This window comes from Dermochelys coriacea, chromosome 1 (assembly GCF_009764565.3).
Source record: "Dermochelys coriacea isolate rDerCor1 chromosome 1, rDerCor1.pri.v4, whole genome shotgun sequence".
Lineage (NCBI taxonomy): Eukaryota > Metazoa > Chordata > Testudines > Dermochelyidae > Dermochelys > Dermochelys coriacea.
Genome location: NC_050068.2, coordinates 168727625 through 168849520, shown reverse-complemented (window position 1 = coordinate 168849520; position 121896 = coordinate 168727625). Strand labels below are relative to the sequence as shown.

General features: G+C 42.4%; 1 protein-coding gene across 2 annotated transcripts; it reads right to left on the bottom strand.

The window, feature by feature from the left end:
- Window positions 1-563: 563 nt before the first annotated feature.
- CYYR1 (cysteine and tyrosine rich 1) lies at window positions 564-92829 on the bottom strand. 2 transcript variants are annotated; one of them, XM_038386752.2, is made up of 4 exons: window positions 92554-92829; window positions 87237-87339; window positions 7580-7737; window positions 564-3691 (listed from the first exon to the last, which is right to left on the bottom strand). In XM_038386752.2, exons 1-4 carry the CDS (start codon window positions 92621-92623, stop codon window positions 3558-3560), a joined length of 465 nt encoding a protein of 154 aa, XP_038242680.1. In that variant the 5' UTR covers window positions 92624-92829; the 3' UTR covers window positions 564-3557. The 2 variants fall into 2 exon arrangements, with proteins under 2 accessions (XP_038242680.1, XP_043364971.1); XM_043509036.1 differs by lacking the exons at window positions 564-3691; window positions 7580-7737 and adding an exon at window positions 71421-73534 and having other exon boundaries at window positions 92554-92791.
- Between the last annotated feature and the right edge of the window lie 29067 nt (window positions 92830-121896).

Below are 121896 nucleotides of genomic sequence, written 5' to 3'. Positions count from 1 at the left end.
TTATCCTCACCATAGGACTTTCCTCCTGGTGTCTGATAATGCTTGTACTCCTCAGTCCTCCAACAGTACACATTCTCACTCTCAGCTCCTAGTGCCTCTTGCTCCCAGCTCTTCACATGCACACAACAAACTGAAGTGAACTCCTTTTTAAAACCCAGGCGCTCTGATTAGCCTGCCTTAATTGATTCTAGCAGCTTCTTGATTGGCTGCAGGTGTTCTAATCAGCCTGCCTGTCTTAATTGTTTCCAGAAAGTTCCTGATTGTTCTGGAACCTTCCCTGTTGCCTTACCCAGGGAAAAGGGACCTACTCAAACTGGGATTAATATATCTGCCTTCTATCACTCTCCTGTAGCCATCTGGCCTGACCCTGTCACAATAGCTACATCATCATCTACTTTGATAGGGCTTGATGTATACTCCTTCAGTGACAAAATTCCAGCTGACTTGCAGGAAGGGAGCAGTCTTATGCTCCATTCTGTGATCTGCCAGGGCAAGGGATAATGTAAATCAGTTATGAGACATTGAATCATCCTCTGATATGGCCCAAAAGTTTTTTGAGGAAATTAATGCACAAAGTGTGCACCCCAAGGCTCTCTCTTACTGGGATCCCATCAAACAAAAGGATTTTATTTCTGTGAGATGCTAAAATGAATTTCTAAGACTGTCCTCCTGAATACATGAACTACTTATGTAATCCAAACATCTTATCCACCAGGATCATCTTTACAACATGATACCACCAGTGACGTGCAATCTCAAAGTTGCGACTTAAACTGTGGGTCTCTTGACCAATGATTTCTCACTAATTACCAGAAATGCCTCTTCCCATAAGAGATGTACTTTATTACTTGTTCTGACTAATGTCACTATGAGAGAGATCTTCATGATGAAGTAAGATTTATGATCTATGAGACATTTATATTTCCCCTTTCTGTTCAGGAAACTGTAAGAGGTTAAATGTACAATGTAGCATGAGGTCATCAAATAAAAATGGAACTGCAAAACTGCTCTCTGAGATGTATTTTGGTATGCAGGTACATTGTTATAGAGCAGAAAATCCAGAAATGAGGGAAGGAAAAGTATTCACTTCCTTTGTACCTTCCTCTCCCAAGGGTAATTATTTTGGCATAAAAAGCATCATCACGTGTGATCAGCTGTAAAAAGGCAATGGGTTACTAATGTGGCATTGCTATGGGAGAGGAGGGACTTCATGCAGAGAATATGATGCTTGCTCTGTTATGCAGGTTGACCACTGTCTGAGACTGGTATATTGGCAGACATGACATCATCCTAACAGATGGTCATGAGTAGGGGAAGCCAAAATATTATAATCAGGACTCCTACTGTCAAGTATATTTTAGGCTCTATCTATGAACAACTGCCTGTCCCTTGTGAGCAGCCATATTAATGGCTAATGTGACACACCATTATTACTCCAGCAGAGAGCTGGATTAATTTTAAAAATCGGATAATTTTGGATTAGAGCGCAAAGCACCAAAAGAAATAATAATAAAATCTCCATTCTTTGTTGAAGGCACTATGAAACTCATTATAACCAAGTTCTGTGGGATAGTCCAATTTCCTCTGAATAGATTAAACAGTTTTAGTGCTTTACACAATGCTCGGTTTGGCCAAAGACCACGTAACAGCCCTTTTAAACACATTCTGTTGAGAATAAAGGTTTTTTATGTCTTCAGGTGGACTTTTCAGGAGGGTAAAACTGCCCATACTGGAAGAGACAAATGCTACTCCAAAATACTAGCAAAGATAGTTATTAAGGCCTGGATTCAACAAGGTAATTAAGCTTGCAAATACCTGTAAGCATGTGAGTACTCCCACTGAAGTCTATGAGATCATTCATGTGCTTAACACTACACTACACTAGCGCTAAAAACCTTACTGAATCAGGGCCTAAACACCTCAAGTGTTCCTCATTTGGGACCTAATTCAAAGCCCAATAATGTCAGTGGGAGTCTTTCTAATGACTTCAGTAGGCTTTGGCTCAGGTCCTCAGAGAACCATCTTTCTTTTTAATTTGTAATACACTGAATGCCCATGAAAGTTTCCAGCTGAAGGCTATGTGCTAGTTTTTAAACAAACACATTCTGAGCCTTAAGAATCATGATTAACCTGGAGTTTATATGCATAAAAAAGGCTGTTTCCACAGCTTTGTGAATTCTGGTCACTATAACTTCTTGATGTTACATCATTTTTCCTCTTCTACCTTTTACATAAGTTGTGAAGCATACAAATAAGGAAGGAAGCCATAAAAGCCCACACAACAGTTGTAAATGTTACACAATAGTAAATTAAAATACAAAAATCCATGTTGGTGTTTTTGTTCCAACAACTCTCTAATGAAGGACATTCACCAATGCCTGAAAAATGATTCTGAAAGAGAAGAGAACAGGACAGAATTGCATATACCCCTATTTGTGTGTCCAGTTCTTAAACAGGATGGTAAATCCAACTCTGATCTCCCTTTCAATCTATGGTGCCCAATCACATTTAAATAACCAAGATGACTCATTCCCCTATCTTCCCTGTTGACAGCAATGTTTACAGTCCCTCTGCATGCATCTTCTTTTATGTTGACTATTAGCTTGTCAGAACAAATGTCCAATTAAAATTACTACTGATCTTCATACAGTTTAATCAGAAATCAAACTGCAGGAAAAAAATCTATGAAGCCTTAATATCCTTGGGTTTTTTCCCTCCAAAATGATTTCAGGATTTTGCTGAATCTATATTTACTTTCAAAATTAAAGTATTATCTAGTGACCTAAAAATCTGTATACAGTATTTAAATCCATATAAAAAGATGTGTCTATAATTTATAGTGAAATCTACATACAAAAACATTCTGTATGCTTAGATTACAGGCTATAAACCAGGCTTAATCTCCTTAAAAGTAGGCACTTAAAATAGCCTGCATTTTGGTCAAAAGTAGTTACATCAGTCATATTTTGGCTATTGAATGACTTTAATAAAATTCTTGTTTGCAATATACCTATCAGATCCTAAATACTGCTATGCTGAACACATCATCTGGTATTCCTATTTGGAATGGAAGTCAATAAGTAGCTTCCGTCTTTCTTGTTCTTCCTTATCCACACCACTTCAAGGAAAGATATGATACAGGTTTGTAGACAACAGTTGGAATTTTCCTCCCAGAATAGACCCCAATTGCTGTATCTCATGCTCTGAAGAGGAAACTTATTAACCATTTTTGTCATACGTTCCTTTAAATGGAAAAATAATATTCCAGTTCACTTTAACAAGTTGCTAAAGAAAGTCAGCAAAATTGTGGATGATGCTAACCACTGTTTCTTTTATTGTGCTTCAGTTTATTTGTGAATTACAGTGATCTGGGATGGACTATACTTTTCTTCATTCTTTAGAAGTCATCCTGAGCCATAGCAACTGTGCCTGTTACACTACACCAGGCAGTACATGTGGATGTAGGCCCCATTCTATTTGCTCCTGAGCCAACAATATCTGTCCATAACATGCTGGCTGATTCAACAGGCACTTTATATCTCTTTAAAGCCAGTTAATTATTTCCCTGAATATCCAGGGTAAGGAGGAGGTGGCGGATACTGTATTGAAGTCTGTGGAGTTGGAGTGTAAGGTGGAGGTAGGTCTGCTGAGTATTCCATCTCATATTCATAATTATAAGGTGGAGGAGCCACTGAAAGTGAAAGAGAAGAAGAATTAGTTTGAAAAGTATAATTTAACCAAATCAATATGATTTAGGTGGGGAAGGTTTCCAGTAGCAAATAGCTCTACACATTGTGGGAAAAAGCCTGAGATCTTCTCTTAAGCGTTTCTCAAGACTTTACCTGAATAAGACAGAATGAAAACTGAGTAAGAACTTTAGGCTTTGGTCTTATATGTGATAATGCTATCTAACATGATAAGAGAGATTTGCTGGCTGGAAGTTTTTGAAAATTCTATTAAAATTGTTCACAATTTTGTCCCTTCCAACCAGCTCTATCTGCTGTTAATCCTACAGAACAGGGTCTAACCCAGCAAGCATAAATCTGAAGCTCTTATTATTATTTATATCATGATAGCATCCAAAAATCCCAACTGGTGTCAAGGCCCCGTTGTGCTATGCAAATACACAGAAAGACACAGTCTATGCCCTAGTGCAGTGGTTTTCAAACTGTGGGCCGCAACCCAGTACTGGGTCGCAGAATGTAAGGCGCTGGATTGTGACGGCTCTGGTAAGCACTGCCGACCAGGCCGTTAAAAGTCCTGTAGGTGGTGCTGCCCGGCTAAGGCAGGCTAGTCCCTACCTGTTCTGACACTGTGCTGTGCCCCGGAAGCGGCCAGCAGCAGGTCTGGCTCCTAGGTGGGGGGTCACAGGGCTCCGCACACTGTCCCTGCCCCGAGCACCAGCTCCACACTCCCATTGGCTGGTTCCCAGCCAATGGGAGCTGGGATGGTGGTGCCTGTGGGCAAGAGCCACGTGGAGCCACTTGTGAACCTCCATCTAGGAGCCGGACCTGCTGCTGGCCACTTGCAGGGCGCAGCGCAGTCCACGGTGCCAGGACAGGCAGGAAGCCTGCCTTAGCACCCTCACTGCACCGATGATCAAGAGCCACCCAAGGTAAGCCCGTACCCCAATCCCCTGCCCCAGCCCTGATCCCCTCCCACACCGCAGCACCCTGCCCCAGCCCAGAGCTCCCTACTACACCCTGAACCCCTCATTCCAGCCCCACCCCGCAGCTCTCACCCCCGCACCCTAACCCTTTGCCCCAGTCCTGAGCCTCCACAAGCCCCTTCCTGCAGGGAAAACTCAGATCTTAGTGTAAAGGAGAGATAATGGCACTTAACCTCAGCTCTGAGTAGATTTTGGGGGAGGCAGAAGGAAAAAATTTCCATAGCTTGCCACCTATATCAAAGACAGCTCCTAGCTAGGGTGGGAGAAATAGTTTCTCAGAGCCTGCTCCATCCTCCAAAAACTGCCTCTTCTGAAGTACAGAGCCTCCCCCTGAAAGGATGTTCATACCAGGGATAGGGAAAATGGAGAGCTAAAATGCCTCAAACTGGAGATGAATGGATAACGATGAAACACAGCAAGAAAAGATGTCTAGAGACCTCCATTTTGTTTTTGCATACTGACTTTGCTCTTTAGCAATTCATGATTGAGAATCCTAATGAGTCCTATAGTGCTCTTTATTACTCAACTCTCTATGTCATGCAAAGCAATGTTGCTATAATGAGGATGATTATAGCTAAGTTTCGTGCAGCTGGCAAGTATGGGAGTGAGGGGGGAGATAGATACATTGAGTATAGGAGACTGGAATACGGACACATGCACAAATACTAACTATGTAGAGAAATGGGGAGATTGTCAGGCAAACATAGTATAGTCTGGAGTGGCATTATCTTTGCTGCTGAACCCCAGGATGGTACGGAATCCCATTTTTAAGGCAAGGGGGAATTCCTGTAGTGCAGCATGACTGATTTTACTGTTTGTAAAATATGTAACACAAAACCCTTATCAGGGCAATTTCAATAAAGTTGCCAAAATTAGAGCATAAAATAGGCCACAAGCCCAGGTCATACAATTGATAAAAAATACAACAGATTTTTTTTTAGGCTGTAAGCTCTTTGGTGCAGAGATTGCCTCTTAGCATGTGAATACAAACACTTAATAATATTTTAAAAGCCCTGATTCATTTTCACAGACAGCTCCTAGCATTAAGGACCGAATCCTGCCAAGTGTTAAGAGCCCTCTACTCCCACCCCTGGAATTTGCAGGAGGCACATAAGATGTTCCAGGAATGGGCCCTTCAATGTACTTTATGTGATTCTACTGTTTCCATGGCACAAGATTTTGTTTACAGGACCTGGCCAATCTGCTACTTATACCTCAGGGTGTTTTTTTTTTTTAAAAGACCTGTCCTCAAAAAATTATTCACCAAAGCAATGTCCCTAATTTGATATCTGGAAAACCAGCTGCATGGTACTGTCACATCCTCCTGAGACAATATAACAAGATCTCTCTCTCTCTTTCTTTATGTCATGGCTTCTTGTGCTGTTTTTCAGCCTTATTGTCTCGCAGGTATTCATTTCTGATATTGGAACATACCCATAAATGGGGTTGGTGGTTATCAAATGCCCTGGCTTCACTTTGACATGAAACCAACATGATAGACAACTGATTGCCTTGCATGCCCTGCCACCATGATCATTATTCCTGATGTGGCACAAAACCATTAAGAAAGGGCTGGATGGTGGAAAACCAGAATATATTTAGTTTAGTAGTATTTGTGTTTTCCATAGCAAACCATCACAGTATTTTAGGGATTGACTATGTAGCTTGTAACTTGGAAATGAAGTATATATTTTAATATTAATGTTCATGTGTTTGAAATAAAATTTATTATTCATTACTAAGCATTCAAAAGAGTTCTATGTGCTTTAGAGAAGCAAGAGGAGACACAATTTCTGCTCTAAGGAGCTTACAAGAGAAGGTCTGGGGAATGAACTTTGTGCAGGGTGTGGCTAAGCAAAACCTTCAGAGGGGGATGTGGCTCAGCAAAATCTGCCCTCTGATATGACCTGGGTGGAACTATGCAAGATGATCCACATCGAGATTTCCTCTTCCAAAACCCCTTGCAGTTGGGAATCTGGCCAATCTGCAATATGTTGGGTTTCCAGAAGCTTGAGATACAGATACTATTAAATTATTTAGATAAACACTTCCTTTCCATTGTATAGACCTTCCCCAAGCACTGAAACCACACCCACCCAACTCTTGAACATTTGATGGAATGGCAGGATGCACTTTACACTGCTCTGGAGTAGTTTTTGAAGTATCTTAGGGTACGTCTACACTGCAATTGGACTCCCATGGCTGGCCCATGCTAACTGACTCAAGCTCGTGGGGCTGTTTAATTGTAGTGTAGACATTTGGGCTCAGGCTGGAGCCTGGGCCATGGGATCTTGAGAGGTGGAAGGGTATAACAGCTCGGGCTGCAGGCAATTAAACAGCCCTGCAAGCCCGAGTCCATTGACATGGACTAGTTTTAATTGCAACGTAGACATGCCCTCAGTTATTGGGAACAGCTATCCTTTGTTGACATCTTTATGGCTTTATTTTACTTACTATGAACCAAGAGTGGATGTAACCTCCCCATTCAATGGCTGCACTTAACTAACCTCTTCTTATTGTAGTCAGGAGGAGCACCGACCACCTGCGACCCCGACACCCCTAATTCTGGCCTGGAAAGGAGGCCTGAAGATGGGGAGGGAGGTGTTGGAGAGTGAGCCTGGCCCACACTCAACCTGTAGTGGCAGATCCTGTCCTGGGGGGATGGGCTTGGCTCCCTGTTCTGGGTGTTGCAATGGGGTGGCCAGGGTTGCAGCACCACTCAGGTTTGCGGCATTAGTGGGGCATGGGAGTGTGTATGTCATGATTTCTGTGAGTAAAATTGACTCCATGAACCCCCACTAAAATCGCCACTGCTATGAAATCATAATGATTAAAGAATATAGCTCTATTATGAACATGTCCTATGGAATTCTGTGGCAATCTTATGAAGGAGTAACTTAGCATCCTCACCTGGATAGGTGCTAATGGTGTTGATGTGCATAGTTCTGATGACCCCTACTCGAGTCCCACGGTTGTTCTTCATGCACATACAGATACAGATGGCGACACCGGCAATCACTCCCATTATAAATACGATACCAAATACAATCCCTGCTATTGCTGTGCCTCTGAAATGTAAGAGGAAATATGCAGTGAGTTTCAGCCAAAGGCAGTTTAAAAAAAGAAATCCTTTCCTCTTCAGTGTTCCTCATTTTAAACAAAAATGCGTATTGATTATTGGAAATACCACATAAATCAACCTATCACAGCATCTAAACAGACATGAAGATCCCAGACACACACAAAATGAGACAGTTCATTCAAAGTCACCGAGAACATTGAGCCAGGTCATTCTTTCGATTTACTGTATGTTAAATTGTCTCATTCCAGGGCATACATAAATGACTTTTAAATATTGTGCAGGACAATTTCTCCTCCTCCTCCTTCCCATTATGCAGTTTTCCCCCTAGAAGGTATCACTATTCTTTTCTCTTTAGAAAAAGGTAAAGTTTCCCATAGTACTTCTAAGGGCATCCCAAGGTGCTTGCATGGTATGTTTCCATTTGCATTGTTCTTGACTTTGCTATATTTTGGGTCATGAAGTTTTTTTTAGTATGCAGAATTGTGTACCTATCCAACTCTAGGCCCACAGATTTAGGAGAACCTTCTCTATTGTGAACAATAAGAAGCAAATTCAATTTGGTCATTCTTTCCCACATCTTCTGGTGCATCCAGCATGTATACTTGCACAATGATTAAAACAAAACAACACAACAGTTATAGGGGCTCAATTTACTCCAGTTACCTTTTCCCCAAAGTGATTAATCAGACTGTCGTTGCAAACCATTTGGAAGAAGGAAGCCCTGTTGCACTTACACTTTGGGTCAAAAGTGTATTCTTCTTCTTCTTCTAGGTATACCTGAAGAGCTCCTGATATGGAGGACCAAAATTAGCCCTTATGATACACCCTAGGCTCGGTTAGTCTTGTTATTCTGTTCAGTCGGTGAAGCATGCACAGTGTGTGAGATAGTATTAATAGTCGTGACTTTAAAGAGAAAACACAGTTTACCGAATATTTGTATTCTGTGCATCATTCTATTTTCAAAGCAGGATTCTAGATAGCAACCTTGTAGATACTGTTACGTATATTTTATGCCTTCTAATTTGATACTTTGTTCAATAACAAATAAGTTACAATAGGATATCTTGCAATGCAGAGAATAAAGAAAGCATTGTGAAAACCTGAAAGTTATAAATAAAACAGGGTTTATAACATGTTGGTTTTCATATACATGTGTCAGCCCTGGAATGCATTTTAAAATGCTGAGTACCCAGCTGCTTCGGTTGAAGTCAATGGTAACTGCAAGAGCCTAACACTTCTGAAAATCAGACCATTTATTCAGGTGTCTAAATATGAGTCCAGGGGCCTCTCTAGATCCACAAAAGGGACTTAGGCTCAGTGTTTTGTGCCCAAGAGACTCCTCAGCCATGAGTGAGGCATCCAGGCTCTTTATACAGTGAAGGGGGAGACTCAGGTGCCTAAGAATGGGATTCACAGAGGCCATCACACTGAAGAGCCTAGGCTAGCCAGAAGGAAATGCTTATGCCCTCAAAGGGAGTTAGATGCCTGACTTCCCTCAGGATTAACAGCTGTGAACCCTCTTCTGATGGTAAGCACCTAAGCCAGCCCTTTCTCAGAAAAAGCAGTGGTGGCGGCACCTCCTCGTAGCCCAGCATTTAGAGCCGGGGTGGGCAAACTTTTTGGCCTGAGGGCCACACTGGAGTTGCGAAACTGTATGGAGGGCTGGGGAGGGAGGGCTGTGACTCCACAAACAACCTGGCCCCTGCCCCCATCTGCCCCCTCCCACTTCCCACCCTCTGACTGCCCCCTCAGAACCCCTGACCCATCCAACTCCGCCCCCCCGCTCCTTGTCCCCTGACTGTCCCCTCCCAGGACTCCACCCCCTATCCAACCCCCCCGCTCCCTATCCCCTGACTGCCTGGACCCTGCTCCACACCCCCGCCCCGACAGGTCCCCTGGGACCCAGGGCCAGCTCCAGCTTTTTTGCCGCCCCAAACGGCAAAGAAAAAAAAAAGAAGCAGGACCTGCCGCAGAAGAGGGAGAGAGGGAGTGAAGGACCTGCCGCCGAAGACGCAGACATGCCGCCCCTTTCTATTGGCCACCCTAGGCACCTGCTTCCTTCGCTGGTGCCTGGAGCCGGCCCTGCTGGGACTCCACCCCCTATCCAACCTGCCCTGTTCCCTGTCCCCTGACTGCCGCCCCTGAACCTCAGCCCCATCCAACTGCCCCCTGTTCCCGTCCCCTGACCGCCCCACCCCAGAACCTCTGCCCCATCTAACCGCCCCCTGCTCCCTGTCCCCTACTGCCCCCCTAGACCCCCATCCAACTCCACCCACACACCGTGCAGCTCAGAGCAGCAGGAGCTCGCAGCCCCGCCAGAGCCAGCTGTGCTAGACATGCGGTGGTGTTCCTGCAGGGAAGGGGGAACAGTGGGGGAGGAGGCGGGGGCTAGCTTCCCCAGCCGGGAGCTTAAGGGTCAGGCAGGATGGTCCCGTGGGCCGGATGTGGCCTACGGGCTGTAGTTTGTTCACCTCTGGTTTAGAGTGCTTGCTCAGGATGTGGGAGACCCAGATTCAAGTCCCCACTCTGCCTGCTTGAAAGCAGGCCTCCCACATTGCAGGTGTGCCATAGCTAGCAGACAATGGGCTATTCTGGGGTGGGTCTCTCTCAATCTCTCCTGTTGAAGCTATTCCACTTTTTTATGCAATATTGTATGATTATTAGAGCAGAGACTAGAACCATGGTCTCCCAGGACAGTGCCCTAACCCTTGGGCTACAGAGTCATTCTCACTAGCCCAATGCATATGTGAAGTATTTGATAAAACACTAAAATAAGGGCACTCACCTGGGATGCAGGAGACCCTGGGTTCAATTACCTGTTCTGAGTTACTCAGAACGGGGATTTAAACCTCAGTCTCTCATGCTCTAGCAACTGGACTACTGGGCATAATGGGCACAGAGGCAACTTCTCCTTGTTCTGTAAGGGGCCCAATCCTGTAGACAGCCCCCCAGGAACTTGTGTCAGAGCAGGCTCAGCAGCTGAGATAGGCAGGGAATTGCCTAGTTTGAGAATCCTGCCAAGGCTTAGGTACTAAGCAGCTCAGTGGTGTCAGGAATTAGATGGTTTGGGCATGCCCACCAACAGAAATGTAGAGGTCTTTACTGGTGGAAACAGACTCCTAAGGACTTCATGCACCTACAGGGTTATGCAGCAGCTGTGTGGGGGTTCTGAGGGTTTACATATTTGATTTAGGTGTCTAAAAGTGCTTAAATCCCTTTATTGGTGAATGCTAAGGGTTAGACCAACAGGCTTTAAGTGTTCCACACTTAGAACCAAGCCTAGAAATGTGAGACATGGGAAGCCCCTTATTTGTAACATAACAGAACCTTGCAGCATTAGACTATGTGACTGAGATCTTCCAGTTGTCAAGTTCATCCAGTTCTCTCTGGGACCAAGTTAACCACTTTTGGAACAATGGGCGCATTAAAAAAAAACATTTAGAATTCTGAAAAGACTTCAGTGAGACATTCTTTCATTTCCAAAGCGTCTTCTTATGACACTACCAAAAAATAAGACAAAACAAAAACCAAAGGCATAATGAAAGCTCCATTTATTATAAACAATCTCAGTACTGTGAATGCTTCCATTATATCCATTAAATGGATGAATCATTGTGACCTTTCCCTAGAGTGCAATATCAGAAAATCATACAGAAAGTTGTTGTGCTTAAACTATCTCCTAGGTGGAAGAAACAGAATCTGAAACCAAACATCCCTGGACTGCTAGCTATAATTTTAGTGTTTTATTTTTCCTTTGTATACGTAAAGCAGGTCTCCCACATTAACTGTTCGACAGTAAAGTTCCAAATATGCAAATCTGCTCGGCCACACTCATTCACTCAAGCTCTTGAGATTAAAACAATTTACTATTTTTTCATTATTACAGCCTACAAACTGAGGGGAATCCAAACCACAGTTAAAAGAATAAAGGCTAACCCTACCCTCCAACCCCACTTTCCCTCCCCCTCAAAAAAACCAATCTCAAAACCAAACAGCACCACCCACTTCTCTGGAAATAGTGACTGACCTAAAAATGCAACAATATAAATACAATGGGGCCAGATTCTGCACTCCTTATGCCAAGTTAATACTTTACAACATGAGTAGACTTGAAATCAATGGGACTGTTCATGGAGTAAGGTACTACTCAATGTAAATGAGGCAAAATATGTCTAAATACCTAGATGAGGAGCAAATACTATTAGTGCTCAAATATTACACTGGTATTTGTACACTATTTAGGCCTTGTCTACACTTAAAAGTTTGCCAGTATAGCTATGCCAGGAAAACCCCACTTAATGTAGATACAGTTATACTTGCAAAAAAAAAAAAAAAAAGTGCTTTTGTAAACATAGGTTACACTGCTTCAATGAGAAAGATAAGCTATACCAAAAGTACTTTGCTAGTACTACTAGGACTTTTACCAGCAAGCTATGTCATGAAAAACCTGAAAGAACAACATAGCCCTGCCAGCTAAACTTTTAAGCGTAGACCCAGCCTTAGATACTGAGGGTATGTATACACTACGAAATTAGGTCGAATTTATAGAAGTCGGTTTTGTAGAAAGCGTTTTTATACAGTCGAGTGTGTGTGTCCCCACACAAATACTCTAAGTGCATGTGTCCACAGTACCGAGGCAACAGTCGACTTCCGGAGCTTTGCACTGTGGGTAGCTATCCCACAGTTCCTGCAGTCTCCACCACCCATTTGAATTCTGGGTAGAAATCCCAGTGCCTGATGGGGCTAAAACATTGTCGTGGGTGGTTCTGGGTTCATATCGTCAGGCCCCCCTTCCCTCCCTCCCTCCATAAAAGCAAGGGCAGACAATCGTTTTGCGCCTTTTTTCTTGAGTTACCTGTGCAGACGCCTTACCACGGCAAGCATGGAGCCCGCTCAACTAACCGTAACCATATGTCTCCTGGGTGCTGGCGGACATGGTACTGCATTGCTACACAGCAGCAGTTTATTGCCTTTGAGCAGCGGACAGTGCAGTATGACTGGTAGCTGTCGTCGACGAAGTCCTGGGTGCTCTTTTAACCGGGTGCCTGGGCAAACATGGGAGTGACTCAGCCAGGTCATTTCCCTTGTTTCGTCTCATGGCGATTGAGTCCTACCTGCAGTGCACTGTCTTTTAATCTGCAGCTAGCAGAAGACGATGGCCAGTAGTCATACTGCACCGTCTTCTGCCGAGCACCCAGGAGGTGACGATGGCTAGCGGTCGTACTGCACAGTCTGCTGCCAGCATGATGTATAAAGATAGATGAAGTGGCTCAAAACAAGAAATAGACCAGATTTGTTTTGTATTCATTTTCTCCTCCCTCCCTCCCTCCCTCTGTGAAATCAATGGCCTACTAAACCCAGTTTTGAGTTCTATCCTTGAGGTTTTGAGTTCTATACTTGAGGAGGCCATTCAGTTTCTCACAAAGCCACCCCCTTTGTTGATTTTAATTCCCTATAAGCCAACCCTGTAAGCCATGTCGTCAGTCGCCCCTCCCTCCATCAGGGCAACAGCAGACAATTGTTCCGTGCTTTTTTCTGTGCCGACGCCATACCACGGCAAGCATGGAGCCCGCTTAGATCACTTTGGCAATTAGGAGCACATTAAACACCACACGCATTATCCAGCAGTATATGCAGCACCAGAACCTGGCAAAGCGAAAGTGGGTGAGTAGGCGACGTCAGTGCGGTGACGAGAGTGATGAGGACATGGATACAGACTTCTCTCAAAGCACAGGCCCTGCCAATGTGGGCATCATGGTGCTAATGGGGCAGGTTCATGCGGTGGAACGCTGATTCTGGGCTCGGGAAACACGCACAGACTGGTGGGACCGCATAGTGTTGCGGGTCTGGGACGATTCCCAGTGGCTGCGAAACTTTCGCATGTGTAAGGGCACTTTCATGGAACTTTGTGACTTGCTTTCCCCTGACCTGAGGCATAAGAATACCAAGATGAGAGCAGCCCTCACAGTTGAGAAGCGAGTGGCAATAACTCTGTGGAAGCTTGCAATGCCAGACAGCTACCGGTCAGTCGGGAATCAATTTGGAGTGGGCAAATCTACTGTGGGGGCTGCTGTGATGCAAGTAGCCAACGCAATCAAAGATCATAGAATCATAGAATCATAGAATATCAGGGTTGGAAGGGACCCCAGAAGGTCATCTAGTCCAACCCCCTGCTCAAAGCAGGACCAAGTCCCAGTTAAATCATCCCAGCTAGGGCTTTGTCAAGCCTGACCTTAAAAACCTCTAAGGAAGGAGATTCTACCACCTCCCTAGGTAACGCATTCCAGTGTTTCACCACCCTCTTAGTGAAAAAGTTTTTCCTAATATCCAATCTAAACCTCCCCCATTGCAACTTGAGACCATTACTCCTCGTTCTGTCATCTGCTACCATTGAGAACAGTCTAGAGCCATCCTCTTTGAAACCCCCTTTCAGGTAGTTGAAAGCAGCTATCAAATCCCCCCTCATTCTTCTCTTCTGCAGACTAAACAATCCCAGCTCCCTCAGCCTCTCCTCATAAGTCATGTGCTCTAGACCCCTAATCATTTTCGTTGCCCTTCGTTGTACTCTTTCCAATTTATCCACATCCTTCCTGTAGTGTGGGGCCCAAAACTGGACACAGTACTCCAGATGAGGCCTCACCAGTGTCGAATAGAGGGGAACGATCACGTCCCTCGATCTGCTCGCTATGCCCCTACTTATACAACCCAAAATGCCATTGGCCTTCTTGGCAACAAGGGCACACTGCTGACTCATATCCAGCTTCTCGTCCACTGTCACCCCTAGGTCCTTTTCCGCAGAACTGCTGCCGAGCCATTCGGTCCCTAGTCTGTAGCGGTGCATTGGATTCTTCCATCCTAAGTGCAGGACCCTGCATTTATCCTTATTGAACCTCATTAGATTTCTTTTGGCCCAATCCTCCAATTTGTCTAGGTCCTTCTGTATCCTATCCCTCCCCTCCAGCGTATCTACCACTCCTCCCAGTTTAGTATCATCCGCAAATTTGCTGAGAGTGCAATCCACACCATCCTCCAGATCATTTATGAAGATATTGAACAAAACGGGCCCCAGGACCTACCCCTGGGGCACTCCACTTGACACCGGCTGCCAACTAGACATGGAGCCATTGATCACTACCCGTTGAGCCCGACAATCTAGCCAGCTTTCTACCCACCTTATAGTGCATTCATCCAGCCCATACTTCCTTAACTTGCTGACAAGAATGCTGTGGGAGACCGTGTCAAAAGCTTTGCTAAAGTCAAGAAACAATACATCCACTGCTTTCCCTTCATCCACAGAACCAGTAATCTCATCATAAAAGGCGATTAGATTAGTCAGGCATGACCTTCCCTTGGTGAATCCATGCTGACTGTTCCTGATCACTTTCCTCTCCTCTAAGTGCTTCAGGATTGATTCTTTGAGGACCTGCTCCATGATTTTTCCAGGGACTGAGGTGAGGCTGACCGGCCTGTAGTTCCCAGGATCCTCCTTCTTCCCTTTTTTAAAGATGGGCACTACATTAGCCTTTTTCCAGTCATCCGGGACTTCCCCCGTTCGCCACGAGTTTTCAAAGATAATGGCCAAGGGCTCTGCAATCACAGCCGCCAATTCCCTCAGCACTCTCGGATGCAATTCGTCCGGCCCCATGGACTTGTGCACGTCCAGCTTTTCTAAATAGTCCCTAACCACCTCTATCTCTACAGAGGGCTGGCCATCTCTTCCCATTTTGTGTTGCCCAGCACAGCAGTCTGGGAGCTGACCTTGTTAGTGAAAACAGAGGCAAAAAAAGCATTGAGTACATTAGCTTTTTCCACATCCTCTGTCACTAGCTTGCCTCCCTCATTCAGTAAGGGGCCCACACTTTCCTTGGCTTTCTTCTTGTTGCCAACATACCTGAAGAAACCCTTCTTGTTACTCTTGACATCTCTTGCTAGCTGCAGCTCCAGGTGCGATTTGGCCCTCCTGATATCTTTCCTACATGCCCGAGCAATATTTTTATACTCTTCCCTGGTCATATGTCCAAGCTTCCACTTCTTGTAAGCTTCTTTTTTATGTTTAAGATCCGCTAGGATTTCACCATTAAGCCAAGCTGGTCGCCTGCCATATTTACTATTCTTTCGACTCATCGGGATGGTTTGTCCCTGTAACCTCAACAGGGATTCCTTGAAATACAGCCAGCTCTCCTGGACTCCCTTCCCTTTCATGTTAGTCCCCCAGGGGATCCTGGCCATCTGTTCCCTGAGGGAGTCAAAGTCTGCTTTCCTGAAGTCCAGGGTCCGTATCCTGCTGCTTACCTTTCTTCCCTGCGTCAGGATCCTGAACTCAACCAACTCATGGTCACTGCCTCCCAGATTCCCATCCACTTTTGCTTCCCCCACTAATTCTACCCGGTTTGTGAGCAGCAGGTCAAGAAAAGCGCTCCCCCTAGTTGGCTCCCCTAGCACTTGCACCAGGAAATTGTCCCCTACGCTTTCCAAAAACTTCCTGGATTGTCTATGCACCGCTGTATTGCTCTCCCAGCAGATATCAGGAAAATTAAAGTCACCCATGAGAATCAGGGCATGCGATCTAGTAGCTTCCGTGAGTTGCCGGAAGAAAGCCTCATCCACCTCATCCCCCTGGTCCGGTGGTCTATAGCAGACTCCCACCATGACATCACTCTTGTTGCACACACTTCTAAACTTAATCCAGAGACACTCAGGTTTTTCCACAGTTTCGTACCGGAGCTCTGAGCAGTCATACTGCTCCCTTACATACAGTGCTACTCCCCCACCTTTTCTGCCCTGCCTGTCCTTCCTGAACAGTTTATAACCATCCATGACTGTACTCCAGTCATGTGAGTTATCCCACCAAGTCTCTGTTATTCCAATCACGTCATAATTCCTTGACATCACCAGGACCTCCAGTTCTCCCTGCTTGTTTCCAAGGCTTTGTGCATTTGTATATAAGCACTTGAGATAACCTGTTGATCGCCCCTCATTCCCAGTATGAGGCAGGAGCCCTCCCCTCACAGACCTTCCTGCCTGTGCTTCCTCCCAGTATCCCGCTTTCCCACTTACCTCAGGGCTTTGGTCTCCTTCCCCGGTGAACCTAGTTTAAAGCCCTCCTCACTAGGTTAGCCAGCCTGCTGGCAAAGATGTTCTTCCCTCTCTTCGTAAGATGGAGCCCGTCTCTGCCCAGCACTCCTCCTTCATGGAACACCATCCCATGGTCAAAGAATCCAAAGCCTTCTCTCCGACACCACCTGCGTAGCCATTCGTTGACCTCCACGATTCGACGGTCCCTACCCAGGCCTTTTCCTTCCACGGGGAGGATGGACGAGAACACCACTTGCGCCTCCAACTCCTTTATCCTTCTTCCCAGAGCCACATAGTCCGCAGTGATCCGCTCAAGGTCATTCTTGGCAGTATCATTGGTGCCCACGTGGAGAAGCAGGAAGGGGTAGCGATCCGAGGGCTTGATGAGTCTCGGCAGTCTCTCCGTCACATCACGAATCTTAGCCCCTGGCAAGCAGCAGACTTCTCGGTTTTCCCGGTCAGGGCGGCAGATAGATGACTCAGTCCCCCGGAGGAGAGAGTCCCCGACCACCACCACCCGCCTTCTCCTCTTGGGAGTGGTGGTCGTGGAACCTCCAACCTCAGGACATCGCATCTCATGCCTCCCAACCAGCGGAGTCTCCTTCTGCTTTCTCCCCCCAGACATATCATCTGGTCCACTCTCCGCATTGGTACCTGTGGAGAGAACATGAAGCGGTTAGTTACCTGTGTCTGTGTTACTGGAACCCGGACATTCCGCTTACCTCTTCTGGAGGTCACATGTTGCCAAGCTTCTTCACTGGCCTCTTGGCTCCTCTGTGCAACCTGCTCTACATCTTTAGAGCTTTGTGCCCCTAGAAGGCTATCCTGAGTTTGGTCCAGAAAATCCTCAGTCTCTCGTATACAACGCAGGGTCGTTACCTGTTGCTCCAGACCTTCAATCTTCTCTTCCAATATGGAGACCAGCTTGCACTTTGTACAGACAAAGTCGCTTCTGTCCTGTGGAAGAAAGACAAACATGGCACATCCAGTGCAGGTCACAACAGCTGAATTCCCCCCTTCCATATCACCTACCTACTACGGAGCTTCCTCAGAGACGTTGGCAAGATGTAAGCCTCACTGGGCTCACTCCAGGCGAACTCCCAGGCAAACTCCTGCTGTGAGCTGCTCTGCTGTCCCCGCTGCTCAGCTGGTTCGCGAGGCTCTGGCTATTTTTAAACAGCCAGGCTTCCCTGACGCAAACACACAGACACCCTAATGCCCGCCCCCTGCAGGCTAGCAGCCAATCAGACACTCACTCAGGCTCCCTCCCAGCAAACACACGCTCGGATACTTCCTCAGCAAGCAAACACACACACTCGGATACTTACCAGTCCCAGGCAAACTCCTGCTGTGAGCTGCTCTGCTGTCCCCGCTGCTCCGCTGGTTCGCTGCCGCTCAGCTGGTTCGCGAGGCTCCGGCTATTTTTAAACAGCCAGGCTTCCCTGACGCAAACACACAGACACCCTAATGCCCTAATACCCTAAGATCTGCTGATATCAAGGGTAGTGAGAGTCTGGGAAATGTGCAGGTCATAGTGGATGGCTGTGCTGCAATGGGATTCCCTAACTGTGGTGGGGCCATAGACGGAACCCATATCCCTATCTTGGCACCAGAGCACCAAGCCAGCGAGTACATAAATCACAAAGGGTACTTTTCAATAGTGCTTCAAGCACTGGTGGATCACAAGGGACGTTTCACCAACATCAACGTGGGACGGCCGGGAAAGGTACATGACGCTCACATCTTCAGGAACTCTGGTCTGTTTCAAAAGCTGCAGGAAGGGACTTTCTTCCCAGACCAGAAAATAACCGTTGGGGATGTTGAAATGCCTATAGTTATCCTTGGGGACCCAGCCTACCCCTTAATGCCAGGGCTCATGAAGCCATACATAGGCAGCCTGGAGAGTAGTCAGGAGCTGTTCAACTACAGGCTGAGCAAGTGCAGAATGGTGGTAGAATGTGCATTTGGACATTTAAAAGCGCACTGGCGCAGTTTACTGACTCGGTTAGACCTCAGCGAAACCAATATTCCCACTGTTATTACTGCTTGCACTGCAATCCACAATATCTGTGGGAGTAAGGGGGAGACGTTTATGGTGGGGTGGGAGGTTGAGGCAAATCGCCTGGCTGCTGGTTACACACAGCCAGACACCAGGGCGGTTAGAAGAGCACAGGAGGGTGCGGTGCGCATCGGAGAAGCTTTGAAAACCAGTTTCATGACTGACCAGGCTACGGTGTGAAAGTTTGGTTTGTTTCTCCTTGATGAAACCCCCCACCCCTTAGTTCACTCTACTTCCCTGTAAACTAACCACCCTCCCTACCTCCCTTCGATCACCGCTTGCAGAGGCAATAGAGTCATTGTTGCTTCACATTCATGCATTCTTTATTAATTCATCACACAAATAGGGGGATAATTACCAATTAGCCCAGGAGGGGTGGTGGAGGAGGGAAGGACAAGGCCACACAGCACTTTTAAAGTTTAAAACTTGTTGAATGCCAGCCTTCTGTTACTTGGCCAATCCTCTGGAGTGGAGTGGCTGGGTGGTCAGAGGCCCCTTCACTGCATTCTTGGGCGTCTGGGTGAGGAGACTATGGAACTTGGGGAGGAGGGCGGTTGATTACGCAGGGGCTGTAGTGGCGGTCTGTGCTCCTGCTGCCTTTCCTGCAGCTCAACCATACGCTGGAGCATATTAGTTTGATCCTCCAGCAGCCTCAGCATTGAATCCTGCCTCCTCTCATCATGCTGCCGCCACCTTTCAGCTTCAGCCCTCTCTTCAGCCTGCCACTTACTCTCTTCAGCCTGCCACCTCTCCTCCCAGTCATTTTGTGCTTTCCTGCACTCTGACATTGTCTGTCTCTATGCATTCGTCTGTGCTCTGTCAGTGTGGGAGGACAGCATGAGCTCAGAGAACATTTCATCACGAGTGCGTTTTTTTCCCCTCCTAATCTTTGCTAGCCTCTGGGAAGGAAAAGATCCTGTGATCCTTGAAACAAATGCAGCTGGTGGAAAAAAAAAAAGGGACAGTGGTATTTGAAAAGACATTTTATAGAACAATGGGTACGCTCTTTCACAGTAAACCTTGCTGTTAACATTACATACATAGCACATGTGCTTTCGTTACAAGGTTGCATTTTGCCTCCCCCCAGCGCGTGACTAACAGCGGGGAACATTTCTGTTCAGCCACAGGCAAACAGCCCAGCAGAAATGGGCACCTCTGAATGTCCCCTTAAGAAAAGCACCCTATTTCAACCAGGTGACCATGAATGATATCACTCTCCTGAGGATAATACAGAGAGATAAAGAACAGATGTTGTTTGAATGCCAGCAAACATACACTGCAATGCTTTGTTCTACAATGATTCCCGAATATGTGCTACTGGCCTGGAGTGATAAAGTGGATGGAATAAGGCTGCCCTCCCCAGAAACCTTTTGCAAAGGCTTTGGGAGTATATCCAGGAGAGTCACGAATGCCAGGGCAAATTAATCATTAAACATGCTAGCTTTTAAACCTTGTATCGTATTTTAAAAGGTACACTCACCGGAGATCCCTTCTCCGCCTGGTGGATCCGGGAGGCAGCCTTAGGTGGGTTCGGGGGGTACTGGCTCCAGGTCCAGGGTAAAAAACAGTTCCTGGCTGTCGGGAAAACCGGTTTCTCCGCTTGTTTGCTGTGCGCTATCTACAACCTCCTCATCAGCGTCTTCCTCATCCCCAAAACCTGCTTCCATGTTGCCTCCATCTCCACTGAAGGAGTCAAACAACTCGGCTGGGGTAGTGGTGGCTGAACCCCCTAAAATGCACGCAGTTCATCATAGAAGCGGCATGTTTGGGGCTCTGACCCGGAGCGGCCATTCGCCTCTCTGGTTTTCTGGTAGGTTTGCCTCAGCTCCTTAAGTTTCACGTGGCACTGCTTCGGGTCCCTGTTATGGCCTCTGTCCTTCATGCCCTGGGAGATTTTCACAAATGTTTTGGCATTTCAAAAACTGGAACGTAGTTCTGATAGCACGGATTCCTCTCCCCATACAGCGATCAGATCCCGTACCTCCCATTCGGTCCATGCTGGAGCTCTTTTGCGATTCTGGGACTCTATCATGGTCACCTCTGCTGATGAGCTCTGCATGGTCAGAGGTGCAGCATGCCACACTGGCCAAACGGGAAATTGAAATTCAAAAGTTTACGGGCCTTTTCCTGTCTACCTGGTCAGTGCATCTGAGTTGAGAGTGCTGTCCAGAGTGGTCACAATGGAGCACTCTGGGGTAGCTCCCGGAAGCCAATACCATCTAATTGCATCCACAGTACCCCAAATTCGACCTAGCAAAACTGATTTCAGCGCTAATCCCCTTGTTGGGGGTGGAGTAAGGAAATCGATTTTAAGAGCCCTTAAGTTGAAAAAAAGGGCTTCGTCATGTGGATGGCTACAGGGTTACATCGATTTAATGCTGCTAAATTCGACCTCAATGCCTAGTGTAGACCAGGGCTAAGGTAATGAGTCACAAAAAATTGCCTAGATAGCTAAACATTTTTGTTTCTATTTATGAAGTCAGATTTTGCATTAAAGTGGTGTTAGAGACTAGTTTTTAGACAGTTTGTTAGTGACAGCATGAGACATGGAGAAAAAGCTACCTACCCTCAAATGGCTTCTCGGTTCAAGTAGGAGCTGATCCAAAGCCCGCTGGATCAGACCCAAGAGTCATGCATTTTACATTGTTATGTGAGCCAAGTACTTCACTTGTAAAAAAAGAAGATTAAGAGGATTTTGAAGAGAGTGTTACAGCATTAAAGTGCTATCTGCTAATCAGCTGAACAGTAAGAACATTCTATTAAGAGGTGCTGGGCACCCACAGCTCCCACTGACTTCAGCTGGAGCTCTGAGTGCTCTACACTTCTGAAAGTCAAGCTCCAAAAGGCTAAAACTCTCAGAATCAAGTCCTGACATGACTAGAGTGTTGGAATGACTGTTCTGTGGATATGATGTGAAAATAAATACTTGTTCACTTTGTGGATAACCTTTGGTATGGCTAGAATGTATGAAGCGAAATCATAAATATACTTTTTACCCTTCTGACATGGCCAAATCTTTTTCAATGCTATTTTCATGTTCCTGTTCAATTAAATACCCTATAAAGAAATTTATCTCCTTTTATATTATAAAATGCATGCTCTTTCTCTCTCTTTCACTCAGTACCTAAAAGGATAGAGATAATATTTTTCATGCAAGCACCACTGCAAGTTTCTTCAAGGGGCGAGCGTTTTTAGAGAAAAAGGACAGTAAAGGAAAGGAAGACCTAGAAACTGCACAGCAGAATCACATAGCAACTAGGAAGGTTTGAAGGAAAGAGAAAACTTTGAAGTACAACAGTTTAAAGGAAAGCTTATGCAAGGTCCTTCATAGAAAAGATATGCCTGGAGGGAAAAAAAATATAGCCATAGAAATAGCGACAGAAAAAGGGTATACAGAAATATAAAGGGGGAAAGAAAAGATTTTTTTTGTAAAAAAAAATGAAATGCCAAGGGACATCCTCGGGATAACAATAAAATATTCAAAAGACAAGTTTCCTTCCCCTATCACTAACACCACATTTCTATTTTACCAGTCAACATTTCTGCTGGTGCCAGACCCACAGAATCTCTTCAGATCTTCTGCTAGGCTGCACAGGGAGGCTGCCAGTAAATGATGATCCAAGAAGCCTCTGAGTCTCACATTCACCACATAGGAGGTCTCTCTAACCACCCGACATAGGCTGTCACAGAGGGTGGTGATGGGTGGATGAGAGGGAGAATGGCCACAGAGCTGGCTACTATGTGAATGCAATGGCCTTAATGCCCTGCACAAATGGCAGAAGGGCAGCAGCTACTACTCTAACTCACTGGTGTGCAAACAGGGGGAAGGGCACAAGAGGTTCTCAGGAGAGGGGCATGAAGAAACTGGGACCCGCTGGCAAAATAACAGGAGTGGGATTAAAAAAAAAGAGTGGGTATTGTGGGATGGGAGTGGGATTAAAAAAAATAGTCCTCCCACATTGCAAACAACATGAATGTTCCAGCCAGCAGCTACCACTCTCTGGCCGCCCAATGCTGAAGGCAGCGCCACCACCACCAACAGCATTGTCCCCCATTATTACCGTGCTGTTACTGGCAGTGGCGCTGCCTTCATTGCTGGGCAGCTGGAGAGCAGCAGCTGCTGACCAAGGTATTGCCACCCTCATGTCTGCACTGGTGCTGGCCTTCAGAACCGGGTGGCTTGACTGAGGGTGCACCAAATTCTCAGAATGGTAAGGGGAACATGACTGGAAAAGTTTGGGCACCACTGCTCTAACTCATAGGCTAGAGTAGTGACTACTGAGGACAGGACAGTGACTGTACTACAGATCCACACCCTAATCCTATATCGATGGGGGCAGATTTCACCTACTTGTCTTCTTTCCCCTGCAAAAACTTGAAAACTTGGGATTTATGCAAATGAAGTTAATTTCAACCTTGATTAATGAAACAAACAGTATAGTTCCAGTGACATCTACTTTGCACTGTGGCTTGTGTACCTCTGAAGCATAAAATGCACACGATCCATAGCTTAGATTGGCTTCAGAGTAATTGTGCCTATTGAACACCCCTCCCTACTTTAACATACGAAACAATGTAGAGGTTTTCCTTAAATTTAAAGAGCTTATCTACACAGAGCTTTTCTACCTCTGTGTAGCAGGGACTTAGCCAGGCTGGCTTCAGACCTATCTGCTGCCTCACTTTTTGCCTCTTGGACTCCCCAATGACTCAATATAGGATTTCATGCATCAAACACCCCACCCCCCAATGGGGGGGGGAAGGCAGGTGGAGTGGTGGGTCTGGTTTATTGATGCAAAGTTCAAAAGAAAATACAAGGAATTCCACCCAGTCTTCCCAGCTGTCCCACAACCCTTAGTGCACAATTCTTAGTCCTGTCCCAGCTGAGACTTTGCTCCAGAAAGCTTGCTCCTGGCACTCTAACCTTCCTAGCCAGCTGCTGCTCTCTGCGGAATTGCACTTACCAGTCTCTCTACCTGAGAGCTAAGAAAGGGCATTCTACGTTGAGCAGTTCATGCAGCCATCTTGGAGCCTTTAAATTTTTCCCTGACCTCTGGCTGCCCTTATATTTCCCAGCAGGCCTGCTTCTGAGTCACATGCTCCCATCCCTTGCCACCTGGACATATTTCCTTCATCTGTGGAGGTGGGCTGAACCCAACACTCTTAAAGGGTCAGCTCACTATGTGACACACATGGTTATATCAGTTTAGAACACAATATATAGTTAAAGTAGTACAAGCCTCTAGTATGGACAAAGTTATACCAGCATAAAACTCCTTACATTGGGGTAGTTTACTCTGGAAAATTTACAGAAATCCAGCCTAACAGGGTGCAAGAAATATTGTTCTTAAAAGACATAAGACACCATATCCTCATTGTATTTTACTATGTTTCAGTAGGGGGTTTCAATAAGGGGGTACTCTTTTCATAATCCTCACTTTATGCATCTGATCTATGAAATCTCAATTTTCTGTACTTTTTTAGTTCTCCAGTGAATTTGTTGCCAGTTATTGGCACCAGTGGTTTCCTGGCTTTGAATTTTTGTAAATACTGTACATCAATAATGGTACATGTAACACAAATTTTGTAATAGTACTAATATATCTTTTAAAGGATTCTCCCTAGTGTGTTCAAAATGAAGCTACGGATTAAGAAAAGTCATTCTCTGAGATACTATTATAAAAATAATATTCTATGCTCTTTGAGCCTCTGTTCCAGCATATGGTATGTTTGAAAAATGAACTCTTTGGACCTTTAATTAGGTCTGATTTTGCTGTGTTTATATTGGCAGAACTTCCACTGAATGTACTGGGACTAACATGCATGTAAGGTCTGCAGGCTCATGTACACTTTTTTCTCTCACACACAGAGGGCAGATTCATGTCTTCTGGACTGTGGGTGTTGAAAGTGCACCCCCACCCTCCATCCTAGCAGGGGAAGCTGTACCTGAAAGGGATTTACCTCCCCATGGAAGGCAGACTACTCTACTATTACTCTCCTGCAGGGATTTTGCCAGGGAGGGAAGATTTAATTTATGGCTGGGACGCTATAGGAGTTCCACTGGCAAAGCTTACATTAGACTGATTGATTCAGTACATCCTCTGGCTTCCCAGGGCTTGTTGCTTTTGGGCAGACTTTCCACCACAACGTGACCATAACCTTGGAACACCTTAATAGAAGCCTGTGTTACCTGGGCTGCATATAGTCAGAAAACTGCCAAACCTAGTACTCAGTGAAATTCTTTGGCTAGCTAGTACCCAGTGTTTAATGAAATAAGTGGCATAGAGAATAGTAACTGAAGTAGGACTGGTTTTGCCTTTAAGACCTTATTCTGCAGTCTTTACTTAGGCAAAATCCTACTCACTTCCTTATTTTTATATTTTAAAACATAATTTGTATATATAGGATTCTATTTTCCCACCTAGAACTGGGGTAAAACAGTACACAGGATATATCCCCTGAATAAGAGGGTTCCCCATCAGCACAGAACTGGTAGAATGGTACTATGTCCACCCAACCCCAGGTGGGCATTGAACAGCACTTCTGGCTATTCTTCTTGGCTGTCCATGGCTACCAAGGGGCTATAGAGTGTATAGGGATAAATGAGAGTACCCCTGAGGCCGCTCTAATTTACTCCAAGTGTCTGGCAGTCCCCTTGTGGCTCTGAGATAGAGGGAATGCAAAAAATGGCTTAAAGTCACTTTTGCCCCTTCTTCATTTCTATGCCCAGTACAGAATCAGAGCAACTCAGAATCAGGGCCAGCTGGTACTCTGTACATAGAATTCCTTTTTTAAACTAAAATTCCCAAAGCAAGCACCTGAAGGTAATATTTTTCAACAAGCAATTAATAATTTAAATATCTGCACACTAATCAACCTTTCAAAAGTACACCAACAGCTACTTTAGAATTTCAACTGTTACTTCATTAATTCTGTTTTACTGAGATCAGTTCATGTATCTAAATATGTGATGTTTGATTCCATCAAAAATTGATTTTTTCCCTCTTTGATACTGACAAGGAGAGTTATTTTTTTAAACAGTTCAGACCACAAGTGCCTTGAGAAGTATAAGCGCTGTGAAAAAGCAAAAGTACGGCCCTTTGGGCATACACTGCAAACCCTAACATTCATTCCCCCTTCTCTGCTGGCAGCTCAAGACACACATAACACTACATGGGATTAAGAAGAATATCTTTTGTCTTTTAATGTTTTCGATGCATGAACAGTAAATTACAGTCTACAAATTTGTTACAAAGTTGCACGTTCAGTGAAGTGTAGCCAGGGCATATTTAAAGGACCCGAGAGGAAATCATATACACTGCAAAAGGATACACAATTACAGTTTGTTCTGGTTTCAGTGTAATCCTTGGATGGACTTTTCAAACAAGTTATCTTTCCAGAAACATGTGAACACAGTGTGCTTACTTCCTTTATGCACATCCGCACACTCCTCTCCCTGGCGCCTAGCCTGAGTAGTTTGTCTGGGCAGCGGAGAACTCCGCCAGAGGTTATAAGAATGGAATGCTACAGAGTGGCAACAGAGTGCTCCAAATAAGCTACACTGGAGAAGTCTGTAAGATCCAGATGCCCACCCCCACAGGGAGAAAAGGCCAAATGATTTGTATAGTTGTGGATCCTCTAGCCTGTTCCAAATTCCTCTCACCTGAGAACAGCGAGCCCCCAGGATGCTTGAAACACACCATGAAGGGGATGTGTGCTCCCTCCCTTCCCCATCCACTGAACAACAGAGAAGCATCTCAGTTCCTCTACAACTCTGACCTCTGCCCCCACAGAGGATGATGCAGGATGTCCCATTCAGTGCATTCAGGACACACACGAAAAGGTCTTTATGTCGATTTTATTTCTTGTAACAAAACAGGAAATGAATTTAGTGCTTGTGGAAACTGCTGAAGTGACCTTGGAACAGAAGTTATCTGTCAGTAGAACAAGAGAGTGTCAGCAGCGCATGCATGCCTCCAGCTTCCCAACATCATGCCTCAGCTACAGGATCACTTCCAGGGTACAAAGGTCATTGTTGTATGAAAACCACATCCATCCAGTCTTGGACTTTCTGTCCTGACTGCCCACCAGGGACAACTTTGGTGCAGAAATGCACCTGACATCCCTAAATCATTTCATATAGGATAACATTATTATCAGTTTGTATTACAGTAGTGCTTAGGTGTTCCAGTCAAGGATGAGGGAGTCAGTGAGCAAGTCCCAAGAAGAAGATCCTTGTCCTGAAGAGCTCATCAGTGGGTTTATGATACCACATGAAAGTCAGATAAAGCAGATAAGGAGGAGGAAAGAAATCGGGTGTGTGGGGGGGGACACACACAATAACAGAACAGTAAAATTAGCATGTTTTTCATCATAGGAAATGATTTCAGGCTATAACTTGATAATGGATAAGCAACTACATTTTGATCAGTCTTGAATTTTAAAAGTGAACAGATTCAAATCATGGCATTGAAACCCTGAGACAATCAGTCTAATAGTAGAGAAAATAAATGCTTTTATTGCCATTTGAAAAACTGTCAATACATTTAACTTAAAACAAAAGTGACACAGAAAAATGCTATTAACACTGCAATATCAGAAATGATAGCATTTCTACTTTTTATCTTAAAGTATTTTGATCAGGACAGTGCCACAAGCTTCCAGTTACTGACTTTGCGCTCCTACCTGTTTGAGCTAGGTGCTACAAAGGTATTTGAATCCCAGCCTCTCACTTTAGTTTGATGTGCCTTTTCTCTCTATTTTCTAATCAGTTGCTTTACTCCCCTCCCCCTAGTCCTCTTGTTGCAATCTCATGAAATTACAGTTTTTCAGGGGCTGCCTGGAAAGGAAATAGAATCTTTAATGGAATTTCCACTTTTTGAAATGTTCCACATTGCTGTGCTTGCTCAGAGGCCTGACTCAGACACTGTATCTATAGCCAGCAGGGTGACAGTGTCACATTTAGTGTTGCACATTTAAATGATGTTCTTTTTCTTGCTTTTGGTCCCGGGTATTCCTGGTCCCACACTACTGTTAAAAAGCACCTTCTGAGTCAGAAGCCAAGAAAGGAGATGGGAGCACAACAAAAAAGGAGCAACATCTCTAACAGCCAAGGAAGAGAGTTGAGCTCCTTCCAAACCCCCAGCCATAGAAAAGTGGGGAGGACAGATTGCTACCACTCTACAGAACTCTAGTAATAACCCACTTTTGACATCAGCTTGGTTAGGTAGGTTTAAGGGCCTCCCAGAATGCTCTGACTAGTGTTTGTTTGGTAAATGTTTGAAGTCCTGTTTCTGGCACCAATTTTATTTACATTAGCTTCTGAAAACATTTAGCTTCACATATTTCCACCAGCTCATTTCTAGAGCTATGTCAGATTCTGTGTTTTTGATTCACAGGGTTTGTTTGAACATTTTATTTGCTTTCAATTTGCAACCTTCATTTACACTTTTGAACTTGGTACTTGGAAGAATCCAAAACCTCAGATCAAAACCCACCAAATTTCACTTAAGTCTGCATCCACAGTGGACGTGCCATAGCTTCAATGCCAAATCAAATCAAATCAGGTCAGGTCAGGTGCATGTGAGAGCTTCATGGGTCTCCTGAGGCTTTCAATGAACCTGTTCCATGTTTCAAGTTTATAACAAACCCCTAAATCAGGGAAGTTTTATATGATTTTAGATTTCACTGAGAACATCACACATAGCTCTGATCATTATCTGCAATGTTACCCACATGAGTAAGCACTAATTAAAGGGGTGGCAAGACTAGGCTCTTAATTACAGCCCTGTGAGGCAGAGGAGCATGAGCTTGTGGGGAGAATATTAAGTGGATGAGTGACTTGGAAGGTAGCACTTTATCAGTGTGATTGATAAAACTTCCATAATGCTGAGGTCAGAGACCTGGCAGTTGCTAATGCATACTGAGAACTGGGTCCCCATATTCTTTGTCTGTAGTAGTATATGCCTGAGACTGCACAGACAAGTATGCCTCACTCAGCCCTGGAACACAAACACCCAGTTTATGGCCGTCTCCTGCACTAGTGTGCTGAGGCAGACAGGAAAGTTACAAATCTCTGTGTTGCAGAGAACTGTTGCAAGTACTAGATAAATCACACGCATCAACTCACACACACAGAGAAAGACTACCTGCTCCCTCTCCCTATGCATTAGAGATTGAACAGCTATTGTTTAGTCTTAAACGTCAAAACATATGGTCGCTTTTCTTTGAGAAGTGTAGTGGTTGAAAGAATTATTAAAACTAAAAACTGAAAACTAAAGGACAAAATAAATGAACAAAACTCAAAATCAATGTGTGTTTGTGATTATTATAATGAAAAGGAATAGATTCCCAACAATTCAAAGCTACCTGGCTGAGTTGGAAAAGTTAAGTACCTAGAAAAGCAGAAGTTAGACCTGGAAATTAAACTTCTTCAAAACGGTAAGACACAACTCCAGTTGAGTGGTGCTGTATGTGCATATGTATGCAATCTCTAATACACCAAAGGAGTCATAAGCCAAAATGTGGCATACTTCATGTGAGACTATGTGCTATTGATTCAAACTGCTACTGACTCAAACAATCTCCCACAGCTCTGGAAAGGCTAAGGCCACAGAATAACATTCTTTCCTTCATGGTGGTCATGTCTGGAAACACAAATACTCTAGAAAAACAGATCCAACAGCTTATATAAAATTGCTAAGGCTTGTTCTCAAATACAAGAATTTTTCTACTGAATATTATACATTCTCTAAGTGAGAATTATACACTCTCTAAGCTCCATTAGTGAATCACTAGAAAGAACTATATTGCCATCTACTAATGGCAGTCAAAAGAAAATATTAGCCAACAAATGCAAAAATTCAGATAAACCCTCTGAGGAAAGAAACCCAATTTACATAGAGGTGCCTTATAAGGAACAAGTTACTCAAACAAATGCCCAAGGAACAAGCATTATATAGACAAAGAGCTCTCCTCTTTTGATAGAGAGCCAAAGATACATTGCATTGGAAGAGCCCCAATAACTTTTAATTCTGTTCATATCAATGGACCACAATGACAAGTGGCCACCTAAAGCACAGCAATGACATAATAAGAGCAAAATAAGTTCGACTGATGACATCAATTCTAGTTCTCTGTACATTTCTTGCTGAGAGTGCTTTTATGTTAGCATCACTGACCAGAATTTGATAGAGATTCCTAGAAAACCATAGTATAAACAGATGGGCACTTTAGTCCTGAACCTGCACCCACTGGAGTTAATGGTAAGCAGGATCTGGCTCTGTGGATGAAATCTCCCCCAACACTGAGTACTTATGCAAGGCCCACTGCACCACTTCAATCGCATGGTAGCTCTGCAGGAGGAGACGATCTTGGAACAGGTAGAGGCACATCCATTGTGTACTGCTGAAGGATAGTCTGTGGCCATGTCTGCACTTACCAGGGATCGATGCTGCTGCAATCGATGCAGTGGGGGCTGACTTAGCGGGTCTAGTGAGGACCTGCTATATTGACTGCAGAGCGCTCTCCAGTGGACTCCGTTACTCCACCAGAATGAGAGAGTAAGGTAAGTTAACGTGAGAGTGTCTCCCGTCAACCCAGCACGGTATAGACACCGCAGTAAGTTGACCTAAACTATGTTGACTACAGCTACATTATTCACCCAGCTGGAGTAGCGTAATTTAGGTTGACTTAGCCCCATAGTGTAGACAAGGCCCGTATCGACTCTGACTGAACCCATTTGCATGAAAGCTGTGGTCACTACTCCAGCTTATAGTTCCCACAGCCGGCCAACTGAGCTGATGGAGTACACTCCATTTCCTCCAATCCCTGCAAAGTTCACCACACATACAATTTAACCCAAAGACCACTAAAGTCAATGGAACTCTTTCAACTGACTTTAGTGGGCTTGGACCAGGCCTATGGATGATTAACCCTTGCTTTATTCAGGGAAGGGTGAATTTCACCCCTTAACAAAGTCTCTCCTTTATCCTTTTTTTATGTGAGGCAAAAAAGCACACAGAACGGCAAAATAAAAGAATATGTGCTACCCAAACAGAAATCTCTCAAATTAAAACACAGATGCAATGCTATTTTTACAGAATAGAAAAAAAAGCTTTAGACTTTATTTTTGTAACATTTCTTTCTCAGAACTTAAGTCATGCCCAAGAAATACAGTTAAGGTTTATTAAATTCGAATTCAAAGAGGAAGTTTTTATTGTCTTTAGGAAAAGAAAGTAAAAATGAAACAGATGTATTTTTAGAAACTAAATTATCAGAATTATCTCCTGGAACCCATAGTGGAAAATTAAAGCCCCAACTTCATTAATCATTTACACCCTAATTTTTTAAAAAGAAAATTATATCTTTATGAACATTGTCAGAGGAATAAAACAACAGTGAAATATCTTTTAAAAAGGCAACACTATCTGGTATTGTATTTTGTAAGTCTGAATAATTCTATCTGGACTTTGAATGATCTGGCCTAGACTTTTTTCCAAATCTTCCAATAAAAATAAGACACTGAAAATTCAATTCTGTAGCAGAATAGGGGAAAAAAACACAAAATAAAAAGGTTTTCTTCTCTTCTTTCTAATGTACTTTAAAATTTAGCCCTCTTACTAATAAATAATAAAATGGGCTTTGAATCTTTCAGCTGCTAACTTCAAGGTGAATCTCTTCAGCATTCTTTTCCTTGTCAAATTTACAACATTGTTTACTTTCTTTACCTTTTCTCTTTTCAGAAGCTGCATGAGCCCTCTGGAGACAACTCTCATGTCTTTTGTGAGTTGTAAGAAGGGCAGGGTCCAATTCTGTTCCCCTGAAGACAATGGGAGTTCTGCCAATGACTTCAAGAGAATCAGGACTATCTTCCAAGGCCCTGATCCTGCAAATACCTATACATATGCATAAATTTAACCACATGCATATATCTTCTCAAGATTGGGGCCCTATTGTGTAATGTAATAAGCAGAGATCACCAGCAAACTCTGATTAAGGTGATTAGACAAGCACAGGTTAAACATGGCTGTAATATCAGATGTGTAAATTATATTTATTAAGCATGGAAGTGATTGGTGATAGGAATCAATTTACATTTCTAAAGAAATAGATTATGAAGGATTAAACAGGAAATTTCTGTTTGCAAAGGGTTTTTTTTTTTTTTTTTTGGCATTGTTTTGTTTCTCTTGTATGTTCCAGAAAGTGCAATAATTAAGGTCATTTTACCTAAAGAAGTTGATGGTGTTGAGGATGCAGAAGGGGCCAGTGAATTGTAAAAACCTGTGAACAAGATAATTTAAATAATACAGAGCTAGATTCTTCTTTCACCTGAAGGAATGCTTGAGGTACTGAGGAAGGGTAAATTATTAATGAATTAGCCAGAATTCCTCTTAAGGAGTCCCAGAGAACACACACTGATGTGCCCACTGTATCACCTTATAAATAACAGAGTATACCCTGGTCAGCATGGAGTAAGGGTGGAAACATGACCCAGCCCCTTCCTTTCCCTTTTCAGGCATCTATGCCCAATGGGATGCAAGGAGGGAAGAAGTATTATGCACTATCAATTCTGGCCAATTCCTATACAGTGTGTGGGATGAGCTCCTTGTATCCCACTTCCCCTTTGCACATCCACGTAGGGGCTGGCCAGAATTTGGCCCATTACTACTAGATACATTTCTCCACAATTTTTATCATACTCTTCAAAAGTCTTCGTCGGCATCGGACGAAGTGGGTATTCACCCACGAAAGCTTATGCTCCAATACGTCTGTTAGTCTATAAGGTGCCACAGGACTCTTTGCTGCTTTTACAGATCCAGACTAACACGGCTACCCCTCTGATACTTGACACCTATCATAGTCTTGTTTTCTTTGCCACTGATAGGCACAGATGCAGGGATAAAACCAGCACACCTTATTCATGCATGTAAGATGCGAAGGAGTTTTCCTACAGACTATAAGGGAAGAGCTATGTAACCTCAGTGGGGTCCCAATTCAGCGAAGTGCTTAGCAGATATTTAACTTTAAGCACATGAGTATTCTCACTGAAGTTGACAGAACTACTCGAGTGCTTAAGTGATTTGCTGAATCAGGGCTTGGGTTTTCATCCATTACTTGTTATGCAACTAAAATGTTCCTTTGCCTCATGTTCCCATATCATGCAGGACTTTGGCACTACTAGGCTGCCTTAAAATTATATTATAAAAACATTCTGCGACAGCCTCTCAAAAGAATGCACAACACCCAGATTCTCAGCGGAAGAAGATGCTCCCAAACTCTTACCATCACACTCAATCATTTAAAAACAATCTGGAATCAAAAAATATTCCTCACCTTTAGGTGATCCTTCTTATACTATGTGCTTTACTAAATTAGGCTTTTGTAACAGTACTGGAACATTACTACTTTGCAAAACAATGATGATATCCACAAGCCAGAAAAGCTCATTTCTATGCAAATGTCCCTAGTAATAAAAAACAGAAATACTGAAAAATTGAGATATATTGGCAGAATGGTCTGTAAACAGAATTTTTTTTCCAAAGTTCTCCTTGAGGCTTTAAGTATTTCCTTTATTTCATAGCCTATTACTAATGTACACTTTACATGATTTTTATAATAATGTGAAGGAAGTGACTGAATACTATAATAATATGGCTAACAAAATATTCAAAAGCAAAACCATCTGTAATTGCAAGACCACATATTGATGTGGTTTTTCACTGTGGCATACCCCCATAGGGCCATTTTATTTTAAATGTCACACTCCAAGATAGCTACGTGAGACGTATGTCTCAGTGTCTCATGGTATAGCTCCTGGGTAGAGCAGTTGGGTCAGCTATGGTCAACATAGCACATCATTGTAGAAGAAAACATTTCTCATGAAAAAAGGGCCAAATTCTGTCCTTCGATGTGTGTGAACAATTACCCCCACAGGAGTTCTGCACATCAATCTGGGGCCAGAATTTTTCTTAAAGAATTGACTAACAATATTCAAAAGGAATGTTTTAAAAATATATAAGCAGAAGTACATTGCCATGCACTACATCAATGGCTCTCAACCTTTCAGACTACCGTTTCCCTTTCAGGTGTCTGATTTGTCTTGCGTACTTACAAATTCCAGGTCACTTTAAAAATGACTTGCTTACAAAATCCGACATAAAAATACAAAAGTGTCACAGCACACTATTACTGAAACATTGCTTACTTTCTCACTGTTACCTTAAATTATAAAATAAATAAATTGGAATATAAATATTGTACTTACCATACTGCGTATAGTATATAGAGCAGTATGAACAAGTGATTGTATGAAAATTTTAGTTGTACTGACTTTGCTAGTGCTTTTATATAGCCTGTTGTAAAACTATGCAAATACTATATGAGTTGATGTACCCCATGGAAGACCTCTGCATACTCCCAAGGGAAGTGTACCCCTAGTTGAGAACAACTGGACTACATCACCAAGGAAGAGACTAAAGCAATTATTGCACATTTTATATTAGACAGGCATATAGGGCTAATTTACAGAAAGGGGGCCAAACATGCTTCACCAAAACTGGCACACTATTGGTTGAGCAAACTTTACAAAAATGTATGTGGTTACTCTCAATTCAAAATCTACACACAGCAGGTAAAATGATCCTGCACGGATTTCAAAAGAAATCACACCTTGTGCCAAAACAGGCTCCCCAAAGCTTTGGAGCAAGTGTGTTGGGTGAGTGGAAGAGAAGACAACCTAGGTTTTAACTGATGAATATGATGCAAAAAATAGGTCACCTCTACTCTTTCTGCTGATTGTTGTATGGGAGCTGAGTATTGGGAGCTCTCAGGGATATAACCATATTCAACACACTGACTACTCACGCAGAACAAACTTGTGTTCTAACAGCTGGTATTTTCATGGCTGTAGGCCACATTCATCACTGAATTGAGCAGGTACAGCTCCATTTCCTCCAGTGGAGTTAATTTTACTGATGTCAGTGATAAATTTGGCCTGAGGAGACTGATAAAATGTTGAGTACCAGAACTGTGCCTTAAGTGCACTCCAAAGTAATTAACTAACTACAGGGGAAATGTTCAAAGGCACAAAGGGGAATCAGGTACCCAACTCCTGGGAAGGCAAATGAGTGACAGAGGAAAAAGGAGAGGAGTGAAAGAAAGTCAAGAAGGAACAGGAGGAAGAGTCGGAGTGAAAGAATGGTAATCAAGACGCAAGTGAAAGAACAAGGAAGAAAAAGTAGAAAAGTAGAGAGTGATAGAAGAAAAAAATGAGTTGGGCACCTAATTCCCCTTTGTACCTTGAAAATCTCTTCTGTCTCTTTCAAGCTCATAGATGCTATATGCTTTTCCTCACAGGAGCTGTGTTTTAGAGTGACTGAAGCCCGGATTCAGCAAAGCACCTCTGTATGTACTTGAAGTTAGGCACGTGGTTAAGTGTTTTGATTGACTTGGGGTCCAATTTCTTAAATGGAACGAGGAAAGAGGTAATATAAAGGTTAGTGGCTATATGTTGGACTTGTGGGAAGGAAGGAAATCCACTGCACCCAATGTACCCTATTGATCTAAAACACAAAAAAATTTGGGAAGGGATTAGAAAAATTAATATGGCTTTAAATGGTGATAACGCAGATAACCCTACGATCTTCACTCTGGAAGATCTAAGGCCCAGTTCCAATCCTAGTGAAGTTAATAACAAAGCTCATGAGTTTCTATGTGAGCAGGGTCGGGCATTTTACAACATCTCAGAGGTCTGACTAATCTTCAAAAACAAAGCACCCACAATTGGTAAAAGAGTAATTTTAAGAAACTGGAAGAAAGCAGACAAGCTAAATGCTAGTTAGTGGGGGGAATGAATTGAGAGAAATGGAGAACCTGGGAACAATTTTACATGCTATTTATGACTATTTATATTTATGAAAAATATGGTTCTGATTTATAAAACTTTACAATGGATCATTTATATATCGTTTTTTCCGTTTCTTTACTTCATGATCGATCCACTCATGTTTGGCTGAGTGAAGTGAGACTTAAAACTCAACTCAGTGGCATTCTCTGTGTGTCTGTAATGTGACAATATTTAAAGATCAATCTGATCAATCACAACATTTCAGGGAATGGTCTTGGCATCAGTGAGATGAACCCTACTAATTATTTTTTTCTGATCTGAAATTCAATGTCACTACTGATGTGATTAAAGTTATACATCTGCTTGTATTTTTGCAGGATTGTGATCTTAGACTAGAGTATAAATCTACATTTTCAGCTTCCATTTCCTACCCTGGTAAATGTTGTACAGTACATTAGCCCCTCAGCAATATTTTAAATATCATTTTTGAGGATGCATATAATAAAAAACCCCATCCCTTGCAATGAACCGATAGCTGCTGCTATTCCTGCCTCTGTGGCTGCATATTTTCTCATAGCGTCAAAGCTGACGGGACATAACATTTGTTCAGATCAGTCATCATCCAGGGCAGTGTGGCTATTATAGCATGTTATTATTTTTAAAGAGCAATTTGCAATGTGCTAAATTAACACAAACTAAAGTAAAATAAAAAAAATAGAGTCCCTTTGTGCTTCTAACATCTGAGGTATTCATGAAGCACTGCCACATAATACAGTACATACCTCAAAGGACACCAGATACAATATCGTGGCTGCCACAGAAGAAGAAGAATCATTTAAGTCCCACTGCACTTTTGCTTTCCTTTACCAGACGTTTATCTTGAAAGGGTATTTCATATATCTCACGTTTTCACAAACTCATTCATTCCTTGAATGGCTTTGGGGATTATGAACATACCTTCCCCTCTACCCAGGAATCAGATAATACTCCTGGAAACATCTGTTTAGAGACTCAGTGTTGTGGAAGGGCCATTACCAGATTATGGGTGGTCTGGAATCTGTTGTGAATGTTAACTCTTGGGGAGGGAAAAAAGGATAAATTAAATCCTTTTATTTCAATACAGGAATATGGTAGGGGTTTTTGTTGTTGTTGTTTTTTGTTTTGCCACCAAAAAAAAGATTTAATAGCACTCAGGAAATTTTAGAAAAAAGGATTTCACTAATAATGAGAGGCTTCAGTGAAGTGTTCACATAGTTAAAACCACAGGGTTCCTTTGTTCCGATCTAGTTTTCAAAGGGCATGCTCTTGTTTTAATTTTGTGTTTTCCTCATTTACTAATTCCAGAGGAAATCATTTCCTTTACCCTATCCGGTTCCTTATGGAATTCAACTCAATGAAAACAAAAATTCAAATTAGGCTCAGTCAACACCATTTAACACAAACCATGACCAGTTGGTTCTGATTTGAACTCAGAGAATTTAAATGTGTTTCCAATAAGGAAGTCATGATTAAGCACTTTCCTTCTGGGGACTCCTCAATTGTGCCTGGATTTATAGGGAACACCCACCAAACGGGCATTTGTATTGTGCCTGGCTGCACATTAGAAAGCCTAACAATTGCACCTTACTGTCCACAATTCAGTTTTAGTGCTCCTGGGGGATAGACGTGAAAGGGGTGAGAGAAAATAGTGAGAAATTGCTTTCTTAGATTTCTAAAGCAAATTCAACCCAGCTCTATTTATTAGCACTATGTCGGTATAAGAATGCTTGCAATAAAGAAAAAGGCTTCCCCCTTTGCCTTTCTAGATGACAGTATTTCAGAATAGTACTGTGGGAGTCAAAGGGCCAAATCCTCCGCTGACCTAAATCAAAGTAGCTCCATAAAAGTCAATGGGGTAATGGCAATTTTCATCAGCTGAGGATCTAGCCCAGATGGATTTATAATGTTTTTCCTCATGGAGCTAAGGTAAGTTTATTCTGCCTTTAATACCCAGATTTATATTAATAGACTTATGACTTGATTCTTTTATCACTTCCACTGGTGTAAAACAAGAATAACTCTACTGTGTAAAACTGGTGTAAGTGACAGAAGAATAAAGTTCATAGGTTAAAATGTTTAAAAGTGACTAAATGACATGAGGCCTAAATCTCATTTCCAAAATTGTCTTATGCATTTAGGCTCCTAAATCCCATCAACTTTCAAGGAGATTTAGGGCTTGTCTACGCAGCCCTGCAGTTTCAAACAGGACGACATTAACACAAATTAGGTATCTTTTAGTTTGCAGTAGCCGGGTCTACACGGGGTAGTTACAGTGCAACATTTTAGTGCACACTGCAGTTCACACCTCTGTAGTCTGCACTGCAGGGCCATGTAGACAAGCCCTTAGTTTCGTAATTAATTTAGTCGCTTTTGAAAATTTTACCCAAGTTTACAAAGATAAGTAGCAATCAGTATCCTTGTGTCTAAGAAAATACTGCAAGCAACAAACAAACAAAAAACAAAAAGCAAAAATAAATCCCTCCTCTGAAAGTGTTCTAAAGCAATGGTGCAAAAAATATTGTAAAGGATAGTGTTATGGAGATCTTCTTGCACAATACTACAGTATTGCAGGTGCTAGTCCAGCAAAGCATTTAAGCTTGAGTAGTCCCATTAGCTTCAATAGGACTAATCAAGTGTAGTAAAATGAAAATCAGTTTTCATGAACAAATTTGAAAATTCAAAGTGGTTTTCGTTTTGAAGTTCTTGAAACAGACCCATTTTAGTATTTTAATTTTTTTTGTATTTTTGTTCAAAATTTTAACTTTTAATAGTATCAAAAAGTATGAAACACAGAAAATGAAATTTCAATGTTGATAATTTTTCATGTGTTTTTTAATGAAAAAGGCCATTTTTCAACAATAAGACTTTAATTTGAAAAATTTTAACCTGCTGCAACAAATGCTTAAAGTTGTGCATTGGCTACATGCTTAGTTGGGTCAGGGCCTTAAAAGGAGAGTTCTTGAGGAATCAGGATTTCTACTTACACCTCTTTCTTCCTCCCCTTGTGTGTGTGCGGAGTGGAGTGGTGTGAAAAGAAGAGACTTTTCAGAAACAAGCTTTCTCTTTCCTTTGCTTTTTTACATTTTCAACTCTTGCATTTCAGGTCCAATTACTGACTGTTGAGTGGATCTCTTTGCTGTATCAGATACAATGGATGAAACAGGAATGAATCTCTACCATTTGACTGCCTTTTATGTGCATGAGGTTTTTTTTTGTTAGCACAAATTTGCCTTTCTGAATCAGATCAGCTGGAAACTCTGCCCCTCCAAAAGACTTCTGATTGAGGAAAGCAATGCTGCCAAATACAAGGCCATTCTTTATAGAGATATCCGAGCCAGTACAGACCTTGAAAGAATACATTTTACTCAAAATGATCAACTCATTTATCCCGGTCTCAACCCAACAAGCTATAAAGTCAAAGGTAGGACAGCATTTGTAATCTTAGCTGACGGAGCAGTCCCTTCATTAAAATGTCATATTGAAACAAGTGGAAATAAACAGCAATAATTTAAATGGGGGGGGGGGGAGGAGAAAGCTACTTTACAGTTGTGTAACACTTGGAACTAGAAAAAATCTGTGAAAACTTGTTAGCACACTGGTCGAGAATCATTCTAAGAAAAATAAAGATTTCCATGACTAATAATTTCAGAGAATAATTTTTTTGGAGGAATTAAATATATCCCCTTGTTATCAAGCTAAAGAACTAGCAAAAAACCAAGCTTTACATCTTCAGGGAAAACTGTGCAAGTTCCTGGACACTATCTCCCAAACTTCTGCACACAAGGCCAAATCCTGCACCATCCTCATACTCCTCCCCACTTTTTGCACTCCTGCAGAAAGAGTTGAGAGTGATTGTGCAGGAAGTGGGGAGACAATGTGGCGATAGGGTGACCAGATGTCCCGATTTTATAGGGACAGTCCCGTTATTTGGGGCTTTTTCTTATATAGTCACCTACTACCCCCCACTTCCTGTCCTGATTTTTCACACTTGCTATCTGGTCACCCTCTGTGGGGATAGCGTATGCACTTCCTGTTACACCATGGAACTGTGCTCTGTGAGGACTTCCTGCGCATCTTTGTGCCAGGGGAGGGACCATCCAAGCCTGCAATCACTGGTGATTACTGTAGCCCTGAAGTTGCAGTTGTTGCTACAGGGTAGATTCACTGCTGCTCACGGGGTCCAGGTGGGGAGGATTCTATCCCTCTCAAATCCGGTTGATTTCTCCAGTTTATAATCTCAGTAATTTTAGCAGAAGAAACCAAACAAAGCTGAGACAAGTTCAGTGGATGGAGATTGGCTAGACAAACTCCATAGTGAGGGAGAGGAATTCACCTTCAGTTCCTGTTCTTCTTTCTCAGCTGTCTGCAGACTCATGCAGATGCATTGCATCTGTTTATATTTTATCCACATTTAGAACGGTTACTTTGAAAAGGTGGTTTCTAGTCCTTACTGTTGCAAAGAGTTTAAATTCTACTGAAATTGCTGGCTATGGCCCCAACACTGGAAAACAGATTTTACAAGCCTGGTTTAGAGACAAAAATTAAGCTTCATAATAACATTATCCAGTAAATACAGTCCAGCCCATTTTACAGGTGGGGAAAGTGAGGCACAGATGTTAAATTTGTGGCAGAGGCTAGGAAAAAATCTATGATTTCTGACTATCAGTCCCCTGCTCCAGCTGTTCCACACACTCCTTTTGGCATCAGTTTCCCTAGTGCAAAATTAAGCTTTAAAATGTTATAAAATATTTTACTGCATTTGATATGAAGAAGCTGACAACAGTGGAACAAGCTACGCATAAGATTCAGGGCACAGCAGTTTCCATGGAAGTGCACAATTTGGTGGTGGCTGCAGAATTAGCACTGTGCTCCCTTGTGCTCTGCTAGTGGCAGCAGGATTCAAGAAGCAAGTGGGAAGAGGCTGAGGCCAGTGGCAGGCTCCATGTAGAACTGGCACTCTAATGCCATGGAGTCATTAAGATCCTGCTGTGGAAATCAACAGGGTAGACTACCCCCATCTTCCCAGCAACTAGGAAATGTGAAGAAAAAAGGGACAGTAATGTAGAAGAGGAAAGAAAAAAGCCTGGTAGAGGCACCCTCTCTTTCTAGAGCTGCTTGGATAACTCTGCTGTCTGGCTATGGATCTCATGAAGGCATTATGGGTTTGATCCTCCACTGCCTTGCCCCTGCATGAGGTAATTTACATCTGTGCAGAGTGGTGTGAAACACTAGAAAATCAGAAGGGTGGCATTTTACACTCACTTTGCACAGGTATAAACATCCGCACGAGGCAGTGGACAATCAGGTTTGTGTGTGCCTGCAGGAGATCCAAATGCAAAATATGTCAAGAATCATACCGAATCCTGGACAATTCTAGCTGTGGCCTGCAGCACTGTGACATGCAGTCTTCTGTCATTCATTGGTACACAGCATTAGTCCCTCTACAGAGCCATTACTATTATTTAATACGGGATACCCTCACAAGCACAAAAATATGGATGTTTACTACATGCTCAGAATTGAGAATAATCACTAGGGAATTCCTATAAAGTTGAAGTGTGGCAGCAGCTGAGGAGCATAACACATGGGGAAAGATGAGAATGCACAGGAACCCCTGTGGTACTACAGTCCACTTTGGAGCTTGGCAGAAAAGCCAACGAGATATGAGATAAAGCATGAATGAGCCTTGCAGAACAAGTCTAATCAAAACCCTCAGATAAGCTATTTCATTCTTTTAATTTATGCATCCTCCCCCACATCCACGTAAAACAGCCAGAAACTTATTTTATTTTATTTTAGGAAATATTCCGATCTTGGCTCCTGATGACAAGATGACAATATGTCTTAGCATATGGAAGCTCTTGCTTGTTCTCAGTACTGGGTCCGCTTTAACACAAACTATTTGCCAATAGATTCATAGATATTAAGGTCAGAAGGGACCATTCTGATCATCTAGTCTGACCTCCTGCACAATGCAGGCTATAGAATCCCACCCACCGACTCCTACGAAAAACCTCACCTATGTCTGAGCTATTGAAGTCTCAAATTGTGGTTTAAAGACTTCAAGCAGCAGAGAATCTTCCCTCAAGTGACCTGTGCCCCATGCTACAGAGGAAGGCGAAAAACCTCCAGGGCCTCTTCCAATCTGCCCTGGAGGAAAATTCCTTCCCGACCCCAGATATGGCGATCAGCTGAATCCTGAGCATATGGGCAAGATTCACCAGCCAGATACTACAGAAAATTCTTTCCTGGGTAACTCAGATCCACTCATCTCATATCCCATCTCAGGGGATTAGGCCTATTTACCATACATATTTAAAGATCAATTAATTACCAAAATCACATTATCCCATCATACCATCTCCTCCATAAACTTATCGAGTTTAATCTTAAAGCCATGTAGATCTTTTGCCCCCACTGCTTCCCTTGGAAGGCTATTCCAAAACTTCACTCCTCTGATGGTTAGAAACCTTCGTCTAATTTCAAGTCTAAACTTCCTGGTGGCCAGTTTATACCCATTTGTTCTTGTGTCCACATTGGTACTGAGCTTAAATAATTCCTCTCCCTCACCTGTATTCATCCCTCTGATATATTTATAAAGAGCAATCATATCTCCCCTCAACCTTCTTTTAGTTAGGCTAAACAAGCCAAGCTCCTTGAGTCTCCTTTCATAGTTTTCCATTCCTCAGATCATCCTAGTAGCCCTTTTCTGTACCTGTTCCAGTTTGAATTCATTCTTTTTAAAAATGGGAGACCAGAACTGCACACAGTATTCCAGGTGAGGTCTCACCAGTGCCTTGTATAATGGTACTAAAACCTCCTTATCCCTACTGGAAATATCTCTCCTGATGCATCCCAAAACCGCATTAGCTTTTTTCACAGCCATATCACATTGGCAGCTCATAGTCATCCTATGATCAACCAATACTCCAAGGTCCTTCTCCTCTTCTGTTACTTCTAATGATGTATCCCCAGCTTATAACTAAAATTCTTGTTATTAATCCCTAAATGCATAACCTTACACTTCTCACTATTAAATTTCATCCTATTACTATTACTCCAGTTTACAAGGTCATCCAGATCCTCCTGTATAATATCCCGATCCTTCTCTGAATTGGCAATACCTCCCAGCTTTGTATCATCTGCAAACTTTATTAGCACACTCCCACTTTTTGTGCCAAGGTCAGTAATAAAAAGATAAATTAGATTGGTCCCAAAACTGAGGAACTCCACTGGTAACCTTCCTCCAGTCTGACAGTTCACCTTTCAGTAAGGACCCGTTGTAGTCTCCCCTTTAACCAATTCCTTATCTACCTTTCGATGTTCATATTGATCCCCATCTTTTCCAATTTAACTAATAATTCCCCATGTGGCACGGGATCAAACGCCTTACTGAAATTGAGGTAAATTAGATCCACTGCATTTCCTTTGTCTAAAAAATCTGTTACTTTTTCAAAAAAGGAGAGCAGGTTGATTTGGCATGATCTACCTTTTGTAAAACCATGTTGTATTTTGTCCCATTTACCATTGACTTCAATGTCCTTAACTATTTTCTCCTTCAAAATTTTTTCCAGGATCTTGCATACTACAGATGTCAAACTAACAGGCCTGTAGTTACCCGGATCACTTTTTTTTCCTTTCTTAAAAATAGGAACTATATTAGCAATTCTCCAATCATACAGTACAACTGAGTTTACAGATTCATTAAAAATTGCTAATGGGCTTGCAATTTCAGGTGCCAATTCCTTTAATATTCTTGGATGAAGATTATCTGGGCCCTCCGATTTAGTCCCATTAAGCTGTTTGAGTTTCACTTCTACCTCAGATATGGTAATATCTACCTCCATATCCTCATTCCCATTTGTCATGCTACCATTATCCCTAAGATCCTCTTTAGCCTTATTAGTTTTCTTCTTATTTATATGGCTATAGAACCTTTTACTATTGGTTTTAATTCCCTTTGCAAGGTCCAACTCTACTTGACTTTTAGCCTGTCTCACTTTATCCCTACATGTTCTGACCTCAATAAGGTAGCTTTCCTTGCTGATCCCTCCCATCTTCCACTCCCTGTATGCTTTCTGCTTCTTCTTAATCACCTCTCTAAGATGCTTGCTCATCCAGCTTGGTCTACAACTCCTTCCTATGAATTTTTTCCCCTTTCTTGGGATACAGGCTTCCGATAGCTTCTGCAGCTTTGATTTAAAGTAATCCCAGGCCTCCTCTACCTTTAGATCCAAAAGTTCTTCAGTCCAATTCACTTCCCTAACTAATTTTCTTAATTTTTGAAAGTCAGCCCTTTTGAAATCAAAAACCCTAACTGCAGATTTATTTTTGTTAATCCTTTTGTTCAGTTTTAACTGAATTAGCTCATGATCACTTGAACCAAGATTATCCCCTACAACCATTTCTTCTATGAGGTCCTCACTACTCACCAAAACCAAATCTAAAATGGCATCCCCTCTAGTCGGTTCAGCAACTACTTGATGAAGGAATCCATCAGCTATCGCATCTAGGAAAATCTGAGCCCTATTATTATTACTAGCACTGGTCCTCCAGTCTATATCTGGGAAGTTAAAGTCTCCCATGATAACACAGTTTCCATTAGTATTTACTTTATTAAAAACATTAAAAAGGGCTCACTCCATATCCAAATGAGATTCCCGGTGGTCTATAGCACACCCCAAGCACTACTCGTAGGGGAGGCTCTATTAGTTTTCTTCCCCAATGTAATTTTTGCCCAGATGGACTCTGTCTAATCCATTGCATCGCTCTTATTCTTACATTCTACCTCATCATTGATATACAATGCTACTCTACCACCTTTACCTTTATTTCTGTCTTTCCTAAACAGCACATACCTTCAATACCTGTAGTCCAGTCATGACTACTATTCCACATGTTTCTGTTATCCCAATAATATCAGGTTTCACTCCTGCACCAGTAGCTCTAGTTCCTCCATTTGTTACCTAGGCTCTCGCATTGGTGTACAAACATCTTAATTTTTGCTGTTTGGCCTCTCTCACATTTTGTACTCTATTAGGCACAGTCATTCTACAGCCAGTATAACCTATTAGACTGGTATCCACACTGCCCTTCCTCCTTATATACATTCTCCTACCCACAGCTGTATCCTTTCTTTCATCCTTTTCTTTCGTCTTCTTCCCTCTCAATGCTAAAATCCAGCGTGAGATTACCTGGACATCTTCCAACCATCTCCCGCAAATTCCTAGTTTAAAGCTCTCTTAATCAGTTGTGCCAACCTCCATCCTAGAAGTCTACTTCCTTCCCTACTCAGATACAATCAGGACTTCCAAATGCAACTCTCCTCAGTGTTACTGTGAGGTTTTAGTCTCACCCTTTTGAATCTCATTGTGCCTGACAGGCAAAAATATTCATTCCCAATTATTTTGGACTTGGAGAAGGGACTGTTGACATTCATGATCCCCTATCTTATTTGCCACGTAAGCTCTACATTGCTGGGTGAACATTCAAAAACTGGTTTTAGATTTTTCATAGAGAAACCCCCCCGCCCCCACAAATTTGTCTTTATTTACTATAGCAGAACACTGATTCAAAGTCTGGCATCAGCACAAGACAGAATCTTATTTTTCCTTTTCATAAAGTTTTGTATTAGTTTGCATTCGACATAAAATCTCAAAAATAGCCTAAGAGAGAACAGACTTTCAGGCAAGCACATCTCATAATGTAATATCATCTGAGTTGAGAAACATACATTATAAGAAAAGTACATATGTCAATTACTCCCAGAGGATAATTCCATTCCATAAAAAGATATCTTCTAAAAGAAACACTGTGACAGTAATTTGCTTATAAAAAGGCATAATTCTACATTACCTAGTATGATGACAGGTTTCAGAGTAGCAGCCGTGTTAGTCTGTATCTGTAAAAAGAAAAGGAGTACTTGTGGCACCTTAGCGACGAACAAATTTATTAGAGCATAAGCTTTCGTGAGCTACAGCTCACTTCATCGGGTGCATACAGTTGGAAAATATATAGTGGGGAGATTTTATAAACACAGAGAACATGAAACAATGGGTGTTACCATATAGACTATAACAAGAGTGACCAGGAAAGGTGAGCTATTACCAGCAGGAGAGCGCAGGGGTTGGGGGGTAAGGGGTAGAGAAAATCTTTTGTAGTGATAATCAAGGTGGGCCATTTCCAGCACTTTAGTAGAACGGTAGGAGGGGAAATAGTTTTCCTTTGTGTAATGACTCATCCATTCCCAGTCTCTATTCAAGCCTAAGTTAATTGTATCCAGTTTGCAAATTAATTCCAATTCAGCAGTCTCTCGTTGGAGTCTGTTTTTGAAGTTTTTTTGTTGAAGAATTGCCACTTTTAGGTCTGTAAGTGAGTGACCAAAGAGACTGAAGTGTTCTCCAACTGGTTTTTGAATGTTACAATTCTTGACATCTGATTTGTGTCCATTTATTCTTTTACATAGAGACTGTCCAATTTGACCAATGTACATGGCAGAGGGGCATTGCTGGCACATGATGGCCTATATCACATTGGTAGATGCGCAGGTGAATGAGCCTCTGATAGTGTGGTTGATGTGATTAGGCCCTATGATGGTGTCCCCTGAATAGATATGTGGACACAGTTGGCAACGGGCTTTGTTGCAAAGATAGGTTCCTGGGTTAGTGTTTTGTTGTGTGGTTGCTGGTGAGTATTTGTTTCAGGTTGAGGGGCTGTCTGTAAGCAAGGACTGGCTTGTCTCCCAAGATCTGTGAGAGTGATGGGTCATCCTTCAGGATAGGTTGTAGATCCTTGATGATGCGTTGGAGAGGTTTCAGTTAGGGGCTGAAGGTGATGGCTAGTGGCATTCTGTTATTTTCTTTGTTGGGCCTGTCCTGTCCTGTAGTAGGTGACTTCTGGGTACTCTTCTGGCTCTGTCAATCTGTTTCTTCACTTCAGCAGGTGGGTATTGTAGTTATAAGAATGCTTGATCGAGATTTTGTAGGTGTTTGTCTCTGTCTGAGGGGTTGGACCAAATGCAGTTATATCGTAGAGCCGTAGACAATGGATCGTGTCGTGTGGTCTGGATGAAAGCTGGAGTCATGTAGGTAAGTATAGCGGTCAATAGTTTCCGGTATAGGGTGGTGTTTATGTGACCATCACTTATTAGCACCATAGTGTCCAGGAAGTGAATCTCTTGTGTGGACTGGTCCAGGCTGAGGTTGATGGTGGGATGGAAATTGTTGAAATCATAGTGGAATTCCTCAAGGGCTTCTTTTCCATGGGTCCAGATGATGAAAATGTCATCCATGTAGCGCAAGTAGAATAGGGGCATTAGGGGACGAGAGCTGAGGAAGCGTTGTTCTAAGTCAGCCATGAAAATGTTGGCATACTGTGGGGCCATGCAGGTACCCATAGCAGTGCCACTGATTTGAAGGTATACATTGTCCACAAATGTGAAATAGTTATGGGTGAGGACAAAGTCACGAAGTTCAGCCACCAGGTTTGCTGTGACATTATTGGGGATACTGTTCCTGACGGCTTGTAGTCCATCTTTGTGTGGAATGTTGGTGTAGAGGGCTTCTACATCCATAGTGGCTAGGATGGTGTTTTCAGGAATATCACCAATGGATTGTAGTTTCCTCAGGAAGTCAGTGGTGTCTCGAAGATAGCTGGGAGTGCTGGTAGTGTAGGGTCTGATGAGGGAGTCTACATAGCCAGACAATCCTGCTGTCAGGGTGCCAATGCCTGAGATGATGGGGAGTCCAGGATTTCTAGGTTTATGGATCTTGGGTAGCAGAGTTGTTTCTGAGGCTGTGGATGGCATTGTGTTCTGCATGGCTGAGGTTATGGGGCAAGTGATGTTGCTTTTCCATAATTTTAGTCCATGCATGTCGGCGGAAGCACGCTCTGTACAAGTCCAGTCTCTTGTTTCAACCTTCAGGAGGAGTCCACCCAGAATCCTTCTTTTTGTAGTGTTGGTAGGAAGTGGCAATTCTTCTACAAAAAAACTTCAAAAACAGATTCCAACGAGAGATTGCTGAATTGGAATTAATTTGCAAACTGGATACAATTAACTTAGGCTTGAATAAAGACTGAGAGTGGATGTGTCATTACACAAAGTAAAACTATTTCCCCTTATTTATTTCCCCTCCTACTGTTCTTGTAAAGTGCTGGAAATGGCCCACCTTGATTATCACTACAAAAGTTCTCTCCCCCTCTCCCTCCCCCCCCCCCCCCCCCCCCGTGCTCTCCTGCTGGTAATAGCTCACCTTTCCTGGTCACTCTTGTTACAGTCTATATGGTAACACCCATTGTTTCATGTTCTCTGTGTATATAAAATCTCCCCATTACATATTTTCCACTGTGTGCATCCGATGAAATGAGCTGTAGCTCACGAAAGCTTATGCTCTAATAAATTTGTTAGTCCCTAAGGTGCCACAAGTCCTCCTTTTCTTATTACCTAGTATTTAATTCAGTATTTTTCATAATTTCAACACAACATGGTGTCCCACTTGAGCTCTGATTTTTCATCTTTATGAGTCTACAATTTCTGAAACATTGCCCTGAAAATGCATATTCATATGCAATGCTCAATTCCAGCATGATGATTAATGTTCAAACTTCTAGTAATAACCTGCATAAATCCTTTAATGTATCTAAATCTGGCCGCCTTTCTGTAGTTCTGTCCTTACTTGCATTGGTAAACATTCAGGGATTCTATATATATTCTAAATGCTCTCTTAAGCAAACCTTAACTTCAGCACTTATTCAGATGGGTCACTATCACTAGAGAATGCTCTCTCTCTATAGAGAGAGAGAGAATATGCTTGTGAACAAGTGCCAGATTGATAGCCCAGGAAACTGACACCTGTTTACAAAAAAGAAATACAGCATAGGAAGCAGCAGTGCAAACTTCATAACACTGCTCCCCTACTGTGCCTCATACATAACATACAGGGACCAGCTTTAGAAGCAAGATGTACAATTAAGTCTCCGTGCCAGTTAACATCATCACTTCTATGTGGAGACTTCCAAAAATGATACCAGCCAGTAATAATTGTGATGGTGATTTTATTTCCTGGATTTGGACATGTGTCCTCTAGGAACAGGACCACGACAACCAACTTACTGGGGATTGGGTTTTCCTCTGCAACCTGCTATGTGCATTGAGAAAGGATGCTTGGGTGACAGAGCCTAGGATAACATTTTCAGGTACTAGTGGTAGCGCATATGTAGTGGAAAGCCCTCGGTTATGGAATTCTTTATAGCAGAAAATCAGGGTTCTCTTAAGCCTTGGTGTCATAACACAGCACCTGCCACTGCCTCTTCCCTCAGTATCAATGACAGAAGAATGACCAACAATGATTCTCATGGATGACTATTTTCAAATCATTCCCAGTAACTAATAACAGCTGAAAGCAGTGGTGAAAAGGAAAGTCCCAATCATGCAAATACTTAAAAGCAGTGTGTAATTTTACTCATGTGGATAGCTCCACTGACTTCAGTGGGACTGTTCACATGAGTAAAGTTGGCACGTGCTAAAGTGTTTGCAGCACCAAGGCCTAGATGTCCTTTTAGGCAATTAATACTATTTTCAACTTTGTACTTGGTGCCTGGTAATAAACTACTGGGTATGACAGAAATGCATAGATAGATAGATAGATAGATAGATAGATAGATAGATAGATAGATAGATAGATAACAGAAATCAGGTGCATAGTGGCTGTTAGCAGAAGCCCTGTCTGGATCAGAAGTCCAACTGGCTAAGAAGCAGTTCTGCAGAAAAGGACCCAGTGATTACAGTGGATGAGAAGCTGGATATGAGTCAGCAGCGTGCCCTTGTTGCCAAGAAGGCAACATTATGGCATATTGGGCTGCATTAGTAGGAACATTGCCAGCAGATCGAGGGAAGTGATTATCCCCTCGATTTGTCACTGGTGAGGCCACACCTGGAGTATTGCATCCAGTTTTATGGCCCCCACTACAGAAAGAATGTGGACAAATTGGAGAGAGTCCAGCGGAGGGCAAAGAAAATGATCAGGGGACTGGGGCACATGACTTATGAGGAGAGGTTGAGGGAACTGGGCTTGTTTAGTCTGCAGAAGAGAAGAGTGAGGGGGAATTTGATAGCAGCCTTCAATGACCTGAAGTGAGGTTCCAAAGAGGATGGAGCTAGGCTGTTCTCAATGATGACAGATGACAGAATAAGGAGCAATGGTCTCAAGTTGCAGTGGGGGAGGTATAGTTTGGATATTAAAAAACACTATTTCACTAAGAGGGTGGTGAAGCACCAGAATGGGTTACCTAGGGAGGTGGTGGAATCTCCATCCTTAGAGGTTTTTAAGGCCCGGCTTGATGAAGCTGTGGATGGGATGATTTAGTTGGTGTTGGTCCTGCTTTGAGCAGGGGGTTGGACTAGATGACCTCCTAAGTCTCTCCAAACCCTAATCCTCTATGATTCTATGATTTAAGATACTGACCTAGTGGTGAAAGAATTCATAGCCTGTTTCTAATCATCTGAGCCACCCAAGTCCCGGTCTGAGGCATCTCTTGGCTTTCACTGGTTATATGAAGTAAAAATGATAGCTAGATATAAAATAATTAATGACTAAGTTGGTGGTGATATATATTCTGAAGTAACACATTCTTGGCACTTTCAAAAAACAGGATTAAAGTTAAAATGTCTTTTATGTCATTTCCTGTCAGTGACCAGTGCGTTTATAGAAATCTGAGATAGAGGAATGTATTAGCTCATCTAGCCCATCCCTGCACCAGTGCACAATTATTCTTTACGGTGCATTGTCTAGTTTAATTACCTCAAGTGATATGACTTTATTACGTTTTTCTTGCTGCTCAGCATAATTTTTCCTTTCCTTGATGTCATCCCATTCTATACAAGTTTATACCGCATGTATACACGTGCTGACTTTCTTCTCCGGAGGAAGAACAAACAAGCAAACTCACTGAACTAGAAGAAGGTGGTGGTGGTGATGCTGGGGATGGAACAGAGGAGCCATTCTGTGAGGGAAAGCTTGCCCCATCTGTCGCAGCTGTGGAGATTCCTGCCTGTGCTGAAGTGGCAACATCTGGAATTAGGTCAGAGTGAGCCCAGGCAGTGGGTTTGCAGCTCTTGAATGCTCCAGAGCTTAGAGTCATGAGGACTCCCTTTGCATCTCTATGGAGCAGGGTTAAGGAGAATAGGGTCAAGCGGGTGGAGGAGTGAATCAGCTTCCAAATGGAACCATTAGCCATTTCTCCCTATAGAAAAGGACTGCAGTAAGGACGACTGCTGACTCAGGATTCTGCTACCTTTCCAATGCCTCTGACAGGCCAGTTGTATGGAGGAGGGATTTGGCCCTGTTGCAGAAGATGGTTTTGTTTTTGGAGCAGCCGCAAGAACAGCTGCCAATGCTGAGCCAGGTAGGTATTCCCTGTTTATTAATTCAGACAGAGCCATGCTCCTGGAAAGGCAGATTTAATATGGCAAGTGAAGTTTGACCTAAGGTGCTGCAGGAGAACTTTGCAAAATAAAATGAATGTGAATCTTTATAGAGAGGGATGAGCAAAAAGACTCAAATGTGATGGGCACATAATGAAGAGCGACAAGGGGCCTTATGTGATGGCTCCCATCTTGCCCAACACGCCAGGGACTGAAATGGGGACTTACGGACTTAAAACCATGATCTGCTAGAACTAAAGCTAAAGAACACTCTCTAACTGGGGGCTGTAACAATTCATATGCTCTGTAGATAGGCACAGAGCAAGACATGTAATGCATGCTCACCAGTGGGTTATGCTTGCACCTTGCATAGTTACACCAGTGCAAAATGGATACATAACTCTACCAAATCAGAACAGTTGTGTTTTATACTCACTTGTCACAGATCTAAAATGACTGTCCCAAGGTGCAGGGTAGAGAAAAACTTAGTGTAAAATAAGGAAGAAGGGAAGTAGGATAACACACAAAAGGTAGAAGACAGAAACAGGATTCCCAGAGGAGAAGGACAGAATTCTTGACATGAAGTTATTCTCTCACCTTTTCAGAAATAATTTTATCCTGCTAATGGGAGTCACTTTGATTCAGTTTCAGTTTCTCTCATACTCATTTTCCAAAACTAAATTTTTGTTCTTCTGAGCAGCTCTTCCTCCACCCATGGTATTACCTTTGGTTTGTCAGTTTCCACATTTGGCTGGTCTGAGCTTCCTCCAAGGACTGCTGTTGAACTGTATACTCCTTTGATCTTCCTAGCAGCCCTAGCATTTCTGTTTCTGATCACAAATTCAGGAGCAACACAGTGGCTTGGAGAGAGAAAAGAATGGCAGAGCCCCGAGTGAGCCCTTAGAGGAGCAGACCACAGAAAGCATCAAACCAAAGAGAGTCATGTCATTGCCAAACAAATCATCAATAATTCAGAATCTAATCCCTCCCACCCTGGAGTTGTAACTGTTTAAAATCTCTAGGGGAAAAAGGGATCTCCTTCCTCCATTGTCCACTGATGTGTTTCCTGATGGGCCTGAATGCCAGCCCAGGTAAAGTTAAGTGTCAGGACCTACACCCAACACATGCACACATAAGGAGCATGCATAAACTGTTGTTAGGAATCTGCTCTTCTAAGTATGAAAAAAAGAAAAACCAAATGTAGATCAAAACCTTCACTGAAAACATTACATCAGGATTTACAAACCTCATCTAACCTAAGGATTTTAAAAGTTCTGATTCATAAATTAGTCACTTGTATCCCAAGAGTAATGAAAGAATTTGTATTCCAAAGCTTATTTAGGATTTATTGGTAGGATTTGTATTGTAAAGGCATGGAAGGATTTATAAATCTAATTTCTGACTTATACAATTTTTGATTTTGTTGTTGGTAACTCCAATTAATTCAATTTAAATTTCAAAATCAGAACTTTGAGCTGTGTCATATTCTCTGACAATAAAACCCAGAGCCCACAGGAGAAGGAGCAGGGGCCCAGGCCACTCAGTGAGGCCCACTTGGAGAAGCATCTGACCATTGTTCCTGTCCAGGGATATGCCCTTGGTGTACAAAAGAGGCAAGGGGCACAGTTTCCAAACTGGACAGATCCTGGAGAAAGGAAGCACTAGTTCCATGGTGCTGTTCAGCCTCTCTCTTCTGCTTGTGCAACATCCCTTTTCCTGAGGAGACACATGGAATTGGACCTAATTCTGCCAGTGAAAATATTAATTCCCTGCATCCAGCTGGATTCCTCCAGGACCTCTTCTCTTTGGTGACTTCTGATTAGAGTTTCCCCCTCTCATATACTATCCACTGAGTCAAGAAGCCCTGATGCTACTGAACCATGGAATTGTAACTTTTCTGAAATGGGGTAAATACCTTGAATTCCCAATGCCTGGTTTCATTTGGAAACCTAGACTGGATTGAATCACAAATTAAATTACATACGAATCTCGACTCCATATGGCAATTTGTCCAAACCATAAAACCACAAGGAAATTTGGCACAATTCAGGCCATTTATATAATATATGGAATGGTGATATTCTCCCACTTCCAAGTACAGTAATTCTGTCTCCTTTGCAGAGTCTTTTAGTAATTCTCCTTGTTTACTTAACAATGAGTTTACACTTATTAGAAGAACATGCTAAACAACCTATTTCTGAGGCTTAAAACAGCTAATGCAGGGCTACGGAATACCAATTACTTATGGTAACTAAGCCACAACAAATCAATGATTACAGTGAATGTTAAAAAACCAACCGGCACCATATACACACTTGCATTTCAATCAGTGCCTGCATTCTGCATTCAAACTTACTAATCAATCTCTAACTCCATTGCTTCAGCAGTAATCTGTGTCTTCTCTAACAATCAAAATGATTTTTAGGACCAACACTCCAACTTCAGTGCTGATTATCTCTTCCAGGGTAAGATCATTTTGTAAAGGGAGATTTTCATTTTGTAAGGGTCAGATCCATCAATTACAATGGAGCATTCCAGTTTACATCAGATAAATCTCTGTCTAGAGAGCCAATGGTTAGAGCAAGAAACTGCTGTCAGGAAGCTTGAATTGTGGTGCTGAATCTGCCACTGACTCGCTGTGTAATCTTTGGCAAATCACTTTGCCTCACAGTGCCTCATTTTCCCCATCTGTGAAATGTGAATAATACTTACCTACCTTACAAGGGTGTTGCAAGTATTAATGTCTGTCATTAGCTTTGGGACTGATGGATGGAAGGCACTATAAAAGTAATTTTTTAATTTCAAATCCCTCACCTAGGCAAAGTACCTCCAACTTACTCCCTTTATTTTTCATACCTGTATTATGATAGCACCTTGAGAGTGCAACCTAGACCAGGATCCTATTGTCCTAGATGAGATAAAGCTACTTAGGAAGAGATAATCTCCACCCCAATGGCATTACAGACTAAAGAAATCTACATGGAGTATGTGACTTGCCCCAAATTACATGGGAAGTCTGCGACGGAGCACATCACTCAACAAAGCTTTCTTGAGTCCAAAATTTAGTGAGTTAACCACAAGGTCCCATCCGTACTGCTCTTTAACACCTTCACAAAATGAATAGGAAAACCCAGCATTAGTTACAACAATGCCAAGGAATCAGAGACTCCGCGATTGCCAGAATAGATAGTTCTTTCACATGCATCAGAAACATGTTGCATAAAATCCTAGCAAACCAGTAAGAAGGACAGTGTGATGGAATACACTCCTGTATTCACACCTGACACATTACTGTCATAATCTTTGTACATTTGAAAACTCATAATTTGCTGGTCCTGATAAAATGCGTCTGGCAACACTGTATGTAAAGTTATGAGAATCTCCTGTATGATCTTATTAACACATGTATCAAATCCCATAGCCCTGCCCAAGCAGAAGTCGGCAAACAGATCTGCCCTAAACAAAGGAATGTGTGCTTGTCTTAATTTGCATTTAAGCAGTAGAGAGTCATCAAGCAGGAAGGGAAACAAAGAAAGCTCAAACAGGTGAAAAAAAGACAGCAGGGAACATCCTTTCACATAGACTTTTTGTATCCTGGTTCTCAACTGGAAATATTTTTCAAGACAAGGACTGAAACTATAAAAAGGGGGGACAAAACCCCCAAGGACACCCCCGTCCCTCCCTTCCCATTACATTCTCTACACCTGAAAAGACAAAAGGAAAAGGTCATTGGGCTCTAAGGGGTGGGGGACCTGACCTGAAGAGTTTGGTCATTAGCCTTGCTGGAAGCAGGTAGTGAGACATTTTGCTTGAATCTAATATAGTTTGTTAAGTTAGGCATTAGTAAGTGTTTTACCTTTATTTTTCTTGTAACCATTTGTGACTTTTATGCCTCATTACTTGTACTCAGTTAAAAGCTCTCTTTGTAGTTAATAAACTTGTTTTACTGTTTTATCTAATCCAGTGTGTTTAAGTTGAAGTGTCTGGTTAATTATTTAAGATAATAAACTGCCATATTATTCTCTTAAAGGAATAACGGACTTCATATAGTTGTACTGTCCATGAGAGGGCTGGGCAGTACAAGATGTACATTTCTGGGGGAAAATCTGGGACTGGGTGTGTATTGGGGTCACCCCACAGTATAACCAAGGCTGTCAAGAGCCAGGATGTGGCTAGCAGGCTGCAGTTATACACAAAGACTCCGGGTGTGGCTTGCATGCTGGAAGGCAGTCTCTGAGCAGTCCAGGTCAGAGCTATTTAAGCAAGGCATTGTAAGGCACCCAAGACTGCAAGTGATGCAGTTCCCCATTGGTCTGAATTGTACCCCGGTATGTCTCAGACAGTAAAGTAATTAACTGCTAACTTCATAAAAAGTTTAGCAGAAAACAATTTATTCTAATGGAACAGCACAATCTTATAGTTCAGTTACACCTTTTGGTGAAGAAACCACATTTGTACTAAATTACTATGTGACTTACATTTTCTGATTCATTAAGTCATGAAAGATTCAACAGATAGCTGAATAAATCACTTCAACATGCAAATCTTCCAGGCATCAGTAATATTTCTCCAAGGATTCTATCCCACTGGCTCTTACCCGCTCATGGAAATGACGATGATTCAGAAAAGGAAACATATTGTATTTTAATTCACTATATGTTTATTTTAGCTGCAACTATTATATTTGGAGTATACCGTAGAACACTGGTTTTTCCAGAGATCTCTAGAAATGTGTGAAATCTTCAGAAAAGAAAGGAATTGGCAAATGTGCAGAATGAGCAACACCCAGCAAAATGTATGCATAAGGAAGGATCAAAGATGATAGCAGGTTGCATTACTCTGTTTTTGGTGCCCTGATATTAGGAGGTACTGAGCACTCACAAATTTCATTGAAGTCAACAGGAGCGAGAATTGCACAGTACCTTTGAAAACTCAGGCATTAGCATTTGGTAGAGTATAATAATTAAATTATAATTACAGACTTTATAATCTTATAATGTATTTGTTGCAAATTCTGTACTTGTAGCTATTATATAGCATAACGTTCACAGAAGATTTTAAGTTGCAGTCTTAAAATGTGCGGTTATAAAGATCTTAAACTGAGATTCTTATAAGCTACGTATCATTTGAGGGCTCCAACTGAGTCAGGGCTTCATTGTGCTAGGCACTGTATGAACATACAGTAAGAGACAGTCCCTTTCCTCAAAAGTTTACAGTCTTAATTTAAGACAAGATGTAACAAGTTAATACATGTATATATATTTTTAAAAGACTGTCAGCATGTCACATCTATAACAAAAGTTCTGTGGGCTTCATGGAAGAAATGAGTCTGTGGAGAGATCCAGTACTATGCTTAAAACTTAAATTTTTACATAAATAAAGTAATTAACCGATTGTCTTCCAGAATACAAATAGTACTATACAATTGTGACGCACTGGACCTCAAGTTTCACTTATAACCCCCATATTCATCATGTATATATGGTTGTGATATTTCATACAAAGCATGCCATGTACAATACCATGTGAAAGGGCATGATATTCTGAAACTCATTGTTCTGTCAAAATACGTATATCATTAGTGTGTATGAAGTTATGAGATTTTGCTATATGGTTGTCATTGAAATATGTTTGGGAGTCACCCACTGCTAGCTCTTCAGTGACAACAAAGGTAGTGAGACACACCCAAATGGGTGTTAAGCGACCATCACAAGCCATTGACCACCAGGGGAATTGTAAACAAGAAATTTACAATTCTGTAAGAGACAGCTGCGTAACTATGCATTACTCAACTGTGTGACTTAGCAAGGCCCACAAGGACATGCCTGGGCCAGTTTCTTTCCTGGGTCATGAATTGAGAGTATAAAATAAAGGACAGTGGCATCCTGAGACCACCTCTCTCCTCCCCCATCTACACTGAAGGAAACAAGAATGCTGGGAATACAAAGATTTTGAACTGAGCAGATTGGTCCCAGTCTGTGTATTAAGAACTGTAACCTGCCTGGCAAGATCCAGTGGGGGGTGAGAAAAGATGTTTAAGTCAAATCCTGCTTAGTCTGAAAGTTTAGGATTTAGATTGCGTGTTTGCTTTTTATTTTCTTAGGTAACTCTATCTGACCTTTATGCCTTCCACTTATAATCACTTAACATCTATCTTTCTGTGGTTAATAAATTTTAGTGTTTTATTCTTACCAGTGAACTTGTCTAAAGTGCTTGGGAAATCTGCTCAGATTACAAAAGCTGGTGCTTTTGTCCACTATTCTGTGATAAAGTGGTGAACTAATTAATGAGCTTGCACTGTTCAAGAGAAGGTCTTGAGCAGTGTAAGACAGCACATTTCTGGGGTGCAAGGCTAAAGGGATTTGATGGTGTTTCCCTGTGTATGGTTCATGAGTGTCTTAGAGAGCATTGGGTGTGTCCTTGGGTCAAGCTAGGTGTGCCCCTGCCTATTGTTAACTGAGTGATCACAGCACCTGGAGAGATCTGCAGCTTATCCCTAGCAAAGCAGAGTGAGAGTTCGTCCAGGCTGGAGAGTTAAGGGGGCACAGCGTTCCCACAGTTCCAGGTTGTACCCTGGGGGCCTCATCACAACAACAGGTTATTAAAAACCTAACATGCCTCAGACACCTAAAACAATGTTTCAAGGGAAAACGAACTCTTAGTTCTAGTGGAAATTCATGTGTTTCAGAATCTGGGGTATTTACTTGCCCACATCCTAAGTTAACTGTTCTTCAGCACCTCCTTTGCAGCATGCAGCCTCTCTGTTAGGGAGTTTCCAGAGTAGTGCCTGGCAAAAAAGCTCTGGAAGGAAGGTTGCACAGGAGCCGTGTTGATGATCAGAGGAGAGGAGTTGCAGGCATGGTGTCTGTGTGTGTGCGCGCACCTTCAGTGCAAATTACTTCAGTAGAACTTGAGACATGCACAGTTTCTGGAGGCTGAAGAGCCTGCCCACTGGCCATTTGTGACATGATGGTGGGGCAAAGTCTCTCTTCGTTAATCCCAAAAGAAGGATCTGAGTTTGCCTCCCCCCAGCTTCCTCCTGTGGATATTTCCATGGGAGGGATAATCTGGCCCCCAATTCTTAACTCCAGCTGTGTCCAACCAGCAGCGCCAAGATTTGACTCTGGGTAACTAAGAATTACTTCTCTATATATCGTTAAGGGCTAGTCGCCTCAAGCCCTGTATTCTGAAATGTGAAAGGAAAGCATATTCCTCAGCTATTCATGCCCTAATGTTACTTATTCAAGTACCTACCAGAAACAGTTAGGCTGATACACTAGAGAAATAATATTATGCAGAGAAACTTTTCCCTTTATATATCAAAACTTGTATAACATCCTGGAGAGCAAACAAAATGTGTTCGGTTCAATAACAATAATAATAAAACACAAACTCCATTGTAGCAGATCTGGGCATATTGGTCTCAAGATAAGCACATTTCCCCAGTGATCCACTTCAATCAGACTCTTAAAAGAGTGATTTCCAATCTTGCAATGTGTTGTGACCCCATACATTATTTAAGTATGAAATATTTATATTAGAGAAAAAGACCATGCTCATTCTTTAACAAGTTTAATTACTTTTTAAATATGTATGAATGTGATTTGGAAGAGTTTGCAACTTGTTAGGTACCATTGGTTTTAATATGCTTGTCCCCATTCTTCAATATTCTCATGCAAGAAAAATATCTGAGATTTTATCTTCTTGGGTCCCATTTCCCTTAAGAAACTAAAATTTAAGGTGATCCAAATTTTTAAAAACTATCATTATGGTTGGTTATTATTTGTACTACTATAGTGCCTATGAGTTCTATTCAAGAAGCAGGACACTATTGTGCTAGGTTCTACACAAACACAGAACAAATACTAATTCCTCTTCTCGCTCTATCAGCTTTGAACAGGACAACAAAGAAAAATGTATTTTTTTTCCTGACAGCATTTTGTACCATTTAAATAAGATGGTGACTATTTTCTACAGTCAGACACAATAGAAAAGCTAGCCTTAAAAAAACCCAGAAATGACTGGTTTGGTCACTGTGGAAACATGGCAACTTGGGGTATGTCTATACAGCAAAGAAAACCCACGCCTAGCCCATGCCAGCTGACTCAGGTTCCCGAGGCTCGGGCTTTGGGGCTGTTTCACTGCTACATAGCTGTCTGGGCTCAGTCTCGAGCATGGGTGCTAGAACCCTGCAGGGTGGGAGAGTACCAGAGCGCTTGGGCTCAAGCCCAATCCCTGAAGCCTACATAGCAATGAAACAGCCCCACAGCCCAAGCCCCACGAGCCCAAATCAGCTGGCACAGGCCAGCCGTGGGTTTTTCTCTGCTGTGTAGACATACCCTTAAGGCCAGTCCAGTTCCTATTATGCAAGGATGCTGGGGCGCTGGGATGGATTAACTCACCTGTGGGCCCGGGGCTATTAGATTTTGTGGCGCCCTGTATACAAATATTTTCCTGGGATGGAGTTTGGGTGCAGGAGGGGGAGTGGAGTCTTCTGGGAGGGAGTTTGGGTGCAGGAGGGGATTCTGATCTGGGGCAGGGGGTTGTAGTGCAGGAGGGGGTGCAGGGTCTGAAAGGGAGGTTGGGTGCAGGAGGGGGCTCCGAACTGGGGAAGAGGGTTGGGGTGCAGAAGGGGATGCGAGGTGCAGGCTCTGGCTGGGAGGTGCTTACCAAAGGCGGCTCCCAGCTGGCGGTGCAGCAGTGCTCAGGCTGCCTGCCTGCCATAGCCCCTCGCCACTCCTGGAAGCGGGTGGCTGCTGGCACATCTCTGCAGTCCCTGCGGGGAAGGGGACAGCAGGTCTCTGTGTGCTGCCTGCACCCGCAAGTGCTGCCCCCGTAGCTCCCATTGGCCAGGAATCAGCCAATGGGAGCTGTGGGGATGGTGCTAGGGATGGGGGGCAGTGCGCGGAGCTGCCTCCCCCATCCCACTGCTAGCAACGTGACAGAGACGTGCCAGCAGTCGGCCACTTCTGGGACCAGCGTGGGGCCAGTGCATGCAGGCAGCCTGCCTGAGGACCCCTTTTAGTGGCCCGGAGATTGCTGCCTGTGATTTATTTTTGTAGAGCCCCCTTGAGCCTGCAGCCCTTAAAGCTTCTGCCTTAATACAGCAAGTGGGGAGATGCCATTCATAGACAGATTCCCCTGCTACAGCATCGTATGGCCTACAAAATATAATTCCACCCAAAAATGAGACCAGAAATAATATCTCAAAGGAAAATAGACCCATTAAGACAATGGGGTCCCGCATGGGTGCAGAAGTCCTCTTACATGGAACAGCTTGTAGAATCAAGGCCAAAGTTTACAATGTGTGCATGTACTTGTAAATTCTAACCATATGGCTCTACTCACTTCTATTTTGAAGTGTTTTTCTGTTTTCTGAAGCTTGGAAATACATAGCTAGAGTTATACAATTGACCCTTCCTTCCGTGACAACGCACACACATAGGGTTTGGTATTTACCCAGAGATTTTGAAAGAAATATTTACTTACAGTGAACTAGATGACTCTGAGGAGAACGAGCCAAATTTAATTTACTGTGAAGTTCTGGAAAAAATTTCTTGATGAGTAGAAGGATGCAGCTGTATTGTTACTATTACTGGATATTTGTGAAGCCTTTAGCTCTGTGACACAGGTTGGTACTTTTCTTTCTCAGAAGATTTAGGTAATTAAAAACTCTCTTTACATTTGGAAAGACAAGGATCAATTGACATGCCTTCAACTTAGTCCTAAAACATTCCTCTCCATCCCTGACCTGCAAGTGAAATCCTTGCTTCACATCTTCTCCTAATCCACTCTATAAATAGACCACTGAAGTGCTACTTTTGCAGGGCTGCTTCTATCTGCTAGAATCATTCTGAACTCCTCTTATGAAATGAACTGGCAAAGGCAAAGCTGAGCAAATGATAAGAAACTTCTTTCAGCTAAAGGTAATGTGGTTTTTGTATTACTCCGAAGGGAATTCTGCACCACTGTGCGTGCACAGAATTCATGTTCCCCACAGATTTCTTTGCTTCCCCAAAGAAAATTTATTTCTGATGGGGAAGCAAAGGGAAGCCACAAGCCATGTACCCCTCCCCAGCAGTGCCAGTGCATTGTTTTGGGTGCCCAGAGCCGCCGGTGGAGAGAGAAATCACTGTGTGTGGGGGGGGGGGGGGGGGGAGAGGAATAGCTGGGGACGCTCCGGCCGGTGGCTCCTACCCTGCTCCAAGCTCAGCTGCTTGTCCTGGCTGGGCAAGATGAGACTTCCCCTTCCCCTGCAAGGAGTGGCTGGGTCCAGGCCAGCCTACCCTTGGCTATAGGATGCTCTGCACTGCCCCCCACCTCCTGTCCCCATCACTCCTCAGCTGCAGGTGGTGGGGTCACTGTATAGGGAGCTGCTCCCTGTCCACCTGCACTCCCCCATAACCACACGCCCCCATGCCAAGTCTCATTTCCCCAGCACCCAAAACTTTCCCACTGAGGCCCTTGCACCCAGAACCACCCTCCACCAAGCCTTATCCCCTGCATCTGGAATTCCCTTACACCCAAACCCCCCTTCATCCAGACCCCCAGCCCTGCACCCAGACCATCCCCTACTAAATTCCCTGCACTTGAACCCCCACCCCAACAAGCCCACACCCCTGCACCTGGACCACCCCAATGAACCCCCTGCACCCAGACCCCAACCAGCCCCAACCAGCAGCACCCACCAAACCCCACTTCTCCATCACCCAGACTCCCGCACTGAGCCTCCCACTCTCAGATTTCCCTGCCAAGCCCCAACCTCCCACACCCAATTCCTCCCTCCCAACCACCCTCACCTGGACCCCCCTCCAGAGTCCCATTCCCCCTGCACCTGAAACTACCACCAAGCCTTTGTGCATCCAGATTCCCCTCCACGCCTGGACTCCCACTAAGCCCCCCACAGAACCCTCTCACCCCACACCTGGATCCCCTCCCACACAGTAAGATCCTGCTGGGCTGAGCCTGACTGCTTCACCCCTGGGGTCAGGGCTGGGCATGTGTGTGAGACTCTGTCTCTCTCACTTGCTATATTGGTGCACCTGGCTTGGAGGGGCAGGGCCTCATGGTGATTCTGAGGCAGGCTCGGCCCTTAAGCTGTGTCAGGGTTGGGTGCAGCCTCACCGTCAAGTTTGTGTCCTGGGGTGGGAAGGGGTAGGGGGGCTTCAGGGTGATCTCCCACCTCTGTGCAGCCAGTGGCCTATGCCCCCCCCCACTACCATGCTGGAGCCTCCAGATTTATTTATTGACAAAAAATATGCAGAATTTTGAAATATTGTGGACAGATTTTTATTTTTAGGGGACACAGAATTTTAAATTTTTTGGTGCAGTACTCCCTCAGGAGTATCAGATGAAGGGCAGAGGTATTCCTAAGTGTCCTGATTTAAACTGATAATAATAAAGGAAACTTAGGTCTAATGACAGACCATTATCAAAAATACAGTTATAATTGCTGTACAATTATAACTTGGATTGAATACTGGCATAGGAAGGGCACTATTTAAACTTATTGGGGCATATTCACTGTTGGTGTCATCAGATGCTTGTTTGAGGACAACAGAGTTACATTCCATTACCTAGTGATGATGGAAGAGTACCAAAGAAAGTAGCTACAAGGATTATTTTTCACATTAAAGAGTGGTTACTCTAGTAACAACCATTCTTTCAACAACCACAGGGAATTTTCCAGGAAATTGAGCACTTGCTAGTGTTAATAGTTCTTTTCTCACCGTGGTCATCAAAATCCCTTTGGTTATTAATCCTCAGTGAAATATCACGTGCTTGACTGGCAAATACTGCAATGACAGATAATAACGAAAGAAAAAAACCCACAATTTTGTACATGTCTATCTTAGTGGACATACGCTTCCCAAAAAAAAAAAAAAAAAAAAGTATCCACTCCAATCAGCATACTATTGATTGGATTGACTGTACATTACTGTCATGGAAACATACTGGTTTTGATAAACACATGTCCAGATCACACACTAGTTAGAAAATGATTTATAGATCCTAGTCACAGGAAGTCAAACCCCATGTTCTTCCATTGCCACCTTGTCTTTTATGTGTTCAAAAACTGTCAGTTTGATAGAGACTTTCAGAAGGAGTTTTCCTCACTACTTGTCACCTCTTTGTGGCAGTAGAATTGATTCTTGTTTGAAGCACTAAAAGCTCTGAGATATAGGATGTACAATATCCTGACCTCTGGCATCAGCTTAATCTCTAATGCCTCCCTTTGAGCCAAACTCTGCTGCATTGTTCTTATTCTGTGACTTTGCTTCAGGGGTGCTAAAGGGAGATTATATTGATTTTAAATACACACTGCTTAAGGGAGACTAGAGATAGTTTAGAGGATTTGTAATGAAACAACAGTGTCTTACCTCCAGGTTGTAGCCAAGGATAAAAGGCATTAGGTATAATTAGGATACAGTGGTGAGATATAAAGATTATTAATATTGCATTACTGGGCCTACAGGCCTGTAAAATATTTAGTTTAGCAAAATTAGGATTTAGGACAAATTAGCATAAGTAAATTAACAATAATCATGCTGAGTTTGTGTCTTTATTTGTGATATGCTGATGTTTTGAAAGTTAACTACTGAGTTTGGATAATAACATCTACAAGAGATTAGCAGACACTGCAAGATAACTATTGGTAGCGAGGGTGAAATGTTAGAGACTTCCTTAAGGTAACGTTACTACGGTGATAAAGTGACATAAGCGATAACGAGTGTAAGGGGAACCAATGAGTTAGCCTATGAAAACGGCATACCCCAAAAGTAGTGGGGTGTGGAAGTTCAAATAAGGAAGAGGTTAATACCTTCAAAAATATGTATGAACCAAAGCAGGCAACAGTCCAATGTACGATAAAAGCTGTATCACAAGCTGTGTGCTTTGATGGGGCTGGGGGAGGGGGGAAAGATACCAGGAGGATATAGGGATGGCCATGAGGATGAGAACTAACATTTTGGGTTTTTCCACAAGGTACAGTGTGAGTAATGAAAATATTATGCATTCTGTATTGGTCTCTTGCTCCTTTACCACATTGCAGCGTGTGCACAGATAGATTGGTTAATAAAAGTAATGATTTTAGCAAGAGCCCTATGAAGTCTCTGTTGTACACTGAGGGGTCCCTCTTCTATTGATAACTTCCCTACTTGATCTTGGGGTCTGAACTCTCACAGATTAAAGTAGGTGTAAAACCCTCACCATCGGGATGGGTAATTAGTTAAAGTAACCCATAACTAAAGATAAGGCTACAAGGTGACCAGTTCAAAAGCGGATGCTGCACAATTGCTCTTCAATGACCTAATGAATAGGAAATGAATTGGTAGCCTCAGCCCAGTTCTAGTGCAAAGGTATCCATTTCATAAAAGTCATCCCCATACCTGGCACCAGTTGGCACCTGGCAGTCTCAGCAGAAAGGTCGTAGACTGAATGAGCCTGGAGACTCGAATGCCCCCTCATCCTTAGAGGCTGACTGTTGTTTCTTTATTTATGATTCAGGCTGTAGAGCACAGGTCAGCAACCTTCGGCACGTGGCCCATAAGGGTACTCTGCTGGCAGGCCACGAGACATTTTGTTTACATTTGCCGTCCACAGGCACGCCCCCTCCCGCAGCTCCCATTGGCCAGGAACAGCAGCCTGCGGACGGTCAACATACACAAAATGTCTCGCAACCCACCAATGGATTACCCTGATGAGCTGTGTGCCAAAGGCTGCCAACCCCTGCTGTAGAGAGTAGCTCTCACTGCCCTTGCTAATAGTGTGGGAATTTTTCAGGGTCACGATCCAGCTCCCATGACAGTCAATGGGCGTTTTTCCAGTGACTTCAATGGGCATTGAATCAGGCTCCATGTAGTAAATCACGCACCTTTCAGAAAACTGTATTTATTTTTAATATAATTTTAAAACAAACAAAGCTACCTGTCTTGCAGTACATTTATACATTCTTAGTAGCAACCACCTATATTTTTTAAACAAACAAAAACATTATTTCAATAGAACACATTGGCCCTTTACAAGCATTTTAATGAATGTTACAACATATCCTAGTTAAACATATTCTTCCTCAGTAAAAACACAAAAGCTTTTGGAAAATTTTATTAGTGTTGGCAAACTCCTGTTCTGATTTAAACACCATTGCATAGCTAGCAATAACTAAATACATGCACCAGTGCATAAAACCCACCAGAGAGGGTCTTTCCCACTAACACAACTTCCTGTATCTTGTCCTGTGACAGCGACCCAGGATGTCCACTCTAACCCATACCACCCTCTTGTTACTTGCCTATGCCTCATTCCCCCATACTGGTCCACCTATGCTTGTTACTGGCAAGAGGATGTTGGGGCGACCTGCTTCACTTCTCTATAAAGTGGGCATTAGCTTCCTTTTCACAGGTGCCACTCAGGTGGCCAGTTGTTTTAAGGGCTGTTAACAGAGTTGGGGGACAGCTGGCAGAGAGCTGGGCAGGGAAGCAGCTTCACCAAAACATCTGCAGCTATTTCCTCCCATTTCTGACAGTAATAGGAGCGCTTCTGGAAGCAAGGAAAGGATTTGGGAGACTTCATCCCCCATCCTGTGCCTCCTGTTGATTATTCTCTACTTTCATATGGCACAGATTATTCACTAATGGCAGAGGGGGGAACTCTTGAAACTTGTCTCTTCTACCTGTGTCAGCAGTGGCTTCTGCATGAAGGAGATCTCCCCCCTCATTTCTGCCCCCCCCCAAAAACACTAGTGGGGCTGGCAGGCGTGCTCGCTTTAGAGTAATCACACCATTCCTTTTCCATCCCCTTTAAACACCATTGCATAGCTAGCAATAACTAAATACATGCACCAGTGCATAAAACCCACCAGAGAGGTTTCTCTTATTTACCTCCTGCATCTTGCCATAGTGATGAGAGCTTTCTGAGGCAGGGGCTGTCACCTTATTATTGTATTTCTTCATACAATGCCTAGTGCAATTGGGCCCTTGTCCTGGAATGTTCCAATAGGATCTACTCCAATACCATTAATTAAAAACATCAACAACAACAGGCTTAAGTACTGTCTACACAGAGAGAAGCTACCTGACATTAGGGTGGCCTTGAACATAGCAGTGAAAGGCAAACAAGATCCAACAGCTGAAAGATTAATTTAGAAAAATTCATATTAGACACAGGATGGAATCACTGGAACAGCTTAGCAAGGAATGTAGTAAATTTATCTTCATTTGGAAGTCAAAATTGAGACTGGTTTCAGAGTAGCAGCCGTGTTAGTCTGTATTCGCAAAAAGAAAAGGAGTACTTGTGGCACCTTAGAGACTAACAAATTTATTAGAGCTGTAGCTCACGAAAGCTTATGCTCTAATAAATTTGTTAGTCTCTAAGGTGCCACAAGTACTCCTTTTCTTTTTGTAAAATTGAGACTGTATGTCTTGATAAAATATATGCTGTATTTCAGCTGGACTTGATAGCATACACTTACATAGCTGGGAAAGACAATTCTCTCCACTGCAGGAATCATTGGATGAAATTCTATGGCTTGTGTCACGCAGGAGGTCAGACTAGGTGATCATAATGGTCCCTTTTGGTCTGAAGTCCTACATATCAGCTAGGATTTACACCAACAGCCACCTTGTTGCAGCTCTCAGATTGATGAATCTCAGACTGGACTCAAAGTAAGACTTTCTGAGGGTGACTTAGTAGACCAGAGGTGGCTAACCTGTGGCTCCGGAGCCACATGCGGCTCTTCAGAAGTTAATATCCGGCTCCTTGTATAGGGACCAACTCCGGGGCTGGAGTTACAAGCGCCAATTTTCCAATGTGCCATGCGGTGCTCACTGCTCAACCCCGGCTCTGCCACAGGCCCTGCCCCCATCCCACCCCTTCCCGCCCCCTTCCCTGAGCCTACTATGCCCTCGCTCCTCCCCTACCCCTCCAAACCTCCTGCATGCCATGAAACAGCTGATTGGGAGGTGCGGGGAGGGAGGGAGAGGTGCTGATTGGCTGGGCTGCTGGTGGGTGAGAGGGGAGGAGCTGATGGGAGGCTGCTGACGTATTACTGTGGCTCTTTGGCAATGCACATTGGTAAATTCTGGCTCCTTCTCAGGCTCAGGTTGGCCAGCCCTGTACAACAACGTCCTAAGGAAAGTGATAGAAGCCCATCACAAACGTACTGCACTTCTGCACTGCAGTGGCATGTATACTAATTTCCATCCATTGGTTTCATTTTTTAAAGTGGTACACATGAACCATGAATCAGTTATAACAACGCATAGGCCAGACTCCTTTATTATTGCCTCAGTCCCATCCCCTCAGCAAAACTGCCACTGATTTAGAGTCAGAGAGATAAGGCCAGAAAGGAAAATATCATCTAGTCTCACCTCCACTTTATCATAGGCCATCAGCACTATCCAGCACTACACATTAAACCGAACAACCAAAATTAGACTGAAGTAGGACAACCACAGAAGACTATACTATTATGTGCCACAGGCAGAGAACCGGAAGGATCGAGGTACACCAGTACTTGATGCACAAACAATTGTAGGTAAATGATTAAGTGAGATATACTCAGATAATCCTTGCAAGTGACATGCACTCATGTGTTGCGGAAGGCAGCAAAAAATCCCCAAGGTCACTGCCAATCTGATCAGTGGGAAAATTCCTTCCTGACTGCACATATGGCCACCGGCTAGACTCCAAGCATGTGACCAAGAACCAACCAGCCAAGCACCGAAAAGAGAGCTTTGCTCAGTGCCACCTCAAAGCCCTAGCCCAATGTCCCGTCTTCAGCAGTGGCTATCCCAGATGTTTCAAAGGAAGAATATAAAAAACCCCTTCCAGAATACAGTGAGTGGGAAAAAAATCCCTTCCTGGCTGGCAGAAACCCTAAAGCATTAGTGTTAGGAACATATGACAAACTGGAAGAAAGCCCTGTCATGCTGTCTGGAGTGGCTCATGAGCAAGAATACCAACCTCAGGGCAGAATGTTAAGAAGCAGAGCACATACCCGAACCTGGCTGTGAGTTCTATACTTAGATTTCAACCATGTAACAAGGGTAAACTCCTCAGGCACTATACAGCCTTAACATGGAATCACAGACAGTCCCCTTGGGCATTTCGATCTATTTTGCCTCCCGGCAAGCATGACTATGATAAATAGTCACTTAACACCAAAGATCACAAAATATTTAGGTTACTCATAGTCCCAAAGATTCAGTGACTTATCAAGGTCAATATTCACCTTAGATCTCACACCAAAGACAAGGCGTGTAGCCAATCCTATAATAAACTAATTAAGGATTTAAGAAAGAAAAAGAAATGAGTTATTTACAAGGTTAAAACAGATAAGCACACAAACACACATATGGTACAATCTTAAATTCAAAAGGTAATAGGAACTTCTATAATAAGCAAGCTTTTATGTCCTTTTGGGCTAACCCAAGCCAAGCAGCTTGGGAAACTTTTGCTTATGGTCAGAAGTCCAGACAGCATAAAGAGTCCCTAATTCCTTCTGGTCAGGGATTTTTATCCCCATCTTCCTAGAGTCCACGATGATGGGACAAGTACTTTTGCACATAACCTCTTCATGGGTGGGGAGCAATCAACAAGTCTTTGTTCCACGAAGGCCCATTTGGATTTAAAAGTCCTTCCTGATGGACAGGAGATAACACCTTCTGTAGGAATCCAGCATTTTGCATTCGGTGAAGTTTTTTTTTTCCCGTTTGGTGAATTACAGAGTTTGAGAACAAACATTTTACAGTTGTAGAGCAAACACTAAAGTATTACCTTATAGTATGGGATACCGATATTATATGCAGGATTAATATATACAGCATCTTACAAGCATTCCATCAAGTCTATACACTTAACCCATTCTTGTGCCACTGTATAAAAAGGAAGTTGACAGTCTATACCAGTATTGTCAGCACTGTCACACAATTGCACTAAATCTTGTACAAAATATCCCATGTAAGGTGTCACTGGAAAAGTTATAATCTGCTAAGTAGTATTATCCTGTTGAAACGTGTATCACCACTGTGTACGAAGTTATGAAATTTTACTATATGCTTGTTACTAAACATTTGTTCTTGAGTAATACCCACAAGACAGATTTACATCTAGACTAGCCAGCTATGTGTTGATGGGCCATTAAGGGGAATCGTCCAGTGGGCTCCTCCCAAGGATGCCTGAGAGAGCATATGGACAATGGATGCCCATGACTCAGAAGGGCTTGTAGAATATGTGATCCTTGACTCCATGTTTGAGCCTTTTCAATGCACATGGTTTGGGGGTACACGTTTGAGACTATGACATCACCTCCTTGCCTCTTTCCTGTTCCACATCTCTGGACTGTGATTTCTAACAAAGGGAGCTTTGAACAATGGACTGAGGACTCCAATCTTTTAGATGTACCAGAGAGACAACAAATGGGCAGATTTAACATGACTGCTACTATCCTGACCTACAGACTCTGAAATCAACTGTAATGTCTATGATTTACTTTAACCATTTAATTTTACTAAAGGATTGCCTACCAGCACGCATACAAAATTTGTATCCATGGATATAAAGTGCACACCCACAGAACTGCAGGGCTCTTCCAGGAACCGCAGCAACGAAGCAGCAGCACGTCAGGCTGCCACTCACAGGAGCCAGCAACCAGTCCAGGTAGCTCCTCCCGTGTAGCTGTATTGCCCCAACCTTGCCCACGGGGCGAGCACCAGGCTCACCAGCAGCTGTCCCTGATCTCGCTAGCGTGAAAGCGGCTTGCATGTTCCCGGACAGGAGTCCCCTTCATGCAGCAGTGTGCGTCTCCTATAAACCCATATTGTGTTAAAACCTCTTTACCATTTACCTCTGTGAATGTAATTGTTCTTTCCTTCACAATTTGTTCCAAAGCCTTGCATATTGCTGAGATCAGACTAACAGATCAGTAATTGCCCAGATCATTTTTTCCTTTCTGAAATATAGATATGACATTAACTATTTTCCATTCATTATGGGGTAGTACCATATACAGAGATTTATTAAAAATCCTTGCCACAGGACTAGCAATTTCATGTGCCAGTTCTTTCAATATTCTGGACTGCAAATCATCCGGTCCCCCCGATTTAAGTGCATTAAGCTCTATGTTTTTCTTCCACATCAGATATGGTAATTTCCACGTATAGGTACTCATTTCCATCGAGTGAATTGCCTTCATGCCCATGCTCCATCTTATCATCCTTCTTGAAAACCCGAGGTAAAGTATTTATTTCATTTTTGGGCCATACCAAGATTATCTTTAATCTCCTCCCCCTCCATAGTAGCTTGGCTTCATCCTTCCTTAGTCTCTCTTTTCATATATATGTGTGTGTGTGTGTGCGCGCGTGTGTGCGTGCGGTGACAAAGTTCCCCTTCTACCTCGGTGGGTCTTGCGCTTATTGGTGGATTTTGCTTGCCTCAGAGATTCATGGCAGCCCTCAGTTTGGCCACTTTCATGGCTCAAATCTGCCGTTCCCTCAGATAACCTCACCACTGACCAGCATGGGGAAAAAAAAAGAGTAAAACCAATCCCTGCAGTTTCTGCTGATCCACCATGTGGGTCGCGAACCAGCTCAGAGACCCTCACCTCTGGTGGAAGCTCCTGTGTTGGGTCAGGAGTTGGAAGGTTTGCGGGGAACCTGGGCCTGCCCTCTACCCTGGGTTCCAGCCCAGGGCCCTGTGGACTGCAGCTATCTAGAGTGCCTTCTGGAACAGCTGTACCACAGCTACAACTCCCTGGGCTACTTCCCCTTGGCCACCTCCTAACACCTTCTTTGTCCTCACCACAGGACCTTCCTCCTGATGTCTGTTAACACTTGTACTCCTCAGTCCTCCAGCAGCACATCCTCTCACTCCCAGCTCCTTACACGCACACCTCACTAACTGGAGTGACAGCCTTTTAAAACCAGGTGTCCTGATTAGCCTTAATTAATTGTAGCAGCTTCCCAATTAGCCTGACTGCCTTAATTAGGTCTAGAAAGTTCCTGAGTGTTCTGAAATAGTCCCAGTTATCTTATCCAGGAAAAAGGGACCTGCTTAACCTGGAACTAATGGTCTACCTTCGACCACTCTCTTATAGCCATCTGGCCTGACCCTGTCACTATATTTTTTTTTTATTACACACACACACACACACACACACACACACACACACTTGTAAAGCCTCTTATTATTTATTTAATTTCCTTGGCAAGAGCTAATTCAGATGAACCTTTAGAAATTCTCACTTTATTCCTACATTTTCTAATCTCCAAGATGTAGCTTTCTTTGCTGATCACCCCCTTTTTCTATTCCCTATACGATCTCTGCTTACTCCTAATAACTTGTTTTAGGTAGTTCTTCGTTCAGTTGGGACGAGCCTTTTCCTATATTTTTTTCTCCTTTCTTGGGTTGCAATTTTCAAAAAGTTTTCATATACTTGATATGGAGAAATTCCAAGCCTCCCCTACATTTAAGTCCTTAAACTCTTCAGTCCAGTTGACTTCTCTAACTAGTTCCCTTAATATCACAAAGTTTTCCCTTTTGAAATCAAGAAATCATAGATGACAAGCATCTTATCTTTCCATTTAATTTAAACTGAATAAATACATGATCATTTGATCCAAGGCTATTTCTTATGAAGTCCTCACTAAAATTACATAGCCTGTTGTTGTTTCAGTGACAATTTCATGAAGAAAACTATCACATCCAGTATTAATATAATTTATTCTCCAATCTATATCTGTGAAGTTAAAATCTCCCATTAGGACACAATTTCCAAAAGTATTTCTCTAATAAGATTAAAAAGATCACTATTCACATCCGAGTCAGACCCCTAACACTATCCCAAAAGAACCTCTTTCACAATCCTTCCCCCAAAGTGATTTCAACCCAAATACATTCTCTTTTGTCCATACTATCACTTTGTATTTCTTTACAGTACATCTGACGTACAATGGTACCCCACCTCCTTTACTTTTATTCTAACCTCTCCTAAACAGCACATACTATTCATTATCTGTATTCCTGTCATGAATGTTATTCCACCATGTTTCTGTAATTCCTATATCATCTGGTTTGACCTCCTGCATCAGTAGTTTCAGTTCCTCCATGTTATTGCCTAGATGCCTTGCATTCATGTACAAGTATTTCAGTTGGGTTTTTTTGGACCTCACCCAGTTTTTTAGCTTGTGGTGTTTCATTATTCCTTACTATCTCTTGGTTTAGCAGATTTTCCTGCTCCTGTGTATTGAAGCCAGGCATGGAGGTTTCATCAGTCTCTCCCTGCCTTCCCTCCTCATATCCTACCTTCTTAACAATCATGCCAGCCTCGATTCCAGAAGATTAATACCTCAAATACTCAAGTGGAGTCTATCAGTCAAAAAGAATGTTCTTTCTGTGAATGCCTCCCAATGGTGAATCATCCTAAAACCTTCCTCATAGCACCAACCGTTGACACATCTGTTGACTTTCATTATCTTGACATGCCTTTGTTCTCCTTCTCTAGGAACCAGAAGCTGAAAATCACCTGAGCTTCCACTTCTTTAAATGTCTTACCTATCTGAGTATAACAACTGTCCTTGATCCATTCACCTGGGAATCTAGCAGAGTAATTTGTCCCAACAGGTAGCACAATGGATTTTTCCCTGCTCTCATCAGGAACCTCTTAAGCTTCACGTCCACATCTTGCATCCTTGCTCCAGGAAGACAGCACACTCTTCTGTTCTCTGGATCTGGTTTGATGACAGGCCTATAGATTCAGGAGTATGGAGTCCTCGCTCACATAGACCCCGTCTCTTCCTGGTGTTGGTATAAATCTGTTTTATGCTCTCTATTGCAGCATCCTGAACATCATCCTCATTTTAACTCAGGCTCCAGTCCCTGGCTATCTCCATCATTTCTTCTGCAGGTACTGGCTTCCCTTGTCTTCTTTTTCACACCCCATCTTCTGCCTCTTTCTTTTCCTCATTCACTAGTGCAGCAAACCAGTTATTCAACTTGATTTCATCACTACTAGCTGGTCTCTTCCTCCATCTTGTCCTCGTGGTCACGTTCTTCCATGGATCACCCTCCTTTTCTGGCAGTCCATCCTCCAGGTCCTTTCATTTGGCAGGTATCCGCAAATCTTGTGTCGTCTCTACCACCTCCTCTCCTGCATTATACCTTCAAATCCCTGTCTGAATTTCCTCATTGTCTCCAGCTGCATCTCCAATCCTTGGATCTTCTCTGCCACGAGGACAAGATGGCATTTCCTGGATAAGTAGCTTTCATCAGATACCCATTCAAGAATGATGTGCTTCCTTTCTAGTGCTACCTCATAAGCCATCATTGGTTTCTTTTCCAAGACCTTATTCCTAGAGGAAAAAAAAAACAGGAAAGGGAAGGAACCATCAACTCCCTTGCCCCCAAAATACCCATCTATTTACCAACTCCCACAGAAACACTGCTGTCAGCTGCTAACTGCTCAGTACTTCAGTAGATCAGATTGAGTAATATGAAAAATCTGTTTTCAAAATAATCCTGAAGGTAATAGTTTAGGCACGAGGCAAACATATTAAGGTAGGTCAAGATTTTTAGGCACAGCCTTAGTAGCATCTCTTTAAAACATAACTCCTCTTCCCTCCCCGGGGAACCAAACCATATTTCACAGATTTAAAAGTGTCACTAAGAAGATATTTGAAATACCTGTGGAGCTAGACAACATTGCATGCTTCTACTCAAAACAAACTTATTTCATGGGGCTTATTTTTACTCTATTCTTGATGTCAAACTAAAAAGATGCCCTAAAGTTCTGGATATATTGTCTCATGTTATATCTGGTGCCATTAGTTCAAAGGAATTTTCTGCCAATATTAAGCTATCAAAGATCACAGGATACAAAGATATTGTGTTTAATTAACATCTTTGGGCAGTTATCAGAAATAGAAAATGTAATCACGTCTGATTAAGAGGCTCATTTATTATTCACAGTTAACAGACTCAATGTAGCTGTTTTAGTAGACAGTGTATGTAGAATGATTGAAAAGCAGAGCAATGGTCCAAGGAGAAAATACAGGATTTTTTTTGGAAAGGGGGGCAGAGGGGAGCAATCAAGTTGCTAAGACTATAAGTAGATCAGGAACTAAGTGTACCAAAATCAACATACACAGAGACATTTTGCTCTCAAACATGGTCCTCACTTCTAGGATTTGCCCAGGGGAAATTTCAACCATAGTAGGCAAAAGCCAAGATTTTCAGAAGTGACTGATCATTTCGGATGCCTCCATTTTGAGGTGCCCAAATCGGCAACACCATGAAGAGGGCCTGATTTTCTGAATGCGAAGCACACGTCCTCGAACTCAGGTTCCATTCAGGTTTCTCAAGTCTGTCACCCAAAAACGGAGGTACCTAGACTCATTAGGCTTACCTAGAATCTCTGGTTTTATTGTGCTTAGTTTTCTAGAACAAAAAGAACATGACAAAACACAACTTTCATCTCAAGTGCTGGACTTTTAAAAAAAAATGTATGAACTGTAAAAGGTGCCACGTTAATGTCCTTGGAGACTGAACTCTCATATTTATCCCCAAAACAGGTACTGCACCGGCAGCAGCATACAAAGCTTCTCCGCATTGTCTTGTTTGGAGGCCTTCATTCTGACAAGGAGGTACCACCTCTAGAGATGAAAGAGAAACGCATTCTCCATTCCTTTGTCTCTGTCCTGAGCCAACTGACAAGTGTGTCAAGTTGGTACTAGCTGTGGTGGGTTTTTGTAATATCAATAAAAGCTGGAATAAGACAGTCAACATATTTCATATAAGCCAACTGATACAGCAACATCAACAGCAGGCAATACGTATGGTGGTGATTGCTGGCCACTGCCACCTTGGTTCACATTTGTAGAGGTGACTTAGATATTATGTAATGCATATCCACAGTAAAAACCAAGGTCCTCTGTTGGAGTATTATATGCAATATCCATTTACGGCTCCATTTTAACCTCACATGAAGATGCACATGCCTTTACATACTGAAAAAAATCTGCTGTAGTAGATATGCAGAAATAACATTGTCACAAAACTCTCTGCACACAGAGAAGATAATAATGTAATTAAAGAATGTATCATAACACATATGCACAAGGGGGCTGAATTAAGGCTGCACAAGCAAACTAAATCTGGCACTTCCTAACTTCTGAGTGGGTGCCTCTGTAACCCTAACACTCTTTTAATGGAGATTTTAAAAATGTAATATTATATTAATTGCATTTATATATATGCATATACACACACACACTTATATGTATGTATATAAAGATTGTTTATATTTGATTGTTTCCCTTTTCTTCACATGCTGCTTGTTTTCATAGATTGCAAACCCTTCATTGCAGGGACTATGTTTAATTCATGTAACTAGTAGAGAGATCAGAGCCTCCAAACTCTAACATAATATTAAATAATAATCTCACAGGTTTGGCCTAGTCAGTCATGCTGTGTACTAGTCATTCAAGACCCCCAAGGAAAAGTAAGGCTCCTGCTTCTGTAGCAGAGTACTGGTGATTCAATAGGTGGCATTTTTTTTTCTTTTAGCCAGTAATGAACTAATGTGCCAACATGATATTAAGAGACATATTAGTGACACTGGGGAAGTTCAGTTATGTATAATGAGACATAAATGCATAGTTCTGATCATTTATGGTCACTAAAAATTCTACTTTTTGCAAGAGCAGGGGTGTAAGTCATATGCCCACAGGGAGTGCAGACAATAGTGGACATGTGTGCACAACTTGGGAAGTCCATTTGCTAAAAGCCTGTTATTATTTCAGGGTCATCAACAATCTTGACTACCCAAGGATGAGTCACGCTAATAACTGACTTGCAGCCATCCATCACCACCACTCCAGCAGTTGACTTGACAATGCCAAACTTGACAGACCCTCACCTATACAGTTTGGGGTGACCAGCTCCCAGATTTATTCTGATAGTTTAAGACCAGAAGCAACCATTAGATAGATCATCTAGTGTCTGACCTGCAAATCACATGCCATTACATTTCTCCCAGTCACCCCTGTATTGAGACCAATATCCTCTGTTTAGTTAACTTCCCCTGGTAGTTAGTTCCAGTGGTTAATCAGCCTTCCTGTTAAAAATTTCTGCTTATTTCTTATTTGAATTTCTCTGTCTTCAGCTTCCAGCCATTGATTCTTGTTATGCCTTTCTCCACTAAATTAAAAAACTCTTTAGTTCCTAGTATTTTCTCCCCATGAAGGTACTTAAACACTAATCCAGTCACCTCTCAATCTTCTTTTTAATAAACTAAAGAGATTGAGCTCTTTAAATCTCACTGCAAGGCATTTGGGGACAGAATAGAAAGAAGTAATTCTACAGTTACCCTGGGAGGACATAGCTCTTCCTGGGAGGACATACCATCAGGGCAAAGGGCTGTTGAGAGAATGAGGCCCGAGATGGTATGCAACTGGAGGGTTACAACAGCTGCTCCAGGAACCAAAACCAGTGTGGAATGATTAAGGTGAATCAGGTAAATCAGTGTGGAGTGATTAAGGTAAACAGCTCCAGGGAGAGATGGGGAGACTTACCTCTAATGGTTCAAACTGGGTTGTCCAGAGACCAACAGATAAAGAAAGAGCTTTTGATATAAAAAGGCTGGGTTTAAATTGGCTCAAAGCCTTCTTTCTGACCCAGCAGACAGACAGAACAGGATCTTCTATCCAACAGGGGCCCTAATCCTTGCAGAAGGGTTTTCCAGGGCCCCAAAAGACTGTTGGGTGACTCCTTGTACATTTAGTGTGTGTTTAAATTTATTTATTGTTTTTAATATGTTTTCTCTGTAATGCTTTTGTCTTAAGAATAAATGTGCTTGCATAGAAGGAGTTGTGTGGTGACTTGTAACTCCCGGCAATGCACTGTTCATAGCCCTTGGGGGGTGAGGGGGAAGAACAATGCACAGACACTGGCCATTAGGCAGACTGGTTGGCTATGGCTATCACAGATGAGCACAGAGGTACTGCAAGCCTAAGCCCTGGTCTGTGGGGAGAGAGATGAGTGTCTCCGCCTGAGAGGGGTGATTGATGGGAACCTAAAACCTTAAGAGAAGGACCAGAAGGAGGGGTCAAATGTGCAGTTAACTTTGAAATTGTGACAGAGGCTGTCACAGCAGATCCCAAGGGAGGGAAATAACAACCCCAGGTGCCAATTAAAATTAGTCATATTACAGGAAGACTGAACATTATCATTTTAATAATTTCAGAGGCCAAACTGAAAGAATTAAACCTATTGTCAAGGGAGTTCTGGAAAACAATGCAGTAACTGCCAGGCCACTTAGATACCTGAATGCGTGCATTCAAAATCTACCAATAGATTAGACAGACAAGACAGAGATTTGAGGCAAAACAACCTGCAGGTTTTCCCAAGGAGAAAAAGCAAAACCACTGCAATTACAGCAGACATGGGGTGGGGGGGTGGGGGGTGGGGGGAGAGACAGAACTGGCAAAAACTTGTCTGTAACAGAGGGAAAGGATTGATGTCCAGTTTCAGAAGAGTTCAAAAATAACTCAGAGGGTAGCATCCTGCAAAACTTGCAACTTCAGTTAGTGATGGAGTCTTATGGAACAAAAACTGTGCTTGCATCCCTAGGAATGGGACAGTTTTGGTTGATCACAATGCCAAAACCACAATAATATGGCAATTTCTAAGCAGAAAAGCACCCCATAGATTTGAAATCAATCATCATAGCTGTTTAGTCAGGGAGTGCTTAGACATTTTCACAGGCCAGAAGCCAGCAAGACTTTCTGCTGTCTCTAGACCACTTGAGTGAAGGGTATTCCAAACTATTTCCTTTTCTTGCTTTTGAAACAAGTTTGGTGGTCCCGCTCAGACTGGGCCAGATCTTCGGCTGGTGTATATTAGCAAAACTCCACTGACATGAACATTAATTTATACCAGCTGAGGACGGGGCTCTCTGAATCTACGGTTTGAATCCCTTGAAACAGGCCAAATTTTATGCCTAAATTTAAAAATAATAGGGTGATAAACACAGCAACAGTTATGACTGTCCTACTGGCAGTTGCCAGTGGGCTGTTAGTTCTAATTGTTAATCATTTGTTGCAGAAGACTATTTAGGTAACAGTGTAATAAATCTGCTGATTTGTTTTCCTAATCCACATGTCCTATATTTTTGTAGGTGTAGCAAATGCCTGGGCAAGGACAACAACATCTCATTATGAAATATCAGCAACTAAATTGTATATCAAATTATCTGAATGAAACGAAGCCTAAGTGAAAGGCCACATCTAAGGCCTAGATTCTTTAGATTTAAACCTTGCTTCACCTTAAAGTATAATGAAAGTCTTATAAAAAAATGTATTCCAAGCCTCCAAACAAAGCTGCTTCCCCTTCCTCAGAATCCTTCCAAACCTGTCTGTGGACATGGTCCATTGCCGAGGGAAGTATATCTTGTATCTGTTGAAAAGATGGCAGAGTTGCCATTGTAATGTACCCTGCCTTAGGGCCCAGTGAATTTCTGCCTGAGCAACACGAATTCCTCCTAGGGCTTGGGCTGCAACACAGACCCTGTATACCCCTACAATGTAGGTTGCAGCTTAAGAGCCACCTTGTGGCTCATATTCATTACAAAAAGAAAGGGCTCATTCTTTAATGAGACTGTCATTAACAGTCGCTAAAGTAATTTGGGAGGATAAGTAGATTTGTTGTGACAATAGTTCTTGGGAAGGCAAACAGGACAAAATTTAATTTTGTTTTATAGAGTATAAGATGATATAATTGATACAATCCAAAAAGTACTTCATTACTACTGACTGTAAAGCAGAGTTCAAATTACATACAGGATTACACGGATGCTATTTTCCTAGATACACCAGAATATCAAACACAATCTTAAGGGGTCACTATAACACAAACCTAGAAGAGAACCCCAAGAACAAAAGTCTCTTACTCACAATTTTTCAATACATAGGTAGGGCCCTACCAAATTCATGGTTCATTTTGGTCAATTTCACGGACATAGAATTTTAAAAATAATAAATGTCATGACTTCAGCTATTTAAATCTGAAATTTCATAGTGTTGTAATTGTAGGGCCCTGACTCAAAAAGGAGTTGTGTGTGTGTGTGTCGGGGGGGGGGAGTTTGCAGTACTGCTACCCTTACTTATGCGCTGCTGCTGGCAGTGGCGCTGCGTTCAGAGCTGGGCAGCTGGAGAGCGGCGTCTGCTGGCTGGGATCCATGGGTGCTGGAACTAGTGGTGCAGGGAGTGCTGCAGCACCCTCTGGCTTGAAGTGGTTTCCATCATATATAGGTTTTACAGTTTAGTTAAATGGCTTTCAGCACCCCCACTTATACAAACTGCTACAGCACCTCTGCTGGGATCCCAGCTCTGAAGGCAGCGCCACCGGCAGCAGCAGCACAGAAATAGGGAAGGAACGGCATGGTATGGTCATCCTTACTTCTGTGCTGCTCTGGTGGGGCGCTGGCTTCAGAACTGAGGGCCTGGCCAACACAGCCACTCTCTGGCCACCCAGCTCTGAAGGCAACACAGAAGTAAGTGTGGAAATACTACAACCCCCCTAAAATAACCTTGCAACCCCCCTCGCACAACTCCCTTTTGGGTCAGGACCCCCAATTCGAGAAACATTGCTCTCCCCTGTGAAATCTGAATAGTATAGGGTAAAAGCACACAAAAGACCAGATTTCATGGGGGGAGACCAGATTTCACAGCCCATGATGTGTTTTTCATGGTTGTGAATTTGGTAGGGCCCTATACATAGTTGCCCCAGTTAGGGTTGCCAACCCTCCAGAATTGTCCTGGAGTCTCCAGGAATTAAAGATTATGTCCAACCCAAACTGGCAACCCTACCACCAAAGTCCCATGTCTACTTTACAGAGTAGATTCTGGGCCTCTGTAGGAGGTAGAAAAAAGGCAGAATTACCTCCCTTACAGAAAGAAGCAGTCTGGCAAAAAAAAATCAAAACTACTTTATAAATTGCTCAGCCAAAATAATCTAAAACAAAGACCATTTATAAAAGCTCACATGATTTATATGGCTAACTGACATTTTTTGTGGATAAAAAAAATATGACTGTCCCTCTGGTATTCTTTACATGAAATAAACTATATTAGAAGATAATGAAACTCTGTGGCTGCCGGATATAGATGTTAATTGCCAAAGGCCCCATTCTCCTTCCACAGAAGTCAATATCCAGTATATTACTTGAAACATATTATACTCAAGTGCAACAGCATTAACAGTACACCTACCATATAGCAATTTTGAAAGCATTATTACAAAGCTGACATTTTATTTCATTCCTGGAAATATGCATAGTCAGGATTAAATTTTAGTCAATAAGATTATGTCTCCAAAAAAGAATGTGTAAGGATGTGAAATACTGCTTCTTGTGTCAGAAACATATGGTGTTATTGTTGTCATAAAACTGTAGAGAATGAAAGCCACAACTTTTCATTTTTGACTGTGATTTCATTCTCCTACTGTCCATTTGAATTACATATTTCACATGGTATACATAAGCAGCCGCAAGAAGACACAAATGAGAGCTGAATTGTGATTCTGTAGCCCTCTTTCAGAATTTCAGCTTACGATAACGAGTCTTAGGAATTAGTACAAAGTACAGGGTAGGAGCCACATTGTTAGCAAGAAGCTTTCTATTTCTGGTTAGTCACAATACGGTTAAGACTAAATGGCTCAGAGATACGAGAGATATTATTAAATTGTTTCACTGCAGTTCCTCTTAGGTTAGGACTACGCAGCATAATCTAGCACAGTGATATTCAGACTGACTTCACAAGCAGCTCTTTAATGTTTCTTCTGCGGCTCTTTGCATCACATGAAATTAAAACACTGTGTGATTATGAACCAGTCAGGATGCTTTCACTGTCTTATTAACTAATTGTAGTTGATAAAATAATAATACTTGGAGGCAGTCATTTTGCTGTGAGAATAATATATATCTGTATGTATAAAAATAGTAAATGAAACAATGAATTCACACGACTGTGGCTCTTTTGGAGTAATGTTGATTGCTAATTTAGCTCCCAAATCACTGATCTAGAATATTGCAATTTAGGAGAAACATTTAGGCTTTAAGGCTATTAAGGCTTTTGACAGTGAACACAGAGACAGTCTCTGGAACATTATGGCTTACTATGGAACACTAGCAAAAATACCTGGAATAATCAAAGACACATATGAGAACGCTAACTGCACAGACAGATAGTGATAACATAACCTAAATGTTTGCAGAGACAACTGGAGTAAGGCAAGGGTGTATTATGTCCCACGGCTGTTTGCACTGGTCTTTGACGGCATCATGAGGAAAAAGAAAAGGAGTACTTGTGGCACCTTAGAGACTAACAAATTTATTAGAGCATAAGCTTTCGTGAGCTACAGCTCACTTCATCGGATGCATTTGGTGGAAAAAACAGAGGAGAGATTTATATACACACACACACAGAGAACATGAAACAATGGGTTTATCATACACACTGTAAGGAGAGTGATCACTTAAGATAAGCCATCACCAACAGCAGGGGGGGGAAGGAGGAAAACCTTTCATGCTGACAAGCAGGTAGGCTAATTCCAGCAGTTAACAAGAATATCAGAGGAACAGTGGGGGGTGGGGTGGGAGGGAGAAATACCATGGGGAAATAGTTTTACTTTGTGTAATGACTCATCCATTCCCAGTCTCTATTCAAGCCTAAGTTAATTGTATCCAGTTTGCAAATTAATTCCAATTCAGCAGTCTCTCGTTGGAGTCTGTTTTTGAAGCTTTTTTGTTGAAGTATAGCCACTCTTAGGTCTGTGATCGAGTGACCAGAGAGATTGAAGTGTTCTCCAACTGGTTTTTGAATGTTATAATTCTTGACGTCTGATTTGTGTCCATTCATTCTTTTACGTAGAGACTGTCCAGTTTGGCCAATGTACATGGCAGAGGGGCATTGCTGGCACATGAAGTAACTGCAGAAGGCAACTGAGGAATTTTATGGACAAATGATAAAGTACAATTGAATGAATTTGTTTTTGCCAATGACAGTGTCTCGCTCAGTTCAACGCCTCACTTAACGGAAAAAAAGACCCTGTTTTTGGTAGAAATAGCAAAACAAGTTGGTTTGTTTATCAACAAGGGAAAGACAAAATATATGGCTATCAACGTTCCAAAAATCAACCATGCAAGTAAATGGAGAAACACAAGAATAAGTAAGTCACTTCACGTATCTAGGGAGTGAGATGTGCCGATGGTGACAATGTAATGAATATCGAAACAGCAAACTCTTTTAATAAATTTTAAAAGATTTGGAAAAGTAGAATGATCAGCACCGATACAAAAATACTAATTTTTAATACTAGCATCATTTGGTCTTTGTTCATGGAGCAGAGTCATGGAAACATGTAACAGCAATTGATAAGATGATCAATTTATTCCAAAATACATGCCTGTGGACAATTTTCAGAGTCCACTGGAAAAAGTTCATTATAGTATCAGAAATTCTAAGTAGAACACACCAACTTAAAGCACCGTATGGCAAGACGAAGACTACGGTCATATTTAGGGCACACTTTAAGGATGACACCTAACACAACTTCCATGTCAAGTGATAACATGGACACCCTCTGGAAAGCGAAGGACAGCATGATCTAGAAAAAGGTTACATAGCACAGAGAAAGAAACTAAATCCATCAACACACAGAAGCCAGAACAGACCAACACAAGACCAAAACAAATGGTGAAAACTGACTTATGCACCTGATGGTGCGGGAGAAGAAAGAAGGAAAGAAAAGAAAGGAAAGAAAATTTAGGAAGAATATTTAGTCTTGGCCCTCAACAGGGCTCTAAATAAATAGGAACAGATGGAAATAGCCTGTTGTCTCATAAGAATGCAGCTTTTGCCGGTGAGATGGTTTGAGAAAGATTATTTGCATTAGAGTAGCACTCAATATATATTACCTCTGAAGGGCTTTCAGATGATAGAGCCTGAGGAGTGGAAGGCTGAATTTGATACTCATTCTCTCTGTCACGATAGCACATAAAACTACTTCTAGTGCATTGAATTGATCTTTCCCACATATTTTTGGCATCTTTATACTAACTCCCAACACTCCACACAAGGGTCTTCAGACTCTACCCCCTTCACCTCATGTTTCAAACCCCACCACATCCACTCCCGCAGGGGAATCCTCCCATTGGAAACCAGAATTAAACTCAGATGTAAAGTTTTATAATTAAGTCCTTTAGGCTTGCAATAGGGTAGCCCTTATGCTTCTGAAATGTCACAAGCACAAAACTGTAATTGCCAGAAAATTGACATGTTATAATCAAATGTGCTTCTAGTCATGTGAACCACCTGAATATTAAAATTAAAACCTCTTTTAATCAGTGTATTTCAAGCAGACTGTAAAAAGTTTTACAGTATAGATGCAAATGTATCTCTTAGCCAACTGAGCATTTTAGAATTTATTTAAAATTTACAAAAAGAAAAGGAGTACCCGTGGCACCTTAGAGACTAACAAATTTATTAGAGCATAAGCTTTCGTGAGCTACAGCTCACTTCAGTGAGCTGTAGCTCACGAAAGCTTATGCTCTAATAAATTTGTTAGTCTCTAAGGTGCCACGGGTACTCCTTTTCTTTTTGCGAATACAGACTAACACGGCTGCTACTCTGAAACCATTTAAAATTTAGTTGCTGAGCATTATTATGAATTCTGAATTTCATTATATTTATTGTGAAGTACATAAACCTGGTCTCTGCCCATACTCCTAGTTTATCCAAGACATTCTGAATGTTCATGCACTTTTCCTTCATATCAACTGTTCACACAAAACCATGAATCAACTTAATATACATTTCTTATTCCAGGTCACTGATATCTGAAATGAACAAAATCCCTGTTCATCACAACCCTTGTTGAACTCAGTCAGTCACCTTCCTCATTTACAGACTGTTTCCAGTCAGAAGTAGCCTTTGCTTGATATCGCATATCTTACCGCTTATGCCATACTTTCTGCCACTATATATTTTTTTTCAAGTTCTGCAGCTTGGAGTATGCACAAAAATTTTATATTGAACATGTCTGCCTTTTTTCCTTCCGTTCTTTCTGTCCCTCTTCCTTCCTTCTTGCCACAAAACACAGCCCCCAGACAGTAACAAAAGTATTTTCCCCTGAAGTTCACTTAATACCTGTCAATTCACTAATCAGACTGCTACTTTCTCACCATTTCTTTTGGATTTGTTCAGAGTCCTCTTTTGCAAATCACAGATTTCTAAGGTTTTTATTTGCCCTGCATTCCATTTGGTTTTTGGTATCACTGGAGTGATGTATTGTATTTTTTAGTCCAAGCAGGACTCAAAATAATCAGTCCTTTACCAAAGGACTTTATAAACTTTGCAACAAAATACATCCCTTAAACTGCCCCTAGAAACAAAGGAGCCTGGACTGACGGCTATGCAGAGCTCGCTTTTAGATTTGTAAAGCCTGCAGTGCCCCTTCTCACTAATTCTGAAGCCTTGAACATCGATGACAATCTCAGCTTTCATTTTCTTGTCTACTTTTTAAGTAGACATTTCCACCTCTTTCTTTTGTGAAAATATCCCTGAGAGTATAAACTGATCACTAGGGTTAAACCTTTGCCAGTGACTTTCCTAAATACCCAAGGAATTAATTACCCAGGAGTGGTATATGGGGACACAAACCCACACAATCAAGTACTTCCGTTTTTTGGAGAACCTAGGTCTGGTCAAATGACAGTTGTCAAAAAATTATTTGGCTTATTTCACACCATTTTGTGACTAAGTTATGCAACATTTTGCCCCATTATTCACCCAGCTCTGGGAAGATGCCAGACCCACTGAGAGCTGTGGGTGCAACTAAGGCTGAGGGTGCTACCTAAAATGCTACTGATGGCATAGGATTTAATAATGCAATCTCCCCCAGACAGTCAGTTGCAACTGAGACAGCTCCATTGTAAGCACTCAGCATGGCCTCAGGCTACAAAGAGGGACAGCTCAATAAAATAAGAGACTGACTGGTGTAATGGACTGTAGAAACTTCACCAGTCTAACCCTGGCTGTGACACTACCTAGTTCCCTGTGTGGGCTCAGTCAAGTCACTTAATCTATCTTAAACTGTCCTTCTCTGTTGGCATTTATAGTGGTCTCATCAGTACTGATATCTTAGCATTTGTAAAAACTGGAATAATGTACATGCCTACTTCACAGAAATGCTGTGACGATTAGTGTTTGCAATGTTCTGTCAAGCGGTAAAATTCATCCAAATGCACACAAAATCCTCCACTGGCCAGCAACTCCCAGGTCTCAGACTTATTTAGATAACTGTCCATTGCAAAACTGTTTATTACACAGATTGGAAACAATGCATAAACACCAAGGAAAGCAGGTCGGCTCTACCTCCTGCAGCTGAAGGTGCTGTGACCTGAAGTCTTCCTCCTATCCCCGCCCTTTATATAAAAGGGGTCTAATTTTTCAGGTTGCTAAGGAATCATTTTGTTAACCCGCCCCAAATCCCTGTGCTGAGCACTGTTACCAGGGAGGGCAAAATTGGTTAGGTTTGTGGGGCAGTGGAAGATTAAAATCGTTCTTCAGGCCCACCCAACGATGATACGGTTGTCTCTGATTTGATATCGCTTGCTAACATTCCCACCACTCTATGCAAGACATACAGACTTGAGCTGGAATAGGGATCTCAGAAACAACAACCCCTCTCTCTCTCTCTCTCTCTCTCTCTCTCTCTCTCTCTGTTAAAAAATGAGGAAACATCCTTAGAATGAGTTTTTATTACATAGAAAAGAAAATTAAATTGGAACATTTTATCCCCTGGGTGGAAGCAAGAACCTATTTTAATTCTCAGACAATACCAGGAAATCTTGAATACGTGCTCTCCTATTTCCAGAGGAATACAAGATTCTGACACTCTATTGTTAGATTATTTACTTTTGTCTAAAAAATTTCTAGATTGGTCCAAAGGCCTTGGATAAATTAAGATAATATCAATATGCCTGCTCCTTCAAAGCATGATGAAGTACGCTGAATGGAACACTGATATACTCCCCATGTTCTAGGGCCAAAACAGAAGAATTTTTTTTAAGCATGATATACGTCTCTTTGCTACTCTGGTTTTGATCAAGAATATGTAACAAACAATTGTCACAGTTTGCATTCTGAAAGTTAAATAGAAACTATTGATGCAATTGCTAAAACACAATTTGCAGTGCAATTTATCACAGAATACCATTATATGTTTTAACATTTGCTTTGTTCTGATGCACATGTGGAACACTTACTGGCTATCACTACATTTAGTCACTGAGCCTACAATTAGACATGCTAGTGCAGACCCATACACCTACAAGAAACCATACTGATTTCAAACAGGGCTGCACTTGGGGACAATGATCTGCATTAGTGGATTTAATAACAGGATTGGGATCTGTTTTGATACATGCATGTTGAATGGAGAATTTAACCCTTGCATTTCTTTTGGTATGGGTATATCCTTGTTTCCCCTCCATCAGCAGCCATTGTTTTTACACATATCACAATGTGCAACACACACTATGTGTTGTTGAATGTGAAAAGACCAGCAGACCCTAATCTGAAATGTTTACAATGAATTCTAACTAAAGACAAAACACCAGTTTTCAAAAGCATGAACAAATGACAAGCGCTCAGAACAGGAAGATCAAATTTACAATAATCTAGCCCACTTATCAAATGCCTTTGTTCTGGTCTGTCCTCAGCTTGAATAAATCAGTGTGGCTCCAATGATCACAGAGAATTAATTTACACAAGCTGATGATCTAGCCAAATCTATTGACATGAATACATGCTTTCAAAGTATACAACACTTGGATTTCAGGGAACCATTAAGGGTTTTTATTCTGGAAATATTTATAACGTTATTAGCAGGAAACAATCTTGAAATGTTTATTGCCAAACAGTTTTCAGTAACTGAAATTTACTGCAAGCCACGAATACAGGGCATCAATTTTCTCAAGAAAGTGACAATACTTACGAAAGGACATTCCCAATATAGGCATAATACGAGCAGCAGTAGGGGGTAGTCCCATCACAGCAGTAAGCTTTGCAGTCATTGTCACACTGAGCAAGACAATCTTCTGCAGAATAAAAATAACAATGCATTCTCAATAGTAAAAAAAAACTATATAGCACCGCTTTAAAGAAGATGCACTGTAGCAGCTTTTTGCATTGAATCAGTCACTGATAGGACTTCACTTGAGGTTTGATCTGACTCTGCAATCCGAACTCCAGCAGAATTCCAACTGGCTTGAAGAGTACATCTTCAGATGCCACTGTATATCTGTATTTTTCAGTTTGGCTATATGGGCTCTCTCCCTCTGTTTTTTAAAAAAGAATTTCAAATTTCCAGCAGCGGAAACCCATTGTCTTAAGGCACCATCTGCTAGCTAAGAACAATTGAAGCACAGTGCACTTTGACTCTTCCCCCACTAACCCTGTCTCCAATTCATCTGCTGTATTAGAGGCTGCAAGCAGGGTAGTGTAGGAGCTGGCTATGCCATCATAGAACACCTTTGTGCCAGGGGAATGCCTAGCGAGAAGGGTACAACCACTTTTGCCCTCACCCCCCCAGTCTTTTAATGTGTCATTTTCTGTCAAATTTGACAGAATAATCAAACTGTAAAAAGAAATATAATCAAAAGGTTAGCAACCAAAGAATGAATATCCATATATTGAAGAAAGAGAAAAGATTTTCACTAGCAGTGGTTTTGTTATTGTTTTTAAAGAAACAAACCAGTCCTCCTAAGTAAAAGCCACAATCCAAAGTTCAGGTTCTTCTCTGAAAAAGTAGCTCTGTAAAACTGTTATTGCAGTGTTCCATGTTTATTGCATCTCACAGATTTCCAGTGCAATTTTGTTAAGTTTACACATCAAGATGTTTTTCTAACTGTCATAAACCCAACCTGGGCTCTGAGAGTCTGCTTGGGTTCTTTCCATCTTGTAGGTCATTAGCTCCAGTAATAAAGAGTTAACAAGCCAAATTAATTCCTTAGTTAAACACATGCAGCCCCATTGAGGGCTTAATTGGAAGACAATGGATTTGCACAAGTGCAATTGAGGGTTTTATTTGGAGACTTTTGCCCCTATGCAACTACAAATTAAGCCCTTGTTCACATTTCTGCATTAGTTTTCAGTGGGGCTTCTCCTGTCAGTAAGGTCAGGCCCCATATGCTTCAGAGCCTTGCTTCCTCACAATAATCAACATAGCAAAGGAAGTGGAAGAATCATACACGTTCATCTACATGGCTACAGCAATCACTGCCTCCTGGTTTTACTGGTGCTGGGTCACCTAGCTGATAAGGAGGGATTTAAAAATCTTGCAGTGATCATTTAGGGGGAGTGAGTGAGTGCAAGCTACTTTAATTTTTGGCAGCATTAGAGAGACTTAAAATGGGCATGATTTCCTTTTTGAGAAAAAATAACGAGGAGTCCTTGTGGCACCTTAGAGACTAAAATTTATTTGGGCATAAGCTTTCGTGGGCTAGAACCCACTTCATCAGATGCATGGAGTGAAAATACAGGAGGAAGTATAAATACATGAAAGGATGGGGGTTGCTTTACCAAGTGTGAGGTCAGTCTAATGAGATAAATCAATTAACAGCAGGATACCGAGGAAAAAACTTTTGATGGGTAAGAGAATGGCCCATTACAGACAGTTGACAAGAAGGTGTGAGTAACAGCAGGGGAAAATTAGTATGGGGGAAATTAGGTTTTGTAATGACCCAACCACTCCCAGTCTTTATTCAGGCCTAATTTGATGGTGTCCAGTTTGCAAATTAATTCCAGTTCTGCAGTTTCACATTAGAGTCTGCTTTTGTAGGGTTGTTTTTTTTTTTTTTGAAGAATTGCCACTTTTAGGTCTGTAAGTGAGTGACCAAAGAGACTGAAGTGTTCTCCAACTGGTTTTTGAATGTTACAATTCTTGACATCTGATTTGTGTCCATTTATTCTTTTACATAGAGACTGTCCAGTTTGAACAATGTACATGGCAGAGGGGCATTGCTGGCACATGATGGCAAAGATCACATTGGTAGATGCGCAGGTGAACGAGCCTCTGATAGTGTGGTTGATGTGATTAGGCCCTATGATGGTGTCCCCTGAATAGATATGTGGACACAGTTGGCAACGGGATTTGTAACAGGATTTGGTTCCTGGGTTGGTATTTTTGTTGTGTGGGGTATAGTTACTGGTGAGTATTTGCTTCAGGTTGGGGGGCTGTCTGTAAGCGAGGAATCCCGTAGAAATGTCCTGTACACACTTCTTATTCGAAGAATGTAGATGATCAATTATTTGATCAAACACCACAAATGAAACAAATCATCAACTTAAATTATCAACAATAATGAAACTTCCCCAAAAGTGGCAAAAGTTATCAGCCAACACATAAGATAGTCTTGTGTGAAAGAACAGTGCTATGCTTAATTTTTAAGTGTACAAACCACAGAATCTTGGTAGCTTCTGATTGATAATTGTACTGTCAATTTTAAAGTTACTGAGTCAGGAAAGCACTTAAGCATGTGCTTAACTTTATCCATATCCTTAAATCCCAAAGAGTACTGTCTTGAATAGGGATTCTTTCCTGATTTGATGCCTCAGTACTTTTCTAATGAGGGCAATATGAGGTAAATTAGTCCCCTTGGGCTAAACTCAGACCCACTTTAAGTGGCAGCTACTCCATTGTAATCATGGGATTTGTATAGCATTTTTTTTTTAAATAAAGTCTCCCACCATTGCAGCGCCTCCTCCCTGTATGGCAGTGGTGGGCAACCTGCAGCCCGTCAGGGTAAGCCCCTGGCAGGCCGCCAGACATTTTGTTTACATTTGCACAGCTGCCCACAGCTCCTCGTGGCCACGGTTTGCCATTCCCGGCCAATGGGAGCTGCGGGAAGTGGTGTGGGCCGCAGGGACATTCTGGACACCATTTCCCGCAGCTTTCATTGGCCAGGAATGACAAACTGCAGCACCGGGAGCTGCGGACAGCCGTGCAAATGTAAACAAACTGTCTGGTGGCCTGCCAGCCAATTACCCTGATGGGCCACAGGTTGCCCACCACTGCCATAAGGCAATGGCAGACAAAGGACTGGTTTTCTTGTTTTGTTTTTTTAAAACCTATCATGTCATGTACACCTCCTCTGTGTAAATTTACATGGCAGGTGGTAAAAATGCTGACACCTGTCTGCAATAGCACTGCCAATGTGTTTCCACTTGTGGTACTGCAACTGTTGAAGGACTGCAAAAGAGACTCATACAGATACAACCATGGAGCTACGGATGCTTACACCTGGTCTGAGTTTGGACTGAACACAGACAACAATTTCCTGAGGTTCCAAGTTTTATTTAATTGCAATTAATATTAAAAGGTTAAATGCACATCCACTTCAGTCTACAGTACAAATAGCTCATTATCTACTGTAATAAAATGAGAGAAACAGGATAAAGTGAAAAGAAAAGAAGTACTTGTGGCATCTTAGAGACTAACAAATTTATCTGAGTATAAGCTTTCATGAACTACAGCTCACTTCATCTCTCAGGTGCCACAAGTCCTCCTTTTCTTTTTGCAGATACAGACTAACACGGCTGCTACTCTGAAACCTGTCATTAGGATAAAGTGAATAATCACACTGTCCCCTTCGGTAGGCAGAGCCTGAATAATGGCTATTAGAAGTGCTTAATTGAAACTCAAACTTTTAGTCCTGGGACTGACCTTGCTACCATTAAAGTCAGTAGGAGCTTTACCATTCATTTCAGTGAGAGCAGAACTAGGAAGAGAAGGTAAAATATTGATTTGCTCTGTTGGAGTGTGACTATCCGAAGTAAAAAGAAAAGGAGTACTCGTGGCACCTTAGAGACGAACAAATTGATTTGAGCATAAGCTTTCATGGGCTACAGCTCACTTCATCGGATGCATTCCTTCTAACAAATTTATTTGAGCATAAGCTTTCCTGAGCTACAGTTCACTTCATCGAATGCATCCGATGAAGTGAGCTGTAGCCCATGAAAGCTTATGCTCAAATCAATTTGTTCGTCTCTAAGGTGCCACGAGTACTCCTTTTCTTTTTGCGAACACAGACCAACACGGCTGCTACTCTGAAACCTATCCAAAGTAAAGGCCCACGTCTGCTGCCCAGATTTAAGCAGGTGCAGGAGAGGGTCCTACAACATGAGCATGTTGCATAGTGGAGGATGTTTGGAGAAGTTTTTATTATTATTGTTTTGCTTTAGTTCGATTAGTTTTAAAGATTATTAACTGTGACTGTTATCAATTTAAAACCCAACAAAGTAAAGACAAAGGGAATTGTTCCCAGGAGCAGATGACAGAGCTAGGGGAAACGTGCCCCTACTTTATTTACTCTAACTATCGGCAATTTTAAAGCGAATCATAGCAGTTTCCTCTGCAGGTAATCCAGGGGAAACAGCTCGGCCTGGGGAGAAAGAAAAGCTTCCTGCATTCAGAGTCGCTGAGTAAAACGGGGTTAAGCAATTCCACAGTCACTGCAAAAAGAAAAGGAGTACTTGTGGCACCTTAGAGACTAACACATTTATTAGAGCATAAGCTTTCGTGAGCTACAGCTCACTTCATCGGATGCATTTGGTGGAAAAAACAGAGGAGAGATTGATATACACACACACAGAGAACATGAAACAATGGGTTTATCATACACACTGTAAGGAGAGTGATCACTTAAGATAAGCCATCACCAACAGCATTGTTTCATGTTCTCTGTGTGTGTGTATATAAATCTCTCCTCTGTTTTTTCCACCAAATGCATCCGATGAAGTGAGCTGTAGCTCACGAAAGCTTATGCTCTAATAAATGCGTTAGTCTCTAAGGTGCCACAAGTCCTCCTTTTCTTTTTGCGAATACAGACTAACACGGCTGCTACTCTGAAACCTGTGATTACACAGTCACTGCAGCACGTTTGCCAGACAAGCCCCTTCCTTGTTCTGAAAAGGGCGGGGCCGAGTCCCGGGGGCGGGGGGGCCGCCCTGCGTCCGAGGCAGACGGCCCTGCTTACGCCGGGGCCGGACACGCGCCACCTGGCCAGAGGGGAATCCCGCTGAAGCGCCCCAGGCGCCGGGGACTCCCCCGTGGCTCTCCGCCTCGGGCCCGAGGCGTTCCGCGGGCTTTCGCCGGAGACTGACAAGCCCCAGCAGGCGGCCAGGGGGAGAGCAGAGCAGCGGCGGCAGGATGCGCGCGGTGCAGCCCCGGCCTGCCCGCTTCTCCGCACCGCTGTGCCGCGGGCTCCGCCCGCCGCCCCCCGACACCTCCGCCCCGCGCCTTCCCCACCGACCTGCGAGGACCAAGAGCAGCAGCAGCTTGGGAAGCAAGTCTCCTTGGCCGCCCCGCTCCGGTGCGTCCATGCAAGCGGGCTGCGGACGGACAGCGCGACCGCTCCTCCCCCGCTGCGGGGCGGCGCTGGGCCCCGCGGGAAAGCAAAGGGCGCAGCCGGGGCTGGGGGGACTGAGCGGCCGCGTGCGCGCCTGCGCCCGCCCAGCAGCGGGGCCCGGCCCGGCCCGGCCCGGCCCGGCCCTGTGGAGCGCTGCCGCCGCCCGGGCCTCTCCCGCCCCCTTCGCCTGCCGGGCCGGGGCTCCCGTTTCAGCTCGGTGGCTGGCACTGACGTGTGTACGGAGGCAGCGTGTCTGCCCGTGCGCCCTGGCTCTTCCGCGCCCGAAGGGGGGCGTCCACACACCGAAGCGAGCCGAGGGTTTTAGGAGCCGAGCTTCGCACAGCGCCCTGCGAAGTCACGGCACGGACACGCCATACCGAGCAGCTGTCGTTGCTGATGTGCCTGCACGGGCGGCGGGGAGCCGCTGAGAGCACCCCGCCGCCCAGCCCGCCGCATTCCTCTCACTAGGCGTGGGGGGCGACAGCGCCTTTCCTCCTGGGCGGCTGCTCATACAGTTCTTCAGCTGGTGCCACAATAGCTTGGTGGGGTTCACATCGGGCGCTCTGAAGGCAGCAGTTGTACATTAGGTGGAATACGCAGCACAGCCCCCACGAAGCAGTGCGCTAGGCTGGGACTTGATAGAAATCTCACACCTTACATGACAGCAGATGCACCTGTCACTTGAAGGAAGTCCAAGCACAGTAGTGAGCTGTAGCTCACGAAAGCTTATGCTCTAATAAATTTGTTAGTCTCTAAGGCGCCACAAGTCCTCCTTTTCTTTTTGTGAATGCAGACTAACACGGCTGCTACTCTGAAACCAGTTTAGCCCCAGACTCTCACTACCTACAGCAGAAACTGGATGCTTTGGGTCAATTGGGAGGATAATTTGTGAAACGTAACAAATTACTAAATGTAGATCCTGTAAATCACAGCACCCACAGCTGCTGGGTGCTGGTGTGTATATCTTTTTGTTAATTGTTTTGTACCTGCTGAATGGAGCAACTACAAGAAAAACATCCATCCATCCCTTTTACTCTATGCACACTCAAACAGCTGTACTTAATTGTTTAGAACATATAGGAATGGCCTATTATCAGATATGTATTCCTATTGTTTGTTGCTTACCTCTCTGCTCTGGCTTTAGGTCACACTAGCTTCGAAAAGCAGGAGTTACCTGGAGGGTTTTAGGAGTTGCCATTGGCATTTGCAAACACAGACCTCCCTCCTGGACTGACATTGTTGCAATACATATGATGAACCAAAGCCAACTGTGGCATGTAATTACCTAATTTGTGGTTAGGGTTTTTGTTTGTTTATATAATGATAGAGAGAGTACACTGATAAAGTTTGCAGCCAATACCAAATTGGGAGGGGTTGCAAATGCTTTGGAGGATAGGATTAAAATTCAAAATGATGTGGACAAACTGGTCTAGAAATGGTCTGAAGTAAATAGGACAAAATTCAATCAGGATCAATGCAAAGTACTCCACTTAGGAAGGAACAATCAGTTGCACACATACAAAATGGGAAAGAACTGCACAGAAAGGAGTACTGCGGAAAGGGATGTGAGGGTCATAGTGGATCACAAACTAAATACAAGCTAACAGTGTAACACTGTTGCAAGACGGCTGCATGGCTCTGCTAATTAGGTGAGTGCCCCTCCATTCTGTCATGTGCAGCTGCCCAGGCGCATATCTTTGAAGGAACTATCTGTGGACCACCTGAATGGAGCTTGCGGACCACGCTTTGAGAACCTCTGGTCTAAATAATACTTAGTCCTTCCACGAACACAAGGGACTGGACTGGATGACCTCTTGAGGTCCCTTCCAGTCCTACGATTCTGTCATCATCTACCATAAAAGCCATAGTTTAATTTTTGGCACCAGTCCTGCTCCCATTGATGTCAATAGAAGCAGGATCAGACCTTTGAGTGGTGAATGGCTTGTGCGCATTCTACTGTAGGCGTTTGGATAATGGTTGTATTTGTACCTGCTTTTTATTTATTTATTTTTAAATCAGACATAGTATTCAAATCTGATTTTTCTGGATCTACTGGAACTAGACTGCCTATTTTGCTTGCAGCCACATGGGCAGAATCAACATATGGAAAAGTGAATATAAAACAATGTCCACTGTAATGTTTTTTCACTACACCTAAAAAACTTTTCAAACATGATTACAGGGCTGTGTACTTATTACACAGTTTGTGGACATATTTATATTAAGAGAAACTAAAAAACTATATTACCTGAGGAAAATTATAGCATGGTTTTACCGATTGTAGATGATATTTAAAAAATCACTGTTGATATTGAATAAGAAAATTGTTCTACAATGAAGCTAGAAACAATATCTTCAAAGTATTTGTCAAGTATGAATCCTACAACCATATATAAATATTACAGTTAACCTTGTTCAAGAATTAATGGGGATAGGGTCCGGAGGCCAAAATGTTTAGCCTATGACCTCAAAGAAACAACCACCCACCAGTCTGTCTTTGTAATGAGTTATATGCCAAGAAATGCACTTTGAAATATTAAAGAATGCACACACAAAAATGAGAACAATCCACAGGTGTTTTTGTTCATAAAAGGCCTGTTGTACATACATCTGTTGGTGGCTAGGAGAGGGAGGACTTGGGGAAGAGAGAGGGATTTTAGGACTTTTTGGGAATATGTTACTTCCCCTCCTCAAAAAAACCACAAAACGTTTACATCCCTAAGGCAAACAAACACACAACCCACACCCCAACAAAAACACTTTGCAAACCTGTGGCTTTGTCCACCATTCATTTATTAGCATGTGTTTTATTTGCGTTAGAAATTAACCATTAAAACAAGCCTCTTTTCCTTTATGTTCTTGATTACCATGCAGCATCTCACTTGAGTTAAAGGCTGGAAACAGCTGAACGGTGATTTAAATTATAGTGATTTACAGACCAAGTGAGTGCAACTTCATCAAATTCAATAGGGTTGCACCTGTTTACTATGTCTGAATTTGGCCTCCTGGCCAACATTTGTGCCTCAATAATCTGATAGTTTATCTTTAATCCATTAAATAAATCATTTAGTTTTATCAACAGATACATTGCTTTCACATTTGCTATCTCTGCTATCAGATTGATGAGATTCAGATCTCATACATAAAAAACTGGAGAATCTGCTGATTCTTCTAGAGTTATTTTTAAATTAATCTGCATCTACAACAATAATGTCAAAATACTTTCATTAGCATTTATTTTCTTCTTCTCAGGTTTTGTCTTTTGACTCCTTTCCTGATTCCCTTTAATCTCATTGCTGCTTGTGCTAAATCACTCTTCAGTATACCCTAACTGAAATGGGGTAAACTCCCTGGGTGGCTCTTACTATGACCTGGCTTCTGGCCTAGCCAGGAGGCAGGGCCTTGGGGGGTGGAGGGAAGAGGACGAACAGGGGTAGAGGCACAGTTCCGGCGCTGGTGGTCCCCAAATTGGCCAGGATCCCTGGGCATGGGCCCCGTAGGTCCATGTGTTAATTCACCAGTGTGTATAACCTAAATAAGATTAGCATTAAACTCATAGTCATGAAGATGCTTATTAACAAACATTTCCAGAAGTTTTCCCAATCACAGACAGCATCCCCTGACAGCAAAATCATGTTACCTGAAATGGTTTTCAATAAATGATCTTGAAAACCATTTCAGCATTGGAGAAATTTTGTAAAGTGAACAAGTCCCCTAGTGCTAGCCATCGGGGATATTCTGAAGAGATAGTCCCTCTCCCACTGTGTTAATGTCTTGAAACTCACTTTAATCAGGTCTGGCTCTCTTTAGCTGAATCAGCAGTTTAGAAATAGTAATGACCTTAGGTAGAGTACAAAAGGCAGCATCCAGGACAATGAATGGAGAGGGAGGTAGAAAGGTTATGAGGACAGTCTCTGGAAGTGGTCAGTATTGTACCAGATGATTCAGCTGTAAAACTCCCATAATGGATAATTACACAGTAACATGCCCCTAGGGGATGCTTCATCCTAAACCCAGGCAGTTAGTGGTTGGCTGGCTTGTGCCCTGAAACATGAGGGTTGATACCCCTTATATGTATTTACTTAGTCGGTAGTGGAACTACAGATATTACTCTTACAAAAAGGATTAGACAGTATCCTACTAAGTTCTTTTCTTCAATATCTATTGGCAGGGAGTCTATTGATTAATTATACTTTTTGCAATAAAGTATTTCCTTTTATGAGTTTTACATTTGGTGTCTCTCCATTCCCTTATCATGAAAGGATAAACAGGAGCATCTGATTTGGAGCAGGATCCAAACACACACTAAGAGAGTCTTCCAATTGACTTCCATGTTAGCTAGATCAGTGTAGAAGTTCTTATACATTCATTATATACACTTTTACCTATCTCCTCTCTACTCTAGTCTTTCATGCTTCTAATCAGTTTCACTGCCATTATTTGGATATTGTCTATTTCTGATATATCTTTTTTGACATAAGGTGAATACTGAACATAATATATAAGATGGATATGGCAGGATAATATTTTCTGTATTGTTCTGTATCCTTTTCTTAAAGTAACAACATTTTGTCATGGCTAAGCAACTCCAATTATAAGGATCTTAGGCTCCACAGGGCTAGTTTTATATAGTTATCAAAATATTAATTGTTATGACACAGGAAGTAGGTGTTTAGTTTCTTCCATCACAAAAGTCCTCTGTGTCTACACTGGAAGCTCTCAATTTTTACTACTTTACAAACTTTCTTGCTGCCTCCTTCAAGGTCTCTCAGGCTAAGAAAGACTGGACGGGGAATGAAGTTTGTCAGTGCAATTCCATAAATCACCCTAAAAGAGTGCTGCTGAATGATGCTCAGTGCTCCTTTTCAATGTTAGCTACTGAAGTCAGTGGCTATAATCCTATCACAAGACAGGAGTAATGTACCTTTCATACCCCTGACATTGTCATATGACTGGACCCAGGAAACACAGACCACAGTCTATTACCAGAACTCCTGAGAATAACACCTTTGTTACATCCCTAGTTGTTGCTGAATCATTCTTATGATCTTAACATCATAAGACAGTGTTATGTAATAAATATAATGTTCTTATGAGTCCTGGATGTGCCTTGTGCCTTTTTGTTGAACCTAACTGTCTGAGCAGTTTCATTTCTGTAATTTATGGAAAACCTAGAGAAATCCTCAAACAGCCTAAGATGCACAAAAGCTCAAAGCAGCAAAGGAGGAGGGGTGTTTTTCTTATTGTCTGCTCATCAGACATATTTTGCTATTCATACAAAGCATTCACCTATAGGAAGAATAGACAATAGAATTCCTCTGGCATTGTTTCTAAGAAGAGTGAGGTGTTCTTCAAAAAGACTATATCCTTTCTGTTAAAGCACCAAATGTCCACTTATAAACCTGTGCCAACAGAATGCATCTGGAAAAAGGCTGAATTCCATTCAGCCTTGATAATCACCATTTAAAAATACAGGCATTCATGTTTTTATTGCTTTCCTTAATGAAACATTTATTTAATAAACCCAAACTAATTAGCAATGCTTAGTGAAGCTTAGCAAACGGTAACAACATCTGGGGCTAATTCACTAGCCACAGGGATCTTGGACATAGACATTAACATTGCTATAATTTCCCTTACAACCCCTCCCCCGCACCAAAACCTTCATAATTCAAAATTAAGGTTGATAACTTTGGGCATTAAATGGTTAAAGTTCCATATCGATTTAACTCTTTCCCTTAACATGTACACTGTAATTAGGGATGGCTAAATTATGTGGACTCCTGTAAGGAACATCACATATTGATCCAGACTTTTAACTAACAGACAGACAAACAAACAAATCAAAACCCTCTAGCTCTGAAGCCTTGGGCCCAATATCAAGTAGGCATAAATGTGACTTAAAGCCACTTTTGCTCTCTCTATGCAGAACCAGGAGAAAGAGAGCCAGTCCCAAGGGTTTGGCCCTGCATTTCTAGAATCTTCGTAGAAAAAGTGTAATATCGGGTTTTAGTGTGATACGGTAGAAAGTGTGTTTCATGGAAGTCCAGCTATCTCCTTTTCAAACAAAGTTAATTGTTTACAAATATACAATATGCTATAATCTTTGTAGGAAGTGTCAGCCTCTATAATGTTTAAAGAAAGCAAAGAAAAACTTGGAGACATGCCAGAAGGCGAAAGTTAAGGAGCTGTTCACAAACAGAAGATGAATACCCACTTGAGGGCAGCCAACTGTTATTTCAACAAATTTCAACACTGCTCAATCTAAAATGTTCTTTTTAGTTTTAGATGCATCATTCTGAGCAGTGCACCCACAATGCAATGTTGAGTCGGAGAGTTAAAAACATATTTTGGGGACAGACAAAAGTTTCAGTTGGCCAAAAAACGTCAGTGGGGGAAATGATGCATGAAGGTATACAGGGCAGCTGTCTGGTATAGCACTATGATTTTCTCCCACCTGAAGTATAGTATATTTTCCAGTACATTAAGTCCTATTGGAACTGTTTTGGTTACTTAGCTCTCGGTTATACTGGTATAATGAAGGGAGTCTTTATTTTGGCAACATGTTATAGTGATTTGACTGGAATTTATTTTCTTTATGAATTGTACAGTGAAGACAGCCAAAAGTCACTTTTCCTGCTTAACCCAGCAAGGAAACTGTACAACCTGAAGACTGCTGGAGCAGTGTCTGACCATAATTGGAGCTAATTAGAGTTTGGCAATTACAGTATTCAGAGAATTTTGGCTTTGCAAAAAATTGACTATCCAGTCCTATTCTTTGCTAATTTTTAGTCCATATCTGAAAATATTTCACCACAAGTGAACAAAGAGTAGTCTATGAATTATGCACTGTTCTTTGGAATTTGTACATCACTGACGAGATGAATACACATATATGTTATGCCATATACATGTATTCAGCAGTGAATACACTTGTTCAAAATCTTATGTATGTATTCAACCAAACAATGGAGAGCAGTTTAGAACAGATGCAAATTCACAGGGCCTGTTCTTAGTGCTCCAAACCCTGCAGCTATGTGATATCACAAATCTCAGTTTTTATACATTTTTTGCTGCTCTAATGGTTGTCATGGGTCTGTTGGGGTGGTATCAGAAGGGGCTCCCACCCACACAAAGTCCTCTGCTCTGGTGGAAGAAGGCTTAGTCCTTCCTCTTCCAGGATGGATTCCAGCCTGCACTGAAACAGGCAGTACCGGTCCAGGAGTGGGAGGCCTTGGTCCACCCAAAAAAGTAGCAATGGTGACCCGAAGACCAACTAAATCATGTTTATGGTCCCTGCCATTACTCTCCCCCCCCTCGCAAAAAAACATTTTATTCATTGTATTAAAGTAATAAGAGCTTGTAGTTAACAATACTCAATCATTACATAACATAGAAACTGGAATCTGCTGTTAACTGCAGTCTGCACTACAGAGCTCTGACCTTCTAAATTCCTTTGGCCTCTATCTCCACACCTCACATCCTTACACAACAAAGTGGCTCCACACACCAACCTGGGGCAGGGACAAGGTGGAGCCCCATGCTAGGGTATGCCTCGGGTCCCTGATTGCAACTTTGCAAATTCTAAAGGGCTTCAATACGGTCACATTAAATCAAAGCCTGGTATGTGCAAAATATCCACACATTTTTCCCTCAATATCAGCCATAGAAGTGTAGAACAATTGACAAGAACTAGGATACTGTTACCGTTTAAAACAAACTCCTTGTAAAAAAAAAACCCACATAATCTATTTTTCCAAATGATAAATAGGACTGTATGCAAAATACAGGCCCGGTCCTGTTATTCAAGCCTTGCTCAGATTTACAAGCTTTTGCTTTGACACAAAGTGATCATGGAAGGAAACCTTAGCACCAATACAATAGTTCATGCCCATGTCATCCACATAGCTGATTTGCAGTTGTGTATTGTTGGGTATACAGTTGAAAGTAATGGACTCAGCCTGATAATCCCTCCTACATTGGTTTTGTCCCCTGTGGGTTTTCATCATGGATGCTCACTATACATACTCTCAATCTGGTCACTTCTACTATCTCTGAAATACAGCAGAGCAGAGTTATGCAGAGGTCTCCTTTGGATTTGCAGTTCTCTTGTGCTGGTTCTCCACTGCGTGGCACATCAACACAAATCCATCACAGTGGAATTTCAGTATACCAGACCTACCTAATGCTTCTGTGTAAGGCCGAGATCATCCCTTCCCATATCAAAGCCCCTCCTCTGCAAGATTCCCCCTCTCCCCCGCCAGCACCCCTGCCATGTTATTCCATCAGGGGATTGGAGTCTGACCTCGACAGAAAAGACCACATGGCTGCCCCCAAGCCTAGTGGATACTTTGGGATGGCCAGGGCAATCCATGCAGAGACTCTGTGCTGCCACATTGTGTCTGGGCCCTGGCAGGCCTTCTCTATCCCTGACTCCTTGGTAGCTCCAAAGCTCCATCTGAGCTGTGCTACCAGGGGACACACCTGGTTGCCACAGCCCCTAGGACTCCCTGAGACAGGAGCAGGGCTATGCAGAATAGATAATGCAGCCTGGCACTTTTTCTTCTGTATTCCAGGCCATTTATTTACATTTGCCCAGCTGCCTGCAGCTCCCAGGGGCTACAGTTTGCCATTTCTGGCCAATGGAGTAGATATCTTGAAAATCTAGCTCCAGTGAAAATCTTTGCCCTACTTTGGTGTCCAGCTAATTTGTATGCCACAAATGGTAAGTAGTAGAAATTTTTCCTTTTTTCTGTCTTCACTGTCAATGTTGTCATATGATTGATCTAAACTTGTGAGAGCTGGCCAAATGTTGCTTGCAATTACATGAATATAAATCCATAGTAATTCCAGTTAAATCAATAGTTACTCTGATTTAGGTAGCTTTCAGAGTAGCAGCCGTGTTAGTCTGTATTCGCAAAAAGAAAAGGAGTACCCGTGGGTGCCACGGGTACTCCTTTTCTTGATTTAGGTAGCTGTGACTGATTAGAATTTGGCCTGCTGTCTGTAAAAGTCACAACACAAAGTGAACATATCCTTATTGGTTTCCTTTGTTGTATCTGGTGTTCCTGTCTGGTAAAACTATTAACCTTCTGTACTGCACTAATAATCTCCTTTTTGTCATACATTCCTGTGATAAACTTTTTGGAGTTATGCTCAACTTCTTATGATGATCAAAGGTAATCTAATCAGTTGATTAAAAGGTAGACTTCTTCAAGGGAGCCAGATGGAAGACTGAAGCCAAAAGTGGTCATTTTATCAGCTTTTTCCTCTGAAGATTGTCTTCAAAAGTCCCTTATTTAAAGCTGTATAAACACACACCTAAAAGTGTAATGTTCCACTGACTGAAAGAACCAGCTAGTTTACTAGTGGAAAGAACCATATTAAAAACAATAATAAACACCAATAATCCCAATGATTTTCTATCACCTATCCAGATTTTTAAAATACCATTACTTAATATTCAGTAGAACTGTCACCATTAAAGAATCAGGATTTGTCTACTATTACTACCAAATTATTAGATTCCACAGTCTTCTCTATGCTCAGAACAGAAAATACCCAAGATACTTTTAAGAGAGAGTTGAATTTTCAATCACGTTCACGGTGTGATACTGATAATACTTGCTTGACAAATTGCTGATTACTAGAATATTTTGTTTCAAAATACACCATGAATAGATTGGTACTGCAAAGTGTCATGTACAAGTCCACAACCACTCTCCTTTTTAAAAAGGAAATATTTTATTTTCATAGTGACAGTAATTCTTGTTAAACACTATCTCTACCTATAATACTAAATACTATGAAGGGTGACCTCTTCCTCTATATACCCCTGATCAAAGCAAATATTCTTGTTAGGTAGCCAATCCTCATTTTTGCTTTCAGAGCAAAAAAGGTTGATAAATACATGAACATTTGAATAGTTCTACTTAAGGGTGGGAGGCAGGGCCAGTTCCTCAGCTGATGTAAATCGGTGTAGCTCCACTGAAGTCAATACAGCTATACCAATTTGCATCTGCTGAGGATCTGGCTCATGACGATAATATTTGTATATTGCTTCCGAAGGGTACAAACTACAGCAGAACTTCGGTATAAATCCACAAATTGAGAAAGTGATTGTGTCATGGTATCAAACCCTCATCAGTTTTTGGAAGCCATGGTGACAAGTGACAAAAATAATTGGGACAGAGGACTCAGAGTCAGCAGAAATGAGGGCTATTCTCAGCTCTGCCAAGGATTTCCTTTGTGAGCTACCTAACCGCTGTACACTTGGTGTCTTGGCCTGTAAATTAAAGAGTGCAAATAGTATCAAACTCTCCAAGGTGCTTAATACAAGATGTTTGCAAAATGCTTTGAGAGCCATAGAAGAAAGCTGCTATACAAGAGAAAATATATGTTATAACTCATATTAGAGATATAATAAGTAATAATTTTAAACACACAAACATTTTTAGAGATGCAAGCAAGACAGCGGTAAAATAGGATTTTTGGCAGCGATGAAATGCACTTTGGAAATTGGCACTGTTGCAGGAAACATCATGGCTGACTATGGAGAAGAGAGGTCTTGGTCTCCTCAGAAAGAACAGTACACAGTAATGGGAAAGTCTTTCGTAAGTATTTCTTGTTGTTTGCACCATCATTATAACAACATAAAAAGTAGTCTGGATATGGGAGTGTGCTGGTGAATGCATGTTTCATGGCAGGCATCCACCTTACAAGGACAGAATGTGCCTAAACATACAGAAATAGTGACATTAAGAACTTCTAGTCATTTGCCAGACTGATGGCCATTATACAGGTTGTAATGGTTTTAGATTTTGAAAGGGTGTTTACACCTGGAGTTCGTCCTTTATTGCCATCCTCCCCTGTTGTGCAAAAAAAGAAACAAATTACACTGAAACCAGGGATTCCTGCTGGGCATCCTTATTTATAATTCAAAAAATCCATCATGTTTTTAGGAATGCCTCTGCCTATATTCTATACTTTCCAAACAGCTTTGCAAAATGGTCACAAAAATGTCCCTACCTTTTGCCAGGACAATAGATGATAATATGCAAAAGTGAAAATGCTATTTTACTTGCCTGTCAGAAATAATTGCTCACTCCCAGTGAGTGAGCAGATAAAATTTTGCCAGGCTGCTCCCAGAGTTACTGCTAACTAGAGATCTCTAACTCACACCAACCTAGTTGCCATTTGCACATGGATAGCTGTAGAATTGTAAAAAGCAATGCAAAGGCTTAAAGTCAGGAGGAGAGTAAGAACCGGAAAGGCTTGAACTCCTGGAATGTAATGACTAGAGGCAGTAGAGGCTTGAACTTCTGGATTATAAAGAGTAAAGGCAAGATATGTAGTCTCTGAGGTATCTATCCAGGTAAGAGGTCTCCAGGCAGAGAACCTCCGAATATTTGCTGTGATATTCACCCAGGTGGAAATCATGTATATGTTTGCAATTTGTATTTACAGGCATTCCCATACATGACAAATTTGGATATTTATCAACTTGTACTAAAATGACACCTTTTTGGAGTAAAATCAAGAAGCTGAAAACAGCCTAATTATTAATGTTTGAAAATCAGCAACTGTCCCATTAGCTTTAATGTCAGTGGAAATACTCACAGGCTTAAAGTTAAGCACATACCTCAGAGCTTTGCTGTGTTTGGACCTTAGTACTGTAACTTTTTCATGTCTTTATTGTTATTTTTTTAATTCTTATGTCTGTAGAAATATTATATGTTAATGTTATATGGCTTGTTGTAATACTGCACATGTTTTATTTAATAGGACTATAACCCGGCTGAGAAGAAACTATTATGGTCTATTGAATAACATACAATATTATTTATACTCACATACGTATTATTCACATACATAGACACTGACCTGGAACCTTCAGGAAGACTGCTGGTTCATGTGGAATCCCATTGATTTCAGTATGGTTCCATATGTGTAGCAGTCTATCTGCATGCCATAGGTGCTGGAACTAGGGATTCTGTGGGCGTTGACGCACCCCCAGGCTTGAAATGGTTTCCATCGTATACATAGTTTATAGTTTTGTTCGATGGCTCTCAGCACCCCCACTATATATATGCCTAAACTATACAAATTGTTCCAGAACCCCTGCTGCATGCTCCACATTACAAGATCTGAGCTATGTACGTTATATACACACACATCCAAAACTATTTATTTACAGAGGATACATGATAGCGTGGTTCAGTATAAAGAAGAGCTGGCCAAACTTTTTCAAAACTATTGAGCAGCAAAGCCTCAAGTGAGTTTTGAGATCCCTACAAGTAGTGCTATTATAGGCCCTGATTCAGAGAAGTGTTCAAGTGCACGCTTAAAACCAATGGGTCTTAATTACATGTCTGAAGTTAAAACTTTAACATATGCCTTCTTGACTAGCATTTGATTTAAGCTCATGTTTAAATGTTTTCCTGAAGTGCGGCCAGAGGCCTCAGTCCTGCAAATACTTATGCACACGTTTCATTTTAATGACAGTGAAATTACTAAGTTTGTAAAGTTAAACAGATACAAAAGTCTTTTGCAGGATCTGTGCCTTATCCTGCACCACTGCATTGTGTATAATGTAGATGCCAGACATTTTACAGAACACAAAACTATCTTAGGAATGTTTTAGAGATTTAATATTTAATGGGTAGTTTTTCTATTTCTTAGCCTAACGTCAGAAACCTTTACCAACCGTACAGGACTCAGAGAGAAATATTATAACTAAGACATTTTCAAAGCCTCTAGAAATTACTTAAAATAGATTGTGTACAAAGAATAAGACTTTGAAGTTCAAATATTTTGGGACCATAGAGAACTTAGGCCCTAATTCAGCAAAAGCACTTTAAGCAGTCCTGCTTTGAGCAGGGGGTTGGACTAGATGATCTCCTGAGGTCCCTTCCAACCCTGATATTCTATGATTCTATGATTCTAAGACACCTGCTTAAGTACTTTGGAGAACAGGGATAGACTTAAGCAGGTGCTTAAATGTTTTGCAGAATAAGGGCCTAAAAAACAGGGTCTGTGCATCCCAGTAGACAACTTGGAATCTCTCCTTTCCAATGGTATAGAACTCCCAATTCTAGCTCTGACTGGTGAGATATTGGACCTTAAACCAGTCACTGATGCAGGATGAGAACGGTCCATTTGATACTTCAGACCAATGTTAGGAGGAAATAGTTCTCTATTTTAGTGTTTTTCTGTTGTTGTTTTCATACCAAACAAATAAATAGGGCATGTGAAGCTTCCCAGGGCTTTGGAATATTAGAAGTCTCAGGAGAGATGTATTAGTGGGCAGACAGCAGGTGAAACACTCAAAGATGCATGATAAATGCAATTTTCACACAGCTGTGAAATTTATCACATGTGGCATGGCATGTACTTACCTGAATTGAAGGTACAATTCTGAGATGGGTGGGGGGAGGTGTGAGTTGAATAAACAACATAAGTTTACATAGAAAAACTAAATTGCCATTCTGGTCTGCTGGATACAGAATATGCTTTAAAAAAAGCTCAGTTACATGCTTAGCTGGTAAACTAATATCCCCAATGGGAGTCATTTTGGTTTATTAAGAATGAATAAATATGTATTTACCCAGATGGAGCATTTTCATTATCTTGGGTGAAAGATACAGGGATACTTGCTACCCAACTATGAAAGATTTTGAAAGAAAAAAGCAAAGTAAGGTTCCCCCTAAACTAACTGTTGTTAATAATAATACTAAAAATCCCACAGAGCAGTGAAATGATAATACAACACTTCAGCCTCCTACACCTTATTCAATATAGATTTCAGACTATTAACACCCACAGACTAAGCAGGAAGTTCTCTCAGAGTCTTAAAATTTCACCTGTCCTGCAGAGGTGAATTCCAATCAACATTGAGAAGCTCCATGCCTGCAGATGAAATGGAATTTTAAGGTTCTGAGCTGGTACATTCATCAAGAAATATCTCAGTTGAATAAGGTCTGGCTTTCTCATCTACTTGTATAAACTACATAAAAAAATCCCATTAGAAGAAAATTAAGGAACATCAAATACTCAAAGGTGAATACAGTGTCTGGACTGCCATATCTCGCAAAATGGGTCTACAGTTTGCCAATCACTATCTTAGTTCTTGTATCAGGCAGGGCATCAATCTTCCAGAAGTTTGAATAGTAGTCCACTCTAATCAAGTACTGCTTTTCTTTGAATATAAATAAGTCCATGCCCACCTTGTCCATGTTTGAGCGTGCAGCTCATGTGCTAACAGTCTTTTTCTGCAGGTAGTTATCACATGACTATCAGCTGTCACACCTTCCTATCAAGGAAAGGAATTGTGTATTCATTCCTGGCCATTAAACACATTCTTGAGCCTATGTAAGACACCAGTCAATGCCCAAGTCTGAGGCATGTATTTTTTTGCAAAACATCTGTATGTAATGAGGCAGGGACAACAGCTCACTGTCGTCAAAATATGATTCCATCCTGAACAATCAGCTCATCTTTAATTTGCAAATATCTTTCTGCCCCTATCAGTACTTGGCTTTTATCTTCTGGCCAACGTACCAGTATCACTCTCTTGACTGCCTGTAGCTGGATGTCTTTTTCTGTAGCCTCTTTGATTTCCATTGGACTGGGAGATAGGACATTAAATCCAGTAATATATTACATTGATCACCTTCCCCAAAATCACCAATGCCGGGTATATATATGCCCTGCTCAGGCTGTCAGCAAACACGGTAATCATCCTGAACAATGTCTGATCTCTACCTAGTACTCTGGAGATGCCTCAACATGTGCTGCAAATCTCTTTGGAGCAATAAGATGGTGCTTTGCCATGATTGACTCTGAGGCTTTGTGGTCTGATTGCACTATTACTGGGAGGCCATAGGTATATTGATGAATCACTCTGTGACACCCCAAAGCAACACCCTGGCACCCCCATATTCACTACAGTCATATAATTATGATATGTTTTGTACAACTTATGTCTTGTGAGGCATCATTCTAAAAGTCTTGATCTGTTGAACATTAATATCCTGTGGACTATATGTGCTACCATTATATGTGAAGTTATGAAGTTTTGTTATGTGTGTGTTACTAAAATATGTTGTGAAGTTGGAAACACCAAAAACTAGCCTTTCAGGTATAACAATGAAGAAGCTAGACAGTGCTAATGGCCCCCATTAAACGGAACCCACATGCCTAGGGACTATCTCAGGAATTGTTTATAATGGAGGCTTCCCAAAGGGAGCACAGTAGGCAATGCAGGATGTTTAACTGGGAGGGCGGACCCCGACATCACGAGCAAAGATCTTTCCAGCAAGCTGGAAGAAGCTATAAAAGAGGGGAAGTGACATCATCACTTGGTCTCACTCCCCTTAGAACACAGCACGTGAAAACACCCAAGGAACAAAGACTGAACTGGGGAAGGGGGTCCCAAGTGGGAAAGAAGGTAGCTCTGCCTGTGTATTGAAGATTGATGGACTGTTTGTACTATCTAATAGGGTGAGAAACTGCTTGATTCAAACACTGTCCAGTTTAGAGAATGTAGATTGCATTTTTGTTTTATTTCTTATAATAATAACCTACTTTGATCTGTACACTATTACTTATAATCTAAAATCTAATCTTTCTGTAGTTAATAATCTGTTTTAAATTTTTTACCTAAAACCATGTGTTTTGCTAGAAGTGCTTGAGGAATATGCTCATGAACAAAAACTGGTGCATTGTCCTCTCCACATTGAGGGAACAGTGGACTGGGTAATAAACTTATACTGGTCAGGCTTTTGACCAGGGCAAGATGGTATAGCCCTGGGGACCTAGGTTGTGGAGCTGTGGGGGAAGCTGGCTGGAGTTTCTCTATTGTTAGTTCATGAGTGGCTGAGGAGAAGCATTCATGTAACTGCAACTGGGTGGTATGCTGGCCTGTGTAGATGTTTATGTGAGTGCATGGCAGGAAGTAGCCTATAGCTTGTCACAGCCTCACAGTGTGAGAGGGGGCCCAGACTGGTATGCCAGAAGGCTCAGTGGTACCCCAGTTCCAGGTTGTAGCCCAGGAAAGTCCATCACACACTCCACGCCAAATACCACAGACAGAAGCTCTTCTTCTGTTTTGGGGAGGGCACCCTATTTAGTCTCTGACAGGCCTCTGCTGGCATAAGCGACTGGCTGCTCCTGTAAAAGAGCTTCACACAATTCATTCTCCAATGCATCACACTGGAGCATCAGTGGCTTTCCTGGATGGCAGCACTTCAGGCCAGGGACATCCATTATGATTTGTTTCAGCATATCAAATGCTTGCTGTTGGGGACCTGCCCAGTCCCATTCAACATCCTGCCTTGTGAGCTGACACATGGATTCTGGCTACTGCAGCCAGGTGTGGACAGAACTTGGACAGAAAATTGATCAATCCAATGACATGTTCTACTCCTTTCACATCCACTGGCGCTGGCATGTCTCTGACTCCTTCATCTTGCTAGGATCTACTTTCAGCCACTCTGTTGAGAGTAGCTGTGTAATGCACCTCACGCTCACAATCACCTCACACTGTTTGAGTCACATTTTATGTTCTGGTCTCTGCATTGCTATAGAACAGCTAGTAATTTTCTGTCATTGTCTTGTTGAGTTTCTTTATCATTACTCCCTTCACCTACAGCGAGGATATCATCTGCAATTATTTTCACCTCAGGCAGTCCCTCCAGCAGTTGGTGAGTTTTCTCTGGAACACCTCTGGTGCTGGGCTTATGACCATTGGCATGCACAGTCATAAGTAGTGACCAAAATATATTGGTAAGGTGTCAGCTTTCTGGACTCTGTCTCCATGCTTATATGCCAAAACCCATTCCTCATATTTCAGACCATAAAGATTCTGGTTTTTGGAAAATTCTGACAAGATATCAATTGTGAGCAGTGGCTAGTGGCATTTTTTTCAATGCCTGGTTAATGGCTCTGTTTAATGGCTTTTTTATCACCGCCATGCTGCATACCCAGGTTGTACTGACCTCCATAGGTGCTATGATTCAGCTGCTCTTCAGACTTTTGAGCTCCTTGCATACTGAATTATGTAGTGCTGCTGGAATTTTCCTAGAATCTTTCCGAGAATTTTTCCTAGAAGACTGGAGTAGAAGTGAACTCAATAGGTCACCTAGTCCAGTCCCTGGCACTCAAGGCAGGACTAAGTAATAACTAGACCATTCCTGACAGGTGTTTATCACAAAGAACAGGTTAGACAAGCACACAGGTTCCACTATCTAATTCCAGTCACAGCTTTACTTTGAGGCACCTGTCACCTTTCAAAACATTCCCATCTGCTTTTAAAACTTTCTCCATTGTCCATGGGACTGTCCTTTTTGCTTCTTGCACTGCAGATATGCAATTCTGGTGTTGCACTCTCATCAGACCCCTGGCTCGCATGGCTCTATTCCCCAGTAGGGGTCTGTGTGGTGCTTACCATCCACCAGCACATACTTTATTTGGTACTGTCTGTTATTTTTCGGGTTAGTCACATTTTCCTATCGGCTGCATAATGCTCTAACTGTACATTATTAGAGTGCCCCTGATCTTTGTAATGGGTGTGTAAGAGTCCAAATGATCCTGAGGAGTCACAGTGCATGAGACCCCACCATACAGCTGAAACCACAGAGATTGTTTCTCTATTAACATTGTTGATGCATGGAGGTTGGTATTGTCACTGATTGTTTTATTGTCCCAAAGCCTGAACCCAGAATGCTCTTGGACTCAAGGAGAGATTCATGAAGTCATCACTGCTGTCTGATGTGCCATCCCCCTCTTGTACAAGTCTGACTAAACCTTTCTGGGGCCTTCCCTGGTTCTTACACACACTGCTAAAGTTGTTCAACTTGCCAGATTCCTTGCAATGTTGACCTAGTGTGGGACATTTCTCCTTTATACATTCATACAGTCTCCCACAGTAAATGCATCTCACTATGGGTGTGGAATCCTGGCCATCCTGCTCTCCTTTGCTGTTGTCCCACTGCATGCACTTCTGTGGGTGTTGTGCTGACAAGAGCTTTCATCCTCTCTCTTGACACTTCTACCGAACATCCCATGTCAGAACATCTGTCTAATGTGAGGTCACCTTCCTGGAACAGCTGTTCCCCCACAAGTGATGATCCCAAGTGCTGCAGACTATCCTGTCCCGAATCAGGGAGTCTGTCAAGTCCCCAGAATTGCATGTAGCAGTGACATATAGGTCCATCCTCTTCCCTTCAGACTGGTCTCTAGTGAAAAACTTATGTTGCTCCACAGTTTTGTTCTGCTTTGGAGAGCAATATGTCACCAGGGCTCCTAAGATTGCTATGAGGCAGTGGTGAGCTTCAAAAGTAGTGCAGATCTCTCTGCCTTGTTTCCCAAAAAGGTAAAAACAGTTTTATGTTCCTGCTATTGTCATCCTCCTGCATGGCCAGGTCTGTGTACAGCTTGAACTCCTCCTTCCACCGGGTCCATCGGTGGGCTAGGTTTGCAAAATCCAGAGTTCCAGGGGCCTTCAGACTTAGTTCCATGGCTCACGCTACTAGCTGCTGCAGCTCAGAGAACTCAGAGCTCAGATCCTGCCACCATGCTTCATTAGCACAGAGTGAAGCTGAATGCAGATTAATTTGAACAAGTAGAACTTTTTTAAACCCAGTGCACTGCTCTGTCCATGTGGCTGAGTTGTTTCTAGCCTAACTCCACCCATTCCCATGGTGTCCCATCCATAACAGGCCCTTCCAGGGAACATGGGCCCTCTGACTCCAGTTCCACTGATCATGGTACAGATTGAACCCAGGGGGTTTTACTCAGGCCTTACTTTGTGTAAACTTCCATTAACTTCAGTGGAAATTTTCCATGAGTAAGGACTGAATAAAAACTAAGTAAGGACCTCTGAATTTGGTCTGATTGGTAACAAAGATAGCTGTGTCTCTCATTTCCCTACTGTGCATCTTAACATTTACCTTCCTGTGTCCTTCAACATTTTTTTAAAGATACAATAATAATATTTTGATAGGCTATTTGGTTTCTTTTACTACTATGTGTCTGCCATATGGCAGTGAGGTTTCCATGGAGATGCCACACTCCTGAATAGGAGTATAAATTAATGTAGAATAATTCATTTCCTTTGATTTGCATCTGAGGTATAAGGCTGCCTCCTCCTTTTTTTGTAGACTTTCTTCTCTAATGAGTGCACACGTTTTGTGCAACAGAGCGAGGCATGTACGTCTGAAAACAGTCTCCATCCTCCACAACGATGTGAAAAATATGGAAATACAGTCTAGATCGCCGCAAGCAAAGATTGAATGTAGAAATTGTATGGAGAATGCATCCATAACAACACAACAGCTACTTGCAGTAGGATGCATAAGAATCAGAAGGAAAGGAGGAAGTGTGATGAATCACAACAAGGCATTTTCTTCCTTACACCTCTTTCCCAAGTAATGCCATAAAAATTCAGCACAACACAGTAGGGAAATGTTTATTTAATTGACTCCTTTGTGGTTTAATCATTGCCCAGATTACAGCAAAACTTCCTTTGCTACATGCTACAGTAATAAATATGGTGTCAGTTGGATAAGACAACCAAAAGCAACATGTTGCTATAGACAATGTAGCACTTTTTAAAAAAAGCAAGTTAAAGCTATAGATTTAGAGTAGTGCTGTTAGACAAAGCACCACCAAAGCTTTCTTCATTGGCTCTAAACCAGGGAAAGGCTTCCTTGTTCATATTCAAGGTGACTGAAAAAGCAAGGGAAAAAAACTGGGCTTGTGCTATCTTTTCCTCTCCCTCTCTCTCTCTCTTTATGTTGCATTAAGGTGGCCTGAAACGGTTTTCCTGTTTGTTTTTACATTAGAAATTCAGGCCTCTGTCAGAAGCTTTAAGACTCTGTGTCAGCTAGAGAACTAATGCTGCCATGACTTCACAGAGGCAAGACAATTTAAGATGAGCTATTAAGAGAGGAAGGATTTTTAAAATCACACTGTTTAAAACTTTGGTTTGTTTTTTTTTCTTTGTTGTGTAACACTTATTAACTCTTGGTGCCTAACAATTCTGTATGTTCAAGCAAGCTTCTGTTAAAGTTCCAGTACAGTGACCTATTCAATAAGAACTCAAACAAACAACCCTTATGGTCCGTGCAGAGTGTACTTCATCAAAAATCAAGGAAGACCAGAATTTACTCAGACAGCTGCAGTGGCACAGGCAGCTTAGCAAACAGAGCTGTAACAGGGAGTTTGAGTGGGAGTTTGGATAGTGGTGCATTGTTTGGGGTTTGCTGTTGCCGGGGGGGTGGTCCTTTTTGGTGTTGGACTTGTGTTTGCCCAGATTAGCAGGATTTAGGTGGGAAGGCGATGGACAGATACGGAGGGCAAGCTGTGGGAGTGAATCCTGTAGTGAAAAACACATTGAGGATGACTGGATGTGGAAGCTGTGGTATGTACGTGATCCTGGAGGGGGGACCTGGTAAGAGTTTTTTCTGCATGAAATGCCATCTGATAGAGCTGATGGAGGAAAAGATCCGAGGTTTGGAGATGCAGGTGGAAAGTCGGGTTGAGTTTAGGAAGGGGTTTGAGCAGATGATGGAGCAAAGATATGAGGTATCTGAAGGGAAAAGCTCAGACTCACGGATGGAAGCAGGGCTGGGGAATTTTGAGGGGAGACTGGGTGAGGAAAGTGGTCAGTGGAAGCATGTGACTAAAAGAACCAGGCAGAGGAAAAGACGGGCTAGTGAAGGAGAAATAGAGCTTAGGAACAGGTTTGCAGAGTTGGAAAATGAAGAAGAGGCTCAGCAGGTACTTGTTGAAGGTGGAAGGGTAAGGAAGAAGAGAAGAGAGGCTAGTCCTATAGGAAAAGCAGAAGCGTCAAGGGAGACTACATCAAATATGAGCCCCAGGAGGATACAGGATGGGTTGAAGAGGATTATAAGGGAAAATAGGAATGGAAAGAACTTGCAGCCAGAGGGAACAGGGGAGAGACTGGAGAATAGCACTGTCACCAGGAAAAGCCAGGTCTATGTGATCGGGGACTCTTTATTGAGAAGAATAGACAGGCCTGTAACTAGAGCTGATCCAGAGAATAGAAGGGTGTGCTGTCTTCCGGGTGCTAAGATACGGGATGTAGACCTGAGGTTGAAAAGGATCCTAAAGGGAGCGGAAAAGAATCCCCTAATTATCCTTCATGTGGGAACAAATGATACGGCTAGATTCTCGCTGGAAAGTATTAAGGGAGATTATGCTAGGCTGGGGAAGACGCTTAAGGAAATTGAGGCTCAGGTGATCTTTAGTGGGATCCTTCCTGTTCCTAGAGAAGGGCAACAAAGGTGTGACAAGATTATGACTGTCAACAGATGGCTTAGGCAGTGGTGCTATAAGGAGGGCTTTGGGATGTATGGTCACTGGAGCATTCACGGACAGAGGACAGTTTCTCTCGGGATGGACTTCATCTGAGTAGGGGAAGGAAATAGACTTCTAGGATCAGGCTGGCACAACTGATGAAGAAGCTTTAAAACTAGGAATTAGGGGGAGATGGTTGGGAGAGGTCCAGGTAATCTCCACGCCAGATTTTAGCATTGAGAGGGAAGAAGACGAAGTAAGAAAGGATACAGCCGTGGGTAGAGTAATGTATATAAGGAGGAGGGCGGTGTGGATACTAGTCTAATAGGTTACACTGGCTGTAGAATGACTGTGCCTAATAGGGTACAAAATTTGAGAGAGGCCAAACAGCAAAAATTAAGATGTTTGTACACCAATGCGAGGAGCCTAGGTACAAAATGGAGGAACTAGAGCTACTGGTGCAGGAAGTGAAACCAGATATTATAGGGATAAACAGAAACATGGTGGAATAGTAGTCATGACTGGCTACAGGTATTGAAGGGTATGTGCTGTTTTAGGAAAGACAGAAACAAAGGTAAAGGTGGTGGGTAGCATTGTATATCAATGATGAGGTAAAATGTAAAGAAATAAGAAGCGATGCAATGGATAAGACAGAGTCCGTCTGGGCAAAATTACATGGGGAAGATAACTAGTAAAAGCCTCTCCTACGATAGTGCTTGGCGTGTGCTATAGACCTCCGGGGATCTAATCTGGATATGGATAGAGCCCTTTTTAATGTTTTTAATAAGTAAATACTAATGGAAACTGCGTATCATGGGAGACTTTAACTTCCCAGATATAGACTGGAGGACAGTGCTAGTAATAATAATAGGGCTCAGATTTTCCTAGATGCGCTAGCTGATGGATTCCTTCATCAAGTAGTTGCTGAACCGACTAGAGGGGATGCCATTTTAGATTTAATTTTGGTGAGTAGCGAGGGGACCCTCATAGAAGAATGGTTGTAGGGGACTATCTTGGCTCAAGTGATCATGAGCCTAATTCAGTTCAAACTAAATGGAAGGATTAACAAAAATAAATCCGCAACTAGAGTTTTTTGATTTCAAAAGGGCTGACTTTCAAAAATTAAGGAAATTAGTTAGGGAAGTGGATTGGACTGAAGAACTTATGGATCTAAAAGGTAGAGGAGGTCTGGGATTATTTTAAATCAAAGCTGCAGAGCTATCGGAAGCGTATCCCAAGAAAGGGGAAAAAATTCATAGGAATGAGTGTAGACCAAGCTGGATGAGCAAGCGTCTTAGAGAGGTGATTAAGAAGAAGCAGAAGCATACAGGGAGTGGAAGATGGGAGAGATCAAACAAGAAAAGCTACCTAATTGAGGTCAGACATGTAGGGATAAAGTGAGACCGGCTAAAAGTCAAGTAGAGTGGATTTGCAAAGTGAATTAAAACCAATAGTAAAAGGTTCTATAGCCATATAAATAAGAAGAAAACTAAGAAAGAAGAAGTGGGGGCCGCTAAACACTGAGATGGCGGTGGAGGTAGGATAATCTAGGCATGGCCCAATATCTAAACAAATACTTTGCCCTCAGTTTTTAATAAGGATAAAGAGGATCTTAGGGATCATGACAAATGGATGAGGATATGGAGGTAGATATTACCATATCTGAGGTAGAAGTGAAACTCAAACAGCTTAATGGACTAAATCGGGAGCCCAGATAATCTTCATCCAAGAATATTAAGGAATTGGCACCTGAAATTGCAACCCATTAGCAAGAATTTTAAAGAATCTGTAACTCAGGAGTAGTACCGAATGATTGGAGAATTGCTAATATAATTCCTATTTTTAAGAAGGAAAAAAAAAGTGATCCGGGTAACTACAGGCCTGTTAGTTTGACATCTGTAGTATGCAAGGTCCTGGAAAAAATTTTGAAGGAGAACATTAGTTAAGGACATTGAGTCAATGGTAAATGGGGACAAAATATAACCTGGTCTTACAAAAGGTAGATCGTGCCAAACCAACCTAATCTCCTTTTTGAAAAAGTAACAGATTTTTTAGATAAAGGAAATGCAGTGGATCTAATTTACCTAGATTTCAGTAAGGCATTTGATCCCATGCCACATGGGGAATTATTAGTTAAATTGGAGAAGATGGGGATCAATATGAACATCAAAAGGTGGATAAGGAATTGGTTAAAGGGGAGACTACAACGGGTCCTACTGAAAGGAGAACTGTCAGGTTGAAGGGAGGTTACCAGTGGAGTTCCTCAGGGATCGGTTTTGGGACCAATCTTATTTAATCTTTTTATTACTGACCTTGGCACAAAAAGTGGGAGTGTGCTAATAAAGTTTGCAGATGATACAAAGCTGGGAGGTATTGCCAATTCAGAGAAGGATGGGGTATTATACAGGAGGATCTGGATGACCTTGTAAACTGGAGTAATAGTAATAGGATGAAATTTAATAGTGAGAAGTGTAAGGTTATGCATTTAGGGATTAACAACAAGAATTTTAGTTATAAGTTGGGGACGCATCAATTAGAAGTAACGGAAGAGGAGAAGGACCTTGGAGTATTGGTTGATCATAGGATGACTATGAACTGCCAATGTGATATGGCTGTGAAAAAAGCCAATGCGGTTTTGGGATGCATTAGGAGAGGCATTTCCAGTAGGGATAAGGAGGTTTTAGTACCATTATACAAGGCACTGGTGAGACCTCACCTAGAATACTGTGTGCAGTTCTGGTCTCCCATGTTTAAAAAGGATGAATTCAAACTGGAGCAGGTACAGAGAAGGGCTACTAGGATGATCCAAGGAATGGAAAACTATGAAAGGAGACTCAAGGAGCTTGGCTTGTTTAGCCTAACTAAAAGAAGGTTGAGGGGAGATATGATTGCTCTCTATAAATATATCAGAGGGATAAATACAGGAGAGGGAGAGGAATTATTTCAGTTCAGCACCAATGTGGACATAAGAAGAAATGGGTATAAACTAGCCACCAGGAAGTTTAGACTTGAAATTAGACGAAGGTTTCTAACCATCAGAGGAGTGAAGTTTGAAATAGCCTTCCAAGGGAAGCAGTGGGGGCAAAAGAGCTATCTGGTTTTAAGATTCTACTCGATAAGATTATGGAGGAGATGGTATGATGGGATAATGGGATTTTGGTAAGTAATTGATCTTTAAATATTCATGGTAAATAGGACTAATCCCCTGAGATGGGATATTAGATGGATGGGATCTGAGTTACCCAGGAAAGAATTTTCTGTAGTATCTGGCTGGTGAATCTTGCCCATATGCTCAGGGTTTAGCTGATCGCCATATTTGGGGTCAGGAAGGAATTTTCCTCCAGGGCAGATTGGAGAGGCCCTGGAGGTTTTTTCGCCTTCCTCTGTAGCATGGGTGACTTGAGGGAGGCTTCTCTGCTCCTTGAAGTCTTAACCATGATTTAAGGACTTCAATAGCTCAGACATAGGTGAGGTTTTTTGTAGGAATGGGAGGTGAGATTCTGTGGGCCTGCACTGTGCAAGAGGTCGACTAGATGATCAGAATGACCTTAGTATCTATTAATCTGACACTCGTGCTATTTCTGGATTCATCTTCACTGGGGGGGAAAAAAGTATCTTCTTAACTAGCAAAAACAAGACAGACTATAGAGTTTACTTGAGTTAGTGGGTCAAAGTAAATTCTTGACTCTCCTGTAGTCTTTAACTTTATCCGGTAACTTGTGTGGAAAAACTAGAAACTGTCTTGTCTTCGCTAGGATTTTATCTTGTGTTAATACTATGTGTTAGCTAACAAACACCTTTTATCCTAGTGAAGACACAGCCTAAGGAAAAAGGCAGGTCGAATTTTAAAGCCAACAACCCCACTCCACCCCCAAAAACAAAACACAAACTTCTCAGGCCTTCATTACATACCAGAAAGAAGCAAAACAGAGTACAAGTCTAAATTTTAAAGAAATCCTTTCCAGGTCACCTTTCAAGTACTTTGGTAATCTGCATAAGATTTAACAGAGCTTTTACTGATCACAAATCAGTGTTTTTATATTCTATACAGACCTTCTGTTTGCAGGTGTAGTGAACTCAACTGCAGTCCCAATAACCACTGTCAAGTATTTGCCCATAAATAGTTTCATGCTATTCTAGTTGTTTAATGTGTGTGAGGCTGAATGAAAAAAGAAACACAGCTTTCCCTTCAATATATAGTACAGTTTTGTTTCCACCATAAGGGCTCAGTTCTGGTTCTTAGAGCCAGAGCTAGTGTGAAGGTTTGGGGAAGGTGCACTGCATGAGGACCAGTAATTTGTAGCATATTGACTGAAGAGGCCAAAGTGAGGCACATGCTTCAGTGAGTGATGGGTGAAACAGACTTACAGATAGCTTTACACACGTGAGAAAATGTGTTTCTTTTAGTGCTGCTCTTTAGATAGGAGGACAGTCCTGTGGTTAAGTCACTGGATTGATGACATAGGGATTAATGGCTCAGTTTCTGGGTCTGCCACCGTCTACTTGTGTGACCATGGACAAATCACTTAATTTCTGCATCTCAGTTCCTCACCTGTCAAATGAAGACACTACTTTCTTTTCTCCCAACAACTGTCAATCTCGTCTATTTAGATCATAAGCTCTTCAAGGCTGGGACTATTTCTGACTATGTATTCGTACAGCTAGTTTTAGCTAAAATCCCACTCAGAGATGTTATAGGTGTATTCTAGAGCAGTGGTTCTCCAAAGCCGGTCTGCCACTTGTTCAGGGAAAGCGCCTGGCGGGCCGGGCCAGTTTGTTTTCCTGCCGCATCCACAGGTTCGGCCGATCATGGCTCCCACTGGCCGCAGTTCACCACTCCAGGCCAATGAGGGCTGTGGGAAGGGCGCCAGCACGTCCCTTGGCCTGCGCCACTTCCTGCAGCCCCCATTGGCCTGGAGCGGTGAACTGCGGCCAGTGGCAGCTGCGATCGGCCGAACCTGCGGACGTGGCAGGTAAACAAATCTGTCCGGCCCGCCTGGGGCTTTCCTACAACGCGGACCGGCTTTGAGAACCACTGTTCTAGAGAAGAGAGATGTCTGCCGATATGTTAATAATTAATAATAGGTCAGCTTGTAGATGGCACTCAAGAGTACGTAGTACTCCTGGGTTTTATAGTGCCTGTAAATTTCTTGTTGTCCACTGCAATGGCTTTGCACGTTGGTCCTACTACCTAGCACAGTGGGCCCTCAGACCTCAGTTGAGTCTCAAGTGCTGCTGTAATACAAATAATAGAGTTGTGCAAAGGTCAGGAACACACCCCTTCTGGGGCGATGGGTAATGCTGGCCGTGCTAGCAACTTTCCTCTCCTTCTGGGTGCGTGTTCAGGGTTTGGGTATCTACACTGTGGGTCATCCTCCGGGGGGAGCAGGGAGGAAGGAGGAGGACTCTCTGCGTCCTCCCCTCTGCACCAAATTTGACACTAAATGCATGGCTTAGCAATTCTTGACTTTAATTTAGGGATGGCGAAATTTTAAAATGTCAAATCTGCATTCTGATACCTGTCCTCAGTCTTCAACAGGCAGCTTCCCAAATACAGCTAGGAAATGCAGACAGCCTATATTTTTGTTGTGGCCCTATATTTAGTTTCTAAAGTTTCCTCTATTTTAAATTTAAATGATTCTCTTGAAAGAGAAATTACAAATTTGGGCATGAACAATCAGTCAGCCGCAGAACATCTGGTACTTCTAGAGAGACCAATTATAATGACCTATACGGGATAAAAGACAGGAGAGACCTTAGGAGGGATTTTCACTAATGAGACCTTAGGATTTCATTCATCTTTAAGAGATGTTGCCATAGAAGCATAACCTTGCTTTGACAAAGGGGTAAGGAGAAGGACAGAAGGGTTATCATCAGCTTTTGCTGCACAAACATTACATGTTGTGTGTTTCACTCCTGATTTGGGGCTAGGTGATTATGCCATAGTTCACTCCTTATGGCTGCTGGCTCACAGAAGTTGAATAAAAGGGAAAGCAAAACTTGTGCTTACCATCAATTTATGGAATACATATTACCACATGTGGTCAAATACCATGGTGATGGGTGCAATGTAGACACCTGGATAGATAAGTCTACTCCAGCAGGAGCACAGGTGTGGTTGAAAATGTAGCCGCTGTCAACAGCCAGTCTTTATTTACATGTAAGAAGATGAATATGATTTTACGACCATTATGAAGATGCCACTCCCTGCCGTATATGTTAGGTGTGGCCAAGTCAGTAGCTGGTATAGTTTGTTTTAGGGGTGCCTTGGTAGAAACAAGCCCTACTGTCATTCCGATGCCTATTAATACCATTTCCCTTCCTCCTGCTCAGTACACAGGAGGCTGCTAAGAAGTCAGTCAGGAGGACTGCAGTGTTTTCATTATGCAGAGGACGCTCAGGCCTATGTTGCTATCAGTCTGAGCCTAATGGTGCAGTGGTATGAATGACTCAGCTTCTGCTGGAGACTGCGGCTTGCATAAGAGCTAGCTGACTGAGACGCCATCCAAATAAGATTGAATAATGTTGGTAGACTGGGAGAGCAACTAGAAGATTTTGAGTTTATATCAGCACCACTGATTGAGCAAGAGCAGCTGCCACTTGTGACACATTAGCAAATTAGGAGGTTTATTGGGCCTGAGGCTGCTGTTGGATACATAGGTAATGATGACTCAGGCTGTATTTTCCCCAACTGTACCTGGTAAGGTATGACTGTTTCACTGGAATACTGACCTTGCTACAATTATCCATGCTTTTGTCACCTTGAGACTAGATTACGTGGTGCAAGCTACATAAGACTATATCTTGACTCACTGACAATCTTCTTACAAACAGCATATAACACTGGCGCTCTGTGATCTGCACTGGTTGCTTGTGAGTTTACAGACAGAGTAAGGTGCTGTTTTTAACCACTGAAATCCTAAATGGCTTGGGTGCAGATTAACTGAGAGATCATCTCTCTTTCCCCCACCCTCCCAAAATCAACTAAAGGGCTCAAACTAGAGCTCCCTCAGCAAACAGGGGGGAGCGGATGGTGGATGGGAAGTGTCTTTCTGCAGGTCCCTTAGCAGTGTGCTTCTTCTCCTGGGTTTCACTAGACAACAATTTAGTCACCTTCCAGATATGCTGGGAGCTCAGCTTTTGGGGAGAGGGTGGAATGAAGGGCTGTACTGCTAGGTGTGCTGGTGGGTAGATATAAGAAGAAGAAGAAGAGTAGGTCCTGCAGTGTATCAACTCATTGTTGAGCAGATTGCATCCATTTTAAGGACCAGGCACACTTGCAGGAAGGCATAATGAGTCTTTTCAGCTAGGCCTTGCTCAGTCCATGATGTAAGGACCAATGCAGTCCTTGTGCTCAGGGGAGTGCCTACACTGAACCATCTCAAATGCCCCAGCGGCACACGGTGAATACCCCCAATGGTGAAGAGAATGCAGCCAGTGCTCTGCCCTCATTTTCACTGGCCCACATTGTGGGCCTGGATGTGTGGGAGGAATGGGGTAGTAGCAGGCAAGCACCCCACCCCTTGGTTGGGCAGGGCCATGGAGAATGCTTGTGAGAGCTCCCCAGGAGCCAATTCAACTCCACAGTGTCCCTGACTCTGGACTGTGCCTAACTAGCATCATCTAATCCCATGCAATGCTCCATATTTTTTTTAGATTTTAAAGCCAGAAGGCACCTTTATGATCATCTAGTCTCGTCTCCTGTACAGCACAGGCAATGGATTTTACTGAATTAATTTCTGTTTGTAATAGACCATGTTTTAAGAAAAGCATCTAATCTTGATTTTAAATTTCCCAATGATGGATAATCCACCACAGTCCTTGGTAAATTGTTACAGTGGTTATTACCCTCGCTGTCAAAATGTGCACCTTATTTCTAATCTGAATTTGTCTACCTTCAACTTCCAGCCATTGAATTATATTTAA

Excerpts from the sequence above, each read along its gene's own strand:
- CYYR1 (XM_038386752.2), bottom strand. The coding sequence starts at position 92,623 with ATGGACGCACCGGAGCGGGGCGGCCAAGGAGACTTGCTTCCCAAGCTG. Across the intron at positions 7,738-87,236 it reads TATATTGGGAATGTCCTTTC|AGGCACAGCAATAGCAGGGA; the intron begins GTAAGTATTGTC and ends CTTACATTTCAG. Across the intron at positions 3,692-7,579 it reads CACCATTAGCACCTATCCAG|TGGCTCCTCCACCTTATAAT; the intron begins GTGAGGATGCTA and ends TTTCACTTTCAG.